General features: G+C 38.0%; 1 protein-coding gene across 2 annotated transcripts; it reads left to right on the top strand.

Annotated features, from left to right (window-relative positions):
• Positions 1-80,452: 80,452 nt before the first annotated feature.
• Positions 80,453-141,994, top strand: APC (APC regulator of WNT signaling pathway). 2 transcript variants are annotated; one of them, XM_058824221.1, is made up of 15 exons: positions 80,453-80,607; positions 95,925-96,009; positions 96,928-97,129; positions 102,779-102,887; positions 104,417-104,530; positions 109,694-109,777; positions 116,272-116,376; positions 119,964-120,062; positions 122,698-122,935; positions 124,074-124,169; positions 124,731-124,870; positions 125,890-125,967; positions 127,865-127,981; positions 128,622-128,836; positions 129,254-141,994. In XM_058824221.1, the coding sequence occupies exons 1-15, from the start codon at positions 80,473-80,475 to the stop codon at positions 135,816-135,818; spliced, it is 8,382 nt and encodes a 2,793-aa protein (XP_058680204.1). In that variant the 5' UTR covers positions 80,453-80,472; the 3' UTR covers positions 135,819-141,994. The 2 variants fall into 2 exon arrangements, with proteins under 2 accessions (XP_058680204.1, XP_058680203.1); XM_058824220.1 differs by having other exon boundaries at positions 122,557-122,935.
• The last annotated feature ends 2,185 nt before the right edge of the window (positions 141,995-144,179 follow it).

The following is a 144,179-nucleotide window of genomic DNA, read 5'->3' as shown; positions in this document are numbered from 1 at the left end:
TCAATAAAATGAATGCAAGCAGTAGATTATGACATGTTTTCACTTCAACTAGATTAGAAGGAGTAGAACACATATAGGAAACCATGCTGCAAGTAAAGGAAAATTCGTAATGGTTATTTTATGTAAGCGCCATACAGGGAAACCTTACCCTGTGTCTTTTTTAAAAACTAAATTTAAAATATTTATTGTTTCCTTACAAGTAGATTTCAAGTGCTAGGGTGGATTAGTTACCTAGAATAGATCTGGTAGGACATGCCTAGCTTATTTTAACCCATTCATGAGGAATCTTTTTATAGATTGAAAAGTGAAGAGAATAAAAGAAGTTTAGATTAGGTTAGTTCAGATGGCTTTTCTGTTTTAATTATTAAGTGATTCTATAAAGCTGCCCAGTTGATGGAAGAGCAACAGCTTCCATGCTGTTTGTGTGATCTAAAATAACCCCTGAAACCCCTCGGTCTTCACTAAGTCTTGCTCTATTTACAGCCTTACAGCCAAGTGTGTCAGGCACAACCCGCAGAGCAGGTTCTGAGGTGCAGTGTGCGCTGCATCCAAGTGGCCAAGGTGTTACCATTCAAGCTGTATGGCATAAAGAAGCCCAGAGCTGTTCCTGCTCTGGCTGTGTTAATGAGTTAACTGATCAGAGGAGGCTGCTGAATATGTGTATTTATGAGATTAATTTTTACTTCATAACTCAATAGCTGTGTTTTTCTATTTCACTTCCTTTGCCCCCTCCAAGCTTAACCTCTCTCTATTCAGCTTTCCTCTTGCTCTGAGAGTTTCCCTCTCTCTACCCTTTCCTGCTGCCCCTTTAAGTACTCTCTCTCTCTCTGCATTCCCACATTCCCTGGCTCTTCTAGAGACTTTTTACCAGGGATCAAACAAACCGGAACAGTCAAATCCCCGGTTAATTGGTGGGGGTGGGGGAAAGGCTGCACAAGCAGCTGCACAGATGAGCCCTGAGCCATGGCAGAAGTTGCAGGCTGGTGCTTCTGCAGCTTGGGTGTAGTGAGGGCCAAAGAGTTTGCTCTCCTCAGCCTCAAACGTTCCAGGTATTATTGTGCCCTGATACTGAATGTGACTGGGTTTTGCCTGTTTGTCAGGCCAGGCTTGCAGTTCCCCCAGTGCCAAGGAAAGGTGCTGTGGGTGCTTTGACCTGGGTAGGTATTGCCACCAAGCAGCTGGACATGGAGTATTTGGCTTTCCTGGCCTACAGCAAAGGCCAAAAGGTAAGGCAGTTTTATTTCCCCCAGCAGCCTGAGGTGCTTGATGGATGTCTCACGTTAGCCCTGTCTCTGTACTACTGAGGCTGCAAATCTTTGATTGTCAAGAAAATGTCAGAATAAAGGTTATTTTGTGTCTGAGACACAAGTCTGAGACAGCCTTTAGTTACATCTGCCTTGTGTCTGGAGTCCATGCCTGAGTCAACTGTATAGAGGTGGCGACATTCAATAAACTGCTGTTTATTCAACTCACTGTCAGAATTTAGGTAATAGGTTTTAGGGTGGTGTTTCTGCAAATTTTAAAGTCCTTCCTTCCTTCAGAGGAATTATTATGGGCTGTTCTATGAGGCTTTCTTGAAACAGTATCTAGACTCCTCACAAGACCAATAAAATTCATGAAGCACTTGCAAGGTAAGTGGTATCCTGCTTGTAATACTCAGAGTTCAGTCTGAGCTCTTAGTCCACTGCACAAACTGCTGTCCCAGGACCAAGATGGGAAACTGATTCTATATTGGGGTGCTTTGCTTTCTGCAGAAGGTGAGGAAGGATATGATTATGGAATGAACAAGATACTTTGCCTTTGAATTTCACAGATATTTTTGTCTGTAAAGTAGTAGTGAAATTCAGGTTACATGCTGTCCAGCCTGGTACACAGGCTCTGTGTGAACCAGTTCCAGGTCCAACTGCACCAATGCAGGACTTTGACTTTGCAACCCAGGAGCAGCACTTCACCAAGGTGGCAACTCTTCTGGGATCCAAGCTACTGTTCTGCTGAGAGGTCCATGACAACTCATTGGCACCTGTCAAAGTTCTTGGATGTCTGAGGTGGAACTGTGCAGCAGCAGGCGAGGACATGGACTTGAACACACATATTTTTCTTCCCTCCATCCCTCAGGTTTAACACCTTCTTCTCTGCTTTTTCCACTGTGTCCATCCCTGCTGTGTCCCTAAACTGCCATTTGCTCTTTGTCCTCCTCCTGTGCCCCTGCTCCTGATCTCAGCATCTTCCCTACTCAGGTTGCTTCTCCCTGTGCCAGCCAAGCAGTTCTGTAAGAAGTTTTCACCAGGTGTCATTCTTGCCTCTGTTTGATCCAGGTGGCTTCAGGCCAACATCATTCTCTTTGCTTAAAAGAAGATTTAACTACAGCACACGTACATATGTTTATGGTTTTTTCATGGTCATGTATGTATAAAACATCACCATATTCCTTTCCTACAAGAAAGGCTCATTGAGGGTAGTGCCTCTCTTTTTAAAATGTGCCACAGTGACCACAAGAAAGAAACTTTTCTTTGGATCTTCATAAATGTGCTGTTAAAAAATCATCTTTCAAAGCTTTAAGGTAGTAGAATATATGTTACTATTTCAAAAGGAAATAGAATAAGGAGAGAAATAGAAACAGTAGTTATAGAATCATAGTAAGCACAGTTGGGAGGACTCTTGAGAAATTATTTCATCCTTAGTAATCTTGCAAGAAATACCTGTCCAAGACTGCTGCTGTCTCTTTTGGCAGTTCCTCTCCCAGTACTTCTACTGCCATTAGAACATATGCAGCTAAAATTTCTCTTGCTTGGATTGAAGCCCATTAACTTTTATCATCCCCCTTTTGCACAGGTAGCAATATGTTTGGTTGTACAGCAACCGTTTATTTAGTTTCAGATTATTATCATGTGCCCTTTGAGTCCTCTTTGGGCCATAGGATGCAAGATCCTCTGGTCTTTCCTTACTGGTCATATTTGATCATATTAAATTCTCCAGACTCTTTTAAATTACTTACATCTTTCCTAAGGGCAATACCCAAGCATGGGACAGACTTTGACTGAGCCTCTCCAGAGCTGTGTTGAGCAGAGATTAATGCTCTATTATATCTCAAGTATCCTGTTGTTGCCATGGGCAACAGCAAAAAGGAGTAACTAGTGGCTGAACCCCCTCCCATTAGTGAGAAGAGTGTTTGCCATCTAAGCAGAATTGAAAGATATGAGGAAGGTTGTGGAAAGTGGATACAGGAAACAAAAAGCACCAATTGAGTCCAGGTAAATGAGCAGCTGGGGTAAGTGAAGGCAATACCATGTGCAAATGAAGAACTGGAGAACTGCAAAGTGGCTGAGCAAATAAAAGGTGAACGTTTTGCAGATTGCTTAGAGGAGGCTGCACATGTGCACAGATCCTTCTCCAGGTTGCCAGGGCTCCAGGCAGTGTGGCCAACAACTTTGTGCTGCACATTCACATCTGTGTCCATAACATCTGGTGGGGGAGGCTGCCCTAGGGACAGCTGCCCGACTGCCCATATTTTTCACTTTTCACTATTCCCCACCTGCACACAGCTTTGAATACTGTTTCCCTCACAACAGCACTGATTCTTGTTTTTTTAATTGAAGCTTATCTTGTAGTCTAGTGATCTTCAATTTCCTTTCTGAAGGTTTGCTGCCTCAAAACCTTTCCTCGTTTATTAGCGATGACAATTACTTACCTTGCCTTTGCTCATTCTGACTGCCATCCTAATTAGTTTATTTGTTAAAATAATTTTAATTTCCATACCCACCCTCCAATATACTCACTGTCCTTTCCCTCTTCATTTCAGTGTGGATTCAATAAGCTTCTGACTGTCTATGCAATTTTCTAATTTTCTAAGAAATTTTTTTTCTTAAATGCCAGGTTTGGAACTTCAAAACAATATTTCAGACCAGCTTTATTCCTTGTTGCTTTAGGTCTTGTTTTGTTTCTTCTAGAAGCTAAGGCTGAGAAAGGCAGCTTTTTCACAGGAACATTTAAATTTTTACCCCTACTCAATTTTTACAATAGAATAAATTTCTAAACAACTTCTGATAATTCTAATCCAAATGGTTAGATATGTTCTATCTAAAAAATCTATCTATAAAAGGAGTGCAGGTCCCAAATAATGCAGATACCTTTTAAAATTTTGCTGTTCAAGAACCACTTCTCAGCTGGGAGGAATGTGAACATTAGGCCGCATGAAGTTTCTTTACCTCAGTTTCTGAATCCTATCTCAGGTGTTCCTTATTAAGCATGCCATTGAGATACATCCTATGCTGTAAAAGAAAGAGTGCAATTTGAAGTGGGTGTTAAAACAGGGATCTTAGAAACTTAATTCTCTTTTGGAAGTTGACAGGATGGAAATGTGTCATGTTCAACATATGTGAGTATAAGGAATAGCTGATTGCATTACCTGACTTTACTTACCTGGCACTTTTAGAACAAGAAAAAATTCTCTAGTCTTCTCTAGACCAGTTGGTCGGCTCATCTCCCTACCTTTTCAGAAAACGCTGTATTTAGACACAGATAAAATATTCCTATAGATGCTGTATTATGAGTGGTGTTGTTGCATTGACGAGGCATTAGGATTAGTGTAGTGAAGAGCCTCTGCAACCCACTGCTGACTCACAGAGAGTTACAAGTTCTCAACAGCTTTAAAGATTGGGGCACACTAAAGGACATTTCCTTTACTAGCTCAGTCTTGAAAAAATAGTGATGAACTTAGAAAGAGCAGTAGCAAAATATTTCCTGTTGGTCAGATCCATGCAATGAAAGTTTCAAGTCCACAGGCAAAACCAATTTACATCATCTCTGCTCAACTTTTTCACAACACTTCCTTTCTAAATATGTAACACTTGATTTTCTCAAACTGACATTACTTTTCATTTCTCCATTCTCTTGTAAAATGCTGTTGAGTTGCATTACCTTGCACTGGATTTTGAAAATTCAAAGTGATTTTCATTATAGAAGTCTCTTCCTTCGTTGTTTTATTAATAGGCTCACTAGATTCAGAAAACTGTACTTTTTTGAAAAATCTAATTCACTTCTGTTTTCCTTCACTTTACTTGCATAAACTAAAGCTCAGTTATTGCCAACCAGTCTAACTAGGCTACCTTTTTCGACTTCATTAAGAAATTAATTTGAAAGATTGCTGTTTCTACCTTTTATGTGCTGTGAGGGATCTTACCATGTCAAACTTTCTATGCTATGCCTGAGTTTTCTACCAAAAACCTCTTAATATTCCATAAACAATCAGATAGTACAGTAAATGCCAGTATTGTTGTAAGTACACTGTGGTCATGATAGTGCTCTTCCATTCAAAATGAGAGAAAATCAAAAATTTTTGTAAAAAAAATCTTTGGGCTGAGTTGCATTTATTTGCATTTGACTTAGGAAGTGAATAACAAATTCTCTCTACTGAGCTGATTCTTCTCTAAGATGGAAAATAGCTTCAAATCCATAAATAAGTGTGACATGCTGTAGTGTGGCATTGCTGCAATGTCATTCATTGTAAACATGCTGCAGGCATCTCCTTTTTACCTACTTCCTTGTTCCTTATATTTATTCTAGATAATAAGCAGAGAGGAAATATTCGAAGCTACTTTTATCTCCACATGCATGGATTGAGTATGTTCTAAAAACACTAAACCAACAACAGTAGAGAGCTAGATTCCTTTTTCCCAATAACAAAGGAGTGGCTCAAGCAGAAATAGTTCAAAAAACATAAGAAATATTAGATTAATTTTTTTTCCTGCATTTTGTTTCATTGTTACCCTCATTGTAAGTGGAAAAGATCCATAAGAAAAAAAAATTATTAGCAGGGTCCCCAGTACTGATCAAGGATGATTATATTGCCAAATAAATCCAAAAATTATTTGAAAAGGAGGCTAAATACAATGGCAAGGAACTTTGGCAATTATAGTAAACTTCAGGACAGTCTCATCTAGAGGTGAGTGACTGAGTAATAAAATGTTACATGAGATTCAGTGCCAGTCTCCTGGGGGAAAAAAATAATTATAAAATATAATTATATACACCAAGAGATAAGTAGAGGATAAACTGAAAAATACCATTATATCCCTCTGTTAACTCCATCAGTCCTTCATTTTGTACACAGAAAGTGTGTAGTAGAAACACTGAAGGTGAAAGATCTTATCTTAGGGAAAGATAAACTAGTAACAGTGATGATTAAAAGTGTACAACCATTTTAAGTTTCTGGTATCAGGTTAATCCGAGTAGATTTGGACTCTGTAGTCTGGAAAAGTGGAAGAGAAGGCAAGGGAAAGCTGAAGAGTAGAGAGTTGATTACTTTTCCTCTTAGCTCAAGCATGGGCGGCACATAATGAAGTTATCAGGCAGCAATCTTAAAACAAGTAAGAGACATAGCACCCAGCTAAGCCGGGGAATTAATCATCCTCAAATATCGAGTAGTCAGAGTGGGAGTGGGATTAGGAAAACTGACAGCTGACAAATTCAGGGGTGACTATTGAACACAACAGACACAGTTCAACCTCTAGTTCAGGAAGTTCCTTAATCACAGATTGCCAGATACTCCTTACTTCAATGCTACATACTTTCAGTAATATTTTGTAGTTTCCTAAGTTTCTGTCTGAGATGGGTTACTGGATGGTCTTTGTTTTGACCCAGTTGTGACTATGGCCCTGTGTTTTTGTGCAGTCTGCATTAAAATATGCTGGGTCTAGGACCAGAACTGACACAGAACCAGCCCTCAGGATATCAATAAGATACAAGTGACTTCTGGCACAAGGACATCCTTGGGAACAACAAGGAGCATGCCCTTCACTCCTATGAGTTTGTGGACTCAAGCCATCAATGGCACAACACTGCCAGTTTTAAGGATCACCATTTATTAAAGTAAAAAGCAGGAAGCTGAAGTCTGGTGTGACTGTGACTGAGATTTCTAATTAATTTTGCACAGGCAACGTGCAGACACCAGATGCTGTTACACAGCCAGGATCAAGCTCTGAGAAGAGCTCTTGTGGTCAGCCCTCATAACCATCAGTAAATTCCCTGACTCAGCCAATGCTTTTGTTTTCATATTTTTGCAGTGGTAGCAAGCCTGACTCTAATTTTGGATGCAAGTAGTGCCATTCTTAGCATTAGGAAATGTATGCCACCAATTTGGTAAGAAAATAAAGGGAAAAGTGTCAAAGGCAAAGGTTCAAATTACAATACCATTGGAAAACGGGAAGAAAAAAGAGAACTTTTCCCATTAAAAGATAAAAGTAAAGAGGAGGCTTATTTTTCTACAGAAATACATGTGTCTTGAGGCTACATCACATTACAGAGCTCTGCAGAGAAGGTCACCTCCCTTCTTACTAATCTATTACTTCTCATGCTGCTCACAGCAGTAATCTCTGGCACATCTTGATCAACAATATTAAAAGGCTACAGATCATGAATCATATCATACTCTAATCTCCTCACAACTTTTACTCATGCGTTTCATCCTATTGTTTTAATTTTTTTGTTTCAATTATTTTTTTTCCTTTACCAAAAACCCCCAAATTGTAAGCAATGTGAGCAGGTAGAGGAACAGAAAGATTAAGAGGTCATTATTAGGGAAAGATAAACTAGTAATGTAGAAATATTATGCAGATAAATATCTTTAATAACAGTTCTTGATGGTAATGGCAGAGTTTTTTAAGTGGAATAACTGAGTGCCTTGTGTAATCTATCATGACAAGAAATTATGATAAGGAATTTCATGAAGAAAAGGTGATATACTAAACATCTGCCAGGTCCTTGTTTTCTTCCTCATGACCCAGTCTTTCCTCCTTTGCTTGAAAGAGTCAGAAGAGCAGCTGTCCAAGTGTATTTTATAGGTTGTGCAAACATAATTTATTAGACAGTAAATTGCTTCAAAAGTCAACGTTTACCATGATTCATATTTCTCCACAGAAAACACTAATTTATCAACATCACCAAATACAGTTTTTGCTCTGAAAAGAAAAAGTCAAAAGCTGAAAGAAATGTTTTGTTTCTGTCAAAACAGAATGTTCTGTGGTTTTGGGGTTTTATGGTTTTTTTTTGGTTTGGGGTTTCTTTAAGTATTTGTATAAAAATGAGGTCTTAGTAGGAAGTTAAAAACCTGGACTTCATTCCATTGAGATTAAACTAAATTTTCAGATGTTTTGGAATTCTCACAGAACAGAAATTACTATTTACAATCAGCTTTTGAAAAAGGCTTCTTCATTTTCATCTGAAAGTTTTCCTCCTTGTTTATCTAAGCGTTGGATGAATGAAGTTCCTCTGCCACTAAACCCTGACTGACAATAAAATAGTATTTTCAATTGTTTAAAAATATACTTAGAAGTCATCTTTCTGGCCACCTCTAGCCTTCAGATTTTCTCAAGCAGTAGCCCTTGAAATTTATTCTAGGAAACAGTTCTGGGAAATCAGATTGATTATTAAGATTTTGGCTGGTCAGCATTCCCCCTCAGGATATTCTGCTGACTTACTGAGCTTTCTTGCCAGTTTAACCTCAAATGGAAAACCCTTTTGTTGGTAGAAAAATTCTTTCAGTGTGACCTAGTTGCTAGTTACAGCAAGATTAATCTACTACAACCTTTCATTTCAAAGCTTTTTTACTGGTGTTGCTATTCAATAGCTTGGGGTTCTTTTTCCTTCTTTCATTTAAAAAGTTGTGGTATAAATGAATTCAGGTGTCTTCAAGTAACAAATCAATAAAAGATATTTGAATACACCCTCTTGCTTGTTAATTTCCCCCTTTGTTGAATGCAATGATTTTATAGATTAATTACTCCATTGCAATCACACCCAGCCTGATGCGCATCATGAGATAATGTAGCTGCAAACAATCCTTTAATTAAACCTCTAATTTCAGCACAATCCTATTTGCAGCCCTAGCACATAGCACGTCTGTCACCTTGATTCGTGCTGTAATTGGCTACCAACCTCACAGGAGCACGGCCGGGGAGCCCTCACGCCCTGCTGGGGCAGCTCAGCCTCCCGTCTGATGGGAGACCTCTGGCAGTGCCGCAGCCCCACGCTGCTGCTGCAACTCCTCCTCGCTGTCAATGGCAGTAATGGGCTAATCTCCCGTTCCAGAAACCTTGTCTTTTCACAGAAAAACGTTTTGTTTGACTTGACAGCAGCTTTTCACAGAGAATGAGATCACTTTTGCAAGGGAAGCAGTAACTTGCATGCAAACAAAACTGACAGGCTCACTTTTTCCCCCATGAAGCACCAGTTTATGCCAATAAAACAAAAAAAAAATTGAAGTAATCCACAAAGTGTCAAGTTGCAATGAAACTGTTTTTAGTATTTCATGCCAGTTGAGTTTTTTTTTCCTCCAGGAAGAATTAATCTAGTGATGCTGGAGGAACTCACTAATTTGCATTACACTGCATAATACAACATAAAGAGGGCAGGAAGGTCTCCTCAGTGTAAGCAGAGAGAAAATGTGAAAAATTTATGGCTGGGGCCAACATTTAGACATTACTTCCTCTCACACAATTAGTGGACAATTTCAGCTATTACAAGAATGAGAACATATGAAGGATATGGTAAATAACAACAGGATGAAATATTTAAAATTCCATACAGTAAGAAAATATGTATTTTGTTTTCTGCTGCGAGGCTTGCATCCCTCAAGAGGTCAATGGGAATTGTCCAGTGCACCACCCTTTAGCTGTGGTGGAAATCTATCCACAACTTTTTAAGGAAAGGGGCTCTATAATGAAGCCTTCAGTCTTATGCCCTGGTGCAATGTCTACAGTAAAGAAAATTCAAATCCATTAGCAGCTGTGCTTTCTTTGCCACTCAGTTTTTCTTGTAACCTTCCTCTTTACCTTGCCTCAATTTACTTCCCTACTTCATTTTCTTTACTTCCTTTGTCTAGAAAGCCAGCTGGAGAGTATATATGACACAATTTTACATATAAATATAACATGTAGAGATAGCAAAAAAATTAAGGATTCATCTGTTGCTGCACTTACAATTTAAAACTGCATGTGGTTATTCTCAGATGCAATAGTAGAATGCTGTATTTTCATGCAGAGCAAGTTATGAAAATGAGCTTTTTATTAACTCTGCAAATTACGTTGGGGTCAAATAAAATTATATGAGTAAACCAGACAAATAAAACTAATTGCATTGTGAGAAGTTTCAGAAGAAGTCCTCCTTTTTTCTGGCTCCAGCACCAAGAGTTACCAATATTATACGATCAGAAAAATACATTTGCTGATCACAAGCCTGAGGGAACTACGCTGTTACATTGCAACTAGTGACAGTAGCTTTTTAAAATAAATTAACTCCTTAGTGAGTGTGAAATGCATAAGTGGTCTCTGGGATTCACAGCTTACATGCTGTTCTAAGGGTGTTTCTGACCACATCAGAATGAAGTCCATTTTTTGCCATTGCACACAGCCTATTCTTTGCCTCTGAAGACACAAAATTACTGCACATCTCTCTTCATACTTAACAACTCCCATCAAGATGAATATGTCACATTACATTGCCTCATATTGCAAATAGTCTCAACCCAGAGGAGACCTCTGTGTGACTGAGGTTTCTACACAGCCCAGCTTTTACTGAGAAATCCAAGGGTCCAAGACAGGGAAAAACTATGGTATATCTTTTACACTTTTTCCTGCATTAACCAGTGCAAAAATTTAAATGTGGCACCAGAAGGCATCCTTGAAGATCCTGGGTTGACGATACAGCTTCCAATTTGTTCTAAAAACACACAGTTGAAGATGTTGCTTGGCATGGATGAGAAATAGCTATGATTTTCTGATAGTAGAAATTTATAAAAGGCAAATTTTTGGGCAGACAACACATCCAGTGAGTCATGAGCTCCAATTAAGTCCTAGAAACTAAATGGTTTATTATCTGAAATGAACTCTCAAACGGCATCTAGTGCCTAAATGCCAGGAGACTGGAACAACCCATCAACAAGTCTGACTCACTGAATTGGTTTCCTAGAACTGTATTTACAGTGGATGGAATTCCTAAAGTCAGTCCTGATGACAGACATTGAAACCAACCCTTTTCCTAGAGCAACATAAATCTGGGGCAAATCCATTGAAATTAGCTGAACTGTGGTACACATAAAATCAGAGTGAGATCCCAGATGTCAGTTTTTAACAAGCAAAAGACAACTCACAATTTTTAAGGTTTATACTTAAAGAGATATAGTGAGTAAATATAGAAACACCACTATCTAAACTTTTTTCTGTCTTGACCTCTGCACCTGATCCAGTGGGAGCTGAGAACGCCACATAAACTCATACAGAGCTTAATGGAGGTAGCAGCAAAATTCAAAAGGAATGAGATAAGTTTCAGGGCATGAGGAGCAGTTGGGATGTGGTGAACAGGGAAAGCAGCTCCTCACATGGCTGGGTCTGCCAGATGTAAAGCTAAGTGAAACTGCATTTTTTCAAGAAATTTCAAATATTTTCCTGTGTAAATACAGGCAGCTTGGACTGCAGATGGGATTTTCTTTCTACGTCCTCTTGCTACACAGCAAAAACACTTGCATATAACATGGCAATTTTTCAACACCACAATCCTCATATATTATGGGGCTCTTAAAATGTTAAAGAAAAGATCTTGAATATACCACATAACTATGGTGGTTGGCCAGGACCTTTTGGTTTTGGTAGTTTTGTGGTCCTTGGAGAAGTCCTTTGGAGAGGTGATTTCTGCTCTGCAATGTGAACACCCATCTAGCTGCAATATCAGAGACAACACCTTCAGGAGGAAAAGTTCAAAGTGTCCCAAGAAAGGGGGAACATCTTATTTAAAGAGAATATGCAGGCAAAAGCAATTATTAAATTCCAATGAAAACAAGATAAACATTAGGAAACTGGTTATAGAAAGCTGCTACAGGAAAAACTGTACAATAAAAAATTTAAATCAGCTACTATACCGGTAGCTCAACTGCTCCTCACTATCCCAGGCTAATGTAACTTTGAAAACAGCTGGACTTTCCTACAGAAGTAATCTAAATAGTTTTCATAAGTTATGTATTTTATAAATGACTGTAATAGTGTCTTGAACTGTATATATTTAAACAACACCTTTCTGTAACTTAACTGTAAAATGCATATCAGATGATCATTAAATTATTCCAGATTTTTCAATCAGAAATTTTGAGAAAATTTAGTTTTTAAATGACAATTTAAAAGCTGGACAGTTTATAGAGAAAGATTCTGAACTGATTGGTGACTAGCAAAAAATAAAGGTCAGAAAGACTATATTTGTGTTAATTGGAGTGGAAAAATAATTGGTCATGAGGAAATCATCTCTCCCTTTTAGCTGGTTTACTATTTCTCACTCTTTACCTCTTCTGACCTATTTTATCTCAAAATGCCATTTTTCAACAATGATTGTCTCTATTGTCTCAACCCTTTCAAAAATAGCCAATTTTTTCTTGACAGCTTGACCTCCAATGATGTCTTCTCTGACCTTTTTTTTTGTATTCCCTGGGTGTATTTATTAACCTTACTTTGATTTGTTGTGAGCATGCTGACACAGCACTAATTTTGGTTTCAGCTTGTTAGCTGAAAGCAGGAGTTACCCCTGAGTCCTCTTAATGTCACCAAGAAAATCTAATTCTCCTGCCTCTGCATCCTGAGTCCTTAAACCTCTGGATAATGTAGCAACCTGTGAAGCACATGAATTCCTACAGGCCAAGTTAAAGAAAAATATGATCTGTAATTAGGTGTCGTGATTTATATACATCTGTTTCTTCTAGATCCTACTTGCTTCAAAATTACTAATGTTTGATTAATGTGGTCTTCTTTTTGAAATCTCAGCTGAAAATACTAAGTCCCACATGAACAGATGGTGAATTAAATTTAATGATAAGAGGGAAGAAGCTAAAGCACTTTGAACAAGAAATAGGCAGGGGCAGAATGGAAACAGCATTTTCATTCCTTAAAGGGGAAATATTCAGTATGCCTTGCTGACAAGTGGAGGGCCCTCCTAAATATTCAATTTCATTATTTATGATTGTCTATTTATTTAATTCTAAATTTTTTTTTTAGCACAGTGTGTAACATGGAAAAACACCAAAGCACCAGTTTCACCAGAAAAACACTGAAATACTCTTCCATCCTGGAAAATGCTGGTTTTGTGGGGGTATACTGCACTGCCAAGATACCCCAGGGATCCCAGATCATCTCCCAGATCCCAGAGGCAAAGGGAACAACTAGAAAGGCACAGGAGAGGATATCTCTGTCCTTTTAGTGTGAGAGGAAGGATGGTTCCTTCTCAGCATGAAGAATTCTGTGGCAGAGTGCAGGGGAGAGTTCCTGAAGAGACTGCATCAGTCTCTGCCACTGCAAGGTTGCAGGAGAAAAGACAGGGCAGCTCCTGAAAGTATTCTTCTTCTGCTGAGCTTCTCTTGCTTGTGTCACTAACATCTGGAGCTTCTGAGCTTATGGTAAGACTATCACATCCTGGTTTATAGCATCCCATATGTCCAGTGCAGTATGCTGTACTGAATCACCAATAAATCCAGCAGCAGATGTGTGTGTGCATCTCATCTGTGAAGCTATGCCTGGCTGAGCTAGCTTTTCAGTATTGTGTTTTCCACTGCCAGTCCACCTGAAGAGACTTTGTTCTATCCTTTTGGCTGCTAACCCTTCTTCGACAAATCCCATTGCTTAAAATAAAATCTTTGAATGGGGTGTTTAGACAGTTTTACACACATAAAAAGCAAACAGATGTATAGAACATTTTTTAATTCCTCCCTGTATCTTTCTAGGCTAGTTCTTAGAAGATTAGAGAAAACTATTAAGCACACACAAATGTGTTTGCTTTCATTCACACATCTGCATTTTCGAAGTGGAACTTCTGTGGAGGAGTTTCCAAGAATTGCATCAAATAAAATAAGAGCACCACAACACATCTGGCTGGTAAACCAACACCCAGGAAAGTGCTAAACTCCAGAGGTTAACTTGAGGGGGGAAAAACAGTGTAGTTTATTCAAGACATTGAAATATCCACACCAAATGTGTATAGGATCTGTTTTGATCCAGATACTCACCCCCACAATACTTGAAGCAAAATATTATTCAACCATGATCTTTCTATTACTAACATCATATTGTGGGTCAAAATTTTACTTGTGTTTCATCTGTCCATTGTTTTCCTTTGAATCTTTTTTACTAGTTTGGAGGGCAGCTGGCCACTAAGTCCTGCCATTTGGTGGGATTGAGGGCATATGAATATAGTCCTCTTCACAAAAACAATGTGGTGCAGATTCTCATCAGACCTATGTTAGTCATCCATGTACCTCACACTTTTTACAGCTTTAATCAGCCTTAGGAGAAATAGGTTGGGTGAGCAGAGCAAAGCAGATGAAGATATCTGAGAGTTTGATGTCTTAGACATGGATTTTAGGGGTACTGATCTTCAGAACTGAAGCAGTTCATTATGTAGTTTTCAAATCTTTCTACTTGCCTACTTCACCACTGTTACCCAAAATCAGGAAAAAAGGCTTGTGTCCTTGGATCAATTGCAGAAAGAGGAAGAAATTCGTTATTAGTGCCAGCTAAAGCTAGCTCCTACTGCATCTCCTCTGACATTTAGATGCTGAATGTTCTGCAGATGAAGGAAACCATTTTAAAAGTGTGCAAAGAGTGTGTGTGTGTGTGTGCATGCTCTCCAGTTCATTGGATATCAAGAGAACGGAAGGCCAAATCAGAAAATGGACGAAGATTAAGGGTGGGTAAAACAACTTGCAAATATACAGCATTTAAAATATGAACTTGTCTTCTGTACCAGCTGGAGAAGATGTGGAGGGATACAGTCAACAAAAGGAACTATTACAAATATTTCTTGTTCATTTCCACTGGTGCAACCTACATGGATGTGCAATAGAAGCAGCTGCTTAAGCTATTTTTAAGTTTCATAATACTTGCTGGAGATAAAGTTACTTGCTTTAAGATCATGTTACTGGCCACACTGGAACATGGTGTCATTCCAACTGCTGACAATACATGGTAACAGGGATTTTAAAGTGATGAATGTTCCCTAATTCTAACTAAATGTAATTGCTAATTTAGCATACAACATATATTTGTTTTGCTTTTCTTTTCCCTAAACGATTAAACACAATGTATAAAACACAAAAATGCATAAATATTACAGTGCTTCACATTTGATTGACTACAGGAGTTACTGAGATGAGAAATGAGCTGAAGAGCACAAATTCAACTTTATAACTTAGTTATGACTTAAACAGTACTGCTTAATAATCTTCTTGTTGAATGCATTGTGATCCATTTTATAAGAAGGCATTCATAATGCTCCCGCAAGCACTGGGAGATGGTTCAGTGTCTTCAGTATCCTGTCTAAATTTATTTTTCTTGACCAAAAAAAATACTCCAAACCCTATATGCATTTAAATTTTTCAGATATTTGGATAGGACTATGAGTACCTCTGCCTCACCTAATCATCCAGTTCCCAGGTTTCACCCTGGGCGTGGGTATCACCACAGCCAGGTCCCCTGCAGTGGCTGAGCTGCTTGGCATGCCTGAATCCCAGCACCATCTGTGTGCAGAGCCAGAGGAGAGGCAGGGAAAGTCACCTTTTGTATAGCAGACCAATTGCTGTGAAAGGAGCTGTGCAGGAAGTAGGAATACTTCTAACCCCCCCAGAGCACAAGGGAAGTCAAAACATCTCTGTGGTTTTTGGAGGGATTTGGTTTGGTTTGGTTTGGTTTGGTTTGGTTTGGTTTCGTTTGGGTTTTTTACTTGGTTGCTTGGTTGGTTGGGATTTTTTTTGTTGGTTTTCTTTTCTCATTTTGTAGATGTTCTGATGTCACCTTCAGGTGAAATTTCCTCCAACATCCATCTCCCTTTCTTTTCTGCCCACCTGCCAAATGGTCTTACCCATGCCCTTTTAGCTCCTCTAGCACTTGCCAGATCCTTCTGATGCAACACAGCGACAACAAAAGATGAAAAAACCAACCACCCTCCATTTGCTCTGGTAGTTTCTGACACACCAGTGAATTAAATCAACTTATGGAGGTCTAATTAGTGTAGGGGCCAGAATGAAAGGTGTGGCACTCAGCAGCAGAACTCTCCTTCTGGTGTAGCAAACAAACTACCTGTGACAACAACAGGTGTTTATGGCAATGCAGTAATATTTCTGATGTGGTTTTTTTTCCCGTTTCTGCTTCCAAAATAGGAATATTAATAGAATGGAATATCCATGCATCTGATCGCTGGGGCATTTTCAGAATAACACTCCATATATATTGTACCTTTAATTTGAAGAATTGCTTGAGTGACTCATTTTGCATAATATTCATTATCAGTTTTCACTTTCCAAAAAAAAATTAAATGCAAAATGAAAGACTACCTGCAAACATGCTGTTTCAAATCTGATTAATTTAGTATGGTTTTTAATAAATGCTTCCTGTTCTAATTACAATTTTGCAATTAAAACTGAAGGAAAGCAATCATTTTATACTGACATTGTGCTGATGATAGGGCCATCTCCACCATATACCTCTTTCACTCATTCATTATTACATTATTTAATTAGGAAAAAAGAAATGAAATAAAGAAGACTCCTTCTCCCTAGGTGAAAATTAGACTTTCCTATTCTTATTTATTTCCTCTCTTCATTATTAAGATTAAAATAAAAGTACCTGGTTTAATTGCTATTTCCATCTGAAAGCAGGGAGCTTTGTTACAAGAGACTACTGAGCTAAAATGCAAAATTTTGATTGAGAAATAAAAACAGAGTAATGTAGTAACTATTTGGTTTAAAATATGCATTTCAAGGAAAATATTTTATACTTATTTAAGTACTGATGAATTAATGGTTAGGCAGTAAGAGGACTGAATGTTGCAGAGAAGAATCTCAATTATTGTTCTCCTTTTTGAATTATTCAGGAGAATGGTTACCTGATCTAACAGAATCGTAGGAATGGTTGGGTTGGAAGGGACCTTAAAGCTCATCTGGTTTCCTGATGAAACCCTCTGCCACAGAAGGACATATATTTCACTCATGCACATATTTCACTATGCAGATTGCTTAAAGCCCCATCCAATCTGGCCTTGAACGCTTTCAGGGATGGGGCATCCACAACTGCTGTGGGCAACCTGGTCCCGATCACCCTCACAGAAAACAATTTCTTCCTAATATCCAATCTAAACCTACTCTCTCTCAAGATATGTTTGAAGACATTTCCCCTTGTCCTGTCACTCCAAGCTCTTGTAAGAAGTCCCTCTGCATCTTTCTTGTGGAGTCCCCTCAGGTACTGGAAGGCCACAATTAGGTAACCCCAAGAACCTTCCCTTCTCCAGGCTGAACAATCCCCATTCTCTCAGCCTTCCCTCACAGCAGAGGTGCTCCATCCCCCTGATCACCTTGGTGCCTCCTCTGGCCTCTCTGCAGCAGCTCCATGTCCTTCCTGTGCCGGGACCCTGGGGCTGGAGGCAGCTCTGCAGGTGGGGTCTCAGCAGAGCGGGGCAGAGGGGCAGAATCCCCTCCCTGCCCTGCTGCCCAGGGGCTCTGGGTGCAGCCCAGGACACACTTGGCTCTCTGCGCTGGCACTGCCCATGGCTGGCTCATGTCCAGCTCTCACCCACAGCACCCCCAAGCCCTTCTGGGCAGGGCTGTTCTCGATCTGTTCATGCCCAGCCTGGGCTGGCACCAGGGATTGCCCTGACCCAGGGACAGCACCTGAGCTTGGCCTTGTTGAACCTCGTGAGATTCCCATGGGCCACTGCTTGAGCTTGTCCAGGTCCCTCTAGGTAGCATCTGTCCCTCAGGAGTGTCAGCTGCACCACTCAGCTTGGTGTCATCTGCAGATTTGCTGAAGATGCACTCAGCCCTTTTTTCTGTATCATTAATGTATCATCTATTAAATAGAGCTGGTCCCAGCACAGACCCCTGAAAGGCACCACTTGTCACTGATGTCCACCAGCGCTCTGAGCTGTTGACCACAGTGCTTGGATGTGACCATCCAACCAATTCCTTATCCATTGAAGAGTCCATCCAGTCTATCTCTTTCCAGTTTGGAGAGAAGGAGGTTTGGAGAACTGTGTCAAAGGCTTTGTTTAATTTCAGATAAGTGACATCTATAACCCTTCCTTGTCCAGTGACAGAGCCATTCCATCACAGAAGACCACAAGGTAGGTCAGGTTGGTCAGGTAGGGCTTGCCCTTAGCACAGCTGTGCTGGGTGTCTGGAATCACCTCCCCATCCTCCATGAGCCTTAGCAGAGTTTCTAGGACAATCAGTCCATGATCTTCCCAGGCACAGAGGCTGACAGTTCAGAATTCCCAGGGTCCTCCTTTCTACCCTTTTCAAGTTGGGTACAATGTTTTCCCTTTTCAGTCACTGGGATTCCATTTGATTGCCATGACTTTTCAAATATCATGGAGAGTGGCATGGCAGCTACATCATTCGTTTCTCTTGGGACTCTGGGATGAATCCTATTGGGCCTCATACAGTTAAATACATTCAGGCTCCCCCATACCTCATCCTTCTGTCCATCCACTTGAGAGGTGTGGGAGTAGAGATTGCCAGTGGAGACTAAGGTAAAAAATCCTTCTCAGCCTTTTTTAAAATCTATTGTCACCAGTTGACCAGTATTGATGTGTAGGCCTTCTTTGACTTGAGGACTGGTGCACAGTTTATTTCATTTATAGAATCATAGAATATCCAGAGTTTGAAGAGACCCAGGATCATCAAGTCCCTCTTCTGGTCCTGCACTGGACAGTCCCAAGAACCACACCATGGGCCCCAGAGCATTGTCTAAACACTTCTTGAACTCAGGGGCAGTGACCACTTCCCTGGGGAGCCTGTTCCAGTTCCCAAACACCTCCTGGGTGAAAAACATTATTTGGATATCCAGCATAAATCTCCCCAGCACAACTTCCAGGCATTCCTTCAGGTCCTTTCACTGGTCATGACAAAGAAAAGATCAGTGTTTGCCCCTCCTCTTCCCCTCACATGGAGGTTTCAGCCCCCAGTGAGGTCTCCCCTCAAGTCTCCTTTTCTCCAGGCTGAACAAACCAAGTGCCTTCAGCCACTTCTCACAAGGCTTCCCCTCAAGGCCCTTCACCATCTTCATGACCTCCTTTGGGCATCCTCTAATAGTTGAATGTCTTTCTTACACTGTAGTGCCCCAAACTGCACCAAAGACTCTTGAGGTGAGGCCACCCCAGCCCAGAGCAGAGTGGGACAATGCCCTTCATTGCCCAGCTGGTGATGCTGGGCCTGATGTCCCCAAGACAGGGATGTGCCTCCTGGCTGCCAGGGCACTGTTGCCTCATCTTCAGCTTGCCACAGATCAGGATCTCCAGGTCCCTTTCCATGTTGCTGCTCTCCAGCCTCTCATTCCCCAATCTTTCCATCCATCCAGGGTTGCCCCATCCCAGGTGCAGAGTCCAGCATTTTTCCTTGTTGAACTGCACACAGGTGGTGATTGCCCAGCCCTTTGATTCATCGAGGTCTCTGCAGGGCCTCCCTACCTTTGAGGGAGTCAACAGCTCTTCCCTGTCTTGTCTCATCTGCCAATTTGCTGATTCTCCCTTCCAGTCCTGCCTGCAGGTTGTTCATGAGGATGCTGAAGAGCAGAGGGCCAGGGATGGAGCCCTGCAGAACCCTGCAAGTGACAAGTCACCAGTTTGATGTCACCCCAGCCACTGTATGTAAGCCTTTGTGCCTGACTGGTGAGCCAGTTGCTCACTCATCGCATGATGTGTTTACCCAGTTGGGGGCTGGACATTTTGTCCAGAAGGATCCTATGAGAGAGATGATCCTGAACTTTACTGAAATCCGGAATACTACATCTGTTGGCATATCATCTAGGTTTACCTTGTCACAAAAGGAATTATATTTGACAAGCAAGACTTTCCCCTCAGAAAGCTGTGCTGGCTGTGACCAATGGTTACATTGTCCTATAGGTGTTTTCCACTACCTCTCAGAATAGTATTCTCCATAATTTTACCAGTCACCAAAGTGAGACTGACAGGCTTGTAGTCTCCAGGTCATCCTTCTTGCCCTTGCTGAAAACTGGGACATTGTTTTCCAGCTTCTAGGCAACAGAGAATTGGGAATTTTCAAATCTCAAGATTATCAAGACCATTCAAAAATCAAGAGGCCTCACAATAACATCAGCCAGCTTTTTGAGTATCCTTAGATTAATCCCATCAGGCCCCATAAATTTAGAGGGATTTGTAACACTTTAAACTCACATTGTATGAAGATTAATGAAAAAGCTGATTGGAAAGGTAGTTAATAATTAACGAGCTTGATCTCTATCTAGTGCATATATAATTAAAAAATGTGTGATTATTCTTTTTTTGTTAGCAATTCAATAATTATCTTGTGCCTAATACATCCATACAGACTTCAGCATCTAGCATCCACATAAAAAATTGACTTCAAGATATGGTGAGACGTTGCCTGGCAACAGCTTTTTTATTTTATTTTGAATGGCATTTTTGGGCCAGAGAGTGAGGAAGGGAAGAGCTGGAAAAAAAAGTTTGACTCGAGAGGCCTGCTCTGATCTAGATTCCTGTGTTTCTGCAGGAGTGTGATTCTGCTCTGTGCTGGTGTGGGTCCACCCAGACCATGCCTGGCAGCTCTTCGCCTCAGTGCCTGACTCAAGCTGTGTAGCTCCTTCTTCCACCCAGACAAACCAGCCTCGTTAAGAGACACAAATAAACTGAGATTTTTTTTTTTATGTCAGTCACATGAGGAAGTTCTGTGATGTCTGGCTCCAGAGAGGAGTGCTTTCTCTTTGCAATACATGACAGGGTAGTCACACTAAAAAAAAAGGATCTTCGTGCAGAACTGGCTTTAGTTTTCTTTCTGTTGATTGCACAGCTGTCCTGCTCAGTCCTCCCAGGGCTACTACAATTCTCAGGTCTACTCACATGGAGTGTGAGTCTTGGGACTATAAGCAGTAAATAAATGCCCTAAGTCTCCTTTCTCAGAATATTTGGGACCTGTGTCCCCATGACACACTTCCGTGTAGATAGGATAGTTTAGTCGGTTTTTATATTTTTTTGAATGCTGTCTTCTGACTCAGTCATAAAGTGCTATAAAATACTTTATATTTAAATAAAAATGGGTCAAAGGAAAAGAAAAGATGAGAAGACTGGAAAAACAAAATGGCCATCAAAGCAGTACACTGAGAAGGCGAGATGTGAGTTTAAAGGCATGCTAATATGCCAACAATACAACACAAAAACTGAAAAAGAAATCTAGAAAGGAAAGAACAAGAATCAAAAACCAAAACAAAACCCACCAAAAAACCCCCAAAAAATCCATAGAACTGAATATCAGATCTTTTATATTTCTGTCATATTTCTGGACTACCTGCAAGTCCTATGCATATTTCTCCAAAAGCTGTAGTAGCCTAGAAAAAAAAATATTTGACTGATCATAAAAGTCTCATTGGGAAAAGCAAATCAAATGTTACAAAATCCTTGGATATTTTAACAGCAGCAAATCAAGACTACGTGGTCCTGACTCTGCTCCTTATGAAGCCACCTTGTGACAACTGTGATTTTCCTCTATACAGGGCTGCCATTCTTTTCCATTTATTCCCTCCTGGTAGAAAAGCAATGAAACCACTTGTTTCTTAGGTTGCTTGAACCATTATCCAACAGTTTTCTCCATATCCCATTGAGTTCATATATTGAAACAGAGTGATTTTGAAAGAGTATTACTAACCTTTGAGCTTTTGACTGGGCTTGTTCTTGTCAAAAAATCCCATCTATCTTACCCATTGTCTTTTACTTTTGGATTTAAAGTAAATACATCAGATGTGTAAAGTGCTGAAGATAGAAGTGCCGGATGTGTTAACTTCCATATGAAAAAACTTCCTGCATTACATTGTGGGTTCTTTTGATACCCCAGAAAATAAATTCTTGGTGGAGAACACCATGGAATTTTTTTATAGTATTCTTTTAATGAATGCTGGATGCTACATGGAAGATTTGGATGAATTTTGCTGGTTTTGTTTGGAGGCAAAATAAAAACATAAAAGGCAAGATAAAAACAAAGGGATCAACATCAGCACTAAGAGAACAGTTTCAGTATGAGCTAGGTCTTCTAGATGGGCTTTTAAACTTACCCTTTTTATCTGATTTTCTGCTTATGCTTTCACTTACAGCATTATAGATGATAACAGCCATGGGAAATACTAAAAAAACACCAGCTGCATGCAACTTACAGCCTTCTAACTTGGTCCTTCTCTGAAACAGAGTAAAATCTCATCTACATCCATATTGACGTTATTTTGTATTTTGAAAGGAAAGGATGAGTGTATATGCATCCCAGTGTCAGGAAGCAATTTATTGTCTCTGTTTATAAAATAGGCATTCATGCAAATGACAATAATAGTTGTTAATTTATTTAAATTAGAGTTTTCTGATCCCTATTGCTGGCAGAGAGTTTTGGTGGATTTCAGTCTGATCTTTGAAGTCAATAATAAAAAATGACATTCACTTTTCTGTGCAAATCATGTTTCAAGTCTAAATTCTAACACTGCCCCTCAGAGTGACTGGAAACTCTCCTATCATGGTGTTACCTGGAAACTACACTAGTACATATTCAGCTATGAATGGAAATAGAGTTACACAAAGGGTTTAGGACAGTAACCTGTCAACCTAGCCTGAAATTCTTTCTCTCTCAGAGCACTTTATTAATTGCTGATTTCTGAGAGCAGCTTTTCAGCCAGTGGTACATGAATGTACCAGTAATTTAATTTAGAACATGTTTCACTAGTTTGTTTTACAAACTGGGAAAGGCAGTAGCAGTAAAGTATTCGTAAAAGGCCATGGATATAACAGCTGTTTCTAGCTTAGTCTACTATGACTGTCCCTCTGTCAGGAATGAAATTCAATTGATTTAGCATGATTTGTTCTAGATAAATCCATGCTGTCTCTGTCTTACTGCTTTATTATCCAAATCTTTGAAACAGTCACGTATAATTTTTTCCTCCCAGGAATCAGCTTCAAGTGGGACTGCTCTGCAACTCTCTTCAGGTTGTCCCTTCCACATGCCTTTTTTAGAGATAAATAACACAGTGGACTTTCTTCCACTCCTCCTTTTTATTTGAAGAGGTCTTGGAAATAATTGCTGGGGTTTTCAGAGTGCTGACTGGTATACACATAACTTGTTTGGTATTCTTTCAAGGTTTTTCTCCCATTTTCTTGCCAGTTATTTGACTCCTAGCTAAAGCTATGTTTTGTTCAGGCAACAATCATAAATAATCTCAAATTGCCTTTCTGCGAAGAAAGAAGCAAAAGAGAGAGATGAATGCTGCACCCTTCTCTGTTTCTCCTTTATTTCCTTTCCCCTTAGTTAAATTGCCGAATAATAAATTTCTTTGTAATCCCCACACATGAGTTTACAAAAATTTCCACATTTTTTTCAGCCTCTGCAACACACTCTGTCTCCTTTTGTGCCTTAGTTTTGGGGTTTTTTTTAAATTTACAGTTACATGCTTAGGTTAATCCTTTAAATTCATGTGCCACTTAGTTGTAGCTTTTAATAACAATGTAATTCAGGCACATCATCTTTCCAGAAAGAATTCAGCCCAAGCTGAACTTAATCCCTGCCTTTTCTGTGTATAAGAAAAGACCTAAGCAGAGGATGTCCCCACCAGTGGTTGTAACTTGAAGGCTGCAGTGGAACTGTTTTTCCCAGAACTCAAACAGTGCCTTGCCCTCAGCCCTGTGTCACCTCTTCCCAAACACTCATGTGATGAGCACACGAGTAGTTCCTCAGCAACTCTGACACGTGGATCCCAAGCAAACGGGGAGAGCCTGGTGGGCAGCCATCTGCTTCATCAACGTGGCTTTTTGTAGACACAATGTGTGTCTTCTCCCAGTTAGCAACAGGGAAATACACTCCTTGTGAAATTTTATATGAGGATTAACTGAAGAGGTAAGCTAGACCTGTGAATTCCAGTGACAAATGATATCCCTCTAACTACATCAGTCAAGTCCAGTGTTTGTTCTCATCTTCCTTTCTGCCATAACTGGCATTAAATATTGAAGAGTTTCCATGAGTATCCCTTGACTGTCACCTCAGATAAAGTAGTGGGGTTTTCCAATCTCCCGTATCTTGGCAGAATAGAACACATATTTAAGAATTGACATCAATATACTAGTTCCTATTTCAGCTGACAAAACAGTGGAACCAGTTACTGACTTGGACAGAAGGAATGGATATTTGCATGTGATCTCTGGTGATTTGAGCTATGGAAACAATAAATGTATTCCAAAAAGTAATTTGCTACTTTTACAATGGAAAAATAAATACCCCAAGCCCTGCTCTGTTATTTTCATGGGGGAAGTAAAAATGGTCTAGGAAAACCAATCATTGAAAAGGAGACTGAAACCAAGTGGCTTGATTGTTAATGCTAAGTACCATTTAGAGATGGCAGTACTTGTATTAAGTTTGTCAACCATTCCATTACATAATTAGGTAAAATGAAAATTCACTTTGAACTTTTGCTTCCCTTTAATTACCCAATTCACATTTCGAAAAATATATTAAAGTATAGTAGTATAGGTAAGTGTAACCTGATTTTGAGGGGTTTGTAATGTATTTTCCTCAAGCATCAAAGAATTTGAAAATCTTGAGTATATATATCATATTTAAATTTTTAAGCCTTAGCACATATGATTAGGCATAACCCACAAATCACTTGTTTCTAGAAAGATCTTAATATGTTCTACAGATTTTTAAAAATATGAGTTGATTAGATTGCCCATTTGCAGGCATTTTTAATTTTTATAAGACATATATTTAAAAGACAAGTTATATTTCTTTCTCAAATTGCTAACCCATTTTTGTGACAGTATTAAAAATGTGAATTTGCAGGTCTTAAACATTATAATATGGTGTGATAACTGAAAACTTAACTAGAATCCTATTGGTGAATTCCTTAGTCATGAATTTCTCAAGCATAATTTAGCAAAGCATTAAAAATAGCAAGAGTTTTCATCCATCAAAACATAAATCTCTAAATAACTGTCCTTACAGTTTTGCTTGTCATTATACTTCAGTGAACAAAATTACTTCAATGAGCTTTAAATTCTGTTTGCTATAGGAGAAAGTTGGTCTTGGACATTAGGAAGCAGTTCTTTCCTGTGAGCATGGTGAGACAGTGGCACACCTTGCCCACAGAGGCTGTGGCTACTCCATCCCTGGAGCCATTCAAGACCAGGCTGGATAGTGCTCTGAGCAACCTGGGGTAGTGAAAGGTGTCCTTGTTCATGGAATTGGATGAGCTTTGGGGTCCCTTCCAACCCAAGTCATTCTATGATTCAATGAGTCCATGAATAGGTGACAGTGCATGTTTCTGGCTGTGTTGCCAGGGCGTATTTAAGGGCTTGGCGTAAGACTTGCATGCCTTCACATTTTTGTCTGTAGTCATTTACCTAACCAGTCCTATCAGATCGTCTTTGAAAGGGGTATCAGTTTTTATTATAATTTTTGCCATTACACTTAATAGCAAATTGAAAGTCATTACAAGTTTAAACTATCTTACTAGCATTAAAGAGATGCAGACTAGAATGTAACGATTTTGTCCTTTCCATCCACAGCAATAATTTTACTGAACTATTACATTTCCTACCAAGAAAATAATTATGACATCAAAGAAAAGACTTAATAACTTATGGCATCTAGCTTAACCCATAAAAACCCAGGGTTCGCAGATTGCATAAGTAATGAACGAATGAACCATATCTTTCCATCTGAAAGGACCTTCCCACAATTCTCTAACAGCTTCAGGTCTGCCAAAAACTTTATAAATACTACAGTATGAGAAGCATTATGCATACATTTGATTAACTCCAGGCTTGTGTTTTAGGTTTCCCAAGAGACCATATATGGCAGACCAGTCAAAAAAGTGTTGTGCATTTAGGCTCTCCTCTTTCTAAAGCTGCCTTCCTTCCCTACAGCTGTGCACTGGTGTAGGGCTCCTATCAGCACATCAGGTGTCACAGTTACAATTGACAATAAAAGATACTCTTTTATGCTACTGAACAACCATTGTATAAACCTCATGCTCTGGATCCTGACTTGTAACCAGGGGGCCCCACAGGTAAAGACTGTTTAAAAATGTACTCCTGTCATGTGCCCATCCTTTACCAGTGGCACAAATATCTGACAGCTGCACCTTCTGAACTGTGGGGCTGATTATGGTTCCTTTTCAATGCTGTGCTTTGAGCATTGGTGATTTAAAGTCTGGTTGTTGAGAAACTGAGCTGTCTGCAGAGCAGGGAGAAATGGAGCATCCCGTCAGATATCCCAAGTTAGGTTTCCGTTGAGCGTCAGTCTGACCCTTTTGCAAAATCTGCAGCTTTTGATTCACACCAATTGTTAGCAATGAAAAGTTTTTTAAAGTATTTGGAGCCATTTATCTCCCCTATATCTTCAATTCTATATTTAACCAAAAAGAAGCAGTTTTGCTTTTATAAATTTTTCTCAAACATACTTTCTCTTTCCAATAAACAGAACAAAACCAAATACAAAGAAATAAAACTTTCATAGGTCCTAGCAGCAGCAATATAATTTCTCATTCCTGAATCACAAAAGACATTAAAAATCCTTAATTTACTGATGATATTGATCAATCTCTTTTATGTAGATAGTTGCTTAGATTTACATATCTTATTTAAAGCTAGGATTGGTGTATTGTGCAGGAAATAAAAATAGGCCACACTTCTGTCACAATCCAACCAAAGCACAAATATCCATTCTTCCATTACCTAGAAATTTTTAAGCAAAATGTCCTGTGTCATTGCTAAGACTGATGAAAGAGCTAATCACGCTGAAAGGATCTAATTCTGTAGCACTCCAACCCTGAAAAATCAGGGAGTGTGGCAACACTGCAGCAAGAGGAGTCATGCTGAGCAGCTGAACACTGCATTTTGAGTGATCAGGGGCTCTGCTGGACTGGAGTTTATGCTGATTTGCTGAAATCTGTGGAAGCAGGGAAGCAGAATCATCAGCCTGTGATGAAACTTTTAATCTCCCTATAATTCAGAAAGCTAGCCCAGCAGGCTTTGAACTCACTAAAACTCAAATTATGCACTTGGAGCAGACCTTTTAAGATGAAGCCTGTTTTATCTGAACGCTGTGTGTTTTCTGATCATAAGTACAGGGAGCTCTTTCAGAGATGCCAAATCTTTCTATAGTTAAATAGTTTTCTTTTAAGTCTAACTTTTTATGCATGTAATATTTTTGGATCAGATAGGTTCTAGAAAAGCAATAAGGATCCCTTTGCATTCACAGTGAAGAAAAAATTAAAAAACATTAGAGAAAAATTTTTCCTTGAGGGAACTGAAAACTCTAAGAAAACATAAGCTCTGTCATGTAAAGTTTAATGGGAGGGGAATGATATCTTGTACCCAGCTCTTCATACTATCACTATGTTCTAAGGCAAAAAATAGTACTGAAGCTCCTCTGCGTAGGAATTAAAACCTTTTTTTGGGTACGTTTGATCTCTTAGTGACTGACTGCCTGAGTGACATTTAAGAATTTACCCTCCTTACCTGGAGCAGAACACACTTAACTGGGTATTACTTTTTACAAGGAGAAATATCCCAGATTTAAACCTGGCTCCTTAGCCCAGAAGGTTTGCTATTTTACTACTGTCATGATATCAGCAGTCTTTGTGTAGACAGGAACTAGAAATATAAATGCATTTAGTTATCACACTTTGGGATTTATGCTAACACCGTAGCAGAACTGTAATCCCCCTTGCCCCTGTATGCTAAGTAATTTTGTTTTGGAAATAAATGTCATTATTATCATAAGGTAAATGATATTTAAAATGTTAAGCTACTTAGCTTGCTCCTTCTTCCTTTCTTCAGAACTGCTTAGAAGTCAAAGGCTGATGACAGTGTCAGATGAATAACAAGAAATACTTTTGTCCTCTGAAGGATATTAACATACAGAACTATGCTTTAAAAGTGGGCAACATTACTGAAACTACATTACATTACCTATTGAACAGCAACTCATTTTGCAAGACTGTGATTCATTTATATTGAATATGGTCTCATTTCAGCCTCATCTGAATCTCTTGCCTGTCTTAGAAAAGTTCTTTTGATGAAAAATCGTTTGCACCTGGTGGGCTAACACAATGCTTATTCTTTAAAAGCCACTGGCCTGTGGAACCACAGAATGCTTATTCTGTAGGAAGGAGAACAGGAAAGCAACTAGCTCAGTTGTGCCAACTTTTACCAGTTCACCAGGTGGTCAGGGTGTGACTTGGTGACCACCAGAGAGATGCCTGGGACAGAAGAACATGAGCAGAGGGCAGAAAACACATGTTAATGATTTGGAGAAAATGTTTATTATACACATATTTATTCCAGGAAAATCAATGGATACATATGTCAAATATTGTCTATAAACAGGAGCTTTTTCTAAGATCAGTATGCACAACTTTCAGGGGAGATAATCCCTCATGCATCTGGCCAAATAAAGAACACCTGCTTTGTAATGCTACATTGGTGTTATGGAGTTTTATTTTTACTGAGTTTTGGTAAGAGTTTCACCACATGGCTGCCATCCACATACAATAAATCCAAAGTACATCCTTAGTATGGGATTTTCAGGTAGGATCACATAGCAAAATAAGGACTACCAGTCAAAAGGTACTAACTAGATTGAGGAGGAGGTGGATCTGTAGGAATATTAAGAAAGCCTCAAAAAGCGGGTCATGAAATTTATATCAATTTATAGGTTGAAGGCATCCCCCCATTTTTTTTCTGTAAAACTAGTAATACAGTCAGGACAGTTGTATTGATTCCTTAGTTAAAAGAATACATATGGGCCACAATTTTCAGAGACACAGAGACACAGCAGGCACATGACATCCACTGCTCCATGCACAGCTGTTGCAGATATTGAGCCTACCAATAAATGTTGTTGCTATTAGTGCCATGTCCATGAGTTACAATAATTACAGAAAAGTTGAAAAACATTGGTTTCTGTCTGTTCTCATTTCAGTTTTTAAACTGGTGTTTTCAGAGCAGATAGTATGTTTTTCCTCCTTTGCAGATTCAGGTATAAACAAGGACATGGAAGCAAGCAGCTGTTGTGACATGTGCCCTACATTCTCTCTGTAATTTTTTGCATTAAAAAAAAATTATTATATCAGACTCTTTATCATGCTTTGAAAATCAAAAAAGACCCACTGTAAGTAATGACATATTGCTGCAGTATGGTACAAAATAATAGTTGAAGTAAGTAGGTACAAAGCAGAAATATTTGATGGCTATTTTCACTATTCCATTTAAAATAAAAAGTATCCTGATTTAATTTTTCATAAATAAAAAGTCTAATTACAAAGTGGTAGGAACACATCTTTCAGAAGAGGAAATGAAGGCTAAAGGATATTTAAATGCAAGTATTTAAAAGTTTTTAAATGTGTGAGGAGTTGAAGGCCTGATGAAGATTACCATAAAGTGATGGTTCTCTATGGAATTTTTGACAGTCACATCTGACCACATTTCTCTCACAATACAGAGATAAATCATTTTAAAAGAACCTTTTTATTTAATTTTCTCAAGAGGAGAAAAAGCAGAGATTGAGGAATGGTTATGAGGCATGTCATGTATACAGGAAATACTCTCACTATAATATGCTCAAAGCAGTCTTCAATCTATTATCCAGGCAGCTCACTATATAATATTTAAAAGTTGGACACTGCTTTGACAAAAGCTATCTCAGTGACAATTCTCCACTAATAGCACCTAAATAAAATACATGCCTTTTAATGTTTCTGTTACTGTTTTTCTTTCCCCAAAATCTCATTTTATTATTTTACTTGAGGGAGTATCAAGTTGTATTACTACTCAAAGAATTTTTAAAAAATAAGAGGTAAATTTGCATACTGCAAATGTTAAATTGCAGAATTTCATAATACAATATATTCTGAATATCAAAACTATAAATGCATAAAGATCGGCTGGACAAATTCATGGAAGAAAAAATCTGACCTGCAGTTAAAAGGCTCAGGAAATCCTGTAGTCACAACTGTTTCAATTTGGAGTAGTAAATGGGGAGAAATTCCCCTATATGTTTCCTTCAGCCTCGAAAACTAAATGCTGAATTTTTGAAACAAAATTAAAAGTTAAATTTTGCATTAATTTAGTTCTCCAGTTATAACCACTCAAATAAGAGGGAAACCATTATTTCCTAATCTGGCACAGGGAAGATATGATGCATAATTCATGCTTCGCTGCCAGTCTTGAAACACCAAGTGTTTTAATACAGGGGTAGAATATTTGCTTTTCAAAGATAGATATCTCTAAAAATGCAGTGAATTCCAAAGTGCAGTGCCAAAATATTAATATAAATTTAATTCTTAATATCATGAATTTTGCTGAAGTCACTTATGCAAAGCAAAGAAATATCTGATAAAGCAGTTACATAAATTAACATTTTGTGCATGATGTATTTACAGCACAGCATGTGACTGTACAAAGCAAAAATGGTTATAGCACTTGGAGTATTTAAAGATGAGAAAGCTGTCAATCAATATTGGCCTGTGGGGAAAAACAGTTTTATCCAAAGCAAAAACAACAACATGGATTAGAATGACTTATTAGTAGGCAGGACTCCAAAAATAAGAGCCTTGGAGATTAAGATGTGAAAAAAAAAAGGACAAACAGCTAAGTATTTGTTTTTAAAGAATGGGTTTTGGTGGTTTTTTAAGTTAACTGCACATCAGTGTAGCTTTGCAGGACTCATAGTGGCTGGATGCTGGTCAAACAGCTGAAAAGGGCTTGTGTTTGTGCTGCACATCATGTGGATGTGTTCTCCAAAGCCCAGTGATTTGTACCCTTACATTGTCCTCCCAAGACCATTTATGTGTTTTATGGTAAACACTCAGCATAAAACAGAAATGAGTCCCAAAGAGGTCCAGAATAGATAACCACAATGACCAGTGATTATCACCACAATCCAGCCACTCCAGCTATGAGTTTATAGATCCACTGCAACACACTGAAATATGTCTATAATAGAGATGTTCTTACAGATAACTGAATCTCTGACCAATGCTCTGCCAGTGCTGAAAGTAAACAACCTCAAGGTTGAGCCTCTTCCTTGGCTGTGACCACTCCAGATGTCTATGAAACACAACAAGATACTGGCCAAAATCCTTTGGGCTATTAGCAAATGCCATTTCTGGTTAGAATCATATTTTAGCAACTTCCAAACCTTTCAAATGCCCTCATGCTACAAATAAAACAGCTTCATTCTTGACCTTATTATTTTTCCATTTAACAGTTGCCTCTCTGACAAATCAACCCAGCTGAAAACTGTGGGTGAAATATTGCTGTAAGCAATGTATGCATTACATTTTTTAACCTTGAAAATATAGACAAATTATTTTTTTCCCCCAGGGACTCCAGAAGTAAATAAAACTTGAATTTTTTTTCTCAAGTTTTCTTAACTCTTCAGGTCAGATTTGAAACTACAGGAGTACCTGACACTGAATTAGACAAGTGAACAAAATTATGACAATGGTCTCTATGTAATGTTTAACTTTTAGAAATCTGAAGTATATACAAAAATTAATATTTTTTAATTTGAATATTATTTCTAAAATGTATTTCAACATCCCATCAAAGGAAACAAATATTTCATTTCTGTACTATGGAAGGCAGTAACATTCCCTTTTTTCACCACCTTGAAGCTCTCTGTTGAGGCAAAGCTCCAGATGGATATAGCTCAGAAGGCATAAATTAAAGCAGTGAAGCTCTTTTCCCTGTTTCCCTTCATTCACTTACTGAATAAAATAATTTCCCTCATAATGCATATCTCTTTCCTATTTTACTTTTCTCATGTAGAATAGCTTGAGTTCACCTATAAGCTGTAGAGTATCAATGACAGAAGTGAAATACAGTGATTGTGCCAATATGGAGAGACTGATAAATACAAGATAATTAAATGCTTCCTTGGTGTTTTGGAGTTGTTTAAGATACAGGTTTCCTTACTTTTATTTCTTTCTCCTCTTGCTTGTGTTGTGTTTTCCCTTTCCTCAGTCCATCCTTCCTCCTTTTCATTTACCTAACTTCCCTCCTATTGTTTTCCATTGAAAATAACACTCCAGCTTCTGGTTTTTCTCATCAACTCCACAAGGAGGATATACCAAAAACAAACAAAAAAAAAAATCCCTATACTTCCTTTGGGAAATGATTCACCACAAGGCACAGATTTTCCCTAATACTATGACACAAACAAACAATGGAGAAAGTGCCTCTTGCTCTGAGTGAGTGCACTCAGGCTGCCTGAATCAGAAATATGGCTCTGAGGGTGGTTCAGCCCCTGTCCAGCCGCTCTGCTGTGAACATGTATGTGCAGGAGGAAGCATTCATTTGGCAGAGCTGTGGCCTTTTTCCTTCCACAGCCCTCCACACCAGTCCACAGAAATGGCTGATTATTGCAGTGAAGAAGCAGACTGAAAGACACATGGACAAGAAAGATGCATTAGGACTGGGTTACTGATGCTCCCGACCTTGGCTACTTATCTCCCCACACTCCCTCAGTCAAGAGAGGGATCCTGGGCACCAAATATTGCAAATCAGGTGTGTAAAGCAAACATGTCTGAATACATTCCCTAAAACTTTTTCTCAGTGCCTTTTCTTGGAAGAGGGAGACTGTAGCAAAAGCAGAACAGACTGGACTAACTAAACCAGGGGGCTTCAGTCCACTTTCACTTTGTGGGTTTTTTAAAATTTCTATTTCTTTAAAAAGCAAAAGTTGCTCTGCTGTACTTTTTTGGCACCACAAAGGAGTAAATATATTCCTTAGGTTGCAGTAGTGCTGCATATTTTTATTTACAAAGTACTCAGGATAAAGATTTTATGCAGGCAATTCCATGTTCAATATTCTGCTTACTGATGCAAAGTCTGACCAACAAATGTTCCTATACAATCGCTGTCAATACATACATTATTTTGAATGCTATTATTTTGTATTCATGTTTACTAGGAGGTATTTAGAAACTGGAATATGTAAAGGGCAATGCATAAGGGGATGTTTTATTTGTAAAATGTATACAGATGAGGAGTCATTACAAAAAGACTGGATGGCAACCTAGACTAAGCAGGAGGTGTGTACTTAAGGAAAAGCTATCAGGAGATATGCATATGTCCCTGGTGTATGGGCAGAGAAACCAACAACACCATAGAAGTGTCACTCTGCTGACAGTGACTCTCTTAAAACCAATCAAGTTGCCTGAGGCAATGCAACACACTGGAAAATAGGATTGATGAAACCTACATGACCATCATGGGAAATTAAAACACTACTCCCCTCTGTTGGAAAAATACAACCCGTTTTTCAGAGGAAATGTCACTTACCCAGGCATACCCCCCTTCATTATTTGCATATTGTGTCGCCTAAACCCCACTGGTATTTGGGAAGTAAACATATAAGGAATACAGCACAAGCACAAATCCCTGAGTTGTGCAGCCTCCATGGTCCTCTTGGTTTAGCTTAGCTCTGTCTGCACCCCTGTCTGTATCCAAAATCCACACTTCCTTATGATCTCAAGATGGAACTCCATGAGAGTAGTGCTATCCTGATGTGTTAAATTCAGTGTAGCATTTACTGGTTAGAATGTGGATGAAACAGCTTGAGAATATCTTGATGAGAATCTAATTGCAGCCTAGAAGCTTAAAATAAACCAGTGACAATGCAACAGCTCTAATTTTTCATGGAATCACAGAATGGTTTGGGCTAAAAGGGACCTTTTAAAGGTCACCTAGTCCAACATTGCTGGAATGAGCAGGGACATCTTCAACTGGAAGAATTGCTCAGAACCCCCTCCCATTTGACCTCCAATGTTTCCAGGGATTGAGCACCTATCACCTCTCAGGGCAGCCTGCATTACTCCTTCAATTTTTTTATTCTGTTTCACATTATTTAAGAGCATTATTTATTGCACAGTAGGACTTAAGAATGGCTATTTAGAGAGAAGATAAATAAAGAATACATAGAAATGGAGATGTTGTATCCTGTCCTGTCCATTTAGCATTAAAAATTTTAAATGGCAGGAAAGAAAGAAAAAATATTGTACTCATTATCCCATATGTTTTACCAATTATTTTAAGACAAATAAACAAAATAATTAGTTTCAAAATATTTTTAGATGTCAGATGGGCCCAAATTGAACCTACTCATATGTGAAAAGCAGCCTAATGTTTTCATATTTAAGCCTGATTCTCTTTTATTATTTTAACTTACATTACCATTCCCTTCCTGTACAGAAAGACTTTTAGGATTTGTTGCTTCTATTTTAAAAATGCAAGAAACAATTTCTGATGTGTTTATTGCTCAAATACTTACTAAATTAACTTGACTTCCAGAAATTAAGGTGCAATGTTAGCATGTAAGCAGTGGAGAGATACAACCAAGGGATTGCTTTCAAAAGTGTAAATTTTTATGCCTGGAAACAGAGATACCTGTTTTACAGTGGTCACTTTTTATTAGCTCCACCACAAATCATGCTGACATGACAGTAAGACTGCACTTGAAACAGAAGTCTGTGTATTAGCCAAGCCTCTGATGTAAAAATACCATTAATATACAGATATGCATTACTAATCTGTAAAAAGTAGAGTGAGTTGATATCACAGGGAGACAGAAGAAGTTGATCTTAAATATAAATTTTTCATAAGGCAAATAAAAAATACATGTAATCACACATGCAAGCTTGGAGTTAGAAATCTTCACAAATACCTGAGCTGATGTCAACATGGGCAACTGAAGTCTAATTGCTGTGGTATCCCACTAATTTTTCAAGGAAAAAATACGAGAATAAATTCTATTTTGCTTCTTTTTTTTTCCATTAATCAACAAGAAAGTACCATCCTTGGTCACACAATGGCATAATGCCCAGTCATGTGATAGGATGTGCAGTGAAGTATATACCATGTTATCCAAACCAGGAGGAGCTAAAGAGGGGTGCATCTACTGCACCCCTTAGCAGATAAGAGAAGGATTACTTTCTTCCAAGCAGTGTTTCATTTCTGGCTGAAACAGGCATTTCATTTCTCAAACAGAAAACATCCTTTTTAGAATGCACACACAGAAGCACCTGCATTATACTCTGAAAATTATTTTTGTTTATTTGCTAGGTGGTTAGTTTCTTGATCTGAAATTACTTTACAAGATGTTAGAAGATAAGATTAAATTTGAGAATTTTTATTTATTTTAGACAATCTATCTATTCTTCCTCTTTTTTCTTGGACAACACTGTTTAATACAACAGCCTCTCATTAGAAGGAAGAATACTTTTACAGCCTTAAAAACATAAATTTACCCATCAAAGTAAACATGAAGGAATGAGGATTTGCTTAAGTTTTAGCTTCTATATTTTTCAGATTCTGTGCTGCTTTAGTGTGTAACTCTGAGCTCCATGGTAGGTGTTAGCAAGCTCTCTTCCCAGGGTAGGTAGACAAAACAATCCTTTTTCAGCTTGTCCAAGGACAACTGTTACAAGCTCCAAGCCCAATGGTGAATTGAAGAGAGAAAAACAAGGACGATGGAACTTCATAACCTAAAGCTATAGCTGGACAATTAACTCCAATATGTAAATGGACCAAAACTTTATTAAAGTGTGAGACTGCATGACCGGTCATCCATTTTCCAACCATTTTGGGTCCATCTTGGGTGTAGCCCTTTCTGGGCTCTTGTATTGCCCAAGGTGTATCCACTGAAGCCTTTTAATAAATACCTACTTTATTCTTTAATTCTGCCTAGCCTCTGTTCTAGGTCAGCCTTCAAAGACATGCCAAAACAAGTCTGTTACTAAATGTTGGTTGCATATGAAAAGCTTCTAAACTTTTTACCTGTTAGCTGGAGCCAGGACAAAATCTCTCTTTATATTCTTAACCCCTGAGATAACAATTCTTATGGATGGCACTGCAAATCCCAAGCCTGTACCTGCTTTCTGGAAAGCAGAAAGCCCTCAAAGAAACTATGCCTGGTCCTCCTAGGTAGGGTATTGGTCAGCACAGCATTCCATGTTTAGGAGCTAGAGATCCACACAACAGTTTGCCTGAGTAGGCAGAGGGCTGTGCTGAATATACAAGGTGGCATTCAGGGCTGTTCTGTGCTGCACAAAGTTCTTGGCTGCAGGATAAACACAGCAAGTTCATTGGAACAGAGGAGCCCATGGGCAGCTCCCACTGGGTACCAGTGATTTCACCACCTGCCTGGCCTCACCTTTACTACGAGTGCAGCAATGAGTGCCCATTATAATCCCTTAGGAATAGTGTTGTTTTCTTATAATGAAACAATGGAATATCTCCCAGTACTGAAAGGGAGAGCTCCTCTGCACAGAAAGGATCTGCTCTGCACAGTGTGCCATGGGAAAATCCATACAGGTTACATCTTGTGGTGCACAAACTCAGGGTGCCCCAGCCATTCATGGAACATCAGGTTTCACTCCTACTTATATTACTCTTCTTAGTTTTTCTCATTAATGGAGTTATCTTATTGAGCCATTTGTTGTCAAAGCCTTTTTTATCGATCCAGAAAAAGCCCTGCATCATCTCTCCCTCATTTCAACTCTTATCTTCCACCCCAGTGCAGAACAGGTAGGTACATGACATGAAGAGGCAGGTATGCTTGTAAAGCTTATCCTCAGCATTTGACTTTTTTAAATTGTTGTTTCTACGAAAGTTTATACATATTTTCCATCTTCAGCAATAGTTTCAAGTTCAGACCTCAGAAGAATTAAATAAATGAATTCTATTGACTCCACCATGAAAAATTCTAATCCATAATCCATAGGCTGTAATCATGGAAATGCTTGCATAAACCCATAATCTTTCACAACACTATTCCTCCTATGAAATACATTTAAGTAAAATATCAAATACTTCCATGACTGATGCCTGAACTTCTTTCAATCCCACATATTTGATGGTTAAGCTAAAGCATTTCTGTTCTCTTTCTTGTCTCTCTCCTTCCTGACATAGCAGCTTCCTATCATAGCAGCTTAGCAGAGCAGATTTCTGTAAACAAGGTGAAAGACATCAGGGAATAACTTATAGGAGAAAAGAAGACAGTGGAGAGAGTAGCAATATATGGGTCGTTAGACTACCCAAACTACTTTAAGACCACACAAGTTTTAGTCAAAGTAAATGGTGTAAATATTTCTTCTTTAATATCATGAAAACATAAAGCTGTAGATATTGAACAGTTATGCATGAATCAATTTGATTTGTGAAAAGTAAGCCTGCGGTCATATGTTTTCAAGGTGTCAAAGTAAGGTCTTCTTTCAGGCCTACTTCTAACTATTTATCATAATCTGTCTCTAGTTATTTTAAAATTTCTTTAATTTAATATTTTTTGTTGACAAAACAGGAATTTAGACTGCTTTTTGATGAAGTTGTGCATTAAGAGATATTTTGAACAATATAAGATAATAGATTAATTTCAGAAACTGACAATGTCTAACATAATCATATTAGGCTTGATTGAATATCTAAAACATAAATCATATAAATCTGGGAGATTCTGAATGTATAAAACATTATATGTGAGTTGCCAAATTGCTAGATGCCAATTTCTTAATAACTGTTAAATGAAGTTACCAGATGAGGTTTCGCTTATGTCAGAGTTGAAGACACAGTTACTTATCCACTCCTCAAATATGTAATGGATAATCTATTCTGGTTATTTATTTAAGTAACCCGTAATAGCTACAGAGTTACAGATAAGAAGAAGGGTAAAATTGGCTTCCTGTACTATTCTGCCCTTCCTTATTATCTCCATCTAATTAACTGTGCCTTTTTTTTTTTTTTTTCCATAGGGCATTTATTGCCCAGCCAGTTAGATTATTTCATGAAACTGCATTAGAATGTGGACAGAACATGTACAGGAGACAGCCTCTCTATTAGGATGCAAATGCTCAGTTAAAGTATTTAAGAATCATGCAGCAGCTGTGATGGTGCCAGAGGTAATTAAACTCAGGCTCTAAAAAGAAGTTTAAAAGTGCATGGTGCTGCATCCCATATTTGATTTTTCCTCCAATTGCTTATTACATAAATTTATCTTGATAAATTTTACTTAGACTGGAATTTTCCTGTTATGCATTCATGTCAATAACAAAAATCAAGTCAACCAACTTGTATTTTGCTTCTGCCAAGGTCCCCATATATAGTTAAGTTTCTGACAACTTTGGGCTTAGCTCCTGTGCTGGTTTTATAATGCTGTTACCAACTAAAAAATGTCAGGTACGATAATAATCAGCCACTCAGGTAGAAGAAGCCAATTCTCTTGCTTAGGTTACCTCTCTTTGAGCACTATCTTATTTCTCTCTGTTTTTCATATTCAAAATCTTCATTTAAGGGATACTGTTTGCCCTGTAGTTTGAAGTTTGAGGGCAACCTGAACACACAGACATACAGGCATATGTGTTAATGTTTTGGAGCGACTTCTCATAGGGATTTTAAGCTATAATTATAGACACTAAATACACTTTTTCCTTCACTTGTACATAACAACTCCAGTATTATAGTTAGATCTCAGTTTATTCGGCTCTCTCTCTTTCTGTACTTGCTTAAAAATCAGTATGTTATCTTCTGCACCTCCAAATAAAAATGCTTCATCATAGTCAGAAGGTGGTTTTATTTACCTTCACCAAAAACTTCAGAAAAATACATTGGATAAAACATTCAGGTAACCAAATCTGACCAGGAACAGAAATCTAAGATTACAATTACTTAGAAAGTTAAACTGTGATGTAAATATTAAATTATATTTATCGAAGTAGTTTGAGCACTATAAAAGTTACAAATGTTTAAATTCAGCAGTTTGACATTATCACATTCAAGTTTTTCAAATGGACTTGGAATATGTACTTATTAATTCTATCCTATTGCACTACCAAATAAGTATGCAGTAGTGACAATATTGCTTAACAGAGATTCACTAGCATGCAATTCTTCTTGGACTATCAAGTTCTGCAAGATTTGGCTGCATTACTTCCTTACGTTTCAAAGACTTTTCTAATTTTTTTCTCTTTGCTCAACTGCAAAATGGTCAATATGACACTGATTTTAAAAGGCTTCCAAAAGAGCTGCAGAAGAGGAACTAAAGAGCAGTAAACGTGAATTCTTCACAGGACAAGTTTGGTGGAAACCATCCAAAAGAATGGTAGTCCAAAATTGATGGTAGTGTGGACAATCCAAAATTGATGGCAGTGTGGATAAATTATCTTGACTGGGAAAGAATCTGTATGGGTATTTTATGACTTTACACACAAATCCAGTGGCATTCTTCAAAGGAGTTAAAAATCATGTGCATTAGACAAGTCCTGCTGATACAGTCTACTTCAATTTTCAAATAATGTACCCCTGTTTTTGTAAGTTTAGGTACAATGGCAGTGCCTCTGTCTCAAAAGCAAAGAGCAAAACTCAAAGAGGAACTCAGATGAGTGTGAAAGACTTGGTACACCTTCCATATTGGGACTGACTAGCTCACCTAGGGCAGTTCATCCTGGGAAAAAATACAACTGACAGGGCATTTCAGATCAGAAAGGATTACTAGAGAATGCTTTACTATCTCTCTGGACACATTAATTAAGTGGCTTTAAACAAAACTCACAGTATATCCATTCAGAACAAACAGAACAATGCATTTTTCACAGAGAGTAAAACCAAGACACACCATGTTCTCATATTTTCAGTAGATGTGGTTTGCTGGTTGATTCTTGATCCCTGCAGAGAAGATATAATGATTTTATGAACAAGCACTGATTCACATGAGCATGAAGGAATAAAACAAATGTACTAATCAAATTAATTAATACTGCACAGGCAACCTTTAGATTTCTTAATATTTAAGTGCTTTTCTTTGCAAATAATGTTTTATAAGGTTGTCTGTACATTCTGCCTAAGAGCTCTACCTCTCCATGAAATTGTACACACAGATCCTGAAATTATTGCAAATGACAGATTCAGATAGATATATTTCTGAAGAAATATACATCTCTCTCCAATACTCCTGCAGCACCCCACTGCAGTTTTCATCCATTTCAGAACTGATTTTCAATTGCAACTTATAGTCTTCATAAGAGCTTCTGTCAGCTGTCCTGGCGCTGGAATTTACAAGTTGATCAGCACTATTTATGACTGACCAGTGCCTCAAAAAATCTACACCTGTGAATGTGGAAACACTGTCACCACTTCATTGTCTAGACTGGTGGGCATGTCAGAACTGGTTTCTCTTTTAAGTAATTGAGTAGCTATTTAGAAGTATTTGTTTCTGAATCATTATTAAAACTCCTGCAGTTTATCTTCCACAAAAACATGAAACGCATGAGAGCAGGACAGTAGATATCTTAGCTGAGCTGAAATATATTGGTTTTCAATTAGAAAAATATCTATTTTGCTTCTAAAATAAGATTATCATATGTAGTTTTAGTAACATGCCAGGAATTTTTAAAGTGGTTTCAGATGCAACCTTTTGTGTGGTCTTTCCCATAGTGATGAACTTAGCAATACTGATATCTAAGGTCTAACTCTAACTCTCTTATCTTTTCTCAGAAAATTTATTAACTCAGCTGGCTTCTACTGCACAAAAAGTGTTATTAAAATGTCGTTTTATCTAAAATTAAATATTTTTTCCTAAATTCCTACTATTTCTCAACAACCAAACCAATTCTAATTATATAGATTCTGCTTCCTAATACACCCCTCCACAGTAAATGTCCCTGTAAATAATATAAATTTTTATATGAACTTCAGTAAATGAATTGTGCAAATGAAGGAAGCTTGGACACTACACAAATCAAGCTTTCAACAAGCTTTCAAGGAAACAACTTGATACTAACACTTTTTTCTCAAAACTTGCATTAGTGATGTAGTTATAATAATGAGCTTTTCATTTAGGCAGCCTTCAAAGATTTTCCCCAGCATACAGTGTGGACAGAGAAATCATGGTTATTTTGAACTTTACTTTAGGAATGCAAATACTGTTGCTATTGGTGAATTATGATGCAGACTTTCAGAAAGAAAGAATGTAAAGATGGTGATGAGTGTGGGTATTTAATCTCACTGACATTGATATGCTACTTTAAATTGAGTTATATCTGATCTAGACCTAATAAATTAGGCCTCTGTGTTGGTTTGGGTTTTTTCCCAGGGAAACAGTAGTAATATCTCAGATGAAGGATATATTACTTAAGAAAAGACCAATGACAGAAACAATCAGAAATGCAAACATTTCAGATGTTGAGATTTTTAAAATGTATGTCTTTTAGAGAAAATTATCTACATTTCTTGATTCTCTCATAGTTTCTAAAAGTGTATTAGTTGCATTAACTCATTGGACTGTATCATATCTTATAATGTACTGATATATAATACAAGATTATCATGTTTTCTTTTAAGAACATGAATGCTAAACTATGACTTTATATTGGTCCCTCTAGACTCTACTTATAATCAGTAGACAGAATCAGGTAACTCTAGCAGGCAATTTTTCTTAAATACCTAAAATAAGTTAGAATAATTGCCCCATATGATACATTCAACCCAGCTTCAGATGACTGAGCTGAATCTTACAGAGAGTGTAAAAAACCATGTCCTAACAGCACTCTGTATTGTCTGCCATATTTACTGAAATTTTATAGAATTAAGGCTTAATATGGAAATGTTTCAGTTAGTATGTACTGTAGCATCAGCATGCAAAAACAAAGTATGAAGATTTTCATATAAAATGTCATAATCTGGAGAACATTGAAATATACTGCTCCATTCCCCGTCAAAAATTTTTAATTCTTCCTTCAAGAAAATTGCAAGCACAAGTATCAGCAGTGTTAGTTCATTTATTCTAATAAAAACCAATAGAGTTTATCAAGCCCACATGCTGACACAGTTGCTTCCCTGGTAAAGAAGTCACTTCTGATCATAAGAAAAATTTGAGGAAGATAACAGAGATTTGCTTCTTTTGGAAGAATACATTAAAAATTGTTCAGTAACATTGCTAATTTTATTGGGTTTAGAGCTCATACAAAGTCCATGTTATTCTTGCTTTGTAGCAGTAAGCTACTCCTATACACAGAAGAAGAAAGATGGATTTTAAAGCTATATTTTTTCCACTTTTAGAAATGACCGCATGACCAAAAATCATCCACTTTGATTTTTCAAGTTCAGTTTTAGTGTATTCACTGTGAAGTGTTTACCATCACTGTTTGCTCTGTGGTGGAACATTATCATGCAGATGGCTGCCTGTCTGCTCTTAGATGCAATGACTGGATTCTCATTTCTCCAAAGATTCTGTCACTTGTGTCCTAACCTTTGGTAGCTATAGCCGACTTTTATCTCAACCTTTCCTCAAGAGCTTCCCTTGCCCATCTGTTAGACATCAGCTTCTCTACCCTTTGCAATACTTTTGAGTAATCCAAGACAATTTTTTTTTACTCTGTGTCTTTGCCTAATGACATCTCCTGTTGTATAGCAAGAACTATTTAAAAATCTTCCTGGTTTAAGAGATTTGGGGAAGCAAAGCACATCAACTAAACTTCACCTTTAGGATGTCTCTATCTCTTCTATCTCCCAAGGGAAGCAACAATGTTGCTTAAAGATGTAGACATCTGTCTTTTGTGGGAAAAGTCCCCTTTTTTTAGAAAGCTGAAATTCAGGGTGCAAGTTCAGAACTCTTCTGATGTCAGGACTTGAGCATAACTCAAAATGACTCATTCTCTGGACTAAACTCAAAGCCATTTTTCATGAATATTCAAGACCCTTGTATCTCATTTTCTTTCCTGTTTCAGTTCCAGCACAGGAAACTTGGACATATTCCATTCAACAATCCCTTTCCTTTATATTGACAGGATAAGATTAACTAAAAATAATGTGGCTTTTGATCCCGTGATCCCAAGTTGGGATTTCTTTTCTGACATTAGTGTTTTTCTTTTTTCCTTTGTTTTCTCTTAGAAATGTGAACCTTAACATGAACCAGACTACCCCCCACATGCTTCATTGCTTCAAGTTCTCTGATCTAATTAGCTAATGCATTGATATTTAACTACACCAAAAATAAAATTATTAAAAATAACAACCTTTACAGTTCTAATTATAACTTTAGGATTACAGGATTACAGAATGTCCGAGTTTAGACTATTTATCCTGAAAATAATCTCTTAGTGTTTCCTCTGTTATATGTTGGAACACAAGACATAAGGTGTTGTGGGTTCATGCTTTCCTATTTCTTTCTCTTGATTGAATTTTCTCCAGTAAACAACTTCTTGTTGTGTAGCACAAAACTAAGTACAATTATGAGTGACCTTTTAATATTAAAATATTAATTGTTCAAACCAAATACAAAAAAGGGAAGTCATTCTTCTTAAGGGTAAATTTTCTTTGTAATTGGCAAACCATGAATAGAGAAGGCTAGTCCCTCTGTAGCAAACTTCTGTAAAACTGCTACCTAAACTTTTCTGTCTACACTTTTACTTACTTGGGGTTCTCCAGATTGGCCTTTGTCCTGAAAGATAAGTGTTCCCACAAAATGTTGTTTAAATATACCACACAGCAAACTGCCAATTGTAAGAAATGCTTTCCTCCTGTAATTATACTCTCCAGAGTGAGGAGAATATCATTATACTTAGTATTATAGTTAACAACATTGACATTTTTCATGCCTTTATTTAAAATGTAGTCCTACAGAAAAGTTTTTCACAGTGAGCTGTAGAATTGCTCCAATGAAAGCACTTCTGAAAACATTCATCTTACAACTAACATTTGAATATATGGACCAATAGCTAGAGAGCTTGTCTTGGTGGGCAATTTCCCCTTAGAACTTTTCAGAGTGAATCTTCAGTATAATCATCTTGTTCAACTGTCAAATTACTGAATTAGAGCTGCTGCCACTTTATATTGTTCAGTAGGTTCTGACTTATTCTTGTGTATGTTCTTAAGTTTACTGATTGAGGGCAGAAATTGACTTATGTGCATGTATTAAACATTTAAGTGCAATGGAATATTAATCTGATCATCTGAACATTGTCTTAAAAACTAAACAAGTGGTAATAACCTCCAATTGCACAACTAGCCAGCAAGGTGAAAAGACAAGAAAGAAGATTATTTTAGAGACTGTTTTGAGAAACACATCCACAACTTTCTTGCTACCATAGTACACCATTCACCTTTATTCAGTGAATTCCCCATCCAGCACACAGACAAATGCTGTGTTTACTTCTGGAATAGGTACTCCGCAGCAGAAGGCACAATGGGATGAAAAGGAAAGGTCATAGCTAGGTTGTAGCAATAAGTTACTCCTATACAGAGAAGAAGAGAGACAAATTTTAACACAGCTATATTTTTTCCTAGGGCAAATAGCTAGGGCTAATTCCTACTGATTTCTTACGGCATATATTTCCTTATGGCACAATTTAGAGCGGTTACAGCCAGGTCCCTTGAGTCTGCTAACTAGTTACTGTTTTTCTACCTCTCTTGTATGTCTTTATCCCTTGTGAGGCAGGTTAGCTTGAGAGTGCCTTACTCTCCCTGTTCATGAAGACGGATGGTGTACTAGCCAAAGTTTCTTCCTCCACTAGCTACAGGTGTTCAGCCACAGGGCCCAGGGAGGATCTATAGCTGCAAAAGCTCTGCAGCAGCTGCTTGAAGCACACTCAGCATACCAGTGAGCTGGCTTACACTGCTGGGGCAGATACATTCTCTGCTTTTCACCTGTGGCAACAGTCCTGTGCTGCACTTCAGCACAAAGGTGCAGCTTATACTTAAATGCATATGTTCACTTCATTACCTCAAGGAACCAATGGTCTGAAAATTGTAAATGACTACTGCTGTAGTTTCATTTTCCTACAGTTGTTTGGAAAAGGTCTCTGCAGGCTGAACCTCCTCAGCTCTCTCAGCCTTTCATCACAGGAGAGGTGCTCTAGCCCTCCGAACTGCTTCAGGGCATTTCTCTGGACTCACTCCAATATCTCATTTCCTTCCAGTGTTGGGAGCCCAGAGTGGTGTCTCATCAGAGCAGGGCAGAGGGGCAGAATCCTCTCCCTCTCCTGCTGCCCACAGGGCTTTGGATGTATCTTGGATGCACACTTGACTTTCTTGGCTGCCAGTGCCCATGGCTGACTCATGTACAGTTTTTCATCCAGCAGTACCCCCAAGTCCTTTTTCTCTGCTTTCGGTTCTTTCATTCCTGTGCTTGTGTAAATTGTGGGGATTTCCCCAGCTCAGGTGAGGACCTTGCCCTTGGTCTTGTTCTACTTTATAAAGTTCACATGGCACCACCCCTCAAGCCTGTCAAGGTCTCCCCAGGTGACATCCCTGTTCTCAAGCACGTCAACTTCATCACTCAGCTTGGTGTCATCTGTCCACTTCCTGAGAGTGTACTCACTCCCACCATCTCTGTCATTGATAAGGCCATTAAACAGGATTAGTCCCTTGAAGGACACCCCCCATTACCAGTTTCCACTTGGACACTGAGCCGTTCACTGTAACTCTTTGGATATGGCCACCCAGGCACTTCCTTCTCCATCCTACAGTCCATCTATCAAAATCAAATCTCTCCAATTTAGACATAAGAATGTTGTGGGGGACTGTACCAAGAGTTTTACAGAAGTCCAGTTAGATGACATCCATAACTCTTCCTTGTCCAGCTACAGTCCTGATACAGTTATTCTTCTGTGGAGGGCTACTATGTTAGTCAGGAGGAAATCTGTTTGAAGACATTCTCATAAATTGGATTCAAGAAAAGTTGAAGGTTTCTCTCTTTTTATGGAGTGGAAGGTTATTGTGTGTACCACAGAGACATTCAAAATTGTCTTTATTTAGACTGTCACACAGCTGAACATTCTTTGATTTAATCCAAACTCCTTAGAATATAAAATTATTATTATTCTCATCCTTCAACTTTTGGGCAATATGCTAGCAAAACTAAAGGTGACCAAATTTACAAGATTATTACTGAGGAAAACTGTCTTTCAAAAAGCCATAATAGTGTGATACATCATATGACTCTGTAAAAGATACCATTTGGAACAGCTGAATCACAGGATCATTGAATGGTTTGGGAGGGACCTTATAAAGATCACCTAGTTCCAAACCCCTTGTCATAAGACACCTTCCATTAGACCAGCTGGCTCAAAGTCCCATCCAGTCTGGACCTGGCTTTCAGCACTTCCAGGGCTGTGGCATCCACAGCTTCTCTGGGCAACATGTGCCAGTGCCCCAACCCCCTCATAGTAAAGAATTTCTTAGATATATTTAACTGTGCTAGTTTTCATAATATGGGTCAAATTTGTATCAGCTTGTATTTAGCTATTCGTAATCATGGTTTGTAGGATACAGTTTTATGACACTTGAAACAGGGATAATCATGAAACAGCAGTGATAGAAATTGCATTTAGAAATTATATTCAAATCCTAGAAAAACTTCGTCACTAAATTAAGCAGAAAAAACAATATAAAAACTTAAAATGCACAGACACAGCTATTCATCAGTATATACCAGCTTTCCTAAATATGTGTTTAACACTCACAAACATTTGTGGTTTGACAGCCTCTTGTGAGAGCCTCTAGTGTGATCTCTGTCCAAGGCAAATCCTTTGATAATGAGGGGGCGGAACTTGTCAAGACCAAAATAAAGAGAGCAGAAAGCTGTAAAACACTGCAGGTCACATCAAAGCAGGAAATGAGGAGTAGAAAAGAATTTGAAGAACACCTTGCTAACGATGTGCAAACTGGTAGTAAAAAGGTCTTTACATACATCAAAGGAAATAAAGTAGTTATAGAACTCATAAGATGGGTTAAAAACAAAAGTGTTAGCTGGGGGAGGGAGTACGATGGTGTGATCAAGGATGGCAGAGCAAGCAGAGGACCTCAAAAACTTGTCTGCCCCAGGCTGCATCTGGATATGCTGGGGATTCATGGCACCAGATCGGCCTCCCACTGAAGATAGGATCTACATCAACTTGAAGTACCCTCACAGCAAATACAAGCCTAAATAGGGAAGAAACATGCAGGCTGTGCAAACGTTTCACCTGTAAGTGAAGAAAGTCATCCAAACCAGGCGACAATGAGTCACAAATGATGAGACACCTCAGCTACCAAACTGTGGAACTACTGGTTGTGGCATAGAACTCATCCTCACAGTTGGGGAGTGACCACCAAAGCGTCACTGCCAAGAGAGGGCATGACAGCCCAGCTTGAGAGGGAGAAACTGGAGAGTCTGAGCTTGTCCATTGTGAAGCTGAAACACCTGCGGCAGAGCTCACTGAGCACATGGACAAGCAGGGGCAGCCAGGAAAGACTTTATCCTCATGTGACCAGTGACAGGCTGCCCAGAGAGGTTATGGAGTCTCCCTCCCTGGAGATACTCCAGAACTGTCTGCACGCAATGCTGTGCCACTCAGGTGACCCTTCTTAGGCAGGGAGGTTGGACCAAATGAGGTGCTGTGATATCTTCCAACCTTGCCCATCCCGTGACTGTGATTTTTAAAAGGCAAACTGCCCGACTGCGCGAGGCTCTCGAGAAAGACACCCTGGTTTCCTTCAGCTTACACAGTGCCCGTGGGCACTCTGAGCGTTCTGCCGACATCCCCTCCCACACACACCCGGGAGCTGTTCACATCCACCCCTCAGCAGGGACATCTGTTTGCTCTCACCCCACCACCTCGGGCTCTCACCGCCCGCCGCTCGGACCGTGCCTCCCCAGCCTGGGCAACGCAGCCGCAGCCCCGGGAGACTGACCCTGAGGCACGGCCCCGGGTGACGGATCCTGAGTGAGTGACTCTCCTCGGGGTGACGGGCCCTGTGAGGAGGATGAACTCCGGGTGACTGACCCTCCAGGGGTGACTGACCCTGGATGACCGATCCTTGGCAAGTGACTGACCCTGAGTGGCCGACCCGCACCAGGTGACTGACCCGGAGTGACCGACTCCGAGTGACCGGGCCCGGATGCATGACGACCCCCGCGCGACCCCGCCTCGCCGCGGCAGGTGCGCGCTCACGGGGCGGGCCGGGGCGCGCCCCCGCGCGTGCGCGCGGCCGCCGCTGCGGGCCCGGGATCGCCGCGGCCGCGCCTGCGCGCGCCCCTCTCGCCTCCCGGACAAGATGGCGGCCGTGGGGGCGCCGGCTGGGGGTGGCGAGTGAGGGGCAGGGGCGACGCGGCCACGGCGCCGCGTCTGAGCTGAGGCGGCTGCTGGGCAGGGACAGCGGCAGGGGCTGGGCAGGAGGCGGCCGGGGGTGTCCCGGAGCTCCGCGGCGGGGATGAGGAGCCGAGAAGCCGGGGCAGGGAGCCGGTGAGGAGGGACCGGGGCTGCTCCGTATGCGCGGCTGGCCGGCGCTCCTCGCCGCTCCGGAGTCGGGGCGTAGCTCGGCGGCCCGGCGGAGGCGTCGAAGGAACCGCAGCGGCTCTGGCGGGGGCAGGGGAAGGCGAACAGGTGAGTGCCGGGAGCGGGATGAGTCCTCGGGGCGCTGCCCCCCTCCGGTCCAGTGCGTGTCGCTCGAAGCCCGTGCAGCAGCTTTGCTTTGCTTTCCTTTTTTAAAATTTTATTTTGCGGTAGCACGATGTAATTTGACATAATTTAGTGGTTTGGTCCTTCAAAATAAGTCTGAAGGCATTCAGTTACTCTCTAGCTAGAATATCCCTGGAGTATGAAGGCTGCGTCTTAGGAAGAACTGAGCCGCTCTCTCCTGTGAAAAGATATTTAAAAGCCTTGACCTGCAAAAACCATAGTTAAAAACTCCACTATTAAAAGAGTAATTAACCTCAAAACTCTGTGTTGGAAGGTTCTGTTTTTTCTGTTACGTGCCCTCTGACCTCTGGTGATGAAGGATGGGTGTGTACAGGTGTCTGTGACCACAGCCTCAGATTCTGTAGTTATTCTAGCCTTAGCGGCCATTCACAGCTTCAGAATTGGCTGGATGTAAAGCAGAATAGCTCAGATTTCTGTAAACATCAGACATCGTTGAGTAAGTGCAGAGAAATGAAGATTCCGCTGTACTAAACTGACTTACTTGTTTGCTGCTGCCTTGCATGTCCCCTCTCAGCTATAAACAATATAATGGTGCTGACCTGTAGAGCTGTAAGACAAGCCTTTTGTTAACGCTGTCACAGAAACTTCTAACTTTCTGAAAAAAATAAAACATAATTCTTCAGAATCTGTTTTCATGTGATTGCTTCTACCAGCTACTGGTTGAACTAGAGGAGATAGTTTTGTATACTAGGTGGAGAAGCACAGGTTTGCAAACTTTGCTTCAGAAGTACGGCCGACATTTTGGTAAGTTAAGGCTACAACAAGAGTTAAATGAGATTAGGTCATTAATTGAAATGCAGAGAAACAGAACCTTTTCGTCTCCAGGTGCTATAATATTACATTTTTAAGCTGACTTTGAAAAAGCTTGAATGCCAGATGGGTTCGTCCAATCCTAAGCACTCAAGAAATATTGAAGTGGGCATCATGAGATCATTGTTATGCTTCAGCGTCAACTTCCTTGATATGTTTTTTTCCTGTAGTTGGAGTGAAGACTATTTATAGTGTAGTTGTGCCCATTGACAAAGGCCTTTCATGTACTTACTCTCCTTAGATGCTTTAGGTGTCAAAAAAGTATAATATTCAGTTAGCGGTGTATATGTGCTTGGTTGCATAAAGGAGAAAAAAAGATTGTGGACAGCCATATGGTGATCTAGTTACTGAATTACTGGTTTTCATTTCTAAGAAATACAATAAGAAACTCTGCTGAGCACAAAGCATGTATTACAGCCTGCCTTGTTTATGCCCATCCCCCAAGCAATGAAACCCATGCTCAGGTGTGTCAAGTGTTGGTACCCAGACATCTGTTGCACAAAATATTCCCCACGTAACTGACATCACAAATACACAAATGCAGGTTTTTTTGGAACATACAACAAATACCATCAGCAGTATGCTATGCCACTGTATGCATAGAGTTTGTGATACTGTTTTGGTTTGTATTAATGCTAAACTAGTAGCTGTTGACCCTAATAAACACCTGCATTTTGTATTTGTAGTATCTCGAGTATGCTTAATACACAAATATATATATTTTATGTCTAAAACTCAGTGTAGAAATTTACTTTTCATAAATACTTTCAGGTTATTTTTAGAATCTCTTCTATCTAGATAACCTCTAGAGTAAGGCAGTTATATATCTGTCATTGTATTTAAAATGAAACAGCTTAGTTAACAATAAATCTTCCTCAATCCTGTCATGATTGAAAAAGAAAATTTTGATTTGGCTCACTTCATCTTGGCAAAACTCTAAAAATTCCTTCTTTCTGCACAAGCAAAACAGATTGAATTGGTTTTTAATGGTTAACTTTTGTGGTGTCTTTCAAGCAACTCAATACCAATAAACAAAATTATTGACACAGGTGTTAGATATATGCTTTTGGAAATATTAGCAAGCTGTTCTGAAGTATCATGAGTGCACAAAACACCATAGAGGAAAGGCTGAGGGAGCAGGGCCTGTTAGTCTGGACAAGACCAGAATCACAGCAATGTCTGTAGGTGTCTGAGGGAAAGGTGCCAGACACTTCTCCATGGTGCTGAGCAATAGGAAAAGAGGAATGGGCAGAAACTGATGCACAGGAAGTTCCAGCAGAATATGAGGAAGAACTTCTTTGTGCAGATGATCAGACACTGGAACAGATTTCACAGAGAGGCTGTGGAGTCTCCTTCATTGGAGATATTCCAGAACCTGGACATAGTTCTGAGCAATGTGCTCTAGGATGACCCTGCTTGAGTAGAGAGGTGGGACCATTTGAGCTACTGTGTCCCCTCTGCCCTTACACATCCTGTGAGTGGGAAGTGAAAAGACACCACTGATTTAGGGTAGTATTCATCTTGTCTCTACTTCTACAACTTCTCAGAAGTTGTTCCATAGCATTGTACAGTAGAAATCTGTTAATTCTGTGGTCTTCACTCACACTTACCTAAAATTCAGTGTAGGAATCTTTTGAGTTTTGTGTTGTGTCTCATATTCTTCTTTGAGTTATCTCAGTATAATTTGGACATTAGAAAGCCATATGTAGTTTTTTTATATCAAGTTACCATGTTTTCACAGTATGGTTTTAGTAACTTACCAGATATTGATACAATAAGCAATCATTTGGCTTTTAGGTAATGGACTTGGTTAATAAAATACAGACTTTTTAACTTTTAATGGAGGTATCAGTATTATGTATGTTAAAAGAAAAAAGTATCAGGATTGTTTTATGATCATTTAAGTGTATTTGGAAGTTTCCATTGTAAGTTTAAAAATGTATGTATGAAACATACTGAATGAATGTATGTGAACTCTGCTGGGAAATAGTTGTAATGCATTTTTCAGTGAATCTTCTAATGGTTTGCTGTTCAAGCTTATGTTATTTTCATAATCCTTTTTTTTACCAGTATTGGTAAAGTAAAACCCCTATTACTTCATAGCCATACATCTGACACCCTTCAGATTAACATACCCAACTTAAAAAGTTTCAGTACTGTTTCACACTGTTGGGATTTTGGTTCTAATCAACTTGAATTATCACTACAAATACAACTTTGGATAAAATAGTGTTAAAAATAACTATGATGGTTATTTCAACAGCAGAACATGAGCTGTTGCCTGATTGCCATTCAGTTTTAGTTGAAAAGTAGCATTGAGTTGCATCAGTTGTAGCTGGGTGATGAAGCAACTGGGCAGTGAGCATTTGCTCAATATTGTACCTCAGTTTAACAGGGATAATGAAGGATATGGGAGAGGTATGTGGTTGGAAGAAAGGTTAAAAAGATAATACTTGTTTGGATTTGGTATCTCCATGTGCTACTCTGACACTACCTCTGATACTGCTCGCTGCTCATGGTCACAAAGATAGTATATGCTAATTTGAACCGACTGCCGAAGATTAATTGAGTTCATGAGTATGTTCATTTGTGTCTTAAAGCAGTCATTCTTTATTAAATATTAGTAATCTCTAGTGGAAATAAGACATTTTAGAAGCATTAATTCTTTTTGAGATCAGAGAGAATGCATTTTGCCATTACTTCCATGTGAATTTTAAGAAGATAAGAAATAAAATTCAGTAGACAAGACTATGGTGTGAATATGTAAATACAGTTGTATTACAGGACAAGTAGTTTGATTTCTCTATGGAGATGTTAAACTAAAGCATTGAAGTTTAAGTAGCAATAGCATTTTGATATGACTTTCATAGGTGTAATATTATTCTTCAGGGGTGCGTTTTAACCCTAAGCTGATAGAACATTAATCTGTAATGGAAGAAGAAACCTATTCAGGTAGACTTTTATTTTCAAAATAAAAAGAATTTAGGCTGTGCAAAATAGTATAGTGATACTGCTCTTAATACAGTGATTTTTTTGAAGCTATGAACTTTATATTCTTACCCTGTAACAGAAATTTGGTGACATAGTCAAACATTACTTAATACTTAGCTTCTCACACATAGATTAAATTGTTGGAGTGAAAGTTGCTTATTTTTCTGGAAATCAGATACCAATAAAAAGCTCTTACTTTTGCTGTTAATGGTATGATTGTTGGCTTCTTTAAATAGATTCTGAAATGTGCTGAGTTTCACAAAGCTGAGTTTGGCTTTTAGTAGATTCGCCTTTTTTTGTAGTAACTGGCATGTGGAGGGAACTGGAAGGAAACTAGGACTTCTCATTGTTGTGTGACAAGAGTGCAAAGAAATCATGAAAGCATAAATTGTGTGAGTTGGCTTTCCCTTTATTAATGGAAAAAGGTTCTCAGGATCACATGAGCCTTTTCTCTTCTCTGAAACCCCTGCTATGGAGAGTCCACATTGCTGCTGTTCTTCTATTTAAAGAGCCTCAGCCAAGAATCTCTTTAGAACTAAGCTATATATTTTCTTACAGAATAGTGTTAAAAAGTCCAATTTAACACATTTTACTTAGGTGTGTGAAGCAAATATGCCTACTTCATCTCGTTCTCTCACTTTAGATGAAATAAGTCGTAAAACTCAGTATAGTACTTGGCTGTGCTTTGCTATTTCTTGGAATAAGATTTAGATTTGTTTGCATACTATAAGTTGAAATTCAGCTGATGAATGAGAAGCATTTCCCTCAAGCTCCTACTGGCTTGTTGTATTACTGACTCAGCTGGAGTTTGTGGGCTGAGTTGAGGACTCTGTGTGGGTAGTGAGGTGACTTCTGATTCAGGTTTGCCAAGCTGACCTCAGTGCCAGGGCAGGCCATTGTGCTGAGTCCCATCTGTCTGCAGGATGACTGGGGATCAGGCCCTGCCTGCCTGGGATCCTGGCATGGGCTTATGAAAGGCAGGTCTGGCTTCACCAGCCTGGTCTTCTATTACAATGTGACCTGCTTGGTGGCTGAGGGAAAGGCTGTGGCTGTTGCCTGCCTGGACTCTAGTAAAGCCTTTGGCACCATCTCCCACAGCATTCTCCTGGAGAAACTGGCTGCTCATGGCTTGGACAGCTGCAGTGCTGGGTGAAAAACTGTCTGGACACCTGGACCCTGGGAATGGTGATGAATGGAGTTACATCCAGCTGGTGGCTGGGAGTTCCCCAGGGTCCAGTGTTGGGACCAGTCCTATTGAACGGAGTGTTCCCTCAGTCAGTCTGCAGACAGCACTAAGTTGGGCAGGAGTGTTGATCTGCCAGAGAGCCAGAAAGATCTTCAGAGGGATCAGAACAGGCTGGATCAGTGGGTGAGGCCAATGGCCTGAGGTTTAAAAAGAGCAAATGCTCAGTCCTTCCTTGGGTGATAACAACTCCTACAGCTCTACAGGCTGGAAAACTGCCCTGTGGGATAAGAGGGGAGCTGGTCAAGAGGAGCTGAAGATGAAGCAGGTGTGGCCAGGGGGCCAAGAAGGCCAAGGGCATGGTGGCCTGTGCCAGCAGCAGTGGGGCAGCAGGAGCAGGGCAGTGAGCGTGGCCCTGTGCTGGGCAGCGCTGCGGCCACAGCTGGAGTGCTCTGTGCACTTGTGGGCTCTGGGAAGCACAAAGGCATGGAGGAGCTGCAGCGTGTGTAGAGGAGGGAAGGGAGCTGGGGAAGGGGCTGGAGCACGAGTCAAATGAGGAGCAGTTGAGGGGGCTGTGGGTGTGTAGCCTGGAGAAAAGGAGGCTTAATGGTAACTGTATTGCTCATTACAGCTGCCTGAGAGGAAGTTGTAGTGAGGACATCGTTTCGGCCTGGTAACAAATGATAGGACAAGAGGAAACAGCTTACACCAGGGGAAGCTTAGGTTTGATATTAAGGAAAATTTCTTCACCAAAAGGGTCGTCAAGCATTGGAGGAGGCTGCCAGGGGAAGTTATGGAATATCACGAAGTGGTAGAAGAAGTTATGATTTCCAAGTCCCTGGAGGTACTTAAAAGACATGTAGTTGTGGCACTTAGGGACGTGGTTTAGTGAGTGATGTCTTGGCAGTGTTATTGGTGTTCATGATCTTCAGGGTCTTTTCCAACCTAAATGATTCTTTAATCCTAAAAAAATGGCAAATGAATGCCTGAGTAAGCATGTCAGGATAGAACTTTTTGCTGAAGTAGATTCCTGCTCCTCATTTTGGTTTATCTTCTAACATCTGAATTGTTTGGTTTTGGGGTTTGTGATTTTAGTGTATATTGTTTTGTAACTGTTCTTGGGAATATGGAAAGGTAAGAGAATAAGAAATTTCTTATTTCTATAACCATACTGGTTATAGAAATAAGAAATGACGTTCCAGCATAGAGGTGAAAATTAGAAGTACTGTAACATTAAATGTATCCATATAATTTCAGTGGATATTACCCATCAGTGTCTTGCAAGACTTTTTTTGTGCAGAAGCTGTGTGAATATCTTTGGTCACAGACTTCATGTTCAGATATATACAGAATGGATCTGTACACAAGCAGTATTCCATGTTGCTGCTTGTGTTATGCTTGGAGAAACAGAGTAAACTTCAAAATGATAGAAGCAAAGTGTTACTACATCAAAATTATTATAAGGAATTTGGCCAGTCTACTTCTTATATGTCATGTGGCTTCGTGTTGGAATAATTCAATGGAAATTCCAGTGTGTTACTAGAAATGAAGAAACACAGCATGTAGTGTACAGAGATCTTTGTTGTGATAAGTGTTTCTTGCTTTTGGGTTTTATAGTTAATAGGTTTTTATAAGTTGTTTTGTAATAAATTTGTATCCTTCTCAGTTGGGATAGAGTTGCAGACTCTTTCTTCTCTACAATTCATTACACAAGTCGTTAAAAAGATGATTTTCCTGCATGCTGTAGGTAGTTGTTTCTCGGTGTGCATAGAAAGTTCTTGCTTGAAACTGATCTCTGTTCTCAGAAATTATTAATTTGCCAAGTAGTGGAGTTTGATGAAACTAATACTGTTTTTCATGCGACTCCTCGGTTTCTCTTAATTACAACTTACAGCTACAAAAACACTAGTGCTGCAGAGAAAGGGAAAATTGAGGTGAGTTTATAGCTAGACCTCCATTTCAGTGTTTTTATTTTCAGGGAGGAGAAGGGGAAGGTTTAGTTATTGCTGGCAGCAGAGACCTGAAGATCAAGCTTACACAGTCTGTTAAAAAGCAGTCATATATGCTATTACAAGAGGACCGCCTATCAAAATCACTTTTTGCACAGGTACGCAGGCTCTTTGTCATGCAAGAGGATAATATTTTTTTCACAGATAGCGTGTACAAATTACGAAAATACTGAACATACATTTTAGAAAGTCTTGCTGCATAGTTAACATTAATTAACCTTTGGATATGTTTTGAAGCATATGCAGGATGGGATGGAAAGGAAATCTACTGTGTTGATACCTACTTTGAGACATTGGAATTTAGTGGCTTGCAGAGTACACTGGTTTAGTTTGTAATTTTTTTAGAAGTGTTCTTTGTTTCAGACTTGTTATTGAAATAGACTCTCCAACCAGTTTGTTAGGTTAGGATGTCAACATTACTCAGTTTGCTGAGTGTATGGGGATAGCTCCACCCAACATCCACATCCGCTGTCAGAACTTTTCACTACACATTGTAGCAAAGAAATTAATGTTCATCGTCTATAAATAGGGTAATTATCTTCATTAATTAGTGTTCTGTCTTCCATCGGTTATTGTTTTCTTGCTTCTCATCCTAATTAGCCCACCTTTTCACTTGTTTTATTATCTTTATCCCATAAAGAGAGGATTTCAATACAATTGCTGAATTTTCTTTGTTACTTTCTTGTTTTAGAGTTTTGCAAAATGTCCTTGTGGTCCATAAATTCTGTTTTCCTTGTGTCCACTTTCAGCAGTAGATCTCTCTCCCAGGCTTTGTTAACATCCTCCTTGGACTGAGGTCACTGAAGCTTATCCAGGTTAATTGGAATTGGTTTAGAAGAGTTACAGTAATTTTCCCAAACTCTGTTCCCACAACAGCAAGCTATGACAAATCTTGCTAAATTCTGGCTACAGTGACAGATGACAGAGCAGAAATTTACACTACTTATAATTAATTAAAACAATACATTAGAAAAGTTAATTAAAACAATTAATTAGAAAAGTTATTGGGAAAGTTATATCATTAACTAAGCACATATGGTACAAAACTAAGCATTAGTCTTGGATAGGGATCAAACATTATTTTGTGAAGGTTATAAGAATTTTCCAACATTTTCCTGCACTGCTACATAGACTATTTTTTTAAAAAAACTATAACTTTGTATGGAAACAAATAGAGTAACAGGACTGTCATGTAATTGACTAGCTATAGGGAAGGCGTTTTGTGGGCCTGTGGTATAAGAATTTGAGCAGATATGTTCATGTTCTACAAGAAGCAGTCGTGCTGCTTATCCATCATAGATAGTCATGGTTTCTTCTACTATTGTGATGTAACAACCACTTTTATTTTCATTTTCTTTCTGTTGGAAACATTGAAGCATTCAGTTGTCGCTGGTAATCGAAATACTTAAAATGCTTCTTTATTAAAAAAAAAGTGGAGCGAAATGTGCCTAATTTCTGATGTAGTTTACTATTGCAGTCCATTCCTTGCCTGCTTGAACCATCTGTAAAGAAGTTGTGGGGTAATGCAGCATTTTTTGAGTGCAGTGGTGTTGATCGTCATTTCAGTCATCAACAGTTACTTCCATTGCTTTTGTAAGTCTGACATCCTTTGGAACGGGCTAAACTATGAAAGAGGACATTCATTTTGGAAATGGAGTTAAGTAGTTTTATCAGACAACCTCTTAGTTTTATTAAGTTGTATTTGTGTGTACAGTGTCTGAATAAAAATACTGAGTTCCTCAGCTGTTCCTCTTGGACACAGGTCATAGTAGTGCTGTCTTTGTAGTTCTAAATTCAGATGCAAGTCTTGCAAATAACTTCCACTTTGTCTCAAGTCGCTGACATCTTAGTGTCATACTGCTGCTGTCCATCTTGGTTAGTGCTGCTCAGATTTCATGTGTCTTTTCCATGGTTACTTGTTTCCAAAACACCATCCTCATACTTGATGTGTTTTGAAAATAGACATTGAAAGTACTTTTTTCTGTGTTGCAAAGTCTTTTGGCAATCATATTGATCTGGATGGTTGGTCATGTTGGTCTTTACTATTCAAAAAAGTGTAAGCTTGTTCTCAGGACCAGAAATTTGGTATGCCTTCCTTTGTTAGCTTTTTCATGCAATTAAGTGGTGAGTTCTAGTGCCCAACACTTTGAAACATTGTCAGAAGTCTACTTATTGTCATTAAGGGTCCAAGTGGGTGACCTTTGCGCTGCTCCTGCCTATTTAGTACAAAATACTTTTCCTGTAGCTGATGTAGTTCCTGGTTTGAAATTTTGGTATTCTGTAGCAACTTGCTTATTTCAGTGAAAATGCTGGCCATCTTACCATTTTGCTGTTTATTTAAAGCTTCAAGTACATAAGTAGAGACTTCATTTTCATGACAAAGTGAAATCAGCTATCATTCTGAAAGAAAAGTTTGTACTTTCAGGCCTGCGTCGGTGCTCTTCCAGCACCCCTAATGCTTGCATGTTTAGAGATTCTTTGAGTGAAAAATGCCAATTTTTGATGGGCAAAGCATAGATCATAAAGGGCTTAGTAGCTGTGCTGCTTCTACTGCAGTAGAAGCAATAGAAGACCAAAGTCATCTTGAACTCCTCAATACTTTTTTTTTTGGGGGGGGGGGAAGTGTTTTTTGTTGTGTCTTTTAGAATTCAGCTATGTTGTGGAGGGAGAGATACAGGTATTTGAGTTAGACATTCTACAAAGAAAATGCTGTATATTCCTTGAATAATGGGATTTCTGGAGTTAAATGCCTGCCTCTTCTCACTGAGATTGTTTGCAACGCCTGTATTTTTTGCTTATAAAGATCTACATTTAAGATCCCTATCCTTTCTAAGCTGTTTCACAAGAATGTGCAATCCAAGGGCTCAAGTAAAGTCTCCTTGATTACTCTGTATTAGTCATGAAAGACTTGGATGTGGAATGAAGTTTGGGTTAAATTGTTGGCTGTCAGCAGGTGGTGTACAACAAAAATAACTGCTGTGTAGCACCTGCTGTACACCAGGATCTAGACTAATTAAAAAAAAAAAAATCTGATTATGTTACAATTTACTTACTTTTGTCATCAAAAATTCATTTGTCAGCCGTTTTGGAGTAAATGCTTCAGTGCCAGTAACCCTGATGCTGCAATTGTCACCTGTCATTGCTGAGGAGATAGTGTCAGCAGGTAGTGCTGAAATGCCTGAGATTCCAAGGTTAGCAAATCCAATATATGATCATATATCCTTCCACACAGTTACTTTTTAACGTAAAGTTAAACGGATTTTTAAAAATAATTTTTTAGTATACTAAAAATTTTGTTTACAGACTTTATAAATACCAAAATTAAAAACAACTGAATACTTCCCAATTTCTTTATATACCTGTTTCTTTAATCATTCTTGATTACTCTTGATTACATTCTTGGTACCAGTTTTCCTTCTCCTCTGTATTTTAGCAGAATTACTGTATTAGGGTTTTGTTCCATGGTATTCAAATTGTTCAACTGCAAGCATTTCATTGTATAGGACTCTAATTTTAGCCCATTGTAGTGAAGCAGTGACTCTATTTCCACAAAAGCAAGGAAAAAAACTTTACTGAATGCATGCAAATGATTCCCAGTATTTGCTCCAGCATTTTTCTACTTCTTGTTTTGTTATTTCAGTGAAAACTGCAGGTCTAACTTAGAAATACAAGGTGAAGAAGGGCACTGTGATTTTTCTTTCTTTCCAGATATGTATTTTTATATGTATTGTTATATATGTTAATGACTTTTAGAAATCTGATGTACTGAACATGTCTTAGGGGAGAAATGACAACATAGAATGATACTTAATTCACATGTATAAGTGTATAAATATGTTCAAAATGAGCTCTAGAAAGGTTTAAGGGCAGGGCATAGCTTGGAATCAATTAAACAGTTTTAATTAAGTCAATCTTTTTGCTTTTTTTTTTCCTTTTTTTCACTTGATTGTCTCTTACATTTCGTGCAGGGTACCAAGAAGCATAAAGTATGCCCGAGTCCCAATTCATATACATATATGGTATATGATTATATTTTTGTCCTATAACATCTTTGTTAATCTAACATGTATACACTGTAAATCTATATCCTTGCATTCAGTTAGATTCATTCCACTGATGTGTTAATGCATGCCTGTGCAATCAAGTAGCCAGAATAATATGAGGCTTCTTTTTAGTTAATATAAGACTAATGGGATGTTTGGATTGGCATGGAATTAGGTCTCTGACAAAAGCTTTAGATGCCAGTCGAAGTGATGGCTTGCTAATTAAATGTCTAAATGTCATTAAGACCTTGAGAACTAGGCTTGATTCATAAAGCTTTTTCCAAAAAAATGTTTCAAGTGCTGGAAGCTGAAAAGCATTAATTGAATGGAGAAAGAGAACTTGTCTTCCTCTAAAACCAGTGGATTTGTGTATTGCTTTGTTTTCTATGAAAGAGTAGTTGTCCATACATGACTGTCTTTATACTGTTCCAAATCACTCTCTCAATTTTACTTGTGAGCAAGATGTCCAGGTCTTTTTTTTTCCACAAGTGAAATAGTGCCCAGAATGATGTAAAGCTACTGAAGAATCCATGTGGCAGTCTGGTATGCATGCAGCAAGGAAGACTTGAAACTAGTTTTATAGTGACAAAGCCTGGTTGTAATTCACTGTTGTCTAGTTTAGAAAACAGTGATTTTCTAAATCTCAGGTTTAGAATATTTTAACCTGTTCAGAAAGTATTGGAAGATGTGTCTATCTTAAAGGTACCCGTGCTGCTGTGGCTGTTTTATTTTTGCCCTCTGCCAGTATATTAACACTTGTCTTAAAGTCTACTGCTCTGAATATGGGTGGCTTTGGAAGGTACTTACCTGTTACTTAGCCAGTTCTGACTAGTGAGTAGAAGTGATGGAGTTCTTTAGAATCCCAAGTAATTGTCAGTGTGGGCAGTTTGCGACCCGGTTCACTGTTTGAAGAACTGTCTGTTTTATTCAATCTGTGTTCCTTTTAAGTTTACATCCATGTACCATTTCTGAACATGGATGGATAGTACTTTTCATCATTCTTGCCTCTGTTAAGAATTTTTTAAGTTCTAAATATAATTATATTGCTTCTGTCTTCTAGAAGCCAGAACTGCTTTATGTTATGTAAACCTCATATCCTTAAAAAGACACTGGTTTTGTGCTAAAGCAATTCTGCTGTTCAAAGCCCGCGGTGCAGAACATTACCAGGCCCTTGGACTGGGCAATAAGGTTGTCATGAGCCTCACTACCAGCACTTGGCAGCATTTGCTCCTTGGGGGAAGGAGGAGCAAAAACCAGTAAATAGAAGAGCCCCAGGAAAAGTGTCAGCTAGGTGTAGACTAGAAGGCCCCTGCTCTTATAGCTCACTCACTGAAGTCATGCTGTGACTCCAGCCTTTCCTGGAAGTGCTTGGACATTGTGGAGTCACAGGTGCTGTCCCACCCTTCTGTGTGGTGGGTGCACATCTGGGCACACAGAGCCAGTTCTGGTCAAGTCACTCATCCAGGTGGCTTTAGTCACACCTGTGTGTGATAATGTGATGAATGAATGCCACGACATGAATGTTGAACAAAATTCCCAGTGTCCAGTCACAAGATGGGGCAAAAAAAAAAAAAAAAATCAAGTAAAGCAGAAAAATAAAGAAGTGAGACTAGAAAACAAGTCATTCATAGTCTTGAATAAGAAAATTTCAATTACTGCCTATTGTGTTTCTGGAGAACGACTTTGGTTTTCTGTTTGAGTGACAGAAGGGATTTTGTCAACGGCATGGAATCTCTCCTATTGTTTCTTCCTTGTTAGAACAAGTATTACCTACTGTGAAGATTTCTGCCTTTCTCTTGCCACCTGGGGTAATTAGCTTACAAAATTAACTCCTTCAGTGTTGTGGGAAATACTTAAAATTCTTGAGCTCTCACTTTACCTTAATTTTCAGGCATTAAGTTTCCCTGCAAGACTACTCTGTTTGGATTTTTTATTTGTGTAGAAAGAATGTATTATGTTTGTTTGCCAGAGTTTTCTTGAGATTGCTCAGTTTACTTGAGTTTGCAAGGTAAACTTTAAACTTGAATAGTTTGGATTTTATCATTAAAATGTTACAAATTACTTCTAGCAAGGGATTCTGTACTTGATTAGAAATATATACATTTATAAAGAGTCATGGATCTGTGAAATTCAAATCCATGCTGAGAAGGACTGTTTATGTCAAATGTGACTAAGAGCTGGTGTTCTAACTGACTTGCACTGGAGATTTTTGAAAATACAGTCTTTTCATTTAAGATTGAAGTATTCATGTTATGTATTAGGAGGAAGAGGAGTCCTCTAGTACACTTAGTGATGGAGAGCTTTTATAGAGAGAGTGATGGAGAGTATTGTTGTGATTAATTAAAATTTTTCCTTCTCATATTTGTAGGGATTGAAATCTAAGATGCAAAGTACACCAGCTATGTTAGTTTTAAATTGTTACATTTTAATCTGTTTCTGCAGGTCACAACATTGTATACTTTAATCATGCGTTTCTATTATGGGTTCTAAGATTTAGTGCATGCAATTGAAGTATTTTGGTTGAGTTGCTGGTGACCTTGAATTCAAACTGGGAAGAGAAACTGGAACTGAAATATGTACTCTATCTAGATCAAAAAATTTCTCCCTTCTCAGTTTTTGACAGACTTAAATGTGTTTTTTCAGCTCTTTTGCTCTACTGATGCTTTATTTGTTCTGGGCATGGATATCAGTCCTTTTCTTTAACTGCTTTTTCCCAGTACTGTACTGAAGTAACTTGGGTAGTGATAAATTTTCAGTAGTAGCTGTCTCAGATGGTGATTTTGTTACTTTGGAGATGCATGGTGATTTCTAAGATGATGAATGGCCCAAAGAAAGAGCAGTTTTGTGTGACTCCTAAAAATGTGGATCACAGAGCACTGTTGCTACATGTGTAGAGCTTGGTACTGGAAGCAGCTTGTCTGGAAATACAATGAATTTTTCAAATTTGTATTCCTTTTCTACTCCACAGATAGATCAATTTAAAAAAAGTATTCATGCTGCTTGAATACTAGGCAGAGCAGCTTATGCTTGAATTTTTACCCCCTGTTGGCTATTCAGTAAGCTGGACCTTCATTTTTAGGAGAATATATCATAAGATATTACAGATTTCTTAGACTTTTATTAAAACACTTCCCTCTCCAATCAAAAGAAAAAAAGTCTTTTCCCCCTCGCTAGTGTTACTGAAATTAAGATTTAGAGATGTCATTAATTCAAAACCCCAACAAAAGAATGTAACTCCTAGCACCCACACCAGCAACACATATTTTGAATTGAGGTTATGTATTTTTAACTTTCAATAAACTGACTAAACAGTGTGCCAAATGAGGAGGGAAAAAAGTTAGTATGCCATCATTGCCTAGAGGATTGTGTAACAGCAATTCCCTAAGGGAGTGAGACGCAAATCATCCAATGACACATTTTTATGATAAATAAATAAGCTGAAGTGAGTAAAAATGCTTCCAAAACAAGAGCTAACCCAAAAATATGACATGAATCATTATTTGCAGTGATTGATATGGCAGTGCGCAGAAAAACTGCATGTTGGCCAGGTGTCTTGGAGGGTTGTGCTACCTGAGAGCGCAAGTCCATTCTTGTCCTGGTTTTCAGCTGAGATTGAGTTAATTTTCTTCTTTCTGCAGGAGTGCTGCCTCCCACAGCAGCTGATCTTTGCATTTACTGAAATCAATTAATGGAGAAGTTCGGTATTGGTCCCAAGAAACGAGCTGGGGGATTTTCTTTGTTAACCTTACCAAGCAATCAGCTCGATCTCGATGGTGTGAGACTTGATTATAATTGTTCCAAGACCTTATGAGTATATGCACACTGCAAGGAATTAAATTCTGTATTAACTGAATCATGAACTTTCATGTATTTCGGACCTGCAGTGGGTTCCAGCACTGTTCAGTGTGATCCTTACATTAGAAGCTGTAGAGCAGTAAAAATTGGTAGTTTTTGAAATACCTTGTCTCAACTTGCGGCCTTAATTCCTACTGAACTTCTGTGATTTGATTAACTGCAGTAATGTTGAGAAATTAATTTCCAGTTTGTCTGATCTGTGCTGATGGATCTTTTTAAACTTGTGACACTTGAATGTATTTTCAGTAAACAGTGATAAAAAAACAGCCTACCTTTTTCTAAACCAGCTAAGTTGTACTCCTTAAACCATACAGAATAAATCTTCCTTGACAAGCCATTTTTATTTGTGGTTTTTCTTCAAACTCCCTAGTAATTACTTTTATGTACTGAAATATGGAATTTTTTTATATATCTGAGTATGATGTATGTGTCCTCAGATTCCTTGCCAGCACTTTATCTTGTAAATGATAGTTTTTCTAGATTGATTTGATACAGTTGTCCTGTTGTAGCTAAGAGCCTCTAAGGCTTGAGCCTTAATTTTAAGTCTTCAAAAGATTATAATTATGGTGAAAGAACTCACAGCCATGACTTAGCAAGATCTTTGTGTTTCTAGATCTTGTCACAGCCTTTCTTAATGCAGTGGGTTTTAAAAAACTTGTGTCTAGCTGGAACTTTTTTAATCTTAGCAGACTTGGAGAATGGTCATGGTTAACGTACGTTTTTTGGAAAAGGTCATTGCTTACAGGATTCCACAAAAATTTACTTTTCCTCCTTTTCAATACCATTGGCAAAAAATGTGTTGATGACCTTTAACTAAATAGATGACCTTCAGCTAACTGATTTGTTACCACTAAAATGTCAGAATGCTTACAAGAAATCAGCTCTTGCATTAAGAACATCTGGTTCAAACCAAACAAAGGGTGGACTGAAACAAAGACTGTGAAGAAAAAAGTAAATATTCTACTGATAGAGCTTCCATTTGTCAGAGTAGTGTAGAATTCTGGGATGCTCCTGGTCACTATAAAGCTTCCTTAACCATGTAGCATCCATCTTTAAGCAGGGACCTCTGTCAACTGTAGTGTAACAAGAAACTGAATCTAACCATCCACTTGCACATGCAGCCATCCATGTGTCATGTGAGTACTGCGACTTCTTATGGTTAATGCTGAGTATGAAGAAGCAGCAAAATAGGGGTTTATCTTGCAATCCAGGCCACTGCAAGTAAGTGTTCCAAGTGTGCACTCAGAGCAGATCTGCCATCAGACAGATCCAGAGTCTGAAGCTTCCCAAGAGACATGAGAAAATATACTGGTTTTTATCTTTCTTTAAACATATTTTTCTAGTCTATGGCCCCAGTGGAGAAAAGATAAAAAGTATGTATTACTGAAAAACGACCTCTGGGAATAATCTTCCATCTGAAAAATAATCACCCGAGTATCCCTGAGGTATGCCGACCAGGGGCTTTTATATTAAGATGTTCGGCCTTCAATACTATTAACAGACTACTGAAACAGAATTACAGATGGGCTAAAAGGTGCAATTACAAGTTTTCAAACTGGCCAGATAAGAAGTTATAATGTGTGTGTTGGCACATACCAACACAGCCTGGTCAGTGGGCTAAGCTTGAAAGTCAGCTCTTTATCTGGTCACTGTGAACTCACTTTCTGCAGATTACAGACAAAGATTCCTAGCTCACATCTCTAAAATCAGCTTCCAAATTTCTTCAAAGGTTGAGCCACTTAGTGGATTGAATAAGCACCGTCCATGAAGCAAGAAGTGAAAATTACAATATGCAGATACAGTAAACTACCTAACAAGCCTGAAAGAGCTACAGCAGAGGAAATGAAGTGATATAATGCCAGGACAGTGTGATGTTCTTAGTTAGTGGAGGAGGAAATCATAGGTAATGTGACACAAAGTTTTATCAGGTGATTTTATTATATAGCTGAGATAGAAGAGTGGGTGGTGAAATACAGTGGATTAATGGTTTTCTAAACAAACTCTTCATTATTGCTTTACTGTTTTTAGAAAATGTGACTAATATTGCAGCCTGGGCTATGGCTCCACACTAGAGCTAACAGATGTGAGAAAGGAAGCAGTATTTCTCCTTGTTTGTTTTTTTGTTTTTTTTTTTTTTCTAATTTAGAGCAAGAAAGTTTCATGCAGATGGAAAAACTTAGTGAGAGGGAAGAAAATATGAGTGGGAGATGCCCCAGAGAGCAGACTACTTCTGGACAAAAGTTAGGAATTGGCAAACAGTAGAGAGCATTAAATAGTAAAGGATTTAAAGAGCAAGTAATGTATTTCTGTACCTCTGACTTAGTTATGAAATAGCTAAACAGCATGCATTTTCTGCTTTTCTCATTTAGCTTATGGTGCACATCTGTGGTGTAATTAATTGACCCCACAGACAAGGAAAGATAGACCTTGTCATTGCTTGTGGAAAAATCTTCTGAAGTTCAGGAACTGGTAGCACAGCTTCCTGGGGAAAAAAAAAAAAAAAAACCAACGTGTAATTTAGTACATTAGTGTAGTAAAAAATCTGTTCTCAGTACAGAAAATTCCTGGTTTTGCAGGACTACCGCATATGTTCTGGATGATGCATTGGGAACAATGACAGAGTTATTTTCTTCAGTCTTTATTCATGTGCATGAGAAAGGCAGTCCTTTAGGTTCTTGATCCTCAGGAAAACTTCTGATGACCTTTCTAGCACTCACAGTTGGAAGTTCCTGTAGTTGGGAAAATAATATGCAATATATATGAGAGAATTTTGATGGAGAAAGCAGGGCTACAGCTCTTAATGGCCAAAACAGTGATACTAATGCCAATGGGAGCAAGTTAGGAGTTTTCTCAAGTGAATATATACAAACTTTCACTGTTCCTGGTCCTGTGGTAAGGACGGGCCTCAGAGGAAACCTGGTCTTTGTGTGGTAGTGAGAGACATGAATGTACCTTCACTAAAGTAATAAAGAAAATAAGAAACAAAGAGAATGTTCGGCTTAATTGATTTTTTTCTTCCCCATGTAAACTTGAAAGACACAAGACAACCTTTGGTTACAGCAGCTGTTAAATTTGTCATCAAGTCCTGTGTTGAGACAAAAACTTTGGTCTGCGTAAAACAGATGTGAAATGTCTTCAGTTTATTTTGTTAATGAAATCTATGAAGTACAATCTTTCTAAAAAGTGCAGTGTAATACAAGTCAATGCCTAAATCTTGCACTAGAAAATTCTGAAGGCAAGGTCTCAGCAGCACTATTGTTTTACGTTTGCAGGCAATGCCAGAATAGTTCTTGGCACCAGAGGGAGAATTTAGTTCATTACCCAACCACTCCCTGCCCAGGGTTTCTGAGGTAGGTAGTTCTGTGCATGTTCAATGACTAATAATGAAATATCAATCACTTTAAATATATTAAGTAGTGAAAAGCTTCTACAGAGAAGAGTATTGCTGCAGAGGGTGAGGCTGCAGAGGTTGAGAGAATTATGATTTATGAGCCAGCTATCTAAACCCAGAAAACCTCATGCAATTTCTGTTTTAGTAGTTGTGATTTTATGTGGCAAATAGATACTTTGGGGAATGTACTTTATGTTTTTAAAAATTTAGACCTTAACCTACTCAGAGATTCTAATTAGCATTATTTAGTAGGGGTTGTAACAGTTAATGACAATTTCATTTGGTTGCAAAATGTATTTTTATATATGCAATGGGAAACACCATAGAGGTTGTGTCAAAAATTGCCTAAAAAATACTGCTGATTCCATTTCTGAGCCCAAATTCCCATCTTACTGTTTGAGAATGCTGGGCTGAGTAGGCTGCAGGGATCTTGTCCAAAATCATAGAAGTAATTTGAAACTGAACAGGTATCTTTAGATACTAAAATTTTTTGTCCTTTGAATTTGATAGCTTACATGGATTCATGCAGAGATTTGAGTCTACTGATAGATTTAAAAGGGTGGGTTTATGTAATATCTTGCAGGTCTGTTGCTAAGTCTGTCTTGTTAATGGTTTCTTTCAAGGAATGAAAAAGTCCTCTTGTTCCATCTGCCAGATAGAAAATAACTGGCCAAAAATAAACTTAGTCTAAAGACTTTTTCCTGTAAAATTCCTTTCTTTTTTCCTGAGAGCCTGACCTTTTTTTTTTTTTTTTCTCAAACAGGGTTTTGTTGGTATCAGTTTTATTAAGAAAATCCAGCACTGCACATAGAAAGCACTTTTTGAGGGAATATATTCACCTGTATAGCAGTGGTTTGACACCCCTGAAAGATGCAATATGGGAAGGGTCGAAGCATGCTGTTTATTAAACTGAATTTGACTTTATACTGGATATTGCTGCAGAGACAAGTACATGTGACACAGACCATAAGCTGCCATGTTTATGAAATCATAACAGAATGGGCATTACAATGAGGGAGGAAGGGAAGGCGTTTTCCCTCCCACTCAGCTGTCATCTTGGCAGAAAGCATTAAAGAATTTGTGTTTCTGCTTGTTCTGCAAATAAATGTAGGACTTCAGGCTACAGAACAGTGAATTTGCTCAGGTTGTGACTCACAGACTCAAAAAGTATTAAGGAGTAGCAAAAATCTTTTTATATAGTGGGAACTACAGTTAGTTTTTCAGAGCTGCAGAAAATGCGCTATGGTGTGCATCAATAAATACATTATGTAGCCTTCCATCTTTAGTACCCCTGATTTGGGTTCTAGAAAATTACTTCTCAAAGCATAGTTTTTCACTTTTAAGTATGGAATTTAGTTTTAAAGTACCTAGTATTTCAGTTTCTTTGGTTCTCTGGTGTAATCTTTGCACACATCGTCATTCCAGGCTGTGTGGCACTTGCCACTTCTGAACACTTGCCACTCTTCAGGTTTAAAACTATTACTGGAGTATCCTGATTTGTTATTAAGCTACAACTCCTATTGCAACAATTTGCTAACTGATAACGAAGGTGTTGAGTGGTGTCTGTATTTATTTGAATGTATGCTTATACTAACATAAAGAATTTTAGGATGGAGAGAGCTTTACAATAACAATTGAGAGCATTTTGGTTTGCTTTTCTGGGGGGTGGAACAGTGGTGTATATCACTAAGATATCAAGTAAGAAGGCTTTATGTCGAATGACTAGCTAGGTTCTAAAATTTGAACTGTTAGGAGTACTGTGACAGTTTGTTACAGTAGGATAGGATAAACTTCATTGCTGTGAAGTGGAATCAAGTGGATCATAAACCACCATAAACCATAGGATATCAATGATTACTGTAATTAATAGAAGCTTTATAGCAAAAAATCATAAAGCCTGGAACACTCTTAACTAATGGCCCACTCAACTTTGGCTTAAAGTATTTTACCATAACAGCTGGAGTGGCAGTACCTCTGCAGTTAGCCTGAGTGGTGAAGTTATAGAGAATTTTGTGCAAAAGTATCCTGAATGTAGCAGATGACGTGTCACATGTCTTAATCGTGAAAGGGTTTGAGGTTACCTGGTAAAGGGCATCTTTTCTGAGTGTGGATTGTTGCCTTCTCTGATTGGAAAAAGGAGGTATGAGGAAACAGCTGAAATGAAATTAGTAGCATTTAAGTAATGTGTGGTGCAATTGCTCGCATGCATGCACAGGCCTGCAGTGCCTTTAGTTTAATCTCATCCCAACCACGAGGTCCTACATGTTTGCTTGTCTCATGCAAATCAAAAAGATTATTATAAACCAAATGAAGCATTATAACAAGGCATATCAGGACATATGGTTTTAATGACTTACCTATCCTTATATCCCCTTGTATAAGCATATAATGCCATAATTTATGTAACAGACCACAGGGAGGGGCATTGTTTGCTCTGGATGGGGAACCACTGCACCTTTTCAGATGTCTTCTATCATGCCCTATTTTGTTGAAATGGGTTGCACTGCTCATAGATCTATTCTTGAATCATTCTAGGGGATTTTAAAGGTTTAATACTGTGCTGTTTCAGCAAAGCTGACTTTGATATAAAAGTTTTTTTTAAAGATTCCTATAGTACCTGCTATATAGATATTTGTTTTTTAAAATGAAAAACACAGCTGAAATATGGCTTAATTTCTGCTGTCTCTTGGATTTCAGTAGTGTGCTTCTGTGAGGTTTTAAGTCATCCTTATGACCACATTGTTACATCCTTACCCTTGGAGAGAGATAATTTCTGAAAGGAGATTATAAAATAGTTTCATAAATTGATTTCTTTCATAAATTCATTTGCCTTTTAGATTTTTTTTTTAACTGGTACTTATTGTTCTGATTTAACATCGCTTAAATGTTAAATATATTTGATTTGTTGTTAAGCTACCAAGTAGCAGTTACAACTTCATATCTGAAAAGCACATGGAAACAATGTTTTACTGAACCGCAGAGAAATCTGAGATGCCCTTGAAGGACAGGCTTCCTGCTGCCTTTATAATAAGCAATGTCTCAATTTATTTCTGGGTGAGCTGCGCCTGCTTTAGTGGTACTACACGCAGAACCTCGTTTCATTTCTACATGAGAATTGTTAAATGTTGTGTTTCGGCGGGCGGGTTGAGAGGCAGCGGTGCCGCCCGGGCGGGTTCGCGCGGCGCGGGTTCGGTATCCGGGCGCTCGGGCAGCGCCGGGGGCGCGCCCGAGGCCGCGCGCGAAGCTCCGCCCGGGGCGGGGCGGGGCGAGGGCGGCCGCGCGCCCCATTGGCTGCGCCGCACGTGACCCGCGGGGCCGCGCTGTGCGCGCGGCGCTGGCACAGCCGGTGGCGCGGGCGGGGTCGGGCGCGGGCGCTGGCGCGGGGATGGAGGCGCGGCGGCCGCGGCCATGGGGTGAGTGCGGCGGCGGCGGCGGCGGCTTCCCGCCCGGGCGAGGCTCACCGCGCCCGGGACGGGCAGGGGTAGCGGGGAGGAAGGTGTTTCGCGGGTTAAAAAAAAAAAAAAAAAAGAAAAAAAAGCAACCCCTCTCCCCACGAAAACCAAAAAGAAAAACAAAAAAACCCGGGGGTGCGCGAAAGGGCTTTCGCGCGGTGGGGAGGGGAGCCGCGGGGACGGGCGGGCGCGGCGAGGCGCCGCCGCGGGCGGGACCGAGCGCAGTGCGCCGCGCCGGCCGGAGGCACAAAGCCCTGCGCAACCCCTGCGCGGGCTCCGGGGCCGGGAGGAGGAGGGGGAGCGGCGGCGGGCAGGGGTCTCGGTGCGGGCAGAGCCGTGGAGGTGCTCCTCGCGGGGCGGCGAGGCGCTGCCTGCGGGTGGCACCGGCCCGGCTTTGTTAGGGACGGGCGGCGGCAGCGCCTCCGCTGCCGCAGCGCGGGGGACGCGCGGGTGGGCGGCCGGCGGGAGCGCTCGGGGGGCAGCGCTGCGCCCTCAGCGCGCCCTGGGATCCGCTGACTTCTCACAGATTGATTTAACATCACAAAGAGGTGCTTGGGTCCGCGACTTAACCTGAATACTGTGGGAAATCTTAATAAATTATGTATGAAGCAGTGGGTCCTTTCTTCCCCTTTGTCAGATACGCGGCTTTTATGCTAGTAATTAGGTCATTGCTAGCAGAGCGCTCCTTGCTTTTGCAAAAATCTGTGGCGATTTTTGAAGGACACATATATCATTTCATCCTATTCGGCTTTCTTGTCAAGATACGGTATTCTTTCTATCGACTCACATGGAGGACCTTGTCTGTGGGTTGTTAGGGACATTTTTCGTTTGTTTGGATTTTCTTCAGAGGACCAGTAGGGCCCGATTTTGACTTGATTTGGAGAGGCATACCCTGAAAAATGCCTTTTAAAAGCGTACCAAGAAACACACAGCTTCTTAGTGTGCTGAGAAGTATTTGCAGTAAATTTCAGTGCATACGTGAATAGCACGATATAGATTTCCGTTTTTAAGTACTTCTTCCACCCTTTGCTGTTTTTTGTGTTGAAAATGCTTCTTAATTTTTTTCCTTAGTGTCTTTTTATCATTTGGTTAATTTTTTCTGTTATCTAATACAGGTAATAGATTTATGAGTATTTTGTCAAGATTATAGTTCTTTGAAAATATACATAAGCATGTATACTGAAAGACATTTCCTGGAACCAGACTCTTCTGTATTTTTAAGGAGACTTGAAGTAACTATAAATAGCTCATCTCCTCAGTTCTGTTAAATACAGTGATGGGCAAAAAAGGTTTGATAACAAAAAGCATCAGTTTAAATACCTGCTTTTTACATTCCCTCAAAACATTTTCTATACATACACCGTTATTTTTAGAATCATGAATCTCCTGTTTTATCAGTTACAGAGGCTTTGGATAATATTACATCTTAAAACATCACTTGAGAACTTACTGTTTGGAATAACTGGTTTCAAGAGGTAAATTGGTGACAGTAGATGTTTCTGCTTTGGCATTCTTTACAATTGCTTAAATGTTAAAAGAAAAGAATATGCAGAGGTGTTTTCACCACTTTTTTCTTAAAAGGAAAGAGAGTGACATAAGCACAGTAGTGATTATGGTGATTGTTATGGCGATGCTTCTTCCTGTACTTTTTTTACTCTTAAGTAGTATCATTCTATGTAACCACTGTAGTAGTTCTGTAAGTCACACTCTTAAAATGATAACTTGACTAAAAATGATTTTTCAATATAATACTTTAATTTACTTATGGGCGCAAACTTTACTAAACGTCATCCGTGAAGTACAAAATACTTGGTTATGATAAATGTTCTGTTACATTTTGTCACACTTTGCCATTGTTATATCAGCATGGAATGATACAGCCAGCACAAGGTAGAAATGCGCATGGCTACAATTGGTTCCCTTGATCTCTAAATTCTTATGTTGGATTCCAGTATGCATCTTGATTTAGTGGGTAAAACATTATGTTGATGACATATGGTAAATTCTTTTAACATCAGTGTGGCAAAATCTTGTTTAAAATAGGCCGTACTACTATTGGTGTGCTGGGATGGTAAGTTATTGTCAGCAAAGATCTAGTTTCCACTCATCGTTTTCCAAAATTCACGCAGCACCCGTATGATCAAGTACTGATACATTTTCTGCAAAACAAATTGTCTTCTTGTCTTTAAAAGTCCTGAAGGGAACCTTGAAGATGACCCTGATAGTTCGCTCCAGATGGAGAAATATTTATTATAAATTATTTTTATAATATAGAATAGAATTTTTATAGTATGTACAATGGTTTTAATTATAACTGATTTGTTTCATGTTAGTTGTTTTGAGTTTGTTTTCTGGTAAAATAGGAAAAGAAATACCTGTCTCAGACTTTTTAATGGTTTAAACTTTCTAGAATTGAATCCTTAAAGATTACGAGAAATATGAAAGTAAACAAGAGCAAGTCATGTGCAGTGAGGACATACTCAATTAGTCATGAATTACAAAGATGATCATCCTGAAGGATGAGTGTTCAGGCTTATGAATCATTCCTGATCCAATGTAAGTTATGATTCAAATGATGTCTGGAGTTGTTTGTGTTCAATATAGTATTTAAATGCAAATCATGGTTCAAATTTTCACAGTCGTATTCTGAATACAGCATGACTAACCAGCTAAGGAACTTCCCAACCCCGAATTATAAAGGAAGAATTGGCAATTTTCTTGACAGTGTAAAGAAGTTAAACTTGACAGTTCATAGCCTGAAACACATGACTTCTTGATTTTCCTTTTTGTATTAATAAGAATGTTTTTTCATTGTTAGCATTCTTTAGTGGCATTCCAAGCAATAAATTATTTTTGTTTTTCACATAAACACATACTTGACCTTTATCATACTTGACGTGTAATGAGGCACACAAGAGTTCAGACCATGGTGTTCTCATTTCTTCTCCTCATGGTCTTTTATGGAATGCTGAGAACATGGATCACTTATCACTTTTGGTAAAACTGAACAGATGATGCTTCTGTTCATGGTTGGTGAGTACAGGCCAAGTATTGAATTTACTGAAGCATCCCAAGATATAATGATGGCTTGAAAGCTCTTGCCAAGTTATGAATTAATTTCTGGAAGAGTTAAACACAAAAACACAGTCTTTACCCAATTACCACTCAAAAGGATTTAGGAAGGTTGGGTTTATTAACATTTATTTTAGTCTGCTGTCCACAAAAATATCATGCACTTCATGCAGAAGTGCATAAAAAAACTAAAAAGAAAATCTTCTTCATGCAACTGAAGTACAGAGAAAATTGTGTGGTCCTCTTTTAAAGGGACTAATGCTTTCACAAGTTGTGTTAGGAAAACTAATAACAGTAATGGCTCTTCATCTGGCCTTTGCCTTTTGGTTGAAAACCCTTTGCCATGGTTGAAAACCCCAGGAATCCAGAGTATGCATAATCTTCAGATTGTAATTTGTTATCAATTTTTTTCAATGTCATCCTTTTCAAATGTATTAAAAAGAGTAGTGTTATATAACTTGCAATTAATTTTCTGTTATCAAAGCCCTTGTTGCTGAAAGAAACTGGATGAAGAGCAGTTTTCTGTGATGATTGCTTTTTATACTCCTTCTTCCATCTCTAATCACCTAAGTGTGCTAAAGCAGAGTGAATGAGAACATGAACAGAACATCTGCTGCTCCACTCATGGGGGGTTCTCATTCTGGGCTGAGTATTTTCTTAGTTGTCTCTGACCACATTCAAAGCCACTGACAGACAGCTCATTATATTTGTGTGCCCGCATTGCCCAGTTGAAGAGAACCCTAACAAAATGGCTTCCCTTTCAGCTGCTCCTGACTCAAATTTGGGGGATTGTTCTTAAATTCAGATGGGGATAGAAGGATCAAATATGCTGGCAACAAAAGGCCATTTTAGTGAAGGATGGACTTAGCACCAGATGGAAATAACATAGTTTCTCAGTGTGATGCTGGAGAAGGCAGAAATATTTTTTCTGCCATTTGGAGGGAGTCAGGATAATGGGCTTTTATGATTTGAGTCCAATGGAGTATTTTTCAGTGAGTAGGGAAGGAGAGAATTAGACAATGCCAGTGAAAGATAAACATTTTTAGATTGGCAAACCTTGAAACCTTGCCCATACTGAAATGGATTAGACAATCCCTGACACAGTCATACTCATTTTTCATAAGTTCTTGAACACAGCACTTGGAGTGCTGATGTTTTGCCAGAGCTGAAAACCTGAAGGCAAGCTTTAAACAAAATAATTGAAAATTCAATACAGTATTCAGTCAACAGAGAAATTGAACTAATGCAAATTGGCGTGGCTTGATATGTTCAAAATAAGAACAGCAAAAGCCCCCCACACTTCTTTCTTATGACTGTATAGATAAGGAAGCTGCATGAAAATGGTCCACTTGAGGAATTTAGCTTGGAACAGCTGTGCTGGATTTTTTGCCCCTGTCTGTCAGCCTTGCCCCTCTTTTGGAAATAGCTCTGCAACAGCTGCTGAAGCATCGTGGCTAATGACGGAGCACAGTAAGCTTAAACTGACACCTATTTCAGATTACCTTGGCAGTCGAGCAGTAATCTGCAGTGGTTTAGCAGCTGCCACTTGAGCAGCTGAGCTCTTCCCTGGGTGGGAACCGTGAGGAGATGGGTGGAGCAGACAGCTGGAAAGGCACCAGCACAGCCCTCCCTGCCACTAGCCACAGCCACTGCTTCTCAGAACCCCTAGGCCTAGTGCTTTAAAATAATCTGTTTTTAAAGGGGGTTTAGAGTAACTAATTGGAAAAATGTCATGACAGTGTCAGCATTCCCTCCCTGAATTCAGTGTAGTGTGCCCTTGGAGAAATAATTCCCCATTAGACACATTCCTATAAATGAATGACAAAAATTGACAGAATGGTTAAGAATAACAAGCATGAGATCCCGGGCTCTGGACTGAAGAGTTGCATAGAATTTGTGGATGCAGAAAGAAATCTGAGCTGATGGTCCTTTCCAGCCTTACTAAATTATATTTTCGATAGTCATGGAGTTTGGACTAGAAAAATATTTAAATGTAGATACAAAAAAATTTCAGAATTTGGATACAAAGATCAAAAAGATCAAAGATATAAGTATGTAGATGCATTGTATCTATGTGTAAAGTTGAATTTGTTACATTAAGATAAGCAACATTGTGAAAAATCTGAGTTAGAGAGTTTAGGAGTAAATCTGCTTGCTGGTGGTAGTAGTGTGATGGTAATGTTGATAGATTTTATGGATAAAAGCAACAATAGGACTCTGAAATATTTTCATAAGGAGATTTAATATATGACAAATTGTTGGGGTTCTTAAGTGGAACCTCTTCAGGGCCTATTGAGTATATACGCTTGCTGAATTCAAAGAAGGTGGCTCTAATCAAGTTAGAAATTCTAAGTTTTCAGGGAGCATTACATTTTTCCTATCACTTGGGATTTGAGATCAAAATGATTACATGTAAATTCCTGTCTGGGCAGTGGCTACTCATGCAGTTTTCTTAATACAGGAAAATGCATATCTAAATCTTAACAGTATGTTTGCATAAATTTAGGCTTCTCATTAATTTTGATTTTAATGTGTAAAAGAGTTCTATCCAGCTTGAAATTCCTTTTTGATATGTATATTCATGTGAAATGCTGATTCAGTAAAGCGTGAAATTTCTTGTCACAATTTCCTCTTACTCTGATAGGAGATGGAGAAGAAGTTTCTTAATTATGAGAAATATGGGTCAGGGAAGTAGCACAGCTAGATTTTTTTGGATGTCTCTGACGTGAGGCTATTGAATTTTAAACTTTCTGCATTCTGAGACAGTTATTTCTCAGAGTAAATCTAGAGAACTCAGGATCTATTCTTGCCTTTGATGACTACTTTGTGAAGAAACAATGCAGTTAAGAGTGTGAAAGGGAGGTTGAGTTGAAGCATAGTACTGAATTTCACAAAGGTAGGTTTTGTGTTGCATTTGTGATGCATTTTCCCTTGGGCTGGCTGAAATGTGGAATGGATTCTGGAGGTGAGAGTTCTTCCCTTCTCCTCCATTCTCCCTCATTATAATGGTTTCCTACGGGGGGAAAGAAGAGATGTTTTATTCTTGAACCAGCTGATTCTGGCACTAGTGGTGTTGAGCATGTTTGCGTGTGCAGTGGTGGAGCTTCAGACTAGTGGGCCATGTCTAAGGTAGTCCTTGTTTTTCCATGGGCAGGTTAATTCTGCTCCAAATGAAGAGTGATGTGGCTGGGAAGCCTGTCTGGCCAAGAGGGTCCAGAGTTTAACTCTTTCCTCATGGCTAGTAATTTAATCACTGAGAAACTTCAAAAAGGGGATGAAATGGTACAGTCAGTTTCTATTTATGCTGGGGGTTCTGTGTTTAGAAAACCTATAATATATAATTTATAAATTATTTTTAATTTATAGTTATTTTTTACTCAGAGCATAAATCCTAGGATCATTTTGGGACCTGAATTCTGATCTCATGCGTCAAGTTTGAAGCAGCTGGTAAAAATGTATTTTCAGAAGAGAGGCAGATTTTAATTTTGAGGGGTTTATCTCATACATGGACCAGCTTATGTGTAATGGAGCCCTGTGATTTCACTCTACAAATCACGTGCCTGAGAGATCACACAGTGTTCAGCATCAGAAAGCCTAAGCTGCTTTGTGGTCATACATTACCTTTGTCAGTTTCACCAGTTTTAAAATTAAATAACAGTGTCTTGTGTGAAATACTTTGGCATTGTATTATTTCAGAAGAAGAAGCAAATATCTTGGAGATATCAAAAATAAGTACAGCATTTGTCTTTGTGGAAGTTTAGGATTGGATTTCTCAAGCCATGAAGTCTGGCTCCTTGTGTAGTATGCTTGGCAGGGATCCCACTGAACTACAAGTTCTAATTAATGTTGCCAGCCTAGGTTGATAAATGACCAATTTACACCCATTTGTTCTATGTTGGTATTGTGTTTTAACATTAATGTTGTTCTCCCTCTTCAGTGTTTTCTGCTCCCTAATAACAAAGTATGGCTGTGTCATTCCAGCCTTTGATGTGCTGAGGCAGCCAAGGTTTGCTTAGCTAATCTCTTCTAAGATACTCTGTCATCCCCTGATCACTTCAGATCTTTCTCTGCATCCACTTAAGTTCACTTTTCTTACCCACCTCTTTGTAAAATTATTTGCTCTAAATCTGGGAATCGTGTTTGCTCTCCTTGTGCCAGTCTCATTGGCAGCACATAGTGCCCTGCAGGCTGGCTGCTGAGAGGCTTCACTGCTCTAGGTTGAGATTCCTTTGTGAGTGACCCTGTGTTGCTATGCTCTGCAATTCCACCCTGTTTCTACTGCTTTATTTCTCAGTTCATCAAATTCATTGTGTATGATGTGGAGCCCTCTGACCTTGTGCAACCTTGTGAATTTATGGGAGCAAGTTTTGATGCTACTTCTTGTGCCAAAGTCAATCGCAAAACATTTTAAAATGCCTGTCACAGTCTGGTGACAGGCATTTTAAAATTTTTGGGGGAACTTTTCTGACAGCCTGCTTCCAGCCCAATAATTTGGCTCTCAGAACTGCCGTGTCCTCTTGATGTCTTTAAACTGCTCCTTACCTATGTACAGTTTTTCTGTTCATCTCTTTTGCAACTGTGGTTACAGTGTCCCTTCCTTTGGGCATTTATTTAGCAGGGGGGAAAAATTGTTTCAGGGTGCCTGGGCTGTGGTAGTTAGCTAACATTTTTTTAAATCTGAAAACCCACAGAGCCTGACATTTGAATAAATCAGGAAGTAACTCCTAGTCTGAGGTAGGGTACTGTCTCTTAGTGATGTCCTGCTTTCATGTTACAGGAATAAAGGAAGCTTAGGAACTTAGAAGGGTGGAAAGCCTAACCTCATCTCTCCTTCAGGATCCTTACTCATTTAGCAAAAATATGCATAGGTTTGTTAGGCATATAAAATACCAGAGCTATGCAATTTATGTATTTCTATTGTAGTCCTCCCCTCATCCATTTTTCTCCATTTAATGTATTGTGTCTGTACATCTTGTTAATGGGGCTGACTGTTCTAAATTTCAAATCTGTAAGTAAGAATTCCTAAAAATGGACTGGAAATGGAAAAACTGGATACTTACTTGTTATTACCTGTCCTTTCATACTAGTAATGAATTATAGCAATGGGAGAAAAATACACTCTATCTAGAAACAAAGTGCATGTCCTGTGTGGCACAGGGCAGCTTCTGTAAATCACATGTAGATGAATAAATGTGATATATTTTACTGATATACTTCAGTAAAAACATTCTATCAATATTACAATATAGTGCTAATTTGTAACAAATAATGAGAAAAAGTTTCCATTCTTCTTCCCTTCTGTCTGCCTTTCCTTGGGCTTGTGCATGCAGTGTGTTCTGAAATGTGAACTATAGCTATTAATTTTCTCAATAATAATGGAAATTGTTACTTAATAGATAAAGGCATACATTAAATAGAAACAGTCTGTCCTTACTGGTTTTTTGGTGTTTGTGTGTTTGTTTTGTTTTTGCTACAATTCTCCTTGACAAGACTCAACCTTTTAGGTGAAACAGCCTGGTGCCAAAATCCCAGAATTCACATTGTAGAGTAGTTATTTCAGATTGCCTTTATTTCTCAAAAAGGAAGTCTTCAGTAAAGCATGATCAAATTTTGAAAAATAAATTTTACAGATTCTTTTCATTCATGGAAGTCATGATTTCATAAGTGGCAGGTGTCTTCTTTTTTCTTTGATGGTGGCAGGTGCTTGGAGAGGAAATAAACCAGTCATATCAACTGCACTACAGCTTTTGTTACTGTTCCTTGCTTCAGTGGTGTACTCTCTCCTTTACATTTTGTTCAGTTTAAATTTAGAAAGGTTAAACAGAATTTTCAGAATTTGTACTGAGGAACTAAAATGTTTTTGAATAATTTTACCTTGTTTTTGGTCGACTGGGTAATTCAATTGAGTTTCATCGGGAATCAGAAACATGATTTACAAGGGGTTACACAAGCAGGTTAAAGTAAATGCTAAATAATAGCTTTTAATTGTTTTGTCTTTTCCAAAGTATATATACTGCAATAATGATGAAAGAGAATGTTGCCCTGTGAGGGGATGTTTTTGGTTTTGGTTTTTTTTTTTTTTTTTCTCTGAGTTACAGGCCACATACTTAAAAAAATGTCTGCAATGACATTGGAAGGGTAACTTGTCTTATGTGAAGTGCTAGGCTCCCTTTTTTTCTCTGTAATGGCTGATTAATAAGAAGCTGTTAGCACTAATTCTGAAGAGCTTCAAACATTCATTAGCCATGTTTTAGTTAACTTAAGTTGTTAGATTAACAACTCTGCTGGCTTTTGGTTTGGAAAGTGGGGAACAGTTTGTAGCTCATAATGGAAATTTAAGTATTTGTTACTTTCTCCTATATAATGGCTAAGCAGTTGTGCTGGTGTTCTGGGACTGTGTTACAATTTTTCTGAAAATAGTATGGGATGCCTTGATATCAAGAGTAGCCTTTCATCTTTAAATTAAATGGTGCAGTATGACCACTTTGTGCGGAAGAAATTTGTTTTAATCTTGTGCCTTGCAGGATATTTTTACAAAATATCTACATATTTACTACATTTGATGATGTGGAGTTTTTTCAATTAAAAATTCCCCAATATTTACTGGTTTCCTTTCGTATAGCGTCTCCCTCAGAGTGTGTGCTATTCCTAAGAACATTGAACATCTGTGACTACCGTTTGTTTCCTAAAATAAGCGGGCAGCCAGCATCTTTTAGATATGTGTGAAGATGCTTGTTATCTACCCAAAAATTACTATATATGGTCTGTTATCTGCAGTTCTCCGTGTTGAAACTGAAGTGCCAGTAGTAAAGATGCTTTTGTGTGATGCAGTGATTTTCTTTCATGTATTCTAGATTCCCCTAATATCTGATGCAATTGACAATGAACTTTTTTCATTTGCTTAATCATGCACACCAAATGGAAGCCCACAGAAAAAAAAGTCTTGATCTGGCACTAGTTATAGTCATTAACACTTTGGTGCAATGGATTTAAATTAAATGTTTAGGAAGACGTGTGGTAAATGGGAGAGAGAGATGATTTTGTGGTTAGATACATTCAGGAAGAGAAGGTTTTTTTCTAAAATGCCTAAATTTAATATTTTCTCTTACTTTTTTAAGGGCTGAGGGTAGCCCAGGATGGCTGCAGCTTCATATGATCAATTGTTAAAGCAAGTTGAGGCATTAAAGATGGAGAACTCCAACCTTCGGCAAGAGCTAGAGGATAACTCAAATCACCTCACAAAATTGGAAACCGAGGCATCCACTATGAAGGTATTGCAAGCTCTATGCCTGTGTGTGGGGTTTCTGTCACTGCCCGTTGTGTCATGGACAGGGAATCACTCAGAGAGTTTTGTGTACTTTTAGATTCCTATGGAAGTCCTTTTCCAGGCTGTGGAAAGGAAAAGCTATCAAAGCTACATTTCCTTATTATTATTTTTTAATTTCAAAGTTGTTTTCTAGAAACAGCTCCCAGCATGCTCTGATAAGCACTACCATTTTAGCACAGCTGTGCTTCCCAGCAGGAAGTACAGAATGGCTGACCAAGGTTGACAAAGCAAGTATTGTTTGGCTCTTGAAAATGTGGGAAACACTGGAGGTGTTCAGTGTTTTCAGGTAATTTTAAAAATTTGGGGTTTTACTATAATTACAATATTTAATGTCTTAACAGGAGAAGTTTCTTTAACATAAACCACAAGTTCTCCAATCTTTCCCAAAGCCTAAATTAATACTTTAAAAATTCACCCAGATGAGTTCCTGCTGGTGTTTTTTGGCTGAGTGTAGGCCTTCAAAGCCACCCATCCAAAAGCAAACACTACGCTCAAGTGGAATTTAGATGGATTTCAGTCAGTAGGAAGATACACTGTCAGCTGCATCTATGTGATCCATGATAGTGAACAAGGCAGAATTTTGCGAGCCTTAGAGCTGCATTAATGCAGTACTCTTCCTAAGCTGACAAATCCTGCTGCTAGGAGCAAAACCAGTCTGCTTTTGATATCTCAGGTAGAAGGGCTCAGAAATTGTTGGTATTTCTCTGTATACTCCTGTATAGGATAGGCATATTCCAAGTATTAAACTTAAATTAATTTTTTTTCTCCATTTCCTTGCATGCCGATCTTCTTATGACAGGCTTACTGTTCCTTTACAAGCAATGTTTAATTTTTAAAATATGATAATTTGATTAGTATAGCAATTAAAAATATTTGAACTCAATTTTCTTCTCCAGCATGTAGACCATAAGAAGAAAAATTCACTGTAAGAAGTAAAATTCTTCTGCTTTCTGAAACACTGTTACAACACTTGAAAAAAGCATAGATATTTCAGATACATTTAATCATTGCATTGCAGTGTAAAATGAAAACGACTTTGCTACCTAAATCAAAAGGATACTATAGTCCTTTACACCACCAAGCTTGAAATGGTTGTCATTAACAGCTGCAGAAAAAATGTTCATTTGCTGAGTTACATGTCTGAAAACTAATATTATTTTTCTTAAGATAATATTACAACAAATTTATTAGTAACTCCCTTACACTCCTTGTCATTGCAGTCTAAATTAAGGTAGGGAAGAACAGGACAGATGATCTTACTGCTAGTTTTACAAAAAAAGAGTAAAAGAGGGAAATGTCTTTTTTCCCTCTTCTTTATCCACATACAGGTGTTTTGGGTTTTGGTTGTTTCTTTGAGGTTTTTCTAGCTTTTGTGCAGATAATTAAATTTCCAGTGACCTAAAGCCAGTCCAGCTGTACAAGCTGGTCTCTGGGGCATTAATTTGGGATGTGGAATGGCTTTTTGTTCTTACATTAAATCTGGCAGACTACCAAACAGAAAGTGGCTCTATTTCACTCCTGTTCTTATGAACATATGCAGAGTAGAGATCTCATTTTTTTCTGTCCTAAAGTTCCCTTCTCGATCTAAGGATTGTAACACAAACCTCAAATATCAAACTCAGTATGTTTCTTTTCGTTTTGGGGGATGGGTGGAGAAGAGATTGTTCAGATTAATTAGATTTTTTTTTTTTTTTTAAACCATGTTCTATTAGGAAATCATGTGTTCATTCCTCCGGTATATTTGCTCCTGCACCTGAACTAAGAAGTCATGTCTTTCCCCTGTTTGTTTCAGACCCTTTTCTTTGTAAAGGGTCACAACATAGTTTTGATTTGACTAAAACTTGAAGGATGGTGTGGGAATGATCTTGGGGTCAGATTGGAGTAGGTGGGTGCAGTTTGATTGGGATAATCGCAGGATTCTCTTAAACTGAAAGATAATTTTAGTTTCTCAGGCTTTTGGAGAAAGTATGTGTTGGCTTTTTTTGCACTGAAAGAAGCTACATGGTTTGTATGGTTCCAGTGCCATAATTAGGGATAATTACAAGCAAAGTCATTAGCAGAGCAAGAGCAGTCAGGATTGAAAGCCATTTGGCTATGATATATGCAGTCAAAAAATTTCCCAAATGTCTTGGAAAAAATGGTCCTTTGGGGGCACAGAACTGTCACAGAGCCCTTGTAACCCATCCTGCCAAGTGAAATCCCAGATATTAGCAAGGGAGCAGCAGTGGGGAAGACAAGATGTGGCTCCATGGCAAACATCCCTGTTCTTGCAATGTGAATTTTGGTCTGTGGCCCAGTGCAGAGACATCTCACACTGATTCTTTGGACTCCCGCTTTGTTTGTGTCCTCATTTCTTTATATTGCTTAATCAGTTGTGAAGGGCATTTTAAAGACAATATTTAAAGAATTTTATTTTGGAAGCAACAGTGTTAAAACATTGTGTAAGTGTGCCCCATCTTTATAATCCCTTCATTTCAGAATTATAAGGTAATCGTACAGGAATTAAAAGCTTAACATGAGCTCATCTTGCACATGTATTTATTATAAACTACTACTGACCTATATAAGAACTATTTCTGAATGCTTCCTGTTTAAAGCTAAATCTCTTATTTAAAAGTAAAAACTCCATTTGCTGACCAGAAAACATGATGGGTAAACAAAGAGAAATGTGATACTGGGGGGGGTGGCAAAATGATCAGTAAAACAATCTCCACTTTGTTTTTTAATTTGTGTTGTCCTAGGGATTAACTGTTTAAACAAAAGAAATCCCTCAGAGTATTATGACTAACTTGGGAAATTCAGTTGTTTTTATTGGCTTACTGTCAGATGAAATACAGCAGTTTGGTATGATAAAAGTTTCTCTCTAAATCAACAAATACCCTGTTTGATGGTCAATTAAATAACAATGTTGGACCATAAATAAAGAAAAATGGTGTCAGTATCTAGATGTAAGAGTAACTGCATAAAACACAGACTAAGGACAGATTTTAAAAAATATTAACAGTTTTATCTGAATTCAAAACCTGTAAAATTCACGGAGAGACAAGAAGTAATCCAATGTTAGCTGTACTAGTTTGTGCATATCCCTACGTGTATCCCACATTTGCAAAAGACTTTTTGTGAGACTTCTGCCTGGTTCTTGTGGAAGACTAGTATTTTTCTCTATAAGGATGGCATTTATTTATTTATTTATTTATTTTTAATGTCATAGCTAAATAATATCAGCATTTCTCGCCATATTAAATCTGGGGTGGAGCTGGTATGTTCACCTCAACCTCCAGAAATCACTTAAGAGTGACATCATGCTTGATTTGCTCACTCAATATTTGAGTGCTTTGATTTTGTAGTAAACCAGTAATTCATGATATCATGTGTAAGAAAGCCATTTTTAGTATATGTGATGCTCCGTGAGCAAGACATTGTCTCTTTTGGTTTCATGTAGTGCACTTAAAATTTTATTCTACATACGGCTTTTCAATTTATTCAGTGTCTTGTATATTGTGTCGACATGTATCAAAAATAAAAAGACTGTTGCTAGAGGTGATTCAGATATGTTGATTTTTTTTGAGAAGTGCTCTAATCAGATAAATATACACTATAAAGAAACATGGTAGTGGTTAAACTCTTTTCAGAAAATTATGAGCTGTTCATTTGTGTGTTGTGGAGGGTGGTGTTTAGGCAGATCATTTTCTTCATATAAATATTTTAGTTTTCATTATTTTCTCTGGGGTTTTTTTTGTTTTTATTTAGTTTGTGTTTGAAGAATTAATGTTTAAAGGACAAAATCCTAGAGCGCTCATTACTATTATATCCATTGCAGATCCAGAGAGTGATTTGTTTTTCACATTGATGGTGTTTTGAGTTTCTTCTGCTAATAAGCCAACTGGGCAATAAAACTTGCGATGCTATTATGTTGAATTCAAGTATATTTTCACTAAATAAAAAAGCAAGAATGAAGATATTTTATTTTGAGGAATTTTATTTTAAATGGGTTTGTAAAATATTAAGCTATGGTAATTTTATGTGATAGTGAAAGGAATATTAAGTCTCTAGAGTACAATATCCCATATTTATTTCAGTGTTGTGGATACTTTGGGATGTTGATGAATTAATACGCAAATCCTCAGAATTAAAGGTAAAAACAATGCCAAAGAAAATGCCATGAGGCCTGGATTTCATCTTCTGTCATGATGGCTTTGAAAAAAACTGTGAAAAAGCTTATATTGTATTAAAATTAGTGTGCTTTTATGTCTAAATATGATTTAGTTGTATTTTATCTGCAACTTCAACTTTCTGTTATATTTTTTCATGTATGTTGGAAAGAATGAGTATACAAATCCTTATCAGAAATAGCAGATTGACTAGCAATTTAGCAGCTGGAGTAGTTTGTTTGACTCATTTTAAGAAGAGGGACTCTGGAAAATGTGCTGATTGCAGATTGGACCTTGTTAGCCGATGTTTTTCTATAAAAAAGGGAAGATGGATGTTCAGAATGTTCCAGAATCTTAACTGTCTTGTACTCTTTTGAGATGGTAGCTGCACTTTGTAATCTCTAAGTCATAAGTTACAAGAAAAATTTTAAAAATGCTGATCCTTTACATCAGGCATACTCGTAGCTTAATCACACCCAATTTTAGGAGTAAGATTTCAGGTACTATTTGTATCTGTTGTGCTCCTTGACTAAATTTAAGGTTTCCTTTTAAATGTCTACTGGGCCATTCTCTCTTTAGGAATGAGTAGCTGCTTTTATCAGATGTCTCCGTGATCAGGCAAGCAGGTGATCCCATTTTCTTTTAAATTGACAAACCCCACTTGGTGGCCTTAGAGTCTGTGGAGCCATCACTTCTTGATATTTAACCTTGAAAACCTGTTTTGTTCTGATCAGCTGTCTCTGATCATCAGTGCTTATTGATCCTTATCATAAAGCATCGAAGGTACTGGAGATGATATTTTAATTGGCACAGCAATTTTTGATTCAATGTGTTGTGGTAAGCTGTATGCTTGCAAACTAGAATTTGAAGCCCAGCATATTCACAGAGACCTCTAATACATGCTGCTTAACATATTGTCATGTGCTATATGCACATGCAGTTTCCATCTGTCTGTGTGTGTACTTCCTCAAGTAGGTGGGAGATGAATACATTTGAGAGATACCCAGGTTTGCAATAGCATCTCCAGAAGTCTAACAGCAGTTTTTCTTCTAAGGTACCAGAAATGACACATTTTGCTGCGAATACTTACTGTGTCCAATAACATCACTTTTCCATCTCTGTGCAAAGGGAGAGTGTTTTTAGCTGCTTCCTGCCTTTTTTTAATTTTATCTTCATTTGGTTGGCATTGCACGCAGTGAAATGTTTTGCCAAGGCATATATAGAAAAACACAACTGAAAAATTACATTAAGCTATGAAAATAAACCATTCAGATGAGAATTAAATGGTTAAATATGTTTCAATATGTTAAATATGTTAAAATAGATGTATATGTTAAAATAGATATATTTGATCTGGAATTACTGTTAGTGAGTAGGCTACATGTAGTCACTAAACTGCTGTATAACCTGAGATGCTTTATTTGAATTCTGAATGTAGTACAATACGCATTTCTTAGAATATCCTGTTGCACATAAGAATATTAGCATTATTTCCAGAACTGGATTCCAGAATCTGATTTTTGATTTGAGTTATCTGGTATGTTGTTATTTCTGCTAAGACATCAAGTCAGATATAACATGGTGGATTATAGTTGCTTTGTGGACCAAAACCAGTGTTGTGAAATCTCCACAGCAACTGGTCACAGAGAACTTGAGAGTATTCCCTAGTATGCTGAGAATATCTCAGTAGCCCTGTCTGGAATTTTAAGGTTCTTGGTTCTTTGATGATTATTCAACTTAAAGGTAGAAAATGAAGTGCAGAATAAATACTCTTTTTCTTTTTACTTTAGAAAAACACTAGTATCTTAGTGAGATTTCTGCCATTACCTGTATTTCTTTTCAACATAGTCTTAAGTCATGTGGAAAAAAGAGATAGAAGGGTTTGACTGATGATTTTCATCATGGTAAAAACGAACAAAGGAATGTGAACAGTGTCAAAAGAATCTTCTGGTGTTGAGTGAGTGAATACATGGCAAATAAAATTCCATGGCAAAAGCATAGAAGAATCATAACTTCTAGACAAGAGCCTTAACTTTATATACACCATGAGGACTGAATTAATGTGGCAACAGTGTAGAGAGAGGTATTAGAGATACTCTAAATACCTGAAAAATAAAAGGGCTTTTCCATATAGTGTCAAGTTAATGCTTAGTTTGGATCCACAAAGTTGGATCCACAAAGTTGGTCTGATATTGGGAATTACTGGGCATAAGTAGGGAAACAGAATGATTATAATTGTGCCAGGATGAATACATGCTGATCCAGAAGATGAGTATTATATTCTTTCTGATCAACCTCCTCAGGGGCAGCCTAGTAGAATATGTCATATTAGGTGCCAGAAAAATCAAGTGATCTGAAAATCTTCCTTAAGTGATATGATTGAATAAAATGGGACTTTTCAGGTGAAGACACAGGAAAAGGAGAGGGACAGAGGATGGATGTTGAGCTCTAATAAAAAATCATGTAATGAGGAAAGTTATTAGGGAATTAGTAATTTTCCTGAATACTAGATCTAAGGGCATCAAATAACATTGTGATATAGACAGTGGAAAATAAACAAAACGAAGATTGTTTTGCATCATGTGTTTGCCATGGGAGGTAGAACCCCTGGAGATGTGGTTTTCGGAAGTCTGCAAGTCAAGGCCGGAGGGAGTCTGAGCAGAGGACATTCAAGAGAAATGAACAGTAGGTTTTGTTCATGTATCTTCTCAAGGTTCCTACTGTTGGAGAGGAAGGAGGTTGGTTTGGAAAGATGTTTGGTCTCTCTCAGTGTTAAGGATGGTGTTTGCTCTTGATTCTGTTCTTGATTCTTGTCTAGAGCACAAGTGATATGAGGAGCAGCTGAGGAATCTGGGGAGGCTCAGCCTGGAGAAAATAAGGCTCATGGGGACCTTCTTACTCTATACAACTTCTGACAAGAGGTTGTTGGTGAGTTGGGGGTAGATCCCTTCTCTTAAATAACAAGGAACAGGCTAAGAGGAAATGGCCTCAAGTTGTACTGTGGATGTTTAAATTGGATGTTATGGAAAATTTCTTCACTGAAGGAGTTTTCAAGCCCAGGAACATTCTGCTGAGGGCAGTGGTGGAGTCACCATCCCTGGAGGTATTAAAAGGATGTGTAGATGTGGCACTGAGGGACATGGTTTCATGTAGGACTAACCCAGTAGTAGCTTTAATGGCTGATCTTAAAGATTTTTCCCAGCCTAAGTGATTCAGTGATTCTGTTATCATCCTGTAATGTCAGTACTATCCTGCTGTGGGGTTGCAGACATGTTACCACTTCTACTGCATCCATCAGTTGTGGTATTTATTTGTTTCCCATCATCTTAGGTCTGTCTGTGCATGCCTGGCTTACAGCTCTTGGGAGAAGAATCCTGTTTACCTGGATACCAGCTGTAGTAAAAGAAACTTCTTTTTTTCACTTCCTACTTGAAGCAGTTGAACATAAATTTTCCCTCCATAATTAGCCTATGTGTCACCAAGTGATGAGAGCCTTCTAGCACACTCTTCATTTGCTCATTGCTATGCAAGGAGTGTACCTCACAAAGTGGTGCCTGTGTTGAATCTGCCCTTGTCCTGGCATTGTTTCCTTGCAACTTCCAACCAACTCTAACGAGTCAACTTCATTTTGTCTGACTGGTTTTTCAGCACTCTGGCTGTGGCCAAAGTTGAGGGGTTTGGCATTTTTCAGCACTTTTGTACTCCTGGTTCTTAGGGGTTGTTTATATGGTAGTGCAGGCTCTGCTGTCTTAGCAGAGCTTGTTTTTCTTCTCTAAACTTACAGGTCTTTTAAAGCATGTTTTGATCTCTATCTGGCAAACAGGAGGTGCTTTGTCTTAATTTCTCTGATACTTCACTGAATTTGTTGTTCCATTCCACCAACAATGGTTGTTCCATTTTGAAGAGCATTGAGCAGGAACAAAAATTCAGCCATCAGTAAAGGGAAATGCAGAAGGATTTGGAAATTATTTGAAGGGCAGCTAAAAATGCTGTAACAAGTGAGGAGTTTGTGCTATAAGTTTCCTTCTTTTGAGAAGGAAGCTATGTGAGGGAATCAATAAATTAAAAGCATAAATTAATAAAATTCATGTGCAATTAATGTTTGTATCAGTTGCACTGAATTTGACCACCAGATCTGTTCTTTGCTTGTAGCAATAACAAACTTTGTGTTTGAGATTAGCTACAAAAAAACCCTTAGTAATTTGCCCAACTGAGTTTATTTTTAGTCACTATTTTTAGATTTAAAACCCCAGAACAAACAAAAATGCCAAAAACAAATAAACAAATGCATTTTATTTGGGTTTGCAGATTGAAATATTAAGGAAATTGCAGTTTTTAGGCAGATGATGCCATCCTGATTTTGCCACTTGGTTTGTACATTCTATAATACAAATTTAGCTATTCTACAAAAAAATTTTCCAAAGTCAGTGTGCTCAATGCTCCCAGCATGGATGAAAGTATATATTTGTATAACATACTGTTCTTTTCTAATTTGCTTCTGCAAAGGAAGTTTTTTAATCTCTACTTTTCAGGCATATAGTGTTGTGCAATGAGTGAAGCATTTCTCTTGGAAGTTACTCCTTTATAGAAATTGAGTCTACAGGAGGAATTGAATATTTTTTATAGAAGCTATTTTTTTTTCTCACATTATTAAAAGTAAACTAAAACTCCATCTTCTTCTGTCAGCTGGATTTCTTAGCTAAACTCTCTCATTATGAGTGAGTCACATACTTTCTGGAAATTGCACTCCCCATCAGAAACACTGTCTTTGGGCAGCCAAGCTAGTAGGGGAGAAATAAGTGAGAATTATGAGATACACACCTCAGACAGCGCTGAACAGACAGTGCTCAAAATCCAAATACACTACATCTAAGCTAACAAAATATTTTGCTTTCAGGGTAATGGAATTAAGTTTTGTCTTCTGAAATCATGCAGCTTTAAAAAAAATTAGTACATTAGCTGTGAATCAGCTATATGTAGAAATTTAACATTTTACCTGCTTATCGATGGAGAACATTGGTAACATAAGAATATCTGACACCCTAAGTCAGATCCCTTCCAAAGGGCTGGCTACACAGGCACTTGCACAGCAGGTGCACGTATGTCCCTGCTCTCAGTGTGAGCTTCTTTTAGCTTTGAATTCATCCCATTCTGCACAACAAGTGTGATAAAAATGGACAGAATATGGTGTTAACTAGTTTTCTTCTTTGAGTAGCCATGCTAGCTTTCAGATTTTTTCATATTTGCTGTTTGCAACTGCCTGAATGAACAGCCTTAGTGTACATGATAATAGCTGGTCTTGTCTGGGAGTGAAATGATGCTTATTTCTCTTTTTTTTCTTTTTTTTTCGCAAATGCATTGTTTGGTGAACAGGTGAATAGGGAGAAAAGGGATTGATTCAGCAGTAGCATTCCTTGCCTGTGTTAATATTTATGAAATAGGTGCTAAATTCTGAGCTTCTGTAACTTGTGTTGTGTGAATTCACCCAGTATTTTCCTTTTCATATCTGCCTGGTTTTCATATAATTTCAACACATCCTTACCCAGCATGTAAGCACTTGAAATTTTGAAGTCTTGCAAGGGAAAGCAGTAATCACAGGAAACATTATATGTACTTATGACTTTTTTCCCCCTAATGAGAACCTTCATCTTCATTCTCAAATTACTTTGTTTGCTCTTAGCTGGATTTTGCATCTGCAGAACGTTTTTTGTGGCTTTTTGTGCCCCATGCACTCAGTCCTTTCAGGAGGGAAGAGGTCATGTTGTTCTGAAGGCACATGAAGTCACATCCAGATAAAGTGACATAGGGAATTAGAACACTGATAGGCATGGGAGATACTGCAGGAGATAGCACAATGGTTAGATCCTCCAAAATAGAAGTAATTTTGAAAATAATGATGTGTATTGATCATTCGGTAAATTCTAATGTGTTAATGGAAGAAACTGTCATAAGCCAAATTGATTCTTACAAAGTGTATCAAGTGATGAATTCTGGGAACTCAGTGACGGCACATCTAATGCAGTCAGGGATGTTTTTAGGCTCACGTGAACTAAAAATGTGCTTATAAAAGTCATTTAGCATTCTACAAAACATGTATTTTTAAATATCAGTGAATTAATTTTATCTGCAAAGAAGCAGCAACAGCTTTATATTGTGGGTCTGTGTGTTTTTATGATTTTACAGTAAGAAATCTTTTTAGATCTTTGCAATTCTAACAGGATCCAAATTGGCTGGAAAATTAAAGAAAATATTTGTTTACTTTTCTTTTTAGAATTTAGGTGAAATTAAGCTGATGATACATATAGTTAATTCCATTACTTTAGACTACCCTCTTTCTGAGCATAAAATCAGATAATTTTAGTTGACCTGAAAGTGTACTTGCACTAAAAACTTGGTACTGTCTTCTGTAAGTAGTTATAGCAAGCGACAGCTCCTGAGCATGGTGACACTGGGTGAATATTTTCCATTTAGAAAATGACATTTTTGGAAATTAAAATGAACAACATCATTTCACATAATAAATGCATTCCTTTTTCTGCAAGGTTGAAAGTTGAGTTGCTCCTGTGTTCCACCTCAGCCAGTAGTGCTGTCACTGCTGGTGTTATCATTTGGACCTGGCTACAGGGTTGAGCAGCCTGAGCAGTTCTTTGCACTTGAAGGGCTAGAAGGGCTCCCAGCAAGCCGGATTAAGCAGCAGCATAATTCACCAAAATGTATAGGAGTAAAGAGCTCCTTCCAAGCACTCCCTCAGCCCCTGTGAATGTTCTACCATATGTGACAGAATTAATGCACTGTCAAGTTCATGTAGTTATGACAGGTCATGTAAGACCTTGAACTTAAATTTCTACTATCTCAAAAAAAAATAGTATTCTAATGTCTATCCCCCCCCATGCTTCTGACATTTAATGGTTTTGTGGAATTTGAGTGATATTCTTTGAGTATATGTTACCTTTTTTTCTGCTTTTCTAAATAGTCATTGAAACAACACTCAGCTCCATTGGAGGTCAAAAATTACTTTCAATTTAGAAATTTTATGTTACATTTTCAGCATACCAGGTTAAAAATATGCATATCAATGTGGTCAGAAATACTGTAATTTAAAAATAACGCTGATTTGGTAAACCATGATTTTTTATTCATTCATTATGCATATTCACATCCTGTATGCTGCTAATAGATGTTGGATTGCTCTCTGAAATTGTGAACACTTTCTATGTTTGTGTGATTAAACCTGGTTTTATAGTCAAATGTTGTAAATACAGTGGTAACCAACATAACTGGCCTGTGAGTATATCTGGTGTCCGCATCCAGGAGTTTCATAAATTTAATTTTCATTGTGATTTTCATAGATTTTGTCATTCACTGAGTCCACATAGCTATGACAAAAGTGAATACAAGCAATAAAGCTTAATGTTTAGTACGGGGGGGAGAATAGTGTTTACAGAAGACCAAACATATCTGAATTGTCATCAAAATGTATTTTTACATATACCATATTTTGAAATAGTCCTAGGTATTAATATTTATACTTAAAGTTCCCAAAAATGGAATACACTTAAAGTCTTAACTCCTTGGGATTTTAAATCTGCCTTTGTAAGCATTATTCCTCTGTGATTCCTTTCCTTATTAGCAGCTTGAGTAAATTTACAGCCTTTAAGCCATGTTATTTACAAGAACCCTTACCACTTAGCTGGGTGCATCTATTGTTAGTTAAGGTGCTTTTATTTACCATAGTTGTGCAATTACATGCTGACAGATCTGATCTCTTTTATTTAATAATTCACAATGTGGGTTTTATGTCAGGATTATATTCACAGAGTCCAAACAAAAAAACCCATCCAACCAGACAAAAAATAGACAATGTTTCAGTACTTCACAGTCCAGAGACTGTGAGGACAGAAACCCTTTTAAATGGTGATGAGTCATAGGGCCTGCTCCATTTCCAGAAACATTCTTTTGTAGTTCTGCACAGAACAAGATAAACTAGGTTATACTTAAGTGACCATTAAAATAATTTGACTTGCATTCTTTAGAAGAACAGAAAAAACCTTGCAGCCTTTTCTTACAGATTTACATTTGTGTATATTTTCAGTAAGTCACTGCTAAGTCAGTAAAGAGTTTGCTTAAAAAAATGCTGTAAACCACTACTAAAATACTTACGAAAATTTGCAGTAATTAAACAGATGCTAATTGAACCTTGGAGACTGTTTTATGCTATAGCAAACACGTTATAAAATTTAATATAAAATTATAATGGAATAATACTATTTCAAAGCACTATATGGATGTAAACAGCGTTAGTGTTGAATCCTTGATTGTAAATGGTGAATAAATAAAAATTTTCATTAGTGCAGTAACAGGTAACTTGCCATGTTTCCCCCAGAAGGATTATTGCAGAAAATGGCTCTGTTCCTTGTTCAAGTAAAAGTACAAATTCCCTGACTTGTCATTTTAGCACACAGCCTCATTTTCTACCAGTACCTGACCCAGGGGCTGCATCTCCTGCTCTAAAAACTTTGTCTCCTTTATTTAACTGCCTATTGAGTGGGCAGCTCAGATTTTGAAGTGCACTGTGATGGAGTTTAAAGCTGATGTCACAGCCTCGTAATAGCATTGTCGCCTTAGCAGCAGCACTATAGAAAAGAAACGTAGAAAAATACAGAAAAGCTAACTTGAGAAAAATGCATGTGCTGTTGGAGGAAAAAGGGGTGATACAAAAACTAAAAGTTAAAGTATTGAATTGAAACATAACATTTCAGCAAGGTGATCCAGTGTACTAGTGTGTAACTGTTGCCAATATTTAGAAAAAAGGAGTCCCTTGCTGCCTGGACACCTCAGTCATGTAATTGGGTAGGGCGAGAAAAGCTGATGGTAGTTCCTTTTAGCTTCTCATATTGGCTTTTAGAGCAGGAAGACTCATTACATAGGAAAGTATCCTGAACATGCTGAAACAGCAGATGTGCCACAGATGTGAGAGAGGCACTTCTAAAAAGAGAATGGAAGGAGATGTGGGATTTTAGGTTTCTCCCTTGTGAAACAGTGCTGTTTTCAGAGAAAAATCATTGATTAGTTATTTCTATATTTATCTGAGTTGACAGGTTTCCAACAAGAGTGCAAAACTCTCTCAAGACCGCTTCACGTATCATACTGCCCTTTAGACTTTAAGCCAAGACTGATGTCTGCAGATCTGCTCCTGCATCACACAGTGCAGGAGCCCTTTGAAAAACACCATATCAGTTGTTTGTCTGCCTTTGCTGACAGGGCAGATGTTACGTATAGAGATGGCTGGGCCATATGGCTGATGAGATTGCCCTTGAACATACTTATAAGCAAAGGGAAGATGTCTTTCCAAGAGTATGGATTTTATCATCCCAGGCTTGATCCTAAAGGCAAAGCTGACATTAACAGGCAGTGCAGTAGGAGCTGCTCTGTAGGTGAATTGTCAAGAGGAGCCAGCACACAATCAATGTATATGTCAGAGTATTTTGTCTGAACTAGCTTCTGCCTAGTCCCATGGAGTAAATAAATGCCCATCAGCAGTCCTGGGTGTAACTGCTGGCTTGACTTGATCCAAAAGGAGTTTGGTTCATGCTCCAAGATACCTGCAATGGGAATCCAGGTACAGCTGGTGTGGGAGGATGGAAGTCTTGCATCGAACTGGTCCAAACTAAGACATGAATGTGGACAAACGTCTTGACTCCATTAGTAAACTGGGAATTTGGATGTCTGTACTCCAGAATTCTTCTTCCCAGAGCAGCATGGCAGAGGCTGCAGCACCTGGGCTGCTACCATTTATCTGAGTCTAGGGCTTGAGATTATTTCCCCAGAACTGCACAGTTCTGTACTCAAAATCCTTTTACTCTCCTCATTTTTTTTTTAGTTACAAGTAACAACACTTGGAATACAGAAAAGCTCATTGCTGCACTGCTTTAAAAAGAAGTCGACCTTTCGTAGATGCCTTTTCGTATATGTTTTTTTTTTCTCTTGAAAAAAGAAAAATGCATTTAAAAGGTACCTTTTGTGTAAGTTGCAAAACCCACTAATATTGACAGTAAGGTATGCTAGACTCTTAAAAGAGCAAAAAATATGTATGGACATATTTTAAAATTGTCTAGAATTTATTAGTTTTTAGATCTAGACAAAAGTACAATCCTGTGTACAGGGTCTATGTATGAAAATTACAGAATATCTTCCATTATTCAGAATTGGTTTCATCTCCTGACTGTTGCTGCTTCTAAAAATATTTTCTGTGGCACAGTATGGAAAACGGTACTTTAAATTCCAATAAGGGCTTTTTGCCTCGTAGCCAGTCTTTTATTTGTTCTTTCTGTTGATACATCTGTCATGATGATATTGAAAAGACTTTCACTAACTTGCATTTAATTTTCTACGTGAATTTAGGCCACTGAGCATTTGGGACCTGGGGGCTTACAGGCCCCTTTAGTGTAATAGTCATTGTTGACTGATTTTTTTGTACATCAGAACTATGTTCCTTCAGATGTATAATTTTAGCATGCACAAGCACATGGTAGTATTCTTGGATTTGAAGCTTCAGCTGCATGAAGGAGTCTCATGTCTTTCTGGTGGGCCTGATGGTGGTTGAAATAGAGGTTGTAATAATACAAATAATAGGTGCCATGAAGGAAACCTAAATCTTTTGCTCGCAGGCATGGAAATGGTAGCATTTCTAGTAAGAATAACATGAGTCTTCTTGTGGGTTTACAGTGGTGCTAGGGCCTCAAAGAAAACAAATCCTGGGGATTGCTTCTAGTCAAGATGCTTTTCTGTTAGTTACATATCCAAATTTTATTTTTACAAGACTGATTTCTCTGTGCTTACATTTCTCCCATCTCTTAATTCAAAATAACTGTTATTCACTTTGAGAAGAACTTCCAAATAATCCAGTAGATTGAACTGCCAGATAGGTTTATGCAACATACACTTTGGCAATTAAAATTATGACACTTGATCACTGCTCACATGAAATATAATTTACATCAGTGTCTGAGCAGCTGTTACACGAGTGTGCACTTCAGGGTAGGATAGAGGATGTATTTACCTTGTGTGTTACTATTGTAATGATTTCTTAATTAAGCTTAATTTCTTATAGGAGGTACTGAAACAGCTACAAGGAAGTATTGAAGATGAGGCAATGGCATCTTCTGGACAGATTGACTTACTGGAACGACTTAAAGGTAAATCTAGAATTATATTTTAATTAGGTTAGTTTCTTTGTTCATTGTTTATAGTTTGGGATAACATTTTCGAAGTCATTTGTATCTTCTTTTCAGTGCTGAGCTTGATAATTAGGCATAGTCTCAGTACCTAAATATTTTTGCTAACCATTTTAAGACACATCCTCAGAGAAAAAAAAAAGTCTCCATTTGTACTTTTGCTACTGTAACTCTAGAATTTCATATTAATTGCATTTGATATAACTCACATTTGTTTCTTCAGAAAAAACAGTTAATATTGGCGTAGTTCCACCAATTTTCTATATTTGTTTGTATATCCTGCCCTCTCCATGTCATATTACTGGAATTGTTTCTGTCATTCTGCAAATTTATGGTCCATTCCCTATAGCACGTGCTGGAATGTGTATATCCCGTTATATGGGAAGTGCCAGCAAGCCCCGACCACTAACTTCCTGTATACATCCATCATCCCTGTCTCTGACCCAGAAATTCCATAGGGGTGTCTAAGGCCCCTGTGATGAACAGGGTATTCATCTGTTACATGATGGTGAAACATTTGCAGGATCTCTGGAAAAGAAATTGTTAGGAAGTGGGCCACAAGGTAATTCACATGATGTTTATGCAAAACTCTGCCCCTTTCTTAAGTCCTCTAAGAAGGAGGCAGGCAGGCTTTTATAGGATACTTGTTCTGATTGCCAGGATTGTTGTTTGGCCATCTGCTCAGATAACTGCTGTTATCCGAGTCTGCTATATCCGTTGTTTTTGTTCACAGTATTTTCACTGCATTTCTGTGCAAAATGCTGCTATAAAAAAGCACATGGATTTGTTCAGAAAGTAAGAAATTAAGATAGAAATGATCTTTTAAGTTTATGCTACTGAACTTTCAGCTCTGAAAAATGTTTGCTGTTTATTATCCAGAACTGAATTTGGAAAGCACCAGCTTCCCTGGTGTGAAGTTAAGGCCAAAGATGTCGGTGCGCTCGTATGGGAGCCGGGAAGGGTCCGTGTCGAGCCGCTCAGGGGAGTGCAGCCCAGTCCCCATGGGGTCATTTCCAAGAAGAGGCTTTATGAATGGAAGCAGAGAAAGCACTGGTTACTTAGAAGAGCTAGAAAAAGAAAGGTAAATTTATTTGTTTATTCTTACAGTATGGATTGACTTCTCATTTTAATGTGGAAGCTTACTGACACACCTAGTATTTAGCTGTCATGGATATGGTTTTGATCAGTGGTGTATTTACCTGTCATTTACCTTGACAGGTAAGAAACCAGGAATCTATGTTTTATTTAGATGCACGTGGAGAAAAATATTTTTAAAATCATGAAGTATCATTCAATTTCTACTGTTTCATTTGTGCATTTCATTGTTACTCTTTGTTGGCTGAAGTTTTTTTTTTTATTTTGATAAGCAGGTTGTCACTGTCTGAAATGTGTTTAAATAGTGAAGGTGGAGTGTTCTAACCCCCTCCATATCTCCTCACCACTGTCGATAAATGCTGAAGCTGTAACAATGTGATGGTGAAATAGTTTTCTCTCTTTTGCAAATGGTTATTAAGTACCATAAATGGTTTATCAATTATTTACTATTAGCAGACATTTACCTAGTGACTTTACTCTCTCAGCAAATATATCAGCTAAACAAAATATGTGTTCTTATCTTCAAGGTGTTGTTCCCATCAGACATTTTGTTGATAAAATCCTAGAATTTCTTTTCTTGAAAGGCAGTGGTACCCATTTATAGGAAGAACGTACTTTCAGGTCATTATACAGAATTGTAGCACTTTATCAGTCACTTACAAAGGAAATGCAAAGTAAGAGATGTGCAGCTGTTTCCACTGAATTCATCTTTGTTTCTTAAAATTAATCTGACTGAAATACTAGATGTTTTCAGAAGCCTGTCTGCAGGACAGGGCTTCCTAAAGATTTGATTCTACTTAATGGATGGGGTACCAAGCTGTGGGCTGCAAAACCAAATAAATTGGAACACAGTATTTTTATGCCTAGTATACATTAATAAGCAATTTGAAGTTGTAATGGAAAAGCTTTGTGGGTAACAAGTGCTTTGTGGATCACCCTCTAGAAACCCCTCCTCTAAAGGATTTTCTCTGAAGATCAGCAAAATTTTTACAGCCAAGACCTGAAAGGATGATGCTTTTCTTCCAAGATCTAAGTCCCTGGGGTTTTTTTTTGTTCTATCAGCAGAATAAAAGTAATTTCCCATGGCTCCATACTGAGTCTGTTCTAGCTGCCACTCTATTTTTCACCTTCTCCTAGCCAGGACCACCACTAATGATACTTGTTCTGTTGCATAAAATGTAGTTTCCTGAGGAGCTGTATAAGAATATTTAGGAATTTGGGAAACTATCTGCTTGTTCATCTCAGTCTTCAAGAGTCTGATGTGTCTGTTATTTACTGTCTTAACAAACTGTGCATTTGTTTGTATTCTTCCAGTGCTGTATTTTACTATGGATGATGCTACAATCTTTAAACACAGTTGGAACTTCCAGTGTGGTTCCAGTGAACTCCTGCTCACTTGGAACAAGCAGCATTTTTAGCAGCCAGAGTTCTTTAAGGTGATTAGCACCTCTGATTTATGATCTATGATCCTTCTCCATCATGGTGAATTCTGAGGTGATAGATTTTAGGATATTTTTCTTGGCAGTGAAGACGCCTTAGGCTGTGAACCAAATAACACTGGAGAAAAGGGATGAGGATGTTTTAATTTCAGAGTAGCTTAGACACTGTTACTGTCGTAGCTGATGGGGTCAGTATTTGTGCTGTGGAGAAGATGGATGTATGGAGGCATGACCAGATCACATCTGGCTTCATTATTAGTGAAATGATGGATAATCCAAAACTGCTCTGTTCTTTAAGCTGTTTCAGGGTACATGTGGAAGCATGTAGAGCATTGATAAGAATCCTGGGTAGCCAAAAATGAATAAAATCTTGGGGGGGAGGGGTATCAGACTGTGCATCTAAAATCACTACCATTTCTAAAATTAAACACTTCTTTTCACGTGTTTTGTGTATGAACTTGTTTGGCATATTTACTAAATTTCTGTGTATCTAAATGTATATATTTGCTAATCAAGTTTGGATTTTTGTACTTAAACAGACTTTGAAGAACTTGTTGAACTTGACAAGACTAAAATAATTTAGAATAAAATAACACTTTCCAGACATATGCAGCAGGAGACCATTTCCATTCAGTATTTTAACAGGCTGGCACAATATATGCTATTTATGGGCAACAGTGTTTGTGGGAGGACTAAATTATGTATTTAAATATTTACAGCAATTCAGTGGGCACCTGGCATCCAGTCAGGGTGAACCCACCGCACTTGACTGAAGGTGAACTTCTGAGAGGAAGACAGTTTATCAATTGATTCACCTGCCAGAATAAAGATTAAATTATTGGCGCATATCTCATTTGCTTGGCTCCCCTCTAATTCTAAAGTTTAAAAAAAGAAAGAGGAAAAAAAAAAAAAAAAACAAGAGAAAAATGGTCAGTGGCAGCACTGTGCTTTTAAATTGCCAGTTTAGAATACTCTAATAATTAAATATCTCTTGCTTTCTCTGGCTGTTTCCAGGAATACTTGGTAAGAGCATCATATCAACAACAAAACTTTTCACAGTACACTGCAGGTTAATTTTTGTGTTTACCCGTGGCAATTTAGCAAATTTAATAATCTCACCTTTTTAAATTCTGTAATTGGCCACTAAAGATTACAGTCTTCTGTGAAATTTAATATATTTTATATGAAAATGTTTGTATGCCTTTATTCCTTCTGGTTTATGCCATTTCCTTTTTTATTTCTTTTATGTTGATTTGGAGCATTTTCTGTCTTTTGGCTGGTTGGTAAAACTTAGCTCAAACTTTACAGCATCAGCAATGCTTTTCAAGATTTTATTTTATCTCCCACCAATTGAAGTGAAAGTATTAATTATAGTTGTAATTTACATAATGTAAGTAGAGTAGTATATAGTTTGTTTCTCTTCTCCCTTTTAGTCAGGAATAATATTGACATAATTACGCACAAAATATTTGCAAAAGAAGTCAAGAGTTTTCTGCATTCATTCATCTTCCTCTATTGTTGGGAGCTTCAGAAGTGCCACATGAGAGGTCTTTGAAAAACCCACCCTTCAGAAGAGCAGATCAAATTGAAAACTTTTTGTTAACTCATAAAAATAGCGTCAAGTTCCAAAAGCTTTCTCCATTTGCTTTGCTGGATTCTCTGTGAACTTGACAAGGTATGACACAGAGAAGAATTTTCTATGATGAAAAAAGTGAAAGTCATAATGTGGACATGTTGGGGGTATAAAAAAGATGGAATAACTGCACTGGTTTTTTCCATCTTGTTTTTCATTACCAGTGGCAGCTCTTCCACTTAAAATCCTCTCCTAACCCTGAGAAACTCCAGGAGGCTGAGAAGCAGCTGTACTTCTCGTTAGAGTAGTATCTGAGAGTAGTGTTCAACGTGGGGAACTGCTTATCAGACACATCTACAGAAAACTGCTGCTTATTGCGGTTTATTTTCAAGGAAACTGAAATGCAGCCTGCTGTAGTTGTAGCAACCTTTCAGGTTCTGTGCTGAGAGAACTTAAAGAGTGTTAAACCTGCATTCTTACAGAGCAGTGACACCAAACTAGTAATCCCAAATGAAGCATCACTTCAGAAGGCAAAAGGACAATATTAAATTACCAAGTTGCCCTTGGGTCATGCATTATGTTATTTATGCAGCACTGATGGTTTCTAAGTTATTTTCTTCCTTCCAGCATCCATTGTGCATGTCCAAACAGATTGAATGACACACTGTCTCATACATACTGAATACCCTACATTTCATAAGAGGAACTTAATCACATGTTTAGTTAGCTGAAAGTAATCCCTCTGGTTTCTGCTACCAGTTCTTTGACATCCAGAGGCAGAATTAGTCAGTCCTTTCACATTTGCAAGTCCTCAAGGATTGCATTAATTGTGCTTTTGCAAATTTTATTTCACAGCCTGGACACAGCTGGTGCCTGGGCACTCAAGGTGGTAAAAAGGGAAACTATGCAGAATTCCACTCTGTCCAGAGATTAGGCACTAGGGCTGTGTGGCAAGAGAATGGGCAGGTGGGAGGCAAATAAAGCTTTCTCAACGAACTTTTCCCAAGCACCATCTATTAGTTTTGCCTTCAGTCTGTCTAAAGGACTTTAGGAATTTCTGCCAGCCACATCCTTGTGAATGAAGAATTACAGCTGTCCTGTGATACTGCTCCAGTTACCTGTCAAATTATGGTAATTGTTACATCTTTTCAATCATTTTTATTGTAAACCTTGGCATCCTTAAAACTGTTTCAACATGACTATTGGATCAAGTCTGGAAATTTATGTAATTTTGTTCATGTTTACAAACATTTAGCACTCTTAGATGTGTGTAGTTTTCCAGTCTCCAATTGAAGGGGAGGGATCCTCTCATTTAATTTTCCATTTGCAGGGGCAGGCCAAGCCACTTGTATAGGATATGGAATAAATGTTAAATCATCAAAATTAGCTTGAAATATTTTTAAGCAGGAAATAAGTCAAACAGATTCTTTTAAATACAAATTTTAAAATTCTTTCTTCTTTGTTTTGTGTGGAAGATGGATTACCATCTCAAATAATGTCTGTGATGCATTATCAAAATAGTCAGGGGAAATTTGTACTTTTGTTGTATGCTGTGTAATTGTTCCTTAATGACTTACAGTAATTATTTATAATGTATTTGTGTTTTTTATAAAGGTTCATATGGTCTTGCTCAGAATTGCCACAGCCAGAGAGGGATGCAAAAGTTAAGGGATGGGAAATAATACTGGGCAAACTTGTATGCAACTTTCTGTCTTCTGGCTAAGTGTTGGTTTTTGTAATTTCTGTTAATGAGGAATATTAAAACATCAGAAGGAAGAACAATACTCACAGAAAGCATCAGAAAGAAAATAATACATTTGTATTTTAAATAGAGTGGCTTTCTGTTTATTCCTACTAGACAGATTTTGCTAAAAAAATTAAGTATCTATTTTGAGGAGTATTGTAGGCATGAGCATTATTTTACTATATTCATAAGATCTAGAATTATATAAAATTCAGTTCATGAAGTATTGATAAAGTAGGATGTGAAATTTTTAATAATTTTTTCCCTGATAGTCTGCATATATTACTCATTTTGTCTTTCCCAGTTATTACTCAGGTATGCAGTGTGCTTATGATACCCATTTAAAATAAAATTTCTAACAGCTGCAAACGTATCTTGTCTATATAACATTTGCTGGAAAATACTGGTTTAAAATATTTTAGACACTCACAGAAATGGCTTGTTTTGTGTGCTTTACCCATAGTTTTGCTATAGGTGACAAAATTAGTAAAAGGACAGTGCAAAGGTGAAGATCCTCGATTCATTAATTCAGGATTGAGGGTTGTACATGTTTCTTTGACAGACCTTTTCTTAAATGTTTGCACTATGCAAAATACATTTTTGAAAGAAGCAGGGTACAGGTTTACACACCACTAATAACTGGTTTTGCTTTCACAAAATGTCTCTTAGCTTTGGATTTTGAAGTGGGTTTTTTTGAGAAATATGTATATTTTTCTCTCTCATAGATGAGGACCTGAAATGCTTAGCACAGAGGAGTGGATAGGTTGATTAGCCAGGGCCAGGGAGCTGAGCTCAAATGGCTCCTTAGTGCCTTCTTCAAACTTCCACATGGAAATGAGGTGTTAACGGTGAGAAACTTCCTCCTTCTGCTTTTAATAGATCTCTGCTGCTTGCGGAACTTGAGAAGGAAGAGAAAGAAAAGGACTGGTATTACGCCCAGCTTCAGAACCTGACTAAAAGAATTGATAGTCTTCCCCTTACTGAAAATGTAAGTACCTTCTGAGTGCTTGATGAGGTGTCTGATGCTACAGTCTCTGTTTAGATGCTGTTTGTATTTTATTAATTTGGTGACATTCTCTACTATCTCTTTAGTTCCAATTTTTTTTCATTCAGTACGTAATGATAACTGAGCCTAAATAATGCATTTCATATAGAATTTTACACATCAAAATTCATACGTGTCAGTATAAATGTCAGTGAAAAGACAGCAACATTAAGACATCATTGTGACAAATTAATTGCATGTCAGTACACTTCCTTAACTCTCTTCTTCCCTGTTCTTTTATTTGATGAATTTTTCTAGTTTTGAGAATAATATTAGCATATGACAACGTACACAAGAGCTGGTTTTTTATAACAATCAGTAAAGTGATTCTATAGCAGGTGTTTGCTGTAAGCTTTTACCTTGGCACCTCCAAACTATTTATAGTCAAGTCACTGTTATCTGAGATAATAAAAATGTCTGTTATCCCACATAATGCAAGATTTCCTGTTAGATGTCAGCAACATGGATGTATCTGCAGTGCATCCTTCACACATAGAGTTGGGAAGGTGTGGTTGAGAGAGTCACACCTGATAAAGGATCAGTCAACCTTCTGGAAATGGAAAGAGACAGCAGAAACACTTCTTCAGTGGGCAGAAGTAACACTGAGTCATGGCTGAGCTTAGCAGAGCACCAGAACCAAGGGAGAAGGCCTGAAAAAGATTTTGAGGAACTGCAACCCATTCTCAAAGCACTGTCAGCTGTTTCTGTGTCACTTTGTCATAGGTTTTTAAGTTGTCTCCTCTGTTCCATAGATAATGAATTCACTTAGCTACTCTTAGGATTAGAATGCATTACTTAACATCTACACTAAAGGTCTTTTGTGGCAATTTATATCCATTACTACTTAGGCCAGACACAGCAAAATGACAGGTCCCATTTGGTCCTTGCAGATGATTGTCTTGTTTTGATTTTTCTGAATTGACCTTGGTGAAGTCTTTTGGAAAGACTGCTCTTGGAAACTCATTTATTTTCAGACTGAGCGATTGTCCAAAGCCAGTGAAGAGCTTTGCTCCTGCCTTGAAATTTCTTTTAGTTCAAAAGTCCCTTAGGCTATATTGCTGCTCTTGGGTTTAACACTTGTGCTCTTTTCCCAGGGTAGTTAGAAATAATGTAAATAGCAGCTGTCCACTATGTGCAGTAGCTTAATACATCTGAATATTTTTGAAAATGCCAATTCAGATGGCACACATCACAATTTTGTTGGTAGCAGCCAGATGTTCCTGTAAGCAATTATACTTTCTCAATGCTTATTTATTATATTTAGTCATTTGACAAAACTCTGGTATAGTCCGCTGGTTGAACATTGTTGTGTACTTGTTTTTCATAATGCAGTCATATTTTAAGAATGCATTACTATGTTTTGTTTATGAAATTTGTTGTAGAAAAGTAATAGTTCTGCCTTTTGTTCTGAGAAATACATTGGTTACATCAATGTTATTTGCTAAAATGCCTTCCCTGTACTCTTGTGTCAGTTCTCCTTGCAAACAGATATGACCAGAAGGCAGCTGGAGTACGAGGCCAGGCAAATCAGAGCTGCAATGGAGGAACAACTGGGCACTTGTCAGGACATGGAGAAGCGAGCACAGGTAGAGTTTGTCTTTCACCATTAAAAGCAAGGGAAAAGGTTTTCCTGCATATTTATTAAATTATTGGTAATTGTACCTTTAAACTGTGTGTAAACACAGCACTTAGTTAGCCTTTCAAATATACAAATAGGAATCAGGACATAGGAAAAAATTACTCAGCAAAAAGTACCCTCATCTGCCTGTTGTAAATAATCCTTTTTATTCAGCAGATGTAAACAATTTATCCAAGAGAAAATACTCTTTAATGATAATTTCCTTACAATTTACTACCGTTTTAGCTTTAGAAAAGCCAGTGTATTTGCAGCTGCTTAATTTTGCATCTTTTTGCTGGGTTTCTTCATGCTTCTATGTCTAGGATAAAATCCAGCTACTATTCTTAATTTTCCTTAGCCAGAAAAGATGTATCACAAGATGTTCAAGTAAAATGTAATTCACATACTTATCTGGAAGTTGTTTGCTCTCACCAGGAGTTGTTTTGCGTTCATGATGAGGATATGTACATATCTAACCACATGGCCCACACATTTGGAAGTATAAATTAGAATGCAGTCATGTGCAAATCGTAAATGAAATAATCAGTTGGTTGCTGGTTATAAAAAAAAAAATCCTCCTTAGTAGGAAAACAATTTGAATTATTTTTTAGCATTTATTTCTAGACATATTGAGTAACCAACTTAGTAAGATTTAGGGTTTTTTTGGTGAATGACGATAATCAGTTTTTTCAGTACAAAGTCTTCTTAGGCTCTATCTCCCTCACTTGGTTGACTCAACGCAAAATTTTGCTACATGAGAATCATTTCTAATTTGGTTTTACATTTAAGGTAAAGCAGCTGTTCTAATTACAAGAGATAATCAGAATAGTTGCTTTAAACTTTGAAGTGAGTAATCTAGTAGGATTTCTCCAAAAATTCCTACAGTTGAAAGTATTTATCCAAAGAGATACCCTGCAGGTGTCGGGTTGTGTGTGCAGGGCCGTGCAGGGTTTGTCTGTGCTGATGTTCTCAGGCAGGCACAGGTTCAGTGTGTTTGGGGAGTCACTGGCTCTGATCTGGGAGCTGTAAGGCAGTTACCAAGGTTTATCAGCAGGAGTGATGCCCTCCACAGTTTCAGCTGTGCACTTTGTGTCAGCCTGTCCCAGGTGAAGATCCTGGACAGCAAAATGCCTGGGAAACTTCTACTGCTGTTAACAGGCTTAAGTGAGAGGAAGGTGAATAAAGCTAAATAGAAATAAGCTAAACAGGCTAGGCTGCTGATGGCAGCATTCTAAATGCAGTCAGGCAGGGATCAAAAGAAATGATTCAGACACGCAACTTGCTGTAGTTTTATCACTGTATGGAAGTTATCAAGCTGACCATGCATTTGCTTCTTCCATGATTGTTGGGGGTTTTAAATTTGGTGGGGGGAAGAATGCTGCCAAGATGATGTTGAAACATTTTATGGGTTTCTGAATTAATGTTTGACATGGAGTCTGTCACAGCTGTTCCACTCTCTCTCTCTCTATGTGTGTAACACTTACATACTTGCAGAAATTACAGAGCCTATTGTGATTATTTATAGACTATTGAATACAAAGTAACTACTTCTACATGTGCTTCTTGTGAATTTAACTGGTAATTCCCCTTTGTTTCATTCTGCCAAGGACCAGTGCCAAAAATGTGTAGAAGCTCACTGATGTACAAATACCTAAGAGCAATTTCTGCATTGTTTCACTGTGATCTTTAAATTTGCAAAATGATGCTTCTGTATTTGGCAAGGATATTCAACTTAGTAGTTTTAGCATTTTCTTTCCGCTCCATATTTTCCTTCCACCCAAATTGATAGGGATATATAATACTATGCAAAATGTAGGCTGAAGGGAGGGAATATTTCAGCTACATAAAGACTGGCATTGCAGACATCTCTGAATTCAGAGTCCCAGAGATTATTCTGTGAGGGAGCTGGTAACCTGCAGTTGCCCAGGTAGTCACTGCACTTTTCTGTGGCTGCCCTTTCTTGTGAGCCTTGAAACAATGGCTTTCTCCCATTTTTAGTGTGGCATGATTAGGCTTTGTTTCCTTCTGAAGCAACTTAACTCACAGCAGCTCACTGTTGATGTCTTCTATGAAGATTGTTCACAAGTACTTGCCCAGCAGTTGTTCAGAAAGATGAAAAAGAAGGTTGTTGGCAGTTTATTTCAGCTAGTTTAATGATTTATACTAACTTGTAAACTTGTAACTATTCTCTGATGCCAGTAATTTCACATAGTAGTGCTTACTTGAAAAAAAGAAAAAAAGCATTCTTAACAATGTTTTATTTTTACTTTTTTTATTTGTTCAAAGGTTGCTACTGTAGCAACCAATAGTTGGCAAGTAGCCAATATATTTAGTTGTAAGTAGAAGCAAACTTAATTTCTGTAAGATATATTTTAAAATACTTCAATTCTAAGACTGAATTCATGTTCACATAGAATTTAGTTTTCAAGCCAGAACAAAAAGGATCTAATTTTTTTGAGGTTAAGAGTTCCTTAAAATCTTATGTTAAATTACCATTCTTATAAGAATTTATCCCAAGATCTCTAAAAGTTTGCTAAAACAGCAGAGCACTAAAGATACAAGAAAATGTAGATCCTGGAGTTTCACGCAGATAAACATTTCAGCACTGTTATATTTATATGGTGATCTTGTATATATGCCAAACCATTAATGCATTTGTCTATTATATATGTTTATCTTGGAAAAAACCCCCAACCAAAGAAAAAAGGCAGACAACATTTTAAAAACAAAATGTTATTCCCTGTTTTTACTTTTTATATAGTGATTATTTTTTTTCTCACTGTGAGTGTGGAGGAATTTTATTTTTGCTTTGTTAGACATGTTACTGGGGCAGTGAAAACCAAATCATGTGTAACTTCAAATGTAAAGTTACTTTCTGCAACTACTTTATGTTTATAAAAATTACAAGTAAATACAATAATAAATGGGAATGTAGTATGAACAAATAGAAATCAAAGGTGGTATTTCTCAGGTTGATTCTAAAGTTAGAAACATTGTTGCTTGTTCCATTGTTTTGCCCATTTGCCATTAGGCTTCACCCCTTTGTGGCAAGAAATGCATCCCTTTTTTCTGTTCTGCAGTTTTTGGCACAAAGTACAGTCCTGGTTAGTGGAACTCCCCAGTTTCCCTGTACTAGAAAAAAGTCTGGTGTTTAAATCTCTGGACTGAAATTGGAAAGGGTGGATAGAATTGCTGTCCCTTTGGAGGTCTCAGTAATACTTGGCAAATCATGCAGTAGTTAATTGGTTTCATCTGCACAACATTTTTTCCTGTGTTTGGATGCATATATAAAGATACTCAGATATTCTTGATGCCCTTTATTGGCTACATTGCTGGTTACACAGAAAAAAACTTGATTTATGGGAAATTTTGGGGAGACCTGTGTCTTTTGAGTGCTTGAAAGGGGGCCTGTAAGAAACTTATTAGCAGGGAATAGTGATAGGAGAAAAGGTAATGGCTTAAAATTAATGGAGAGTTGATTCATATTAGATGCAAGATAGAAATGTTCTATGATGGGAGTGGTGAAACATTTGGAAAAGGTTGCCAAGAGGCAGCAGGGGCCCCATCCCTGGAAACATTCAAGGTCAGACAGGGCTTTCAGCAACATGATTTACTTGAAGATGTTCCTGTCCTTGGCAGAGAGTTTTGAGTGGATGACCTTCCAAGGTCCCTTCCAACCCTGACTACTCTATAATTCTATAAAATTCAAGTAATTATTAAGGACAATGAGAGATGTATTTTGTCAGTCATGCATCATGTCACCAATATAGATATTCCCAGAAATATTTTTCTATTATCTTTCTAATACTTAAAAATTTCTTGAACTAGGAGCAAAGGGTGGGATAAATTATCTGTTTGCCTCTGTGCTGAAGCTTTTATGTATTTTCCAATACTTTGCTTTACAAAATCAAATCCAATGTATAGCTTAAAGTTATACCTTTCTAGCTCGGCTAAATGTTGATGCTTATGGTGTTTTCCCCACAGCTGCTTCTGATGTGTGTTTCAGTAATTCATATTTTGTGGTTACGTTTTATTTTTCTGGATTTTCTAGATAGCATTGTGTTTCTATTACATGTGCATCTTCTGGCATTAGCACCTTTTGAAAGTTCATCTTATTTCCATTTGCAGATTATAAACATGTCAAATAAGGTTGGTTATAATGCTGATCTTTGCAGTGTCTGCTAGATTGCTTTTCTAGTATAGCACTGTAAATGTTAATCAAATAAAGGCATTAGAACTTTTTTCAACAATATGTCTATTTTATCAATCTATCCATGGCACCAAAAAAAAAAAACTCTTTAATCAGTTTGGTCTTCTGCCCACATTTAAAGTCAAATTATGGGAATTTATTAAATTATCAAGGTTATACACTGACTGTTTTACAGACTGGTAATGCATCCTGTTCTTCACTACAATTTGTGTGGAGTACATGTATCCTGTTACATTTGGAGTCTCTTAACATTCCCTGTTCTTACCACAGAATGGTTGCAGTGGGAAATGTGTAGCAATATGCCTGTAAAAGACTGATTCAGAGATGTCTGTAAAAATCTCAGATAAACCAAAGAAGCAGTATGTAGATTTTTATATATATACTTAGCCTGTTAAATTTTTTTGAGATTTGTAGGAGCAGAGAATCATCCAAGGTTGGGCATAAGCAAAATTCTCAAATCAGTATAGCAACTGAATGTAATAAAAATCTGTCAGGGTCTCATACCTTCCAAGACTCTCTGCAAATAAAAATATCTCTGAGATCACTAAAAGGGAAGTAAAATTCTGATACTAGAGATGAAAGTGAAGTAATTTGCCAAAGATCTGCATAAAATGTCAGTTTCAGAAACAGGAATATTGTGCAAGTTAAGAGGAGCATTTTTAAATACCTAAATGTGTGCTGTGTGACAACCTATTACATCCAAATGAGTATTCAATGTTATTAGAACCCCAACTATTCCCTTGCTTGTTTTCATTACAAAGAATGCATGAATTACTGCATGTAGTACCTCTGCTTGTACCTACTAAAGTAGGTTTTTTTGTAGTCAGCAGTATTTGCCAAGAACTTTTCATGCTGTCATTCTGTACAGTAAGTAAAAGGAGTTTTTGAACAAAATTAAATGTGAAAATCCATTAATTTCAGGCAAGAGTGGCCAGAATTCAACAAATCGAGAAGGACATTCTTCGTATACGTCAGCTCCTGCAATCACAAGCAGCTGAAGCAGAGGTTAGTGAGCAATAACTTGCCTTTTTTTATTGTGGGATGTGTATTTTCTCTAAAAAACCCAAAATATTTTAATAAAGTGGTAGGCAGGATTATTCCCATCAGCTGTTGATGTCACAATCAGGTAGTCAATATTCTTGGACTGTTACTTGCTCTGTTTCTAATGAACTGAGGATGGAATACTTGGATTAGTCCTCGTACTACTGTGGAGCTTCTATCCACAGTAGTATGAGGACTGTAAGTTAAAAGTTTAGCTTGGAATTTCACTGAAAATGTCAATGGGCAATGTGCTTATTGAGGCTGAGTCCTGGTTTTAGAAAAAATTAAAACAATTAGTTGTACATGCCTTTGTAATTATGAATCTGTGATAAGCACCTTCATGGTTTGTCTTTTGAAGGAGATAAAATGTAAAAAAAGGATGAATAGACCTTCTGTCAGGCTTCATTATAGAAGCCTGGTATATTTTAGTGTTTAAGTACAGGGCTCTATATTAAAAAATGCAGGATGTTTCCTGTAAATTACAAAGTCCATAGCAGTAATTGCCATTAGCAAAAACTGCTGTCATGGAAATTCACTTAGAATGTCAACTCCATTTCTTGTACTGGTAAATTAAATTGTGTGTTTGATATGAATATTTTATGACTTGCCTTCACCCAAAATAACTACAGAAAAAGCTCAGAGCATCATTTGGATCACTAAAGGATGTATATTTTTCCATTTTGTAAATGGAAATTTTCCACTTGTTTCATAGTTCCAGGATTGGAGGGAAATAAATTCTTATAAGTGATGCAGACCGTAGTGTGTGAAATTAAAGTTGCCTGGGCTATTGATATCAGTCAGTCCAGGTGTTTATAGATATTGACAAGATCTCCCTCAGCCTTGTTTTTCTCCAGCTGAACAGGTTCAGTTCTCTCAGCCTGTCTGTGTGTGAGAGATGCTCAGGACCCTTAAGGACTGCTGAACCCTGCAGAGGACTTGTTTCAGTGAATCAATCATAAATCCAGCTTTATTGTGCTGGGCAGACCTGAACAGGACTTTGGATGCTGAGGGGAGAGGAAGGGCCACCTCCCTGGCCCTGCTGGCAATATGCCTCTCACTGCAGCAGAGGACAGTGTTGGAATTTTTGCCACAAGGCCTTTGAAAGGATGGCGCAGCGGGACCTCCAGGTGCTTCCCTGCTGGACATCTCTGGCCTGTGCTGGTGCCTGGGGTTGTTCCCTCACACATGCAGGACATTGTACTCCCCTTCTTGAACAGCTTGAGCTTCCCCTCAGCCCATTCTACCCACCCATCCAGGCCCCTTTGGAAGGCGGCTGAACACTGTGCTGTATCAGTTTCTCCAGCTTGAGGAGAGTGCATCGTGTCCCAGCATGCAGATGTTGGACAGTATTGGACTCAGTTTGCTTCCAGCTGTACTTTGTGCTACTGATTGCACCCTCCTGATTGCTAGCTATTCCAGCAGTTTTCAGTCCACATGCCTGTCCCTCACCTCCTGCTTGCTCACTGAGCAGCAGTGCAGGGACGTGCCAGAGAGCAGCACCCGGCCGTGCCCATTGCCCAGCACAGGCCTGGGAGTGTTCCCAGCAAGGCAGCTGTGCTGCATGTTGTTCTTCCTTGCGTGCCTGTGCTCAAGCACGTGCCCTTATCTCAGCTGTGTGCATTGCCCTTGTGTTCCCACCAGCCAGGGCTCCTGCTTGCCAGCCCTACCTTCTGTCCCCTGTTATTTCTAGTGTAATGCTCTCACTGCCTGGTTGACCACCCTCTCAGCAGATACTTTTGCCCCATATAGTCAGACAGAGTGTTTATCTTTTACTCTGGTAGAAAAAGAAAGTCTTTTGAACTTGAACTCAGAGACTCAAACAGCATTGAGATGCAACTATAGAAAGAAGGTTTTGTCATAGTTTTTTCACTCCTGCCAAATTATTTGGCTGCCTCATACACTAAAGGTCTGATATATTGAAATTTTTGCATGATGTGTCTTATCTGGGAAATGTTTGGATATCAGGTTGCATAGTTATATGTTTTAGGACAGACTTACCAGCATGCTGATGGTGGTAAAGGAGGCAGTGACTAGACACACCCTAATACTTTACAGTGTGTTTTAGTCATTTCTGAGTGATGACCATCTCCTACAGAGAACAGCTAGATCTGAAATTGTCTGGTGGTGCAGTAACACTGCAAAGTCCATATAACTGAAAATACAAACATGAAACATTTTTTATATTTTTATCCAGTGCCTGATACTGAACAAGTATATTTTTTAAAGAAGAAGTCTATACAGTAGTGGGAAAAAGCTGGAAAATTCTTTTAACCTTAGCACAATATGTTTGATCCCTGTATTTGTGGTTAATGCTTAGTTTTGTACCATTCAGTGCTTAGTACAAATGCCAGTGATTAGCACAGCCTTGTGTTAACTCCCTACATCTGTGACTAATAAGTTGTGTTCCAACTAATGCTTCCTTATTTACTTATATCAGTAATTATTATGTATTAGCTGATACATTAGTTTTGAGAACAAGAATTGTGTGTGACAGCAAAGAATGATAAGAGAAGTACATTATGGCATGATCACATATTTGAGGTACTTTCAAGGAGAAAAGATTCATCAGAAGGTCTGAACTGTATCCAGATAAGTCCATGAAAATAATTAGAATATATGCATGTATTCAGGAAATGGGATGAATATGTATTTGTTTCAAGAATATGTGCTGGTCTGTTAGTCTGTTACTGAGCATGCTCTGAGCAGAATTCCCCATGCATTCAGCACTGGTAATAAAGAAATATTGGCTTTCTGAGCTGGTAAATTGGTTGGAGAGTTTATTTCCTGGTTTTTGGTGCCAATAACCAAATTGAATGTGCTCCTTCTGTTATAAGGATCTGGTAACAATAATAAATATCACGGCTTGTCTGCTGATACAGTAGGCCCTGTGGTGATGCCAGTCACTGTGGAGCCCAAGTGCAATATATCTTGAAGAGTAAGACCAAATATAATGCTGTGGCATAAAATCAGATTTTGGGAATCAGTGAGCAGAGAAAATTCTCACACACATTTTATCACATTTTTAAGGTTTGGCAAATTGCTAAGTCTCATGAATGATTGTAGAAAAATTATTCTAGACCTGTCCAGAAAGAATTTTCAGCTCTTGGGTACAATATGAAATTATTTAGAAGGAAAAAGGAAATTTTTGGCAGTAGTTTTACAAGCCCTTCTTTCATAATATCTGTAACTTGAAAATACTTCCATTAGGCAGTGTTGCTGTAGATAAAATGTAAAGGATTTTTTTCTTCCTGAAATTATGCTCAGCAGGTTTTATACTGTGATGGACATGAGCATTCTCAATCATTTTTCTCACAAGACTTTCTTTTGTCTTCGGATCAACCATAGCAAAATTATTTCTTACAGTTTCATTTGTTGCATTTTCCATTTTCTCATATATCTCTTATTTATACATGTATGTCTATTGTGTTTAATATGGAGTAATTGCAATTCTAAATGAATATATAAGTGTCAGCATCTCAAGTTGACAAAGCGTTAGGTAAAATTATTTGTAATTCGGTTTCTTAGCAGAAATAGTCAAGGTCTACTGTGCTAGCTAGAGTTTATAATTTTTACTAATAAATACATGGAAATTAATAACTGATAATGATAATTCTTGTTCACTTCAGAAGCACTTAGAACATTGTGGCAAATGCAATGGAAGGAGTAGCTCCATGTCCCTGTAATCAGCACATGCAGTCTCCCACAATTTTGCTGCAAGAGCAAAGTAGAGAACTCTGTGAAACTGACTTTTATGGTCTGATGCCAAAATTCAGCAATGGCAGAGGTTACAGAGCCACCTTAGGCCTCCTGAAAAGTCATGGTTCAAAACAGGTTAACCCAGGGGACCTGTGTGCCATTCTCTGGCAGCTGTGCCTCACGTAGGGTTTAGAGAGCCTGCTGCTGTTCACATGCTGTTCTTTGCTGATGTGGTTGGTGGCTTCTGTATTTTCTTCCACAGGTCCTGTGTTCAGTGTTAAAAGGCACCATGAAGGAGGGACATACTTTCTTTCAGTGGTTATATTGCCTTTCTAACCATTAATCTGCAGTCTGTCAGATGAATATTAATTCATTTACAGTAATACTGTATCTATACAAAAATATATTTACATTATCCATCTGCATGGATATGTGCTATTTTCATATGTTATAAATAAATATGTTTAAACATTTTATACATTATAATAATATAATACATATTTATATAAATACTCCATTTTCAACTAATAACCTGCTTTCTGCTGCCTGTGTTGTTATTAGCTCCTTTGTTTCAATCTGCATTAAGAGAACAGTTCACTTCATATTACTTCAGTGGCTGAAGTGGTAGGGAGTCTTCACTAAGAATTCACAGATTTGATGTTCAAGTCCAGTTGATAACTCATGTGACAGTAATGGGTTTGTACGTTGTGAGCACATTCTGCATTTCAAATCTGATAAACCCTGCTAGTAACTGTTAAAAACTGCCTTGCAAATTAATTTGTGTGTTGACTGCATTTTGTATTGGCATATTCTTGAGAGTGCTTAGGGGAAATGGGAAAGCATCTCATTCTTAAATAGCTTGTAGCAAACAAATGTTTGTTAATAGAAGCAGAAAGTGTTAAAGGAGAGCAGAAACTTTTCTTGTCAGGGAATGAAATATCTCTGTGTCTGTGCTGTGGATGCAGCAGAACTATTTAATAGATACACTCCATTTTCACCACCCTGTCCCAACCCCCAGGAGTGTTCTTGGAAGAGGAGTAGTACTCCCTCTCAGGTGACCCCGTGGATCAGAGCCCTGCTAATGAACCATTCAGATTTTCACCTCTAGGCATGTCCAGTACTACTTTCTTTGTACTTTGCAATCATTTAGTGACTGGAAAAATCTGTCTTGATTTTGTCAAACTCATAATTACATTTTATTCAACACTGAAGTGTGTTGTGTGAGAAGAATTCAGCATTATACTGAATTCACCTCATGTACAGCAAGGCCTGATCTTGACTGAGTGCCACACTCTTGTACTGAGAACCAAAATTTCTTCAGTTACTGTATGAGCATCAATAGCAGTTTCATTTTATACACAGTGACAGAGAGGGTGAAAATTTATATCAGATTTTAGAAAGAAGTAACACTATGTGTGCTAAAATACTTTGAGATTTGCTTTGTGGCTTACTTATTTTCTGTAAGTGAAGATATAACGTCAAGGAATTTTTAACCTATAGTTTTTTCCAATTTCCTCACATTACTAGTTTGTATAGCCTTTTTTACATACCTTATTAATTTAGTTAAACTATATTTACATTTTTAAATTTTTGTCTAAATTAATTACTTCACATGCTAATTAGTGGTTTCTGAAACTCTGCTTAATGTTAAGTTCTGTCTTAGATGAACAAAACAGAGTTATTTATGCCAGTGATACTGTATGAATTTAATTACTGAGAGTATCCAAAGATGTTTCAGGGTGTGTACACTGAAGAGAGGTATTGCTAAAAGTCAGAGATAAATATCCTTAAAGCAAGATGAGGCAGACTGTGCCATGCTAGGCTCTGCAGCTCAAAAACATTGCAGAACCACATAGAAACTGGATGACATATACCATATGTGGCTAAACAAATTAATTAAGATTGTGTTGTCTGTTAGGTAGTAGCCTTTCAGTATGTGAAATGAAGCTTGGTAACAAAAGCAATACTTAGAAAATAATATTGCTTTCAACTCCAAACTTCAGCCATTTCCATGGATTATTCATGTCTTTCTGAAAATCTGAAATGTTTTAAGCCTATTAATAGATGATGTTTGATACTTCACATATTCCGTAACTGCTCATTTAAATGCCTATCAGCATCAGGAAGACCAATTTAGTTTTTATGTAGATGTGTAAAGATCTGTTTTCCTAAAGGAACTGAAACCTCTCTGTACCAGCTTGCCATGTCATTTAAATTTATTTTGACAAAATTTTAGATGGATCAGTATCAGGCTGTATAAATTTCTTTTCTGTCAAAGTGGTAATTCCTGCACTGTTTGTCCTTGACATTTAGAAATATTCTTATAGTAGAGATATCCTTCTGTTCAAGCAGAAATTATTCATCTTTGAACGTGAAGCTTAATTGAACAGTGCTAGCCATGGTCCCCAGTAAAAGCAAAGATCACGTGTCCGGCAGAGCAGACAGTTGTTTGCTCCAATTCTGTTACATTTCTGATAGGGATGTGAGCACAGCTGGTGGAAAATGGTGCTGCTGTGTGTCACAGCAGATCCTTTGTCTTGCAGGGCTGTAATCCTCAGAGGAAATGGTTCTTTTTCATCTCGCAGTTTTTGAAGGCGCTTAGTCTCGGCTGTTAATTTTTGAGGCTCAGGGTTATGAAATGCATAGTGCTGCTCAGTGGCTTCCTGAGGATGCAGTATTGATGTGCTCACAGCCAAGGAAGCTTTGAATGGTAAATTGTACCTCATTTCTGTTTGTAATTTCATAAACTCTTGTATTAACAGAGGGCACCTCAAAGCAAGCATGAGGCAGGTTTCCATGATACAGAGAGGCAGAATGAAGGTCAAGGAGCAGCAGAAATCAGTGTGGCAACCAGCAGTACTGGTCAGGTAAGTAGAGTATTTTCCTTGTTTTAATATAATTAAATATTTGAGACGTATAATGCTTACATGCTGGTATTTAACTTAGTGTGTTTGCATGCCTACTCATTAAAAAAAAAAAAAGTACATTTTTCTTCTTTCCATCTATGTCTGGGAAATTTATTGTATTTACTGTAAGGAAGTTTTGAATAAAGGGACATACAAATATTCAGTAATGCAGGGAGCATTTTTCTTTTGTTTAAATGATTAATGAGCCTAATGGTGTGAAAGAGATGGCAAGAGTGACTACAGGAAATGTATTTCATTGTAGGTGAATGGTAATATGAAAAGTGCTAGTAAATTATGGAAAATTGTTCAAATTTTCATTTTAGAAACTGCCACTAAGATGCTGGTGAATTTTAAAAAAAGAAGAAAAGCAAATGACAGGTTTATTATTAATGTTTCTTCAATACTGTATTATCTAAAGCTTTGAAACTGAAGTATCAATGAGGTAATCTCCTGAAGGTTGGCTGAAGGGTTATTTAAATGCTTCCAAATAATCTTCCATTGCTGTTTCTCCTTTTATTACTGAAATACATTAGTGGAATATTTTGAGGTATACATTAAATTCTTTACTTTTCCTTTAAAATCAATATTTATTACTACTCTCTTTGGCTAAAAATACTTTCATTTATTTACCATGATTATTTTCTTTCATTATTTCCAACTGTAGCTTAGACATTGCCACTAGTAATTCGGGTTTTTAAAACTTCACATTACAGATTTAATAGCTGAATTGATATACAGGATGTTTTTGTTACTCCAGGGAAGTAAAATTATTTCGATATTTCCGAAAGTGTCTTGTAGAAGATTTATCAGTAAGAATTGTGGTTTGGCTTGAATATTTCTCTTGATTAAACATTAAGCACAGCCCATAATTTTGCTTTTGAAATACATTTGATCACCATTTGGAATTAAATTCTATCATCCATATCTTATTGTGGTTCTGACTCTTAATTCTTATGACAGCTTTATTGTGTGGGAAGAAAATAGTTCACTGCTGCTTTTGGGCTGAAAGCATAATGTACTTAAATAATTGATGCATTGTTGCTCTATTTTCCATCTTCAGAGAATGAATTAGGAGTTTTTTCTGGACAATGTATTTTACAGAGAAGGAAGGAAGAAGGGATTGACATGTCTTGGCAGACTTATGCAAATGGAAGATCTGTTCATAATTCAGTTGAGGCCTTAATGTTGAGGATTTGTGCAATTTTGACCTTTGCCTTGTAAAAATATATAAAACATGGCTATTCCTTCCTCCTGGTGGGGAATAGAGCCAGGGCGCTGTATCTGTTTTAAAACAGCCATCTGGGGATTATTTCCTTTCAGTCCAAGTCCAGACAGAGAAGGTTTAATGGATTGGACATAACATTTATTTCTGATAAACCAGCTCAGTATACTTAGAGCAATCACTATTCAGTGGAATGGAAAAAAAAAAGTTTTCACCAATTTATTTTGTTCTGATTGGTTTTGTAGTCAGTGGTAACTGAATCCAGGATTTTTCACTTTTCAAGTGTGTCCTTTTCAGCACCATCTTTCAGCTTTCTTTTCCATTGCACTCACTACTTTCCTGCTGAAGTAAAATTTTGTTTATAGCTTCATTTTGGAAGTTGTATAAAGGAATTTGTTGAGATTGTCCATCTTGTTAAGAAAATACGTCACAAAACAGAGACAATTACTCAGCTGACATGGTAAATAGCAAGGTAAAACAATGAGTGAAAGATAATGAAGTATAAAAGCCAGAAACAAGATGATGTAGACAGGAGAAGATTTTGAAGGAGAAGGTCCTACACAGGAAGGGTCCACCTAACATTTCCTTGTCATTTCCCATTTTCTTGAATAAATGACTGTTCACCTGACATTACTTCCTTGGCATTGGTCTTTACAAGCCAGTGAGAAATGTAGTTACACTTCAGCTGAGCAGGCAGCAGGCCCTGAGGGAATTGGTTACCTGAACTGAGGTTGCTTTTCTGTCTACACCATGGTGAATTTTAATAGATAGTGCCCAAGACTTGTGTCATTTTTTACCTTTTTTCATGAAACAATCACACTGAGCTTAATGTATAATTTTGGTATGTGCATTATGTTGAACCTGTAATCCTCTGAATGTAGTTTGAGGAAATATGAAGGGACTGCAGGGTGTAAAATTCCGGGAATTCATTCCCATATACTTCACATATTCTATAGTGAAGTATATGGGAATATTTCCCATATACTTCACTATAGCACTGAACATTATTTAACTGAATATGGAGAAAATGTAGTGTGATTTTCTTCCTAGGCTTTTAAATTCTGATTTTTTTCCCTGTAGTTAACAGAGAAAATAAGTGTTTGCTTACATAGGAAATATAGAAGGGAATAAATGGTGTTAAAATAAATAATTCCAGTTATACTCTTGTAGCATAAAATACTTCTTGAACATGAATCACATTTTCTGGATTCAAATATGTACGTGAAATGAGTAATAATGTTAATGTGTTTAAATATTCCAATATAACTACATTCTTTTCTGTTTATACAAACACTTCTTCAAGTCACTCCTACCTTGTATTTACAAGTCTCTTTCAATTTCATGTTGAGCTGTTAAAATGTTGGGAACTGCAAAATTTCCCTTTCTTTATGGATCACATAGAAGAAACAGACATTATTTCAAAATGTCTTCCATGGAATTTTCTTCAGTGTGTTACTTATTTTTACTGGAAAAAATTATATCCATTGATCCTCATAGTTTGAAAATGTTTTGCAAATTGGGCTAATAATTCCATTAACTGATTTTAGCTTTTTTAGAGGATCAAATGAAAACTGGTGACTACCTCAGGAAAATAGTTATTGATACTAGAAGTGTTCTCTAAACAAATATATCTTTAATTTCCCAGAGCAGATGGGAAGGGAGTGATATAATAAGGGAAACATCACAGATAGAAAACAACAGCAAATTAAAAAGTAAGAATATTGAGTGGATAAAAAATGGCAGAAAAAGGAAAAATGTAAATACATTAAATTAATTAAAATAAGACAAAGATGCTAATAATTGAGTCTTGCTAATACAGGTAGGAGCATACCTAGATTCTAGGAAAATTACATCAAGTATTGTCAGCATTATTCTATAGTTTTCACTACACCACTTAGGCTTTGCTTTTGAAATAAACAAATTCAGGTAGAGTTATTCATTGCCCAGAGCAGTCTCTTTTTAATGGTGGGTTCTCAGATACTACTCCAGTGCACTACAAAATCTGACACAAAAGTGGAGTCTGTTTTTTTTTCACTCTGTCAAAATTATTATTCAGTTTGTTCCAAAATCTACTTCTTCTTGGTGAAAATAATAATTAAATCCATTCAGTTGAAAATACAGTTCTATTGGGACTGAATCTCAGGAAAAAAGGTTAATAAAACCAGGTTTAACAGTGACCTCTCTGTTGTGTCAGGGCATAGAGGACCTAAGAGAAGCAGGTTGGCAGTTCATTGCTGTCGGCACAACTGCATCATCCAGTGCTGAAACTCAATGTTGTTCTGTCCCTCAGACTTTGTTTTATATGAGTTGTTGTTTAAATCTGTAGGGTTCTGCTGCTCGAGTGGACCATGAGACAGCCAGTGTTATGAGCTCTAGTAGTAACTATTCTGTTCCTCGCAGACTGACAAGTCATCTGGGTACCAAGGTAACCGAAGATTACAAACCACAGGTCGCTAATGCTACATTTTTACTAATACAATAACCTCATTGTTTCTGCCAGTAGTACTAATATTATCTGAACAGTCTTGTCCATACATAGTAATTTTTATTAAGTTAAAATTTTAGTATATTTTTTCAGCTTTGAAAATATGTGCACAGAAATCTTTTTTTTAACTTGTTGATGATGAGTTAAGAGTTGTTACAGTAAGGAACAAGCAATTCCTAAAAGCTACTGGGATATCAAAAAACCTTGTGATGTTGCTTTATAATTCATGATGAAAATTAACCTTTTTAAGAGCATTTCTTCAAATACTTTTGCAGAGTCCAAATCCACAAAACAGACACAGTTGCCAAGAAATTAAACAGACCAAATAAATTTATTTAAGCCCTTCACAGCATCTGCGGATAGAAGACTGCACTAAAAAGTACATATGCAGCATGAAAAGAGAGGGGAAGAAAAGGGCAAACTCATGAGCCACTGATCTCATGCTGCCTCTGGAATCAGCAGCTGTGTGGATATTGTGGGTGGTGTGCCAAGAACAGTTCTTTGGGATGGTGGGCCTATTAATTTTGCATAGTGTTAATGATTTTGGGCCTTAAAACAGTGTTACAGTGTTGTAATTTCAGTCCTACGCTGTATGCACATCCTAAATGAAGTTGATAACAGCTGTTTGTCTGCCAGTTTTCACTGCAAACTGTAGAACTCCACAAAGTTACAAACGGTGGGAAAGCCCTGAAGTCAGGAAGAGGAGTGAGTGTGGAAGGATACAGGCAAAGTCACAGGTTTAACTGAGTTTACTCTGGCGTAGGAAATTATTAATGCTTTAAAAGGGAAAATGATAGAGATTCTAAATGGAGGAGTACATTTACAGGTGGAAAAAGAGATGAGTCTGTGGGCAGTCAGTGTAAACAAGAGAAACAAATAGATTTGTTTGTTTTTCCTATAATACAACTTGCATTACAGCTGCAACTTGGAGGCCTGATTTGGTGGCTTCTTCAGCTTTATTCTCTGGCAAAAACTTAGCCTTCCAAATCCAAGTAACACTGTATTATAGCTGCCAGTTGAAACATTTGCAAAGAGATACACATAAAGCAAATTAAATTCACTCTCCTTTAAGAATCAAAGGCTTTGTTTAAATGCTACATTTGGTTTTTCCCAAACCAGGAAGACAGGATCTCCAAACTGGGATGCTAGACTGTCATAGAAGTCTATTTCAATGGGTTTTGCCATGCGACCATATATTTTAACAAACTCTAAGATTTGTATTGCCTCAGCAACCCTGTGTTTAGAGAACTCCATGTTACCAGACTCGCTGTTTAGTCTGCCTGCTGATGTTCTTTTTTTTTGTTTTTGAAACTTGGTATGTGTATTAATCTTCAGGCACATTGGAATTGTCACTGAGGACACCAAATAAAATCATTCATTGACAGGGTAACCAGTGCAAATATCTAATTATTAGTAGGAAAATTTGTCTAATGGTTCTAAGTCTTATTTCTTCCTTATTTACTATATTCTAGAGAAACACACATGCTGCTACTCTATAATTTCCTTTGATAGTTTCTTTATGTTGTGCTTTGAATTTCAGTGTTCCTGTTTATCTTGGCTTTACAAGTTTGGAGTTTTTAGATAGTATCTAAGATCATCCTCTACATCCTGTTATTCTGTTAAAAGTTGACTAGAAGAATGAAATGTATTTCTTGATTGAAAGCTGTTACTGAAGAGTGGGAGTACAAATAGTGCCTTGACTACAATATTACACAAAAGCCAAGGGAATCACTAAAAAAATCACTATTTTTAATTTTTAAAAGTGGGTTACTCCAAGTTAAATGAGAAATTCTGGGTTTTTATGGCATGAGTTAATTAGACAAATGCTCAATATTTTATACATACTAAATAAACATTTGTTTGCTGTACTGTTTTTATCCCTGTAAACTTGAAAACGTATTAAACTCTTTAGTTTTGCACTTGCTCAAAATAATCTGGTTCATATAAAAGTCAGCGATCATAACAAAAAATTACCAGTTAATTTGAGGTATTTTAAATGAAAACTTTAAAATACATGGATGTTTTTTCAGCATGATGTAGACTATTTATAAAGTGTAATGAATTCACACAGAGGATACCTTTTTAAAGAAAGATTTAATTTGAAGGTATTTTGGTAGCCCAAAATGAAACACTTTATTATACATTTGTTTAAGCTTTTTGTATGATGGAAATCTGGAAGTCTTTGCTATTGGTTTTGTAGATTAATACAGTTACACACAGCTACGCCCCACTTCCAGCCATTTAACCACTAAGTGGAATTTATTAAGATTATGAATGCTGAAGTAATAATAGTATTTAATTACATTTAAATAGCACAATTTTTTTCACCATTAAATAAGGGGATTTTTTGCTCATATGTACCATTCAAGTTTCATTTCAATTTGATATGTGTTTTTAAAACGTAACTGTATTTTTAAAATCATTTCACCTGCAGGTGGAAATGGTGTATTCATTGTTATCAATGCTTGGTACTCATGATAAAGATGACATGTCAAGAACATTGCTAGCAATGTCTAGCTCCCAGGACAGCTGCATAGCCATGCGTCAGTCTGGATGTCTTCCTCTCCTCATCCAGCTTTTACATGGCAACGATAAGGACTCTGTGTTGTTAGGAAACTCCCGTGGTAGTAAAGAGGCCCGTGCCAGAGCCAGCGCAGCGCTGCACAACATCATTCACTCCCAGCCTGATGATAAGCGAGGCAGACGGGAAATCCGTGTGCTCCATCTCTTGGAGCAGATCCGTGCTTACTGTGAAACGTGTTGGGAATGGCAGGAGGCACATGAACAAGGCATGGACCAAGACAAAAACCCAAGTAGGTTCTGCAAGCCATATAAAAGCATTTCAAAGATATATTGAAAAGAGTGAATTTACAGAAAGTACAGCTTTAATCTGACTTCTTGTTGAATGTGTGCAAGTTCTGTTATATACATATATGTGTGTGCGTCATTTCTCCTTTATTTAAGTTCAGCTACTGTTGGGAAATAGTATGTGTCACATATACAATATCCTATTTAGAAGCTTTTTGAATTTAAATCTTGGACTTTGGTGTACTTTACAGATAGTAATTCTAGTGGTTTGTATTTGTAATTTGTAAAATAATATTGAATATATACTCATTATAGTTTACATTTTTACGGATAAACAGTCCCAAATTGCTCTTCATGCAGATGCTTAGGAGATAGCACTTTCCATTTGACAGAGGGGCAGAGAGAACAAATTAAATAATCTCCATCTATCAAAGTGAACTGCTGTTTATGATGTTATATGTGAGAAATGTAAATTAATAGGATTTTTCTCAGGGAACAGTTAGAAAAATAGATTTAAGCTTCGAGTTACCTTTGTTGCTCCTCTGAATTGAGGGCATCCCTCAATTGTAGCCTGTAGGTGTCCATGGCAGGTGTGTGACTGAAATCAGGGCTGCATTTTGCCTGATGCAATTCAGCAGAAGTGGCCTCTGCACAAGCTGTATCATAGTATCATCATAATGCCATTTCTGCACTATCCAGAACCTAGCTCACAAAAGTATGAACTTAAAAACTTCTAGATTATGAAGCAGAAGTTTTAATTAACCATTCATAAGGATGTAGCACTCAAAGAAACAGAGTATTATTTATTGCCACCAGAATATTTGACCATATTGATTTGTTTCACAAATATTATTAATTTCTAAGAGTAATAAGGTAATATTTTTTGTACTGCAAGTCGTGTTTCTAGCTCAGCACATACATTCAGAATTCTCCCTAATTTGTTTTCAAGCATCAAATATATTTACAGTACACACTTTCTTTAGTAATAGTCTTAACTAATTGTGTGTTCATGGATTACTGGGAAGATACACACCTGACCAAAACTGCAGCTGGTTTATTTTTAAGATTAGATTTGCTCTGGAGAATTTATGATCTAGACAAAATCACCTGGAAGGTACTAATTGTTACCTGTTTCTGGATCAGTGCCTGCTCCAGTGGATCATCAGATTTGTCCTGCAGTGTGTGTTTTGATGAAACTTTCATTTGATGAAGAACACAGACATGCAATGAATGAGCTTGGTAAGATCAGACTTGAGAAGCTTGCTAGAAACCATTGCTAGAAACTTCGTGCATGTCACTGCATATATGGCTTTTTTTTACTAATAGTTTAAGCTATTAACAGCAATTCATTTGTGTCAGTTGTTGCCCCCTAAGTGCTGAAAGGAGTTGAAATTAACTACACCATTTCCCAGTGGATAAATTATTATATCAGTTACTGTTTTTTCTGGCATGAATTGTGAATTTCTGAAGAGTAATATTATTGTGGAAATATTTGCAATTTTACAAGTATTGGACTTAAAATTGAGACTACTTTCCAGGATGGGTGTTTTTTTGATTGGTGTTTTAGTGGGGTTTTTTCATCCTGCATATGTTCTTATTTGACAGCCTGAATTTTTTTAGTTCAACAAATTCCATGCTTATAATTTTAGCAATTCATATCTCTTTCTGAGCATTGTGGTTTTCAGACATTTGAGGTTTCTTCTGTGCATAAAATGCAATTTGTTCCTTGCTACATATGTCCTGTATGTACAACATTAGAGTACAGCTATGACTTTTTTTCTTACCTGAATATTTTTAAAGGAGGTTTGCAGGCCATTGCTGAACTGCTGCAAGTGGATTGTGAAATGTATGGACTCACAAATGATCACTATAGTGTTACCCTAAGGAGGTATGCTGGCATGGCTCTGACAAACCTGACTTTTGGAGATGTGGCAAACAAGGTGAGAGCAGAACTGTAAACTTGCAGTAATTTCAGTTCATAGCTGTTTGAATTACAGCTCTCAACACAGGTGATTAAAATCTCCAGGATAGGATATTGAGTTTAAACTCAAGGCAGTTGAGTTCATATACTCTCTCTATTCCATCCTGTTGCTGACAGAGAGCACCACAAACAGAATGTTCCATCATATATCTATGGTATTGGCTCTCAAATCACTTTTGTCACTCAAAGCAAGGATTTTATCTATTGACCTGCTTTCTTAATGAGAACTAGGTTAGTACAGCACACAGTGATTTTATAGTAACTGATTCTTTCTGAGAATGTTGAATTAAAATACAGTAGTAATTGGGTTGTTTTCTGAAGTTTTCAGTTATTTAACAATACTATTGCTGTCTAATGAAATTTTTCCAACCTCAATTCAGGGTAGAGCTTGCTTTTAAATATATGGAGTGTATCTGGATCAAACTGGGCACCACTTCAATCATTATAAGAGAAAATTGGTTCCCCTAATTTCTGACAAGGACATTTCTTTTAAACACTAGAAACTTCCAATAGACTTGCCAGTCTGTATATCTTAAAATAACTCAATACTGAAGACCTACCCTTCTGCTCTAGAGGGAAGACATTTCAGCAGTAAATGGAAATAACAGATTTCAGAGAACTCAGGATTTGTTCTCTCACTAGGCAGTAGGTAACAACACATTGCTAGCTCACAGTGGTTTTTATCTGGTGCAAAGGAAAGAAGGCTTCTAAGGCAGTAAAGATCAAGATCACGTCCTTGAAGTGCAGTAAAAAATACAAAATTTTAGCACAATTTTGCCACTTATGTACTTAAACTGATAGCTGTGCTGAAATTTTGTAGTAGTTGTAAACCAAGTATTTATTGTTGACAACATATTTGCTAAGTTTTTATTGAACATAGATATGATTTGCTTAAAATATCATAACATTGTGCAGAAGTAGCCATCTAACCTGCTATTTAATACTACTCACTTTCTTTTTTCTCCTGATTCCTAACAGGCTACATTGTGTTCCATGAAGGGCTGCATGAGAGCTCTTGTAGCCCAGCTGAAATCTGAAAGCGAAGACTTACAACAGGTAATGCTCTTTGGAGATAAAATACTTCTTTTGTTGTCTTATCTGCCTTAACTTTGATGTAAATTTTTTCTCATACTTATTTCATTAATTAGGAAGTACATTCTTCTTGTAAAATATTCTTATCTGTGGGATCAAGTTCTGGCTTTTTTTGTGGTTTGGTTTTTTGTAAATCATAATGCATGGGCTGCAAATCTTTTCTTATGACTCTGATGTGTTACTGTCTGTTCTAATGGGTCCTTCTGTGTAAGGAAAACAGCCTGAAATAAAGCCTTTAGGAAGTGCTTAGGGTAATCCTCAGAGCTGAGAGAGCAGAACTGTTGGAACTTGTGTAAAATTACTAAATATTAAATTACAGTCAACTTTAACTAATGCTTATTGCATATAAAGTGGAACAGTTCTTTAAAATAAAACCGCCCTTTTCCTTGCAGTCTGACTGAATCATCAGACATAAGAGCAATTTTAAATAAAATTGACCTTATCTCTTAAAATGCTGTTAACAAAATATTCTCTCCTTAACAGGAGGAGCTCACTAGTTACAATTGAGGAAAATATTAGAATTACAATAGAGATTCTTGGATAAACACCATGATGTGCTATTAGGACAGGTGTTGAGTATTCTTGAAAAGAGAGTCACAGCCCCATGGGCCCCCTGACCTCTGGGATGTCTCCAGCCCCTGGCACCTAGACACCACAGACACCACACACACACAGAGCAGGAAGTCCTCCACTCAGGACAAGTTATAAATGGGATTTAGTAAGAATATGGGATCAGTGTACTCAAAAGGCATGTCCACACAACTATATCAGCAATCAGCTGTTCAGACGTCACTGTGCCTTTCTGTCCCTGTACTTTCCTGTGCTGAAAGATCACCTCAATCCATCTGTTTTCCTGCATTTGAAACCTTTGTATCCTGCCATCCTGCAATAAGTGTTCTACAGTTCCAGAGTGCTCTTCCCCTGGATCCCACAGTGTCCCACATCCCCTCTGTCCAAAATGGGCAGAGAGCTGCTCCCTTTGACTCCCCTGAGTGTCACAGCCGTGCCACGGGGTAGTGGGTTCCCTGGGAAAGTTCTGGGAAGAGCCTGGACACGGCACAGTTCCCACCTGGCTTTGGGCTCCTGTGTTGAGGTGGGCTCTGAAGGGCTGGTGGCTCCTTGGGAGCAGCCAGGGCTGGGTGTTCCTGGGCCCTTCCATGTGCCTTGGCTGTCTGTGCTCCACTCTGGGGGTGAGCAAGGGAGCATTCACCACGTAACCTGAAAAGTTTATGCACTTCTGTGACAATGAGAACACCCATAAGCAAAAGTTTTCTATCAAATTAATTTCATGAGGGATATGCATGCTTACAACTGCTCATGAATGGATGGAGTTTAATGTGTAATGACTGCCCGCTACAGTGACAACCTATCTCAGTCTAACTGCTGCCAAGTACCAGGACATCTTCTGGAGATAGCTATTCTGCTTGTAAAAGGCAGAATGTATTTTAAAAATACTTTAAAGAGCTTTATAAACATCAAAATAATCATACCATATGAGAGACAGGCAAGTGGTATTGTTCTAAGTGAAAAAAGTGAAAAAAATATTATATAAATCTCTCCTTTGAGATGATATAACTCTAAAACAGACATAAGAATAGAGAAGCAGAGAACCTGACTTCCAATCTCTGTTTTAAGTACCAACACACAAAAGCCAGTAGCTTTGATCAAACTTGATGCTGAAACGTTAGACCAGTCTAGCAGACAATACAACAAAAAGCGGACGTTAGCAAATATTAGCTCAGTAATTGAATGTGACCACTGTTAATTAACATAGCATTTGATAAGTCCAGGAGGAAAGTCTGATAACCTGCTAAAAACATTCCTATCTTGAAATATGTTACTTTTCTTTCTCATTTTGCAGGTCATTGCAAGTGTATTGAGGAACTTGTCCTGGCGAGCAGATGTAAACAGTAAAAAGACTCTAAGAGAAGTTGGAAGTGTGAAAGCATTGATGGAATGTGCTTTAGAAGTTAAAAAGGTATCTTCTAGAAGTTATTAAATTGAATTTTTGAGAGATTGCATTTTTTTTACACAAAACACTAATATGACCATTCACCATTTTTAATAACAGCAGTTGCTGAAACAGTTGATGTGGCTCAGGTAATTTTTCTGGAAGAAGAGTTTGATTTAACATAGCAGCAGACCACAATGGAGCAATGTCACCTCAAAACTAGTGTTGATCTGATATTATTTATGAGGGTTGACTGCTTTTGCTTTTCAGTTTCATGAAAAAACTGTTAAAATAGTCTTTTTTATAATTTTGTCATTTAATAAAAGCTCTTTTCAGTTAATTAGTAGGCATCTACGACTTCTTTGGTGTGTAGATGAGAGTCTATTCCATCCCAGAGACTGCTGCCAACTGGTCTTCAAGCCCTTCTATCATTGTAGCAGCAAACAAGTATTGAGACACATATTTCTGATACCTCTGAGGCAGGCAGTATCAAATCCATGGCTGAAGGAAGGAGCAAAGTAAACAAAATGTGCACTGCTGCCTGCACCTTACCACCCCAGAAAGCAGAATTGGAGTGTACACAGCTCCTTGAAGCTAACTTAATGTGTTTCTGAGAGCTTAAGGTCAATAGCTGAAAACTTCTCCTGTCATGTTGCTGTTTTCCTAGGAATCCACCCTGAAAAGCGTTCTGAGTGCCTTATGGAATTTGTCAGCTCACTGCACCGGGAACAAAGCTGACATATGTGCTGTTGATGGTGCTCTTGCATTTCTGGTTGGCACATTGACATACCGGAGCCAAACAAACACTTTAGCCATCATAGAAAGTGGGGGAGGAATACTAAGAAATGTTTCTAGCCTAATTGCTACTAATGAGGACCATAGGTGGGTACACTTCTGACAATTTTTAGTAGTTCCACATGTATATTTATTAGATAGTTTCTATGACCAAGCCTTAATATGAATGCATGTGTTAAGTACAGTAATTAAAACCAGTTAATTTCTAGTACATTTGATGAATAGGGTATTGCACTTACATAACAGGAATGTGCAAACAGATTAAGAGCTGCTGCTTGCTAATGATGAACTGTACTGAAAGCTAACTATTCATATTTGTAATAGGATTTTGTTAGCATTCAGATAAAAGCTAATGGAAATACAAGTTATTTGCACAGGACAATTCTTAATTATCCTTTGTACGGGCAAAACTAATTTCTAGAAGAATAGGTTTCTGTTTTGCTTTGTCTCTTATCCTTTTGAAATGCCACTTACGGATGTTTGTTTTCAATTACTCAACCCCAGGCAAATCTTGCGAGAGAACAGCTGCTTACAAACCTTGTTACAACACTTGAAGTCACACAGTTTGACAATAGTTAGTAACGCATGTGGGACCCTGTGGAATCTCTCTGCTCGAAATGCAAAGGATCAGGAGGCGCTGTGGGACATGGGAGCCGTGAGCATGCTGAAAAACCTGATTCACTCTAAACACAAAATGATAGCCATGGGTAGTGCTGCAGCTCTACGGAACCTCATGGCAAACAGGCCAGCAAAGTACAAAGATGCCAACATCATGTCTCCAGGATCAAGCCTCCCATCCCTCCATGTCAGAAAGCAAAAAGCACTAGAAGCAGAATTAGATGCTCAGCATTTATCAGAGACTTTTGACAACATTGATAACTTAAGCCCGAAAGCATCTCACCGCAATAAGCAGAGACATAAGCAAAATATATATAGTGAGTATGTGCTGGATGCCAACCGCCACGATGATGGGGTGTGCAGGTCAGAGAGCTTTAATGCTGGCAACATGACTGTGCTCTCACCATATACCATAAATACTACAGTATTGCCTGCCTCATCCTCTTCCAGTAGAGGAAATGTAGAAAATTCTGGGTCTGAGAAAGACAGGAGTGTTGAAAGGGATCGAACAGTAGGTTTAAATACCTATCATCAAGCTGCAGAGAGTACTGGGAGTTCCTCTAAGAGAATAGGAATGCAGATTTCTACTACTGCAGCTCAGATTGCCAAAGTTATGGAAGAAGTAACAAGCATGCACATTCCACAGGAAGACAGAAGTTCTGGTTCCACTTCTGAAATACACTGTTTGACAGAAGAGAGAAATGCCCAGAGGAGATCAGCCTCTGCCCATACTCACTCAAATACATACTTTCCAAAATCTGAGAACTCAAACAGGACATGTCCTGTGCCTTATACAAAAATGGAATACAAAAGAGCTTCAAATGATAGTTTAAATAGTGTCAGCAGCAGTGATGGCTATGGTAAAAGAGGCCAAATGAAACCTTCCATTGAGTCTTACTCCGAAGATGATGAAAGCAAATTCTGTAGTTATGGCCAGTATCCAGCTGACTTGGCACACAAGATTCATAGTGCAAATCACATGGATGACAATGATGGAGAATTAGACACTCCTATTAATTATAGTCTTAAATATTCAGATGAGCAGTTAAATTCTGGAAGGCAAAGTCCCTCCCAGAATGAAAGATGGGCAAGGCCTAAGCATACAATAGATGATGAAATGAAACAAAATGAGCAAAGACAGTCAAGGAACCAAAATGCAGCCTATCCTGTGTATACTGAAAGTGGAGAGGATAAACACTTGAAATATCAGACACCTTTTGGACAGCAGGAGTGTGTTTCTTCCTTTAGATCAAGAGGATCCAGTGGCTCAGATCAGAACAGAGTAGGCCCAACTCTTGGAATGAATCAGAAAGTGAGCCAGTCCTTGTGCCAGGTGGATGATTATGATGATGATAAGCCAACCAACTATAGTGAACGTTATTCTGAGGAGGAACAACATGAAGAGGAAGACAGACCAACTAATTACAGCATAAAGTACAATGAAGAGGAACATCATGTTGATCAGCCTATTGACTATAGTTTAAAATATTCAACAGAAGTTCCAGCACCTTCTCAGAAGCCATCTTTTACTTTTCCAAAGACTTCTTCAGTGCAACTCAATAAAACTGACCATATTGCCCCAAGCAGTGGGAGCACATCAGCCCCCTCAGCTGGTTCAAAAAGGCAGAACCAGCTTCACCCAAGCTCTGCACAGAGCAGAAGTGGTCATGCACAGAAGAACACCTCATGTAAGACTCCCTCTATTAATCAGGAAACTATACAAACTTACTGTGTGGAAGATACCCCAATATGTTTTTCAAGGTGTAGCTCTTTGTCATCCTTGTCATCAGCTGAAGATGAAATAGGACGTGATCAATCTGCACGTGGTACAGATGCCAGTAACACACTGCAGATTGCAGAACTGAAAGAGAACAGTGGGACTCTACCTACAGAAGGTGCAGCAAGTGAAATCACATCAACAGCACAACACATCAGAACAAAATCCACTAGACTTCAGACTTCTAGCTTGTCTCCTTCTGATTCCTCTAGACATAAAGCTGTTGAATTTTCTTCAGGTGCCAAATCTCCCTCAAAGAGTGGTGCCCAAACTCCTAAAAGCCCACCAGAACATTATGTACAGGAAACACCACTCATGTTCAGCAGATGTACTTCTGTAAGTTCCCTGGATAGTTTTGAAAGCCGTTCAATTGCTAGTTCAGTTCAAAGTGAGCCTTGCAGCGGAATAGTAAGTGGTATTATAAGTCCCAGTGACCTTCCAGACAGCCCTGGACAAACAATGCCTCCAAGCAGAAGTAAAACACCACCGCCTGCTCAAGGAGTTCAAGTCAAAAGAGAGGTACCTAAAGGAAAAGCAACCACTACAGAGAAAAGAGAGCCTGGTCCTAGACAGGCAGCTGTAAATGCAGCTGTTCAAAGAGTTCAGGTACTTCCAGATGCTGATACACTATTACATTTTGCCACAGAAAGCACACCAGATGGGTTTTCTTGCTCTTCTAGCCTGAGTGCTCTGAGCCTTGATGAGCCATTTATACAGAAGGATGCAGAGTTAAGAATTATGCCTCCAGTTCATGAAAACGAGCATGGAAACGAAGCAGAACCTGAACAGTCAGATGATACTAAGGATAACCAGGAGAAGAAACCAGAGAAGCCAGCTGAAGCAGAAAAAGACATTCTGGATGATTCTGATGATGATATTGAAATACTGGAAGCGTGTATTATTTCTGCAATGCCAACGAAGTCTTCACGTAAAGCCAAAAAGCCTTCTCAAGCGTCTGCTCCAAAAATACCTCCTCCTGTAGCCAGAAAGCCCAGCCAGTTGCCAGTTTACAAACTTTTGCCTTCACAAAGCAGACTGCAATCACAAAAGCACGTGACTTTTACACCAGGAGATGATATGCCACGGGTATATTGTGTTGAGGGTACACCAATAAATTTTTCAACAGCTACATCTCTAAGTGACCTGACAATAGAATCCCCCCCAAGTGAGCTGGCCAATGCAGACAATGTGGGTGTGGGAGCAGAGTCAGGGGAGTTTGAAAAGCGGGACACCATTCCTACAGAAGGCAGAAGTACTGATGATTCTCAGAGAGCAAAAAGCTCAGTTGTGACTCCCCTTGGTCTGGATGATGACAAAACAGAAGAGGGTGATATTCTGGCTGAGTGCATTAACTCAGCTATGCCAAAAGGAAAAAGTCACAAGCCTTTCAGAGTGAAGAAGATAATGGATCAAATTCAACAAGCATCTTCATCTCCAAGTAATAAAAACCAGCCAGAAGGTGAGAAAAAGAAGCCAACATCACCAGTAAAGCCTGTTTCCCAAAACAATGAATACAGAGCACGTGTGCGAAAAAGCACGGAACCCAAAAGCAATGCTAGTAATGAAAGAGGCTATCCAGAGAACAGAGATGCAAAGAAACAGAACCTTAAAAACAATTCAAGAGAGATTCATGACAAATTGCCAAATAATGAAGAGCGTGCAAGAGGAAGCTTTGCATTTGATTCCCCTCATCATTATACGCCTATTGAGGGAACTCCTTACTGTTTTTCACGGAATGATTCCCTGAGTTCATTAGATTTTGATGATGATGACGTTGACCTTTCAAGGGAGAAGGCAGAATTAAGAAAAGGAAAAGAAGGAAAGGAAACTGAAAGTAAAGAGTGCTCTAACGCAGAACAGTCTTCAAATCAGCAGCCAAGTAACAGGACACAAGTTTGTCAAAAACACCCAACAGGCAGAAGCCAGACAAAAACTTTCTCTCAGTCAACTAAAGATATTCCAGACAGAGGAGCAGCTACAGATGAAAAAATGCAGAATTTTGCTATTGAAAACACACCTGTTTGTTTTTCTCGCAATTCATCTCTTAGCTCCCTCAGTGATATTGATCAAGAAAACAATAACAACAAAGAAGGGGAACCTCCAAAACGTCCTGAGGCTTCCGAGCCACAGGTGGAATCCAACAGACCACAGACTTCTGGTTATGCACCTAAATCATTTCATGTTGAAGATACTCCTGTGTGCTTCTCTAGAAACAGCTCTCTGAGTTCTCTTAGCATTGACTCAGAAGATGATCTTCTGCAGGAATGCATTAGTTCTGCTATGCCTAAAAAGAAAAAGCCCTCAAGAATGAAGAGTGATGGTGAAAAAAATAATTCCAGAAACACAGGTGGTATACTAGCAGAAGATTTAACACTGGATTTAAGAGAGATACAGAGGCCAGATTCAGAACATGGTTTTTCACCTGATTCAGAAAACTTTGACTGGAAAGCTATACAAGAAGGTGCAAATTCTATAGTTAGTAGCTTGCATCAAGCTGCGGCTGCTGCATCACTGTCTAGACAAGCTTCATCAGACTCTGACTCTATCCTTTCATTAAAATCTGGTATTTCTCTAGGGTCACCATTTCATCTTACCCCAGACCAAGAAGAAAAACCTTTCACTAGTAATAAAGGTCCAAGAATTATTAAGCCAGGAGAGAAGAGTACACTGGAGTCTAAAAAAGTAGAATCAGAAAGTAGGGGAATCAAAGGAGGGAAGAAAGTGTATAAAAGTATGATCACAGGAAAAGCACGCTCTAATTCAGAAGTTTCAAGTTTGAAGCAACCACAACAGACAAGTGTGCCTTCAATTTCACGTGGTAGAACAATGATCCATATTCCAGGGGTTCGAAATAGTTCTTCAAGTACTAGTCCTGTTTCCAAAAAAGGACCCCCACTCAAAAACATGAACTCCAAGAGTCCCAGTGAAGGCCAAAGTTTGACTAGTTCTCCAAGAGGAGCCAAATCATCAGTGAAACCTGAGCCAGCTCCTGTGACTAGGCAGCCATCAGGGTTGAACCAGAGTGGATCAAGTAAAGGACCTTCTAGATCAGGATCTAGAGACTCCACTCCTTCTAGACCTCAACAGCAGCCATTAAGTAGGCCTCTGCAATCTCCTGGACGAAGCTCCATTTCCCCAGGAAGAAATGGTATCAGTCCTCCCAACAAACTGTCACAGTTGCCAAGAACATCATCTCCTAGCACAGCTTCAACTAAATCCTCAAGTTCAGGTAGAATGTCGTACACACCACCAGGCAGGCAGATGAGCCAGCAAAACCTTGCAAAGCAAACTGTCTTACCTAAGAGTACCAGTAGCATTCCACGAAGTGAATCTGCTTCAAAGGGGTTAAACCAAACTCTCAGTACTGGTGGATCAAACAAAAAGACCGACCTATCCAGAATGCCATCCACAAAGTCTAGTGGAAGTGAATCTGACAGATCTGAGAGACCTGTTCTCGTTCGTCAGTCAACTTTCATTAAAGAGGCTCCGAGCCCTACTCTGAGACGGAAATTAGAAGAGTCAGCTTCATTTGAATCTCTGTCGCCTTCCAGGCCAGATTCTCCCACAAGGTCCCAACTACAGACCCCAGTTTTAAGTCCTTCTCTTCCTGATATGTCTTTATCCACTCATTCACCTGCCCAGAGTAGTGGTTGGCGAAAATTAGCCCCTAATCAGAGCCCTACTATAGAATATGATGGGAGACCAGCAAAGCGTCATGACATAGCTCGTTCCCATTCTGAGAGTCCATCTAGGCTGCTGATCAACAGATCAGGAACGTGGAAGCGTGAGCACAGTAAGCATTCCTCATCACTTCCTCGTGTAAGCACTTGGCGGAGAACTGGAAGTTCCTCCTCAATTCTGTCAGCTTCTTCAGAATCCAGTGAAAAGGCAAAAAGTGAAGATGAAAAGCAGCATGGAGGTTCTCTCCCTGGACACAAGCAAAGTAAAGAAAGCCAAGCACCAGCAAAAGGTACTTGGAGAAAAATAAAAGAAAATGAAATTCCTCAGATAATGAATGATCCTCAGCATTCTTCTTCAGGTGCCGCAAATGGCTCTGATTCCAAAACCCTCATCTATCAGATGGCTCCAGCTGTCTCTAAGACAGAGGATGTGTGGGTAAGGATAGAGGACTGCCCAATTAACAACCCTCGATCTGGAAGGTCCCCAACTGGAAATACTCCCCCTGTTATTGACAGTATTTCAGAAAAAGGGGGTATGAATGGTAAAGATTCTAAAGAGATTCAAGAGAAGCAAACCCCAGGGAATGGAGGTGGTCCTGTTCGTACGGTTGGCTTAGAAAACCGTCTGAACTCTTTCTTTCAGATAGACAGTCCAGACAAGAAAGGCACTGAAACAAAGCCTCTGCAGAATAATCCCGTTCCTGCACCAGAAATTAACGAAAGTACTGTTAGCGAGCGTACTCCATTCAGTTCCAGTAGCTCAAGCAAGCACAGCTCCCCCATTGGTGCTGTGGCAGCAAGGGTGACTCCTTTCAACTACAACCCAAGCCGCAGGAAGAGCAGCGTGGACAATAGCTCTGCTCGGCCCTCACAGATTCCAACCCCGGTGAATAACAGCACCAAGAAACGTGACACCAAGTCTGAAAACACTGACTCCAGTGGAACACAAAGCCCTAAACGTCACTCTGGCTCTTACCTGGTAACTTCTGTTTAAGTGCAACAAAAAAAAAAAAAAAAAAACAACCAAACTGATGTATTATATACAGCAGCTACTTAGAAACTTTGTTTCAAATGAAACAAAAAAAAATGGGGATTGATTTTTTGTTTGTTTGTTTTGTTTTTATTTGTTGTAAATAGCTTTGATTCCTGTTAGATGGTCCTTGTTCTGGAAGCCATATTTGATAGTATACTTTGTCTCCACTGGTGATATTTTGCAGGAATACCTGATTGACATTTGGAATAAAATTGCTAAAGCAAGTGTATTTGTACAGTATGTTTAACATGTATTCCCACGTTTAACATGCATCTCATCCCATTATCCTTTGAATATTGCTTGTCATTGAAATCATAGAATAGCACAATAGAAACGATGCAGTCATATTGCTTTACCAATAATTTCTAGATTACAGACCAACTAAACTACATCAGGGAAGAATTGGTATTATTTATGCAAAAAAAAAATACTCATGTTTAGTATTTGTGAGTTCATCTAACCCAATAATTAATCATGTGGCTGTGAAATTCACAGTAATATGGTTTCCGCTGAACAAGCTTTCCTAGCCTGCTTTTCTGCATGAATGGAACTGATGGTTCATTTTATGAAGTAATGATTAACATTTCTGTGGTCACATAATGTGCATAGATAGTTATGGTGTAACAATTTACATTTTCTTTGTGCTCTGAAAAAGAAAAAAAAAAACAAAAAAACCCAACTGTGTAACTGTAAAACCTTGAACAAAATTATTTTACCTGAATTAGATTTTATCTTAAAGTAGGTAGAAATTTTTTGCTATGCTGTAACTTGTTGTATATTCTGGTATTTGAGGTGAGATGGCTGCTCTTTTATTAATGAGACGTGGGTGATGTCTCAACAGAGACTAAAATGAACATTTCAGAATAAATTATTACTATATGTAAGTTGTGTGTGTTACTTCTGCATTACATAAAAATACAGGATTTTACTTAGAGATGTCACCATATAATGTGGTTGTATGCACTTAACACTTAAGGCCTGATTTGGGATAATCCTGCACCTCCAATATCTGTTCTTCCTTATCACTGGCAAATGGCTGTTGTAGAATGCTTTTAACATTTGCAGGATCAGGCCCTAGGTCTTCTGTAATATATTTGTAATTGAAACAGTTTCACACATCTCAGGTGCATAACAAGGCTAAAGGCAGGGTATTTCCAGTAGCCACGCAGTATAATTGTTCTCACGACTGCAAGCCTGAAACAATATTGTATCTATACAAATAATATTTGTAAAACAAAACATTTTTGATTGGGGATATAATGTAGAATGTGAAATAATTACTATAAGATGAAATTTTGCTTCTATTTGCGCTCTATGGGTTTGGGTTTTTTTTAATTTATTTTTTAAAAAAATTATGAAGGGAAAAATATCACACGAATCCCATGGCAGCAAGAAATTTGTTACCATAGTAGAAAAAGAATTTTATGCAAAACATGACATGTGCTGCCTCGAGCCTTTTTGATGCAAATATAGACTGTGCTAGAACAATGCTGAAAAAAAAATAGATTTGTGCTTTAAAGATATAAATATAGTCTGAATTTAGATGAGGATTACTTCAAAGTAGTAACATGAGACAACAGAACATTAACCATTCTGTGCATGTTTAAACAAACCATGAAATGAAATGGTGTATCAGTTGTGTTGTATCTTGACTGGATTGTCTAAAGGTAGCTTTCTAAATAACTGATATGTCAGAATGCCCTGATTTCAGGAAGCCCTGAAATAGAGCAATTTACCTTTATGGTAGCTTTAACACAGTTGCAGAGTGTATCACTTCTGTGGCTTTTGTACTTCTGATACTGAAATGAATCAATTGAATCCATTATAAATCATGCACTGCTTTAGGAACACAATAAAGACACTATCAGCAGACAGAAGTCAATTTATATAGAAGCCAGTACCAAAAACACCTATTTGGCAGAAGTGGTATCTTTCTTACTTGCTCTTTTGTTCTTTGCTTCCTGTCAGATTTTCTTAGAGACATGCCATGTTCCTGTATCATCTCGTGAACCTGTTAAGAAGCAGCACTCCTCGTGTTAGCATTTGAAATATTTTGCATACAAGCATCTTCATTAAACTTCTAATATAAATGAATATTTAGTGTCCTTTTAAAGATGAGATAGAAACAGATTATGTCATGTGTTTAAAGTCAGGACTTCCTGCTGGAGTAGAATACGGAACTCCATCCTTGAGTTTTAAATGAAAGACCACTTTTGTTCCACGTGTTTTGATTTTTTTTCTTTTTTATCATTATTTTGTGCTGGGCTTTTAACAACTAATACAAAAATATACTACATAATCCAGAATAGTTGTTTAATACTGGCATTACATATTTGTCCTGTCAATTAAAGAATTAAAGGTGAAGTCAGTCTCAGAAAAGAAATTCTGGTTTCAGTTCTGTTACTGAAAAACTACTGAAATCAGTTTTTTAATCAGAAGAACGTGAAACTATAAATAACTGTATGCGTATCAAACACCAGAATGTCTTTGAAAATTATAGTGGCTTCTTGATATAGACTTGGGGATACTTCATGATCATTATAATTGGAAAGTTTCTCTTAGTATCCACTTAAGTAAACCTATATTTGTAGCAAAGACAAGCTAGAGAAACTTTCCAACTATAAGGGTAGTGATACACTAAAATATGCTTCCCATGGGAGTTGTTAAATTTCCATTATAGAAGTTTTAAGAAGAGGTTTATGAAACATCTCATAGGGATGGACTGTAGTATATTTCATATTGCCTGTGTGCAGAGATGGGTGATCTTTTAAAATCTCTTCCAGATCTACATTTCTCTGATTCTTTATCTAAAATACTTAGTATCCACTAAGAGCCTTTCAGAATATTTAAAGACATCCATGATGTTTGATTTATGATGGGGATATAAAGTTATATTCTTTAAGCTCAACTAAAAAACAGATCCCAGAAATATAAAATCAAAGATACAAAAAATGGTTGCAATAAATATATTTGGTCTTGGATTTTGTTAACGATGTCAGAATCACAATAGTCAGATTTGATTTATGCTGCTAAAGATAACTTCTCGTTCCTTGGTTTTATTTGTATGAAGTTGCCACAGCAGGTAAGAGGACATTATTTATGTCAAGGCAAAACAAAAAATAGCAAGGAGCTAAGGAAACCAAGACTCAATTTACTGTTCTGGGATGCACTGCCTTTCTTTCTACCAATTTTGGTAGAATTTTTTGTGACTTATGCTCAGACCTTTATTTGTTCTTGAATTAGCTTATCGTATCTAGTGCATACCAAACTTATACTTCAAAATCAGTTTATACTGAAAAATAACTCATAAAGCTCATTTCAGACTGTCTTCTAGTTTTGTCCTCTTGGTGTGAAAAGCAGAGATCCGACCTCCCCACAATTTGTAATTAGTTCATTTTTTAAAATGTACTTCCATTTTAGTTTTTTGCAGTGTGTCACAGTTAAGGTTACTGCTCAATTTCTGTGTAAGCTCTTCTGACTAAATATTGCAGTCTTTAAAGGGGAATTAATCTATTTCTATTTTTCATGTGCAGTTCTCTATTGAGAGTATTTTCTCCTGAAAGATTAAAGATAATACAGCTCTGTCAGATATGACAGCTTAAAAATTGAAAGCCTTGCCATGGTTTCCGGATGAGACTGGAGTATTATTTCAAGTAGGATTTGGCTGCAGAATACAAGCATAGTTTATGCTATAAATGTCAGTAAGCTGCAGTATTCTTCAACATAGACAAATACATTTGATGGCTTTGGGACATTAGCTGCACTGTCTTTGGTAAAGGAGGAGGGAGATAAAAGGGACAGTTTCAGAGTGAGTCATGTTGTCTTAGGGATGTACTTTCCTTTTTTCCTCAGTAAATTACATAAGCTGTACCAGAAAGAGAACAGCTTATGCACAAATTAATGAGGTGTTATTTTGAAGTATACTAGTAGAGCACAAAACTGCATAACCCTTGTCTGATAATTTGAAAACTGAATTATTTGATGTCTACTTTGGAGTACTTCATAGCTGTCCAGCCCCTTGATCCCCTTAACAGAAGTTGATATTACCAACAAAGATAACTGTGTTAGCTTCCGCTTTCTTCTTAAGGATAACAATCCATACTATTTCTAGAACTGAAGAAATGGCATGTGCTGTTCAAAGAAGTTTTCTTCTGCATTCCATGCTTCTGGCTATAAATCCTGGCTCTTACATGACCATTCACTTGCTCACCTCTTCCGTGATGGGGTTAGTAGAATTAGTGCTGCTTGGAAATGCTGAATTTGCTCAGTGCATAGTTGGACAAGAGCCACCTGAGCCAGCAAAAAAGTAAATAAAACAGCTAGGGCTGATTGAAAGAGGTTGGGATTGTTTACTTTATAGGAGGTCATTGGATTGAGCCATTACAGGCAATTTTAAGCCTATGTGCCAAGTTTCAGGCCTTCACCCATTTTGACACAACAAAAGCAAATTGAAGTTGGTTTTTTTGGGGTTTTTTTTGGTTTGGGTTTTTTGGAGTTTTTTTTACTGAATTTTTGCCTAATGGCCTCTAGTGCTTTGCATTTAAGTACCTTATATTCGGGTAAATCCTCAATCCTGAAATTCTGACAACTTAACTTCAGAAGTATTACATCAGTATATGGACGTGGAAAAAATACATTTCTTCATCAAAAATCCCCCCTCCCTTAAAAAAAAAAAAGTCTACCACTTGTAAACTTCTGGGAGACTTGGTTTAGATTTGCAATATTAAATTCAATGCAGTAAATCAGTAAATCTTTCCAGTGAAGAGATTTATTGCTTTCCCAGAAGAGGCTTGAAGAGGGAGATAACATCTCCTGTTCTTAATGAGGTCAGTATTGTAGGGATGACCTGGAAAATGTTTAGGTGGACTCTTCATACAAGGAAGTTGTACAGTTACTAGATGCCTCCCAAATGTTTTTCCCATCTAGCTTTCATGAAATAGTACAAACAGCCATAGGAGCATCACTAAAAATCACGTATGGACTTCCACCTAAATATAACTTCCTACATCTACTGTAATGCCTTGCAAAGTTAGATCCACCTGTGCGACAGCTTTGTTCTTGATGAGATGTGTGATTTGGATGAAGCTGTGAATCAGAAGTGAAGTGTCAGTTAATGTAAAGCATGACTTTCTCCACATGTTTAAAACTCTGAGGACCTTTTCGATACCAAATTACCCTAGAGTATTCGCTCTCTGGTTCCACAGCCATCTCCTTTGCACTTTGACATTTAACCAGAAGAGATGCCCGCTTTTGTTTTCATTTCAGATCACATGTAGAAATAAGATTCCTGCATCATAGTTTCCTATATGCAGAATAACAGTTTGTATCTGTAACTGTGTTTATAGAGAATGTTACGTAGCTAAGATTGAGTTTTTAGTCAGAATGGTAAGTTAACTGCTTATGTGTGTTGTGTTTGGTTACATATTGGAAGTGCAAGGGAATGTGGTGTGGTGCTTTAAGAGTTCACAACATAATTAATGCAGGTGTCAATTAACTTGTGATGCCAAGATGAATTTTCTGCTGTGAAGTTTCAGTTTACCAGATATGCTGTTTACTTACTCTAAGATTGGGGAACACCTCCCTAGTAGTTTTGCAAATTACCTTTCTTAGGAAATTTCCACACAGTTACAGGCTTATGTATTAGTGCCACTTCAAGATTTAAAGAAATTATTCTAATTTTGCTGTTTGTGAAAATATCCTTTGCTTGAGTGACTGTAGAATTGCAATTAGAATGTCAGGAAGGTGTAGAGGGAGCTAGTTCCCTCAGTAAAATGCACTTCTGTCCAAAGCTCAAGCCATACATACAAACACAGTATATCTAATGCCATCCTTTCTGGTAGGATCTAACATGAATAAAGCTTGTGCTGGTTCTCTGCAAGTAAACTGTCATCCTGTGAGATCAGATGAATTTGCCCACCTGTAAGTGTTGTTTCTCTTAACAAACTTGGCCCACAATTATCTTTCCTTCAATTTTGTTGTTTGCTTCTGCCTGAGATGCATTACTGTTTATATCCTAACTCTGTAATTAATTCTTTCTTCAATTATTCTAATGTATTTTGTTTCACAGTATACTTATTCTGAATTTAGTCTTGCTATGCATAATTTATTTATTACTTGCAGTGTTACATAAAATTTCCTCCTGATTGCACCTTGTCAGAGTGGAATTGTGTTCTTGGCTACTACTGAAAGTTAGGTGTCTGTCCACTGTGTTGGAAATATGATTTCATTTTAAAAGGAATTCGTTGTTTAAGACACTTCAATAATTCAGTATATCAGAACAAATGCTCTAAAAAACCCCCATGCATTTTCATTTTAGAGATACCTGCATTTCAGATAAATAAGTGGAAAAAAGAACTTGAAAACCTGGTTCACCTGTAGAGTTCTTTGTTCTCTTCCATGTTTCACCTTAGAAGGAAATGCACAAAACAGAATCTAGTTTTGACACAATATAATTCCATAATCCCTCTATTACTTACCAAAGTTTCACAAGGCTTATTTCATTATGACTCATAAGCATGGCAGAGACTCATTACAAAACATTTTTTTTTTCTGTAAAGAACGAATTCTTTAGTCCTTGATTAGACTATTAAGGGACCTAAGTTGATTAATTCCCACCACACATACACATATATATTAATATTGGCATACATATTTTACACTCCCCTATTCACTTTAGACTTTCACAAAAGGGCATTGCTGATTACTAAGATCCCTTGTTTTCTAATAGTTGTACCACTTTTTCATATTGAGTTGTAATTTCAGGACTGATTTTCAAGTTGTTCTAGGAAAAAAAAAGCATTTAAGTCTTTGTTTATATGCAGAAAAGAAAATTGCTTTGCCAGAAATTTAAATGTTTTATTAAAAATAAGATTTTTTTAAAGCATAATAATTATCACCTGCAATTTAAAATCAGTAGGGATCGTGAAAACAAGGAGACTTTGAGTGATGATTATATTAAATACAAATGAAGGTAGGCTATGCCCAATTCTGCCCTTTTTTCTCTAAGTCCCCTATGCAAAAAGCACATTGGTAGCAGGGAAGGACTTGTGCATCTTACCCGACTATTGCTAAGGTCTGGAATGGCACACATTCACACTGGAATTAACTGGAAGAACACACAAATAGATGTAAAAGTTAAGCCATAAAATGAGTTATAAGAAAACTCCCAATTTTTATTATTTTTGTAGTAGTATTTTGTTATTCCATTGGATGATGAAAAGGAATTGGCATCCTTTTTTTCCTACTACACTGAGCAGCTAAATAGCTGTGATGGAATATTTGACACTTCTAAGTGTTTTATGTGGCATTGTTTAACCACAGTTGGCAATCAAACACTACCCAGCCTGTGGGATGGGGGAGAAAATCAGACGAGTAAAAATGAGAAAACTGTAGATTCAGATAAAGACAGTTGAATAAACAGAAAAGGAAGAAAATTACGATGATGATGATGATGATGATGATAATAATAATAATAATAACAGAGAATCTACAAAACAAGTGAGTCACAATACAGTTGCTTACCACTTCCTGACTGATTCCTAGGCAATCCTGAGCATGGGCCTCCAGCCCACTTTCTCCACAGGTATATCCTCAGCATGATGCCATAAGGTCTGGAACTATCATTTTGGCTCGTTAATGTGTTCCCCCTCAAATTCTTGTGCCACTCAGCTCTCTTCCTGGCAAGGCATGAGAAACTTAGTCTAGCAACAAAAACATCAGTGCATTTTCAACATTTTCATACTAAATTCAAAACACAGTACTATACTACTTACTAGAAAGGAAATTAACTATCCCAGCCAAAACCAGAACATAAATCATTTGGACTTGTTAGAAGTGAAAATCTAGCTCAAGTGAAAGCTAGGAATTCAGAGCAAATCCTGTATTACTGTATCACACACAGATGACTGATGGTCTCTTTTGATCTTGGAAGCTGGCTGTACACAGCTGTGAATTTACACAGCTGTCAGCTGCTTTTCAAAGCTAAAACAGAAGGATAAAGAATGGGTGTAAAACTGAGCTCCATACATAAGAAATACAGTCTTTGCAATCAGAAAGAATGAGAGATTGGTAGAAATCCATGGTTTTCCACTTTGCCAGTTTCACTGTGGCCAGCTAATAGGGATTTGGATAGAATTTTGACATTGTGGTGCCCAGCATTATCCTCAGGATCTCAGTGAAACACTGTATATACTGTTTGCTGTACATTAATTCATGCAAGTCAATTTTGGGTCTAGTTGACATAATCCAAAAGACTTTTAGGTCCAAACACCATACAAGTAAGGCTGTTGTTTCAAGGCCATTTTTCAGCTGCTCTTGGTGGTG

Source organism: Ammospiza caudacuta, chromosome Z, assembly GCF_027887145.1.
Source record: "Ammospiza caudacuta isolate bAmmCau1 chromosome Z, bAmmCau1.pri, whole genome shotgun sequence".
In the NCBI taxonomy this organism is placed as follows: Eukaryota; Metazoa; Chordata; class Aves; order Passeriformes; family Passerellidae; genus Ammospiza; species Ammospiza caudacuta.
Note: the sequence above shows the minus strand (reverse complement) of the source record. Positions and strands in the feature narration are given on the sequence as shown.

Bases quoted from the DNA above. Each gene is read 5' to 3' on its own strand.
- APC (XM_058824220.1), top strand. From the start codon at position 80,473: ATGGCTGCAGCTTCATATGATCAATTGTTAAAGCAAGTTGAGGCATTA. The intron at 96,010-96,927 runs GTAAATCTAGAA...TTTATTATCCAG, and splicing joins CTTACTGGAACGACTTAAAG to AACTGAATTTGGAAAGCACC. The intron at 128,837-129,253 runs GTGGGTACACTT...ACTCAACCCCAG, and splicing joins GCTACTAATGAGGACCATAG to GCAAATCTTGCGAGAGAACA.